Genomic DNA, 140,031 nt, shown 5'->3' with positions numbered 1-140,031 from the left:
CACGAGAGTACGACACTGGTGCGCCTGGTCGTAACTTTGAATATTATTTCCTTCCTATTCTTAAAACTTTTGATTTCAGCAATTCCAGAATACTGACGATGGTGCTGGTGATAATTATGATAATAATATTGATGATTATGGGGGTGGTGATGACGATTGATGATGATAAGGATAATAATTGTCTGACATGACTTCCAGCCAGGGAATTTAACCTGAAACCCTCTGACTGTGAGCCAACCCAATCATTTTAAACCCCAATACGGGCTGTTGGGAACGAATCAATTCGAGGGTTGTGTTACCCGAATTCACCTATCAGCGAGTTACACCCTGACTCGAGCCAGCGTGTACGTCATCCGCACACGTGGGTCAAGCTGCTACGGGCGCAACGACTTTGTAGCTTTCGATTTAAAGCTTTTGTGACTGCAGGAATTTAAATTCTTGGTTCTTTCGGTAAAGTCACGTAGAAGGGAAATAATGAAAATAAAACGATGCAATTCTCACGATGTTTCGATTGCAACACAAGCAATCACATTACCGAAAGAACCAAGAATACAACTTTGTAGTTCTAGATTTGAAGCTTTCGTGACTGCAAGGATTCATACTCTTAGGTGTTTTCGGTAAAGTCACGTAGGTAAAAGTAAATAATAAAAATTATAGAAATAAAATAATAGTCGTTTATTATTTAATTTCTATTATTATAAATAATAATAAATCACTATTATTTAATTTATATTATTATTTCTATTATTTTTATTATTTATTTTTACCTACGTGACTTTACCGAAAAAACCCAAGAGTACAACTTTGTATATTTTACGAGACAAGCGGATTAACGTAGGCGCTGTTGTACAATATCTCTGTGTTTCCACAGCACACGCAGTTGGTTTTGCAGTCACAAGTCTCCTGCCAGATGTGTCTGTGCACCGTCTCATATCTTACAATACATACTCGTCCCCTAATCGCTCTGCAAACCAACCCTTGAAACTCCAACCGTGATGTTTATAATCGGAGTTGTGAGTGTTTCAATGTCCTGGCTCAAAAACCAGACACGGGAATGCGTCTGGCGTTCGTGTGATAAAGCGAACGCTGAGACACAAACAAAACGCACGTGGAAATATAGCAAAAACTTCCAAAAATAAGATTGAGCCGGAGGGAACACAATACCTGGCACGTCGCGGGAATTGGATCTCGCAGGGTCAATAATACTGTATCCACTTACGAATAATATAACATCGAAATGAATCAAGTCAGCTCTGGCTATCGGGCTGAGCCGGCGCTCAGTCGGAGTCTCGGCGAGGAACAAAGTAGGAGACAGGGCCGAGTGTGAGGGCAGGCGAGCGATGGGCCCTGCGCTCCATCTCGTCGCTCCATCTCCTCGCCCGACATCCTCCACGTCGAGGGGAAGGGCGTCAGGGTGCGTGCCGGCCTCGGGAGGACACCAGCACTCGTGACGCGCACATGCTCGGCTTGGGCGGGCGCCATGAACACTAAAACTACAGAATTAGAAAATATGTTTATGGACGTGGCCGACTGGCTCCGGCACCGCTGGGAGTCTCGGTTCGTATCTGGGTTTGTGGCGCTCAGCTGTGGTTAAATGGGGTTCTCGAGTCCAGTGAGTCGGTGGCTTCAGCCCAGTCACCACTAAATTTAGACGATGACTGCTCAAGTCAATTCCTTTGGTTTATTTTCCCATCTTTGTTGAATTACAAAAAAATGCGATTTGACTGCCACGCGAAGAATATTTCTCCACAGCTGTGGGCATCAGAGGGTGGCGCCTCCCAGTGTGGGGTGAGAGGTCACCCCCAGGGATCTCGGGGGCAGTTCGGTGGAATCTACTTCCGCAGGCCGATCTCGAACACGCGGAGCGAGGCTCGGCTCTGGGAGAGTTCCAAATGGGATGCTTCGTCGCGTGACATGCGACGCTCAGAGCGTAATTGAAATAAGGGCATTTTGTTTCTTAGGTTGTTTCGGTAAAGTCACCAGGTAGGTGAAACATTAAAATTAATAAAAGTAAAATAAAATAAAAATCACGACGTTTCGGACGCAACACAAGCTTCCGTCTTCAGGTGGAACCGTCACAGCCACGACAGCTGTATCAAGTAAATGAGAGATTGCAGGAGCTACCACTCCGTTTATATAAACGGAAGCTTGTGTTGCCTCCGAAACGTCGTGATTTTTATTTTATTTTACTTTTATTAATTTTAATGTTTTACCTACGTGACTTTACCGAAAAAACCTAAGAATATGAATCCTTGCAGTCACGAAAGCTTCAAATCTAGAATTAAGGGCATTTTGTTCCTTAAAGGAAGACATTTCAATGACTATTCTTCAGGCTTATAGTGTAGTTACAATTGTATGTGCATACTGGGCAGTGGCGGCACACGCCATTGGTCCAGCGCTTCGGAGGTGGGGCTGGTGGATCGCACAAAGATCATCTTGTGCACTGTTAGGCCTTCAACCGGGAGGGCCAGAAAATGGCAACCCAACAATGGATTCGTGAACACATCCGTGTCACGACCATCCCCTTACATGCGTGATGGGTTTTCTCCGGGCTCTCCGGTTTCCTCCGACATGAAATCCAAACGCCCATTCGTGGAATTGGCTAAACATCCCAATGCAGGACCCTCCTGCGAACGAGTCTTCACCCTCTGTGTGGCTTTCCGAGCTAAATTGCTGAATTGTGACTTAGTTTGTTTCATCACGTTCATACGTGTTATGTCCTTTTTGACAATTTCATCACGATCTTCTCTATTTCCCACCATGATATTTAAGGGAGAGAGAGAGAGACAACACACACACACGAACTTATCTCAAAAGCCTGGACGTGGTGAGATAATGCATCCCAGTCTGTGGTTATTTTGGCTTCAGCCGGCGAATGAGACATTCCGGCAGATGGACCGATAGACGACCCTGACTGACGGGAGGAATGTTGGAGCCTCTGCCCCGCTAAGAAATCACCCCCCCTCCTCCCCCCCTCCCCCCTTGGTTTTCAGACTGCTCACAAAACCGCGGCGCGCCGTTCACCTTCAAGTGACGGTTCCCGCACTGGGGAAGGTTGTCGCCGGCTTCGTTCACGAGCACCCCTGCGGCTCTGTGGCGGAGAGCCCGACTCAGAACCGGACAGGTTGCGAGTTCAAATGCTTGTGCAGTTGGGTGGGTTGACTCAGATTATCGACAGGTCTGTGAAGTGAGTGCGGTACATTTATGAACGCGCAACTCTCATAACCTAGGTTGTCACGCGTGGATAAGTCAACCGCTGTTGTCCTAAGACTCGCCCCTGTCATAGGAAGGTGGAAAACTTCCACCGCTGGCTCGGGGCTGTAAGAGGGAGGTGAGCACGAAGGCATCAAACGCTCATTTTGAGCAGAACAATCACTCTGAGTGTTGGGGGAAGAGTTTGCCCGGCTTGGCGACAGCTGCCAGTCAGGGACGCACCGCAGTCAACCAACGCAGAGGCGTTTTGCCGAGCGCTGCGATGGACGTCCCGCGGATCTCCTCCGTCTCCCGCTGACGTCTCGCGCATCGCAGTGCCGTTTGCGACCCCTTGGGGGGGGGGGGTGCAGGAGGGAGAAGCCGCGGCCCGCACGGGATGGGGGTGGCCCCGGGGCGTCGGGCACCGCGGGCGAGGCGGAATCTCTCGCGGCGAAGATCGTGGACGGAGCATCCGGGCCGATCGCTGCTCAAAGGCGTCAACGCGCGCACGGACACTCACCAACAAAACACGACAAAGGTCCCCCGTGCAGCCATAACAGACTGTTGGGGCAAGTGCTGTTAGCGAGCGCCTATGAATGTCGGGATGGCACACGAGGGGTGGCCGGCACCAAGCCCGGCCGCCTTTGTCTTCCCAGGTGATGATTGCACATCGCACCAAGTGCTGTACTCATTTAAGGCTGAGTCGACTTAGGGGAAGCCCAGGATGGGTTCTGATTCCACTCGCCCCCGATGTCAGCCGTGGCACCACCTGACCAATAACGGCGCTTGTACCAGGCTAGGTGCACCTTGAGGCCACGTGAAGTAATCAAAGCCTGGACAGAAAAGGAATGAGCGATTGTCACGATGACAGAGTCAAGTCGTGCCGAGTTGGACACCGCTGCTGGACACGCGCCCCCTCCACGTGCTGTGCCCAGGCTCTGCCCGGGGAGTCTCTGGCGGCTGCACGATGGCCCACACGCGAACAGCGACTCGGGCAGTGGCGCCGTCGGTTGGCGTGGTTGGTGGTGGCGGTGGTGGCGGTGGTGGTGGCGGTGGTGGTAGTGGTGGCGGCGGTGGTGGCGGCGGTGGTGGCGGTGGCGGTGGTGGTGGCGGTGGTGGTGGCGGCGGTGGTGGCGGCGGTGGTGGTGGCGGTGGTGGCGGCGGCGGTGGCGGTGGTGGCGGTGGTGGCGGTGGTGGTGATTGGTGGTGGTGGCGGTGGTGGTGGCGGTGGTGGTGGTGGTGGTGATGACCCACAGCTGGGAGCTCTGAGCCGCTTCGTGCGCGTGACGCCGTCGAGGGAGGGACCACTCCGCGAGGCGGTCCCGTGTTTTCCCAGGTGGTGCTGACCACCCCTCGCGACCCCTTTGGATGAGGTCATCGGATACAGCGGTGTCCAGTGACCTGGTGAGCTGCGAGCGACAATCCGAGCCCGGCACCGCAGAGGCACGATCTGACAATGCGTGTATGTTATATTACGTTGTATGTGTGTTGAACTTCTTTCGCACCGTACGTAGCCAACCGTGCTAATCGGAGGTGCGGGGAAGGACAACAAACTAAACGCAAAACGAAGTAAAATAACGAGTTTCAATCGGGATGATTTAAAAGTGCATTGCTCCAGTGTCTTCCTAACGTCGGACGGAAGAGCGTTCCAGAGGGCTGCAGAAGCGAGCGCATCTGAAAGCATCGACAGGATGCGTAGTGATTGCAAGTTGCAACGTCTTGAAGAAGGGACGAATTCACGATGCGTGTGTATCTTTGTGCAAGACGAGAGAGCAGTCGAGGAATCGCAGCTTAGCCGAGCACGTGAACGTTGCTGCTTTGGCCAGAGTGCTCAGATTGCACTTTGTGAAATGTCTTTTTTCAGGTTTGTCGCTGCTCATGTTGATTTTTCTGAGTTCCGGATGTTGTCAGATACTGCCAAAGATTTCTGATTCCCACTGTGAGGCGTGCGATCGGACTTTACTGACACCACCTTCCCAATGCGCATTGCATTGCTTACTCCACAGACACATTTCCCGGCCTTTCTTTCGCCGGCGTTTGTCAAAGAATGTTTTTTCGTATTCAACACGCACATAGTTACATCATACATACATGCATATGTAGTGGTGGTGTTGACGTGCGCCGACTGTGACAGTGATGGATCACGGGGCGGCGCGGGGTGCGGGGTTGGGCACGCGTTGTGGGCGTGGTGTGGACGCGCGCGCCGGGAGTGACAGATGACGGGGCGGCGCGGCGTGGGTGGTGAGGCATGCTGAGATGTGGGAAAACAGGATCGTAGCCAGCGCCCAGTGATTGGTCGAATAGGATGGGTGCTCGCAGCGACGTCCGCAGGTGGGGTATAAAGGAGGACGCGCGAGAGCACTCGGGGAGAAGTTACCCAGTTGAAGACCAGAAGACGGAGCTGAAGACCTAGTGCCCCGAGACCCCTAGTCCCGCCGTCCTTGTGGGGACCGGGGCCCTGTGTGGCTCGGAGGCGAGACTGTGGGACCCAGGGTCCGACGCCCACGTGGGTCGGGCTGGGGACCCACAGTCAAGACGGACACCCCGGGCAGGGAGTGTCCCGAGTAGCTCAGGGGCGTTAGTCGCCGAGTAGCTAAGTGGGTGTTGGTCACCCGAGTAGCTCAGTGGGCGTTAGTCGCCGAGTAGCTAAGTGGGTGTTGGTCACCCGAGTAGCTCAGTGGGCGTTAGTCGCCAGGGTAGCTAAGTGGGTGTTTGTCACCCAAGATACTAAGTGGGTGTTTGTCACCCAAGATACTAAGTGGGTGTTTGTCACCCGAGATACTAAGTGGGTGTTTGTCACCCGAGATACGAAGTGGGTGTTTGTCACCCGAGATACAAAGTAGGTGTTAGTCACCTGTGAACGAGTTTGGTAAAATAAAGAGTGTGTTACCCGTGAAGTCGTCTCCCGCCGAGTTACTACAGCTACAACTGGCGTCAGAAGTAAACCTGTCTTCAAGAAGTATGGACACGAGGAAGACTACCCGTACCCACGAGCGAGGTCGGGACGACGACGGCGTACCGGGGACACCAACCTCGGGAGGAGAGGACGAGGAGTTGCCGCCGATGCAGCACTTCGCGGTGATGGCCGACGCTCCGCTCGCCTCCGACACCAGCCTCCAAGACGCGCACTCCCGGTTGGCGGAGTTGCTACTCGCCGCCGCCGCTGTCTTGGCGGACATCTCCGTTCCGGCGAGCGGAAAAACGGCTGCGGGGTTGGCGGAGAAGGCGACGTTGGAGGGATCCCGCCAACAGGCGCTTCGCGCCAAAAGTCTGGAAGTTGCCGCCGTTTTTGAGGGGCCGCCATCGATTGGCGGGAAACACGGACACCACGTGGCCGGAGACCTCCGCTCAGCGCAGCCCACGTCATCAGCGCGCGCCGGAGCTCTCCATTTTGCGCCTGACAACCGAGCCGACATTTTACACAACTACAGCGGAGCGCGGGAAAATCTCTCCGACGTCGACGACGATCGGGTCCTCCAGCAAAGATTGCCCGCGCTGTCGGCGTTCAAGGCGGATGGGGGCGACTGGGGAGCCTTCCAACGAAGGTTCCTCGCTCATCAGGAGATGTCGGGGTGGTCCGACACCACTGCCCTGCGTGCGTTGCCAGCGATGCTCGACGACGACGCGCTTGCAGCCTTCACATCTGCTGCAAGGTCGTCCGCTCTACGCTCCAGGCCGCACTACACCTGATGGCGAAGGTGTTCGGACCGCCCTCCACGTGTCGCCACCAGTTCTACGATCGGCGGAAGGTGGCTGGAGAAACGACGCTCGCCTATCGCACGGCACTGCTCGCCTTGGCGGACGCAGCTTTTCCCCGCATGGATAGGGAGGGGAAGGACGCCATGGTGACGGAGCAGCTGCTGGCGTTGGCCCACGAGTTGGGGGTCCCCATCAATGTGGCGGACGAGATGGATATCTGCTCCCTGGCGATCGCCACGAGCATTCACGCGTACGAGGTCCGCAAACGCAAGCCGGGGGTCGTCTGCAAATGGGCGGGGAACGCGGCACTGGCCGCCACGATCGCCGAACCTCAGCCAGCTGCGGATCAGGAGCAGGCCTTCGCTGCATCGCGTCCGGGGGAGTGGAGAACGGGAGGTCGTTCGCCCACACGTTCATCCCGCAAGCTGGAGCAACCGAAACCTACGACGTCCCTCGTCGTCTGCTACAACTGCGGCCTTCGGGGTCACGTCGCAGCCGGGTGCCGGGCCCCGCGTCAGCGCGCCACAGGACCACGTCGGGACGACGACCAGGCCCACAAGTCATCCCAACAAAACCCGGTGCCTCGGGCTTGACGGCTGCTGACCGTCGGGAACCTGAACCCCGCGGCACGCACGGGTCCTCGATGCCTGGCCGAGGTCTTCCTGATCTGCCGGCACCACCGGACGTTCAACCGCGTCTGGTGCCGTACGACGGACCGGCAAGGAGGACTCGGGCTAGGGCACAACAATTTTCATGACGACATTTTTTTTTTCTCGACACCGAGCTCGCCCGGTGTTCCCCTCTGCCGGGGTAATGTCCCGTTGTAAGGACGCTCGAAAAGAATGGGACGCTGCACGAGTCGAGAAGGAAGAAAAAAAAAAAATTTCCATTTATTTTTCTTTCTGCGTACACATTGCTATTGTCACTCGCCGGATTGTATATATTGTTCTATTGTCGCGGTGGCATTGGTTGATGGTTGCGGATGGTAGTGTTCGCGTCGTGTTGTGTTGTTGCGTTAGTTGTTGTTCTTGTTGTTGTGTTGTGTTACGGGGCACACAGGGGGGTTTGTATATTTTTATAGCAGCCGGGTCGGCTGCGAGCTATGTGGTAGGGGGTGATGTAGTGGTGGTGTTGACGTGCGCCGACTGTGACAGTGATGGATCACGGGGCGGCGCGGGGTGCGGGGTTGGGCACGCGTTGTGGGCGTGGTGTGGACGCGCGCGCCGGGAGTGACAGATGACGGGGCGGCGCGGCGTGGGTGGTGAGGCACGCTGAGATGTGGGAAAACAGGATCGTAGCCAGCGCCCAGTGATTGGTCGAATAGGATGGGTGCTCGCAGCGACGTCCGCAGGTGGGGTATAAAGGAGGACGCGCGAGAGCACTCGGGGAGAAGTTACCCAGTTGAAGACCAGAAGACGGAGCTGAAGACCTAGTGCCCCGAGACCCCTAGTCCCGCCGTCCTTGTGGGGACCGGGGCCCTGTGTGGCTCGGAGGCGAGACTGTGGGACCCAGGGTCCGACGCCCACGTGGGTCGGGCTGGGGACCCACAGTCAAGACGGACACCCCGGGCAGGGAGTGTCCCGAGTAGCTCAGGGGCGTTAGTCGCCGAGTAGCTAAGTGGGTGTTGGTCACCCGAGTAGCTCAGTGGGCGTTAGTCGCCGAGTAGCTAAGTGGGTGTTGGTCACCCGAGTAGCTCAGTGGGCGTTAGTCGCCAGGGTAGCTAAGTGGGTGTTTGTCACCCAAGATACTAAGTGGGTGTTTGTCACCCAAGATACTAAGTGGGTATTTGTCACCCGAGATACTAAGTGGGTGTTTGTCACCCGAGATACGAAGTGGGTGTTTGTCACCCGAGATACAAAGTAGGTGTTAGTCACCTGTGAACGAGTTTGGTAAAATAAAGAGTGTGTTACCCGTGAAGTCGTCTCCCGCCGAGTTACTACATTACACATACAAAGACAACGATCACCCGTATAGCCTTTACATACTGTTGGGGAAAGTGCTGTTAGCCAGCATCTATGAAGGCCGGCACGGCACACAAGGTGGTGGGTGGCCAGCACCACGCCCGACCGCCTTTGTCTCTCGAGTGACGATGTTTACACACCGCACCAGGTACTCATTTGAGGCTGAGGCGACCTAAGGGAGGCCCAGAACCGGTCCAGATAATCGACACCGGTGTTTTCCGTGAGCGGGAATCTAACTCGGGTCGCCAGGTTCGTAGCGCAGCGTGGAAACCACCACATTACCGCTCCCCACATCTAGTTACATAACGCATGCATACATACATACACAGACGCACCTACATTCACACGATGCACCATGACTCGTTACTTAACCAATCACACACCCAGGGCAGCCACACCGAGTGTCAATACATTGGGGGGATGTTTGGCCAATTCCACTCACGAGTTGGTGTTGGGCTTCACGTGGGAGGGGCACCGCAGGGTCCGGAGAAGATCCCCGACGGGGAGGAGGAGGAGGGGCAGGAGGAGCGACACTCCCAGCACCACAGCCTCCTGGGCACCGCGCAGCTCACGGCGCGAACGGAGCCACCACCACCAACAACAACCCATCCGTTAGGTCACCGGTTGTTGTTGTAGCATCACCACCACCACCAACAACAACCCATCCGTTAGGTCACCGGTTGTTGTTGTAGCATCACCACCACCACCAACAACAACCCATCCGTTAGGTCACCGGTTGTTGTTGCAGCATCACCACCACCACCACCAACAACAACAACAACCCATCCGTTAGGTCACCGGTTGTTGTTGTTGTTGTTGCATCACCACCACCACCACGAGCTTTGAAACTGCCAGGGACGGACGGCGGGTGAAGCTTGATTCACGGCTTTAAAAAAGAAAAAAGAACCGAAAGTGTCGATGAGAACGTCTTGCTCTGAGAGTCAACGTCACTCATGAAAACCCTTTCTTGTGGGGCGTCAGGAGGGGAATTGACGGGCCTGTGTAACACTTCGTCGTCATTGTGTTGACACGTTTTTGTCGTCGTTTTTCACGACCGAGTGCTTTCTAAATATGACGCGCGCCAACATCTGGCCAGGCAAACAACAAAAAATATTAGTGGCATCGATTTAAACATTTAAAACAAATTTAAGCCTAAAAGTTCGTAATTGCGAGCAGATTTTGTCTTCGTTTTATCCTCAGTTGTGGTTGGTTTCTTTGATTTATTTCGAATTTATTTACTTCGTATTTTTTGGCGGGTGGTTCATGTCTCTGCTCTCAGGACTCCGTGGCGGTCTCTGTCTGGCAAGCGTAGCAGGGCAGCAAATCACCAGCACCACCACCACCACCAGCACCACTACCACCACCAGCACCACCACTACCAGCACCACCACCACCACCAGCACCACCACCACCAGCACCACCACCACCACCAGCACCACCACTACTAGCACCACCACTACCAGCACCACCAGCACCACCACCACCAGCACCACCACCAGCACCACCACCACCACCAGCACCACCACTACCAGCACCACCACCACCAGCACCACCACCAGCACCACCACCACCAGCACCACCACCACCACCAGCACCACCAGCAGCACCACCACCACCACCACCACTACCAGCACCACCACCACCAGCACCACCACCAGCACCACCACCACCAGCACCACCACCACCACCAGCACCACCAGCAGCACCACCACCACCACCACCAGCACCACCACTACCAGCACCACCACCAGCACCACCACCACCACCACCAGCACCACCACCAGCACCACCACCAGCACCACCAGCACCACCAGCACCACCACCACTACCAGCAGCACCACCACCAGCAGCACCACCACCACCAGCACCACCACCACCAGCACCACCACCAGCACCACCACCACCACCAGCACCACCACCACCAGCACCACCAGCACCACCACCACCAGCACCACCACTACCAGCACCACCACCACCAGCACCACCACCAGCACCACCACCAGCACCACCAGCACCACCACCACCAGCACCACCACCAGCACCACCACCACCAGCACCACCACCAGCACCACCACCAGCACCACCAGCAGCACCAGCAGCAGCATCTCGCTCGTCCCAAGTCTGTTGGCAGTCGTAGCCCGTGGTGGTGCCTGTCGCCTCACCGCCAACGCTTCTAACGCGCACTAATACGAGCGCGAGAACGACGCATCGTTTCAATTTAGATGCTGAAGTTGCACGCGTCGAATCGCAAGTATCAGACTTAATGCGATGGGTTTGTGTCACTCCGCCAGCCACTAGAGGTGGTAACTCTCACCGCGACGTCAAGACATCAAAGCTTGATGGTGAATCATTTCACCTTGCAGATGCAAGAAAAATAAACGTCTAAAACTGAAAGCACCAGGAATTATCTTGTCACATTCAGATCCCAGCTGAGCCCTCCTCCATCGCTCCGTGAGTGTCAAGCCGATTGCTGGCGTGACAATCCTCGACTCACCGATTCACTCGGGTCGCTTCCTTGCCGGCGCCGCTCTTTGATCGCGACTACCATGGCCATAGATCCCTGGAACTTTCACGCCGCGCTCGTTCCCATCATTCACAGGCCTCGTTCTACGCAAATGGCCGTTCCCTGTCGCCCGTGCTGTGGCCGGCCACAACTGTTAAACACGCCACGTCTCCCCTCTCTTTGTGGCTAGCCACAACAGTGAAACACGCCACGTCTCCCCTCTCTTTGTGGATCAGCCACAACAGTGAAACACGCCACGTCTCCCCTATCTGTGTCCAGCCACAACAGTTAAACACGCCACGTCTCCCCTCTCTTTGTGGATCAGCCACAACAGTGAAACACGCCACGTCTCCCCTATCTGTGTCCAGCCACAACAGTTAAACACGCCACGTCTCCCCTCTCTTTGTGGATCAGCCACAACAGTTAAACACGCCACGTCTCCCCTCTCCGTGTGTTCAGCCACAACAGTGAAACATGCCACGTCTCCCCTATCTGTGTCCAGCCACAACAGTTAAACACGCCACGTCTCCCCTCTCCGTGTGTTCAGCCACAACAGTGAAACATGCCACGTCTCCCCTATCTGTGTCCAGCCACAACAGTTAAACACGCCACGTCTCCCCTCTCCGTGTGTCCAGCCACAACAGTTAAACACGCCACGTCTCCCCTATCTGTCTCCAGCCACAACAGTTAAACACGCCACGTCTCCCCTATCTGTGTCCAGCCACAACAGTTAAACACGCCACGTCTCCCCTCTCTTTGTGGATCAGCCACAACAGTTAAACACGCCACGTCTCCCCTCTCCGTGTGTTCAGCCACAACAGTGAAACATGCCACGTCTCCCCTTTCCGTGTCCAGCCACAACAGTTAAACACGCCACGTCTCCCCTCTCCGTGTGTCCAGCCACAACAGTGAAACACGCCACGTCTCCCCTCTCTTTGTGGATCAGCCACAACAGTTAAACACGCCACGTCTCCCCTCTCCGTGTGTTCAGCCACAACAGTGAAACATGCCACGTCTCCCCTATCTGTGTCCAGCCACAACAGTTAAACACGCCACGTCTCCCCTCTCCGTGTGTCCAGCCACAACAGTGAAACACGCCACGTCTCCCCTCTCTTTGTGGATCAGCCACAACAGTTAAACACGCCACGTCTCCCCTCTCCGTGTGTTCAGCCACAACAGTGAAACATGCCACGTCTCCCCTATCTGTGTCCAGCCACAACAGTTAAACACGCCACGTCTCCCCTCTCCGTGTGTCCAGCCACAACAGTGAAACACGCCACGTCTTCCCTATCTGTGTCCAGCCACAACAGTTAAACACGCCACGTCTCCCCTCTCCGTGTGTCCAGCCACAACAGTTAAACACGTCACGTATCCCCTATCTGTCTCCAGCCACAACAGTGAAACACGCCACGTCTCCCCTCTCCGTGTGTCCAGCCACAACAGTTAAACACGCCACGTCTCCCCGATCCGTGTCTAGCCACAACAGTTAAACACGCCACGTCTCCCCTCTCTTTGTGGTCAGTCACAACAGTTAAACACGCCACGTCTCCCCTTTCCGTGTCCAGCCACAACAGTCAAACACGCCACGTCTCCATTCTCGTGTCCAGCCACAACAGTTAAACACGCCACGTCTCCCCTATCTGTGTCCTGCCACAACAGTGAAACACGCCACGTCTCCCCTCTCTTTGTGTTCAGCCACAACAGTTAAACACGCCACGTCTCCCCTCTCTTTGTAGGCAGCCACAACAGTTAAACACGCCACGTCTCCCCTCTCTTTGTGGCCAGCCACAACAGTTAAACACGCCACGTCTCCCCTATCTGTGTCCGGCCACAACAGTGAAACACGCCACGTCTCCCCTCTCCGTGTGTCTAGCCACAACAGTTAAACACGCCACGTCTCCCCTCTCTACTCGCACTGCTCTGCTTTGGCAAGATACTACAGTCTTGCTGTATGATATAACATAAAATACAAAGCGAACATGGTCTTATCTTCTGCGCTATCATTAGTGATCGATGTTGCTGCCTTTAGAACCCTCTCCCATCGTCCCTTGTTGCCGAGCTCCCACAACCTCCCTGAATAGAAGACACATGTTGGGTCTTCTCTGCTTTATTATCATTCGCGATCTTGACCTCTACGAGTGCCTCTGGGCCTGATCTCATTAACTGCTGCGAATTAAAAACAAGCGGCAATCCTGAGTTGACCAATGACGAATTCCACAATAAATTGACCAATTAACAATACATTTCAAAAGAAAACTTGTGTGTGTTTTTTTTAAAGCGAGAAACGTACTTAAACGTTTATAAAACAGTGTAAACAACCCCGATGTGTGGAGGATTCCTCCGCTAATGAGTGCGCCCTCTGGCAGGGCTGTGAGCGACGAGCGGCTGTCTGACGCGAGCCAGGCTTCTCCTGCCCTGTCACTGGTAAGCTTCACGTTGCTGTGGCCAGGCGAGGTCACGTCCGTCTGTCCATCCTGCGACGCACTTCACTCGCAACGGCGCAAACATCACCGACACCAATGTCCGCCTCTTCACAGCTATTGGACAAGGTTGTCAACACAATCATTTCATAAATTCATCTTCATTCTGCTGTTGTCTTGCCCGCCTTGCAAGCGCCCACATTTTTCCATGCAGTCAGATCCACCCAACCAAAACGGAGGCTCCTTTAACCGACTGTCTCGCCAGCTTGTTTTCATTTGTGCTCATGCACAGCTGGCAATGTTGGCCCCCCTTAAAAAAAATACAACAACACGAAATGTTTCACCGGCTTGACTCGTCGATGATTGTGTACTACAGTTGGTGCAGAAATCAGCAGACGCAGCAAAGTCTTGTGAGAACCAACAGGCCCGCCACAATGCTCGCCCGTGGCCTGGGCGCGCGGCCAGCCGGAGCGATCAGCGGCCGCCCCGTCCCAGAAAGAGACGAGGAAAGGGCCCAGAAAATGATCGCCGCGCGCACAGATCCAGCCCGTGTCCTCGGCATGCGTCCATCTGAACAAACATTCCACCGCAGCGGACAGCGATCCCAGCTGTGGGCAGTTACTGCGCGGATACCGCAGGGCCCACGCCAATAGCGCTTTGGGTGGCTGCCCCGTGACTGCCTCTCAACTGTTAGCTTTCATTAGGTTATTGTACAATAACGTACAGAATGCAGCAACGAACGCGAGGCCGGCTTCTCGCTTGTGTCCGGACATAGAATTGTAAGAGTCGTGAGCAGGGGCTTCAGGCACTGCGAAAGTGAAAAGTGTCCGACGAGCGAACGGCTCCCAGTGGTGAGGTTACAGCTCGGATATATCCCCCCCCCCATTTCATCACAGACAACAAGAGGAGTTCCTTACTCTTTGGTTCTTTCGGTAAAGTCACGTGGGTGAAAAATAAAATAAAAAATAAAAATAAATTAAAGTAAATTAAATCACGACGTTTCGATTGCAACACAAGCAATCGTCATCAGGTGTGACAACTTATATAACCTCCTTAACTCCGGCATCTCTCCCACTTCAGTAAAAACCATTCTTGCTGTGGTTGTCACACCTGATGACGATTGCTTATGTTGCAATCGAATCGTCGTAATTTTATTTACTTTTATTTATTTTTATTTTATTTTTTATTTTTCACCTACGTGACTTTACCGAAAGAACCAAAGAGTATGGATCCTTGAAGTCACGAAAGCTTCACATCTATAAAGAGGAGTTCCTCTGCACCCGACTTGTGCCACATCTACACAACTACTGGCCTGGTCACGACATCGAGCCGACGTCGTGCGCTGCGTTGTCGATGTGCGTGCGGTTTGCCTTGCTGGTGCACTCATCACGTGGAGCTCACGCTCCACGTTTCACTTGCCACCGTTAAACACCTCGTTTGCCACGTTGTGCAATATTCATGGCACCTTGGTGAACAGGAGAAACGCGCATACTCAAAAATACCAGCGTGACTGGATGAAGGCCTACCGTGTTGGTCATAAATGTTGTTTGGCCATACTTCACCACGCTGGTCAATTGGGATGGTGAAGATGGGGCGCAGCACTTGTCCATGATGTCCCTTGCCGCTGGTGTTGTATGTACATATGTTGAACTTCTTTCGCACCGTACGTAGCCAACCCGTGCTAATCGGAGGTGCCGGGGGATGGACAACAACCTAAACAGTACATGAGTTCGTCAATCTAGATCAATGTATAGTGCGTAGCTCCAGTGGCTTCCTCATATCGGGAAAGAAGAGCGTTCCAGACGGCCGCAGAAGTGCACGTGAAAGTGCCGCGCGATGCGGTGAGCGCCGTCTTTGTTCGCTGCGACCGGGAGCCGCGGTGGCTCCGCTCGCTCGGAGTGAAGCGGCTCCATCCGGTGACGCGCAGAGGAGGACACGGAGGGAGCTTGAACCAAACATCTACTCCGAGGTAGAGCCCTCAAGAGGATGGAGGAGGAGGGGGTGACTGGGAAGAGTGCAGGGTGATGCCTCACGCCGGCTCACTGTGGCGCGCGTGCCGCAGGGAAACGACCCCAGAGCAGCAGCAGCAACAGCAACACTTCATCCGTAGCCTACAGACAACCAAGAGGCTGCAAGTCCAAAGGAGAAATGTCGAGCACGATATGAAACGTCTGTGCCTTGCCTCAGCGCAAGTGATCACATTGGCCATATCTGGATTTTAAAATATATTCATCAACGGGATTTCGGGCTCCACTGAGTATGTTCCGTTCACAGCCCTGAGCCGGTCCACCCGCCAGCCGCTGTTGATCCTCCCCGCCGGGATTCGTCGTTTGCGATGTGGCAGTGCAGCAGTGAAGCAGCAGTCCGTGCGTGCCCCGTGGCCGGATGGTCGGGGCAGCCCTCGCACGAGGAGGAGGTGGGGGGCTGAGGGGGGCCTTGGCCCCCACCCCCTCCCTCGCTACCTGCTTGGACGCCGCCGCACACCTGTGGGGCGTTTACGATGCGTCCCGCCTGTGTCGTGTTATGGATCTCACGTCTCACAAACCGGCCCAGGTAGGGCTCGCCCCTCCCCACCACCAACCCTATGACCCGCTCTGTCTCTCACCGCACCTGCGCGTGCGTTTCATCTCCGTCGCCTCTAAATGCTTCCCAGCCACCGAGACTCATGCGCAAGGGAAAATTGCATCCACATTGCTCAGATTCTCGGGATGCTGCCGCTGCTGCTGCTGTGGTGTCAGGGTCAGCAGCACAGCGGACTTGCAACCCAAGAGGTCTCCGGCGTGACCTCCCGGCGCGGCAGCTGCAGCAATGGGCTGCAGTTGTTGACAACTCCCCGTCCGCTGTCCACCCGGAACTCCGCCGCAGTTAGTCGATCGGCAGGCCTCACGTGGTGGGGTAGAGTGTGGGCACTCCTACTTGGACGTTACGGTATGTATGCGCTGGACTTCCTTCGCACCGTACGAAGCCAACCCGTGCTCGCGCCTTGAACGCCCCAGACGTTTGACCAGTGTGGAAGAGTAGACCAAACATGCTGACAACGCGTGGGGCCGCCTCATCCAGCAGTGGACGGAACAAGGCGCGGACACTCGCGATCTGCACCTCCTCGCGCCTCCCCAGGGCTCGCGACAACCGGGCTCGCGTCTCTGTTAGTTTGTTCTTCTCTCCACCAAAACTTTGCTGCGCCCACCGACACTTATTATGTAACCAGGACCCCGCAGCCTGCACGCACGGACTGCCCCTGCAGTCCCGAAAAAACCCATCGCCCCATCGCCCCCCCCCGCTACTTTCTACTGAGAGGGAGCCAGCACCGGGGGCTGCCGTCGTTAGCCGGCTGCGTGCTCCCAGCGCCTTCAGGGCTCTGGCACAATGTCCAGATGTCCCGGTGGGGGGATCGTGCGAGGTTCAGAGGTCAGAAGATTGATTTAAACTGGGGGACTCCGATGAGCTACGAAGCTCTTTCCCACAGATGTCCAGTCGAGTCTCCGTCAGCTGTCTCACAACTCACACCAACCGATCCCCACAACGGTGACTTGATGAATTGTCGTGATTTGCGAGGGTCATCGTTACGTTTTAGTTTCGTCTCATACTTGGCCTCTCATCTCTATTGTCGATCTCTCTTGTTGTCTCGTTTGTAGAGTTGTGTTCACTACATTTGTCTAACATGCCCTTATACTGTATATACACTTTTTTTGCTGCAAACCACAAACAATCAAATCTCACGGGCGCGATCTGACCCTTACATCGAGGGCAATAATAACAGGTTTTATTAATTTACTCGATGGCACGTCTAATTCTTTGCATTTGAACACTTAGAGGGTTGTTGTTGTTTAATCATTGCAAAATGTAATGAGAATCCAGCAACATCTGGACGACGAGACGTGTGGCTGAGGTTGCTCGCCTCCTCCGATTTTGCGCTCCTTCCGTTCGCCGCGAGTGGCTTCGCGTCGCTGGCGGAGCTCTTCACGGGAAAGAAAAGCTACAAACACAAACAACCGAAACAAATCGATGGCCCCTGGACAACGATGCAGGATAGAGGGACGCAAGCACGCGGTGGTGCGCTTTGTCAGCGTGTGGTCGCATTAAAATATCCTGGTAGCAACAGCTGGGCAACAATAATAATGACGATGATGATGATGATGACGACCTTTGTTTATAGAGGAGGGCCTCGTCCAGTCTCGTGACTCTCTTTCAAGAGGGTCCTGCATTGGAATGTTTGTCTAATTAATGATGTAAGTGGGGTTATGGGACGGGTTCTCCAGGTCACTGGAGTGCCTGGTCTGTAGCCCACGAGGTATAAGAAGGCGCAAGACTCGGAGCTCTGCACAGATGGATTCAATCCACTTTCTATGCCGCCTTTTATGGTCACTTTATCATCAATCGTCATCATCGTCATCCCATAATGTGTTTTTGTACAATGCTAAATTCACAACGCAGGCCTTCATGGAAGTTACAATCTGGATTTATTTATTTAACGTCTAAATGCAACCACGTTTTAAGATGCTGTGCACAACCTGGATCAACACACTTGCAGCTGACGTAACTTACAAGAGAGAGAGAGAGAAAAAAAATGCTTTGACTATAAAGCGGCTGAAAGTAAACACCGTAAATCTAATCAATGCCAAAGAGCATAGCAGTAAAACGATCTCATAAACATTTAAACGAATTCAATAGAGACAACCCATAAACACAATTCTGTTGGATTTGAGACACTATCCAAATGAGTTAATGCCTTGGGGATTGACCACAAAGCTGCAGACATGAACACACGATGAGCACCTCCGCTTGGCGTGAAGTCGCGTTGGCAAAGTGAACGGAGTAGGGCAGTGAATTCAGACGCCAAGCGATGTCCGTGTTGTGTTGTCGTTCTATTCAACATTCAGACGTCCTGGCGACGTCTCTCAGGTGTAGTCGTGTGTTTGTTGGACAGACGGATGGCAAATGCAACTACGGACATGGATCTGCGTGTGTTTTTAGTTTTTTTGGTGATATTGTTTTTATGTATGTATGTGTGTTGAACTTTTTTCGCACCGGACGCAGTCGACCGTGCTCATCGGAGGTGCGTACGGAAAGGACAAAAACAGTTCTAAAGAAATGAAGTTTCAATCGAAATTTAAAAGTGCACATCTCCAGCGGCTTCCTAATATCAGAAGGAAGAGCGTTCCAGACGGTCGCAGAAGCGCATCTGTACGCGCGCGACCACAGCCTTTGTTCGACGGTGAGCCAGAAGCCGCTGCGAGGTTTGACCGGAGAACTGAACGATCAGAGGAGGCTCTAGGAGGTCGTCGGGCGATTCAAGGGTCAGATCACGGAGCCCGCACTGCTCAGATACAAAGATCGTCATCTAAATTGTAGCCACCTGCGACTAAACCGCATTCTCAGGTCAACACAGGCTGACCGTCTCAGCCCAGTCACGGATGACTTCAGAAAAAGATCATTATCACATATTCTTGGTTCTTTCGGTAAAGTCACGAAAGCTTTAAATCGAAATCATTATTACATTTCATGTGTCACTCAGCCCTGCTGCCCATTGCAGGGTTTGATGACTTACAGAGGTTGCAAGGCCTGCGAAACACTACAGCACCCACAGTGCCGATAAGAGGCGGTTTAAAGAAGCTGTCATCTTGCAGAGGCTGATGTTACACTGCTCTCTCTCTCGGTGAGTTCCGAATGGAAATGTCTTTGTCGCATGAGACTGCAGCCCACTCGACATCACGCAGGACAAAAGAGACGGCAAAGCGGTTTCGTTTCGACTTTAAGTGATTGTTCGCCCTCCCTCCAGGCAGCCCAATCAGCAAATCGTTGTTGTTTTTTGGCAATCTAGTTGAACTTAAACGTGTAAACTGCGTGCGTGCGTGCGACTGAGCGGATGTTCGCGGTTCGGCTCCGCAGCTCTCCGATGCGTTTTCGGGTCGTACCGCGGCGGCGTTCGGCACAATGTCCGACGTTTCACTCCGCGTTCTGGGAGCTACATCAGTAACACCATTGCACCCTGCAGGGCGTGTATTCAATCAGTTGTTGTGTGTCACCGCACAGACGTTGACAGTGAAGATTACAGAATGGAAGGGCGAGGAGGGTTGGCAAAGCACAACGGGGCTGCAGCACGGCGAATCAGAGCATTAGAGAGGCTCGCAGGAGTAACAACAACAACCACAACAATCACAACCACAACAATCACAACCGCAACAACAACGACGACAACAACAAAAACCACAACAACAATCACAACAACGACCACAACAACAACCACAACAACAACCACCACAACAACCACAACAACAAGCACAACGACCAAAACAACAGCAACCACCACCACAGCAACAACAACCACTACTTTCCAACTTTTTCGTGCATCCATCTGCCCGCGGCACACTTTGCCCTGTCGACACGGGCGGTATGGGCCGACCCCCCCACCCCCACGAGGTCTTGGCAGGGTTCGTCTCCCACGACTCGCGAGTGAGCGTCGCTGCGATGATGGAGAAGCTCCCCGAACCCTCAAACGTGGCGAGGCGGCTCGCGGGCGCAGACTCGGGTCGCGGTTATTTATATCTGGGAGGGGGGGGTGGGTGTTGTTGTTAAATCTTGACCTAAAGCTTTCGTGACTGCAGGAATTCGATCGCGACACAAGCCTCAGCAGTCCGCCTGCTGTATTTTTTCACCTGAAGGCGATTGCTTGTGTTGCGATCGAAACTTCGTGATTTTTTTTTTATATTTTATATATTTTTTTCTTCTATATACGTGACTTTACCGAAAGACCCAAAGAGTTGTTGTTGTTGTTGTTGTTGTTTTCCTGCTTCGAGTTGTTCCAATCAGTGCGTTAGGGGGGCTGTGAACCGTCGAGACTGTGGGCTGATCCCCCTCCCCCACTCTCTCTCGCTCCTCACGTGCACGCCACATTTCGCAGAACTCGCAATAACACACACACACAGTAAAATAATAAATGATTTAAAAAAAGTTATTGGCCACGCACATTGTAAAATTGATTAAATGTATAACGTCATGTTTGTGACAAGGGTTTTGGCCGAATATACACTTTGTCAGAATTTAATTATCCGTAACCTATACCTGTGGTAGTTATGATTGTGTATCTGTGTGTTGGCGTGGGGAGCGGTAGTGTAGTGGTTAGCGCTACGCTGCGCTACGAAGCCGGCGATCCGAGTTCGATTCCCGCTCACGGCCAACACCAGTGACGATTATCTGAACCGGTACTAGGCCTCCTCTAGGTCGACTCAGCCTCATACCTGGTGCGGTGTGTAAACATCGCCCACTAGGAAGACAAAGGCGGCCGGGCGTCGTGCTGGCCACCCACCCCCTCGTGTGCCGTGCCGGCCTTCATAGGCGCTCGCGAGCAGCACTTGCCCCAATAGTCTGTTAAGGCTATACGGGGGATTTTTGTCTTTGTGTGTTGATGTTCGCTGAGCCAGTGGCCCCCAGATCCGATTGGTGCCCCGCTGACTGTCGCTGTGAAAGCTGCCCACGGTGATGTGCCCTCTTCGAGCGTTCGACAAGCCGCAGGCTTCCTCTCCCCCTTAAAGTTTTGCAACTTCAACTCCCATTTCACTAATTCTCTCACCAGGGCCCTCTTAGTGTGTTGAACTCCATGTTGTGACAATTCAAGCCAGCGGTTGCAGATTATGATCACGATAACATTTTTTTGTTTTGCTCGAACCTAGAGACACAAGCGTTGCGTTTTCGGGTCTTACTTTGTGTGTTGTTGTATTTTTTTGTGTTTCTAACCGATGCATAGTTTCGCCCGATGTGATTTGGCCGTTTTTTAGTACAGCGTGGCCGTTGCCATGAACAGAATGGAAAAACAAAAAAGGGGTTCCCTGCCAAATTCTGGGGCATTTCTACCGCGCTCGCTTGTACCTCGTGTTGTTTCCCGTTCCCAGTCGGAAGAGAGGCATCGTGTCTCGGCTGGCCGAGGAATCAAAGAGCGACTTCACCCACTCCACCGTCTTCCCTGGAGCCGTGACTGCTGCCACATTTTGCCTTTCACCACCCAGCGAGTACATTGCCACCACTTGCAATCAAATTTAGCATTCTCAGGAAGAACGTAATCAACCAGGTAGTGTGTTGACTGTTATGTTATCCGACTCTCTGTTGTATAACATTGCATTTCTAAGTATACTAGATTTGTGTTTCTATTTCATTTATACCTGATGATGATTGCTTGTGTTGCAATCGAAACGTCGTATGCTAGTATTTAATTTATTATTTTATCTTTATACGTGACTTTACCGAAAGAACCAAAGAGTAATTCCTGCAGTCACGAAAGCTCCAAATTAAGTTTGCAATCACAAGTTTATTTTCCTGTTTGTTTTTGTTCTTTACTGTCCAGTTTCTACTCTTTGTCTGCAGTTTGTACTCCCTCCTTTGTATTGTCCGTCTCGTTTGCTGTCTCGTCCGTACTATCTCGTTTGTATCGTCTCGTTAGTATTGTCTCGATTGTATTGTCTGTCTCGTTTGTATTGTCTGTTTCGTTTGTATCGTGTCGTTTGTATTGTCTAGTTCGTTTTATATTGTCTTACTTGTATTGTCTTCCTCGTTTGTATTGTGCGTTGCATGTGTTCCCTCTCATTCATTATCTGCACCATTTCGTTTGCTCCGTCTGATCTGCGCCATCAGCCGCGTTGTTAATTTTCATTCAATTTGCATTCGTAAAAAATAATAGATCCATGGACGTAAGAATACATTTTAATCGCTGGATTAATATCCAACGAATCACCGCGTGCCTGTTAGATGACGCCCACAGGCACGGGCAGGCCTGAGCGCGTTTGGCGTCCTTGGTGTGTGACTCTTGCCCAGCGTGCACCCGTGCCTGCTGTGAGCCTCTCACTTTGCTCAGTTTGAATGCGCACATCTATTTATTTAGTTAGTTATTTCTCCCCCCCCCCCCCTTTCCCAACAATTGCATGAATATTCCATAATGTTATGGGCCTCATGTTGTCATGGGATGAAGGAATGGAAATTTGAAGCTCGCGTAGGAATCAGTGCAACGTCACCACGTGTTCGAGAAGCGCTGTGGAAGGTGACATCACTTCTGAGATATTAGCAATGTCCTCTTATCTCCACGACGAGATGTTCCTTCTTGAACGCCCCGCTATTGAGGTGGTGGTTATTGCATTGTTTTGTAATATATATAAATGTATAAATCAGGTGAAAACAAAAGTTGCATTTATTTACAACCCTGCGTCAATCCGCTGCTAGAGATGAAGGCTGCCCGCACACCACGAATTATTGTAAAGGGCAGTTCTGTGTCACTTGGGCCGGATGAAAGTGAGAACGCGAGGGTGCGGCGGGGTGGGTGGGGGGGTGGTTGGGTCACGACGGCAGCGATCCGTCGCGTGTTTAATCTCTGGGCGAATAAATGCCGAGCTCGTGGGGTCAGCCGAGCGGCGCCACCCCCTAATGAGGTGGAGGCTGCCCCGCGTGGCCCTCCTCGCTAACAATCCCGAGCCACGCTGCTCAGGTTTAATAGCCGGGCCATTACCAACACGTTACCACAAATATCCCTACCCCCCCCCCCCCCCATGGCCTTAACAGGCTGTTGGGGCAAGTGCTGTTAGCGAGTAGTACCTATGAAGGTCGGCACGGTACAGGAAGGGATGGGTAGCCAGCACCACGCCTGACTGGCCTTTGTCTCCTTAGTGGCGATGTTTACACACCGCACCAGGTACTCATTTGAGGCTGAGTCGACCTCGATGAGGAGGCCCAGGACCGGTTCAGATAATCGTCACCGGCGTCGGCCGTGAGCAGGAATTGAACTCGAGTCGCCGGGTTCGTAGCACATCGACTACGCACGTTACACCCCCACCCCCCACACAAGAACGTGATGCATGAGCACGCAATTGCAGGGCTGCACCTTTGCCACCTTTAACCCCCACACGCGTCTCTCCCGTGAACGAAGCAGATGCTGTCCATGTTAGCCCCGTGTGGAACTCGCCAGGCTCTGATTGGGTGCCTGTGCCTCGCCAGATTGATGTGTGACCTTGGGCACGTGGCGCTCTCCACGCTTGCCAAGTCGCCCGCTGCGACAGCTGACTCAAACGACGTCTTGCTCCTTCGCTCTGTTGATTGTGCTCTGCGCCTGTGAAGGACGCGCTGATTGTGCGAGTGAAAGCAGGCGGAATCCCTGGACGTCGGCAAAGCTACGGGCTGCGTGGAGCGTGCGAGCGCGCACTGCATTCGCCGCATTTTGTACCTCTCCCAGGAATTCCACGTTTAATGCGTAAATTACCCCAAGAGGCAAACACGAGAGCCCTCTCTCTGAGAGCAGGCAAGCATGTGCTGGGACTAGTGCACTCGTAGTACTCACGCAAAGAGCCATTCTCGGAGTGCGGTGGTGATAATTGACGCGGGCTGCCAGCTGCTGCAGGACACAGACGTGGCCACTCCGATTGAGCAACGATGACATTTTAGTCCCGTGCTCAAAACAAGTATGGGCAATAACCACCGCATGTATGTATGTATGTTGTATTGATGTTCTATGTATGTATGTATGTTGTATTGATGTTCTATGTATGTATGTTGTATTGATGTTCTATGTATGTATGTTGTATTGATGTTCTATGTATGTATGTTGTATTGATGTTCTATGTATGTATGTTGTATTGATGTTCTATGTATGTATGTTGTATTGATGTTCTATGTATGTATGTATGTTGTATTGATGTTCTATGTATGTATGTATGTTGTATTGATGTCCTTTGTTTGTATGTATGTTGTATTGATGTTCTATGTATGTATGTTGTATTGATGTTCTAGGTATGTATGCATGTTGTATTGATGTTCTATGTATGTATGTATGTTGTATTGATGTTCTATGTATGTATGTATGTTGTATTGATGTTCTATGTATGTTGTATTGATGTTCTATGTATGTATGTATGTTGTATTGATGTTCTATGTATGTATGTATGTTGTATTGATGTTCTATGTATGTATGTATGTTGTATTGATGTTCTATGTGTGTATGTATGTTGTATTGATGTTCTATGTATGTATGTTGTATTGATGTTCTATGTATGTATGTATGTTGTATTGATGTTCTATGTATGTATGTATGTTGTATTGATGTTCTATGTATGTATGTTGTATTGATGTTCTATGTATGTATGTATGTTGTATTGATGTTCTATGTATGTATGTTGTATTGATGTTCTATGTATGTATGTATGTTGTATTGATGTTCTAAGTATGTATGTATGTTGTATTGATGTTCTATGTATGTATGTATGTTGTATTGATGTTCTATGTATGTATGTTGTATTGATGTTCTATGTATGTATGTATGTTGTATTGATGTTCTATGTATGTATGTATGTTGTATTGATGTTCTATGTATGTATGTATGTTGTATTGATGTTCTATGTATGTATGTTGTATTGATGTTCTATGTATGTATGTATGTTGTATTGATGTTCTATGTATGTATGTATGTTGTATTGATGTTCTATGTATGTATGTATGTTGTATTGATGTTCTATGTATGTATGTATGTTGTATTGATGTTCTATGTATGTATGTATGTTGTATTGATGTTCTATGTATGTATGTTGTATTGATGTTCTATGTATGTATGTATGTTGTATTGATGTTCTATGTATGTATGTATGTTGTATTGATGTCCTTTGTTTGTATGTATGTTGTATTGATGTTCTATGTATGTATGTTGTATTGATGTTCTAGGTATGTATGCATGTTGTATTGATGTTCTATGTATGTATGTATGTTGTATTGATGTTCTATGTATGTATGTATGTTGTATTGATGTTCTATGTATGTATGTTGTATTGATGTTCTATGTATGTATGTATGTTGTATTGATGTTCTATGTATGTATGTTGTATTGATGTTCTATGTATGTATGTTGTATTGATGTTCTATGTATGTATGTTGTATTGATGTTCTATGTATGTATGTATGTTGTATTGATGTTCTATGTATGTATGTATGTTGTATTGATGTCCTTTGTTTGTATGTATGTTGTATTGATGTTCTATGTATGTATGTTGTATTGATGTTCTAGGTATGTATGCATGTTGTATTGATGTTCTATGTATGTATGTATGTTGTATTGATGTTCTATGTATGTATGTATGTTGTATTGATGTTCTATGTATGTTGTATTGATGTTCTATGTATGTATGTATGTTGTATTGATGTTCTATGTATGTATGTATGTTGTATTGATGTTCTATGTATGTATGTATGTTGTATTGATGTTCTATGTGTGTATGTATGTTGTATTGATGTTCTATGTATGTATGTTGTATTGATGTTCTATGTATGTATGTATGTTGTATTGATGTTCTATGTATGTATGTATGTTGTATTGATGTTCTATGTATGTATGTTGTATTGATGTTCTATGTATGTATGTATGTTGTATTGATGTTCTATGTATGTATGTTGTATTGATGTTCTATGTATGTATGTATGTTGTATTGATGTTCTATGTATGTATGTATGTTGTATTGATGTTCTATGTATGTATGTATGTTGTATTGATGTTCTATGTATGTATGTATGTTGTATTGATGTTCTATGTATGTATGTATGTTGTATTGATGTTCTATGTATGTATGTTGTATTGATGTTCTATGTATGTATGTATGTTGTATTGATGTTCTATGTATGTATGTATGTTGTATTGATGTCCTTTGTTTGTATGTATGTTGTATTGATGTTCTATGTATGTATGTTGTATTGATGTTCTAGGTATGTATGCATGTTGTATTGATGTTCTATGTATGTATGTATGTTGTATTGATGTTCTATGTATGTATGTATGTTGTATTGATGTTCTATGTATGTTGTATTGATGTTCTATGTATGTATGTATGTTGTATTGATGTTCTATGTATGTATGTATGTTGTATTGATGTTCTATGTATGTATGTTGTATTGATGTTCTATGTATGTATGTATGTTGTATTGATGTTCTATGTATGTATGTATGTTGTATTGATGTTCTATGTATGTATGTTGTATTGATGTTCTATGTATGTATGTATGTTGTATTGATGTTCTATGTATGTATGTATGTTGTATTGATGTTCTATGTATGTATGTTGTATTGATGTTCTATGTATGTATGTATGTTGTATTGATGTTCTATGTATGTATGTATGTTGTATTGATGTTCTATGTATGTATGTATGTTGTATTGATGTTCTATGTATGTATGTATGTTGTATTGATGTTCTATGTATGTATGTATGTTGTATTGATGTTCTATGTATGTATGTTGTATTGATGTTCTATGTATGTATGTATGTTGTATTGATGTTCTATGTATGTATGTATGTTGTATTGATGTCCTTTGTTTGTATGTATGTTGTATTGATGTTCTATGTATGTATGTTGTATTGATGTTCTAGGTATGTATGCATGTTGTATTGATGTTCTATGTATGTATGTATGTTGTATTGATGTTCTATGTATGTTGTATTGATGTTCTATGTATGTATGTATGTTGTATTGATGTTCTATGTATGTATGTATGTTGTATTGATGTTCTATGTATGTATGTTGTATTGATGTTCTATGTATGTATGTATGTTGTATTGATGTTCTATGTATGTATGTATGTTGTATTGATGTTCTATGTATGTATGTTGTATTGATGTTCTATGTATGTATGTTGTATTGATGTTCTATGTATGTATGTATGTTGTATTGATGTTCTATGTATGTATGTATGTTGTATTGATGTTCTATGTATGTATGTATGTTGTATTGATGTTCTATGTATGTATGTATGTTGAAATTATTGTGAACCGTACGTAGCCAACCGCCCTAATCGGAGGTGCGGCAAAAAGACAACAAACTAAACACAAAAAGCAGTTATACAAAAAATTTGCTTTTAAGATCCATGCAAAAAATACGTTGTATGAGATCCGTACAACAATAGGTTTGTAGAATAAATGTGCTACGCTCACCAAGAGCTAAGCTCTCGGTCTCTAATGTGAATCCACTCCATCGCAGTACTCTTCGGCTCTGATTCGTCACTGCCGGCTCTTAGGTGGCCGAGTGTTTCAGGAGTCAGTGCACTGTGCCAGCCAAGCTGAGACCCTGAGTTCAACAGGCTTCCGCGATTAAAATTTAGAGAAAGTTCAATTAAAATTTGCCCGTCCTGCAAAGAACACCTTTGCAGGACGGGCGCATGAGAAAGTGAAGTTTCGCTAGCGTTGATAGGATGGCACTTAGGAATGTTCTCGTGTGTAGTTCTGCAGTATCTACTTCAATGGGCCGTTCCACAAGACTTGCGGCACCGCGCTGCCGGGTTGTTTCCAAATCGTTGCCGTGCGATTCCGTTTCCACAATTAGTTTCAACGTTAAAAGAGCGATTTAAACAAAAATGTGGTTTCGTTTACAAGCACGTGTCCCACGTGGTCACGGGAGGGTGCGCGTGCTTAGCATCGCTCCGCGGGGGTTCCTCTTCACAAGGTGAGGCTGCTATGCACGGAGCACACGAGTATTGAGTGACTCTTTACTACTCAACGCTTACATCTGTGAGGGGACAGGGTGGGGTGTGGGTTGGCGGCGGGAGGGGGTACACAGCCCAAAATAAGTCACCTCCCTGCGAAGGAATGTGCACAACACAAACACGGAACACCCATCCACCTGCTGTTACTCGTTTATTTGATAATTTAATCGTGAAATAGAACACGTGCGTTCCATACGATCGTAGTGGCGTGCGCCTGTGACCCGGCGCTTTGGGGGCAAGGGTTAGTGGAGCACACGTAGATTTTACGAGACTGTCAAATCCTCGGGGCTGCCAAGTGACCAGGACATGGCAGCACAGCATCAGATGAAGCCTGTCTGTGCAGTGATGTGAGTGTTGTATCCTCGTGTGCGTGGGGTTTCTCCAGTTACTCTGGTTTCCTGCGATCTGCCCATCACTTATTTAATGGAATTGGCCAAACGTCGTAAAGCAGCACTCTCCTGAAAGCGTGTTGAGACTCGGCGAGGCATTCCTGGCCAAACATACGGCGTTCTTGCGAACACAGTTTCCGATTTGCACAACACTCATTAGTGTAATTGACTAAACATCTCAATGCAGGACCCTCTTGAAAACGTATTGAGGTTTCCCTGGGTAAACATATTACATTAACATTTCACATCAGCTACCACTTTACTACCGCATATAATGGCCACTTTAGCTGCCAATTACAAACCTTACGGCAAATGACATAGAGTAGGTGTTTATTAACATAATGTAAAATGTACTTATACAGCAGTGCACCTTCAGATGAGATCATATGTTTTAAAATGTGTACTTATTTAAATTCAGGTCTCCCTGTTCTCAATGGACGTCACATTTGGGGTGGTGCATGAGCACAGTGATGAGTGCACTTCACTATGAACCCAGCCATCTGAGTTGTATTCCCATCAACGGCTAACATCAGTGTCGAGCATGAATCGGCCCTGGGCTCACACATCGCCAACCCGGACTGACCAGTGTGGTGAAATATGGTTAAAATCCCATGACTGACACAGTGTGTGTGTATGGGAGCGGCAGTGTAGCGGGTAGCGCGCTGCACTAAGAACCCGGCCACCTAAGTTCGATTCCAGCTCATGGACAAGACCAGTGACGATTATTTGAACTGGCCCTGGGCTTCCCCTGGGTGGACTCATCCTAAAGATGAGTACGTGGTGTGGTGTGTAAATCATTGCCACTAGGGAGACAAAGGCGGTTGGGCGTGGTGCTGGCCACCCACCCCCTCGTTTACCGTGCCGGCCTTTACAGGAGCTCGCTAACAGCACTTGCCCCAACAGTCTGTTAAGACTATGCAGGGGATCTTTTATTCTTGTGTGTGTCGGGCCTTCACTCAGCAGTGGATTGACAAAGGCTCCTTCTTCTTCGTCTTACTCTTGCACAAATAAATAATATAAATACAATTCATTTTAAATGACAGAATTCCTCTTAAACAATTCACGTCAGTTTCACAACACTGCCAAAACGTTGCACTGCATTGTGACATCTTTGGATACACGTGCATGTGAACTCTACACAAATCCGAATCGTGCTATGCAATATAAATCCATATGTGACGTGCGTCTTGAAATGCAATATTGGAAACATCAAAGGCAGCCGATATTTCGCGTGAATGTCCTGCATCACGTGCGCCTTAGAGGCTTGGTCACGACTCTGCTGTCAGAGGCTGATTGACGGCGTTGCCCGGGAGGGGGTGAGGTGGCCTCTCTGATGTGAGGCAGCACACTGCCTCCACTTGTCTCGCTGCTCAGTCTCCCGACGTTGCAGTGGCAATGATGCAAGGGGAGTGACTTCACAGTGGTAACTTAACGAAACGTTTTATTTTACCAGGTAAGGTCCACTGAGCTGAATTTGTTTAACTTCTGTCGCACCGCACGTAGCCAACGGTGCGAATCGGAGGTGTTTACACTTCAAGTGGAAGGAAACCGGCGCAGCCAGACAGACCCCATGCTCTCCGTGAGGGGGTGACACTGTTGCCATACAAACGGAAGCAACTGATGAATAGTCCACTTGTTGTACTACCTTCTCCCGGCGAGCCACGCCAAGGCACCGTGAAGCTCACCGAAAGGAAGTTTCACAGCATTTGTGCGATCCAGCGACCCTGGCTGCATCCCCAGCAATGGATGACAGGCCACGTGCATGGCCACCATGGCCGGGGAGTGGTGGCGCACGCCTGTGTATAACACTCTCTGAACCACGTGTTTACAGGCCACACTCTGCTGATGAAACTCATGAAGTTGAAAGCGATCCAAACGTTGGCTGCTTACATAAATGCTTCTGGAAGGATACGCGCCCACACGGCTCGTGTTGTATTTGCATTCGTGGAGACGTTATGGGCCCATCTAAAACAATCTTAATTAAGGTTGCCACTCAGCTTTTGATCTGGAGAGTCCAGGAGTTGGCGTCTGTGTTTGGGTGGCGTTAATGTAATTGTATCGAGATCTGGCGGTATTGTGTTGCATTTTGCTAAAGTGCACTGCACAGTTTAGCAGTTCCACTGCTGGATTACATTTTTTTCCGTCTGAGGACGACCGCTTGTGTTGCGATCGAAACGTCGTGATTTATGTTATTTTATACCTACGTGACTTTACCGACAGAACCAAAGAGTATTCGCTGCACAGTTTTGATCAACCTCGGCTGCCTGGGAAATGTGTCTGGGGTTGGTCGGTGGAAAGGGTGACAATGATAATCTCACAGTTCACGACAAGGTGTTGCCAACGCCACGTGGGGTCTGCACGACTGGGAGTGGTCTACAATGCTCACGCTAATGCCTCACGACACGCCTGGTGGGACCCAGCATATGTTTCACATTTAATCGGTTGAACAATAAATAATATTCTGTTTGGGATTTCGCCACTGGAAAACTTCCTAGGAGCTTTGACTGTGCGCAAGTTTAACGCTTAAAGTAAGCACGTTTAGAATAGTGCACATGTTACCTGTGTCTGGTAAATACCTCAAAGCAGTAATCATACAAATAATCCAGGAGAGCCTGAGTCTCAAGACGTATTCAAGAGGAACCCATATTGGGATATTTTGCCAATTCCATTCATATACGTTTGATTGGTCGTGTTCGGTAACCGGAGAACCATGAGAATACACGCGTATGCCAGAGATGAATAATTAATGCTCAGGCATCATTATATTCTCGAATCATTTTCTGTGCTGCCATCTCCTGGCTACGACTCAGCCCAAGTCTACCACTGAACCTGTTACACGATTCCCAGGCTGCCAGCCTCTCGTCCAAGTACTAACCAGGCTCGAGGCTGCTTAGCTACGGAGATTTAGCGAGGCCAGGCACATTCAGGACGATCGTAATTATCATTCCTGCTAGCCGCAAATAATTGTTGACATTAACATGAGTTTGGCATCTCACTGGCTGTGGTTACATTAGAATCAAATCAGTAGAGCACGAGAAAAGCCATGTTAATAGAACACTAGTGCAGGAAGGCCATGAGTCCGTGTATACTGCAAAAATGCAATATTGTTCAGGAAATTATGGTTGGTTATTTTGCATAATTCACAACGGCTGTGTGCTTCGTGCACATTCTTGTGTCTTGATTGCAGCCATATTATCAGCGCACACCATGAATAAAGTGATTACTCGGGGAGATATCACTTCGCAGAACACGAGTTAAAATCCGTGGATAATACACGTCGAGTGCTCTTGCCATTCCACTGCTGAATGAGGGCCTCCCCACGCCGCGCTGGTCGTGAGGGTTATTTGACGATACTTCACCATGAGTTATGGATTAGACGAGGGTTGAATAAAACGAGTGGCCCCTACCGTGTCGTCCACGATGCCGGGTCTGCTGCCTTTGTCTGTATCTGTGCCTCCATCTGCTGGTCAGAATTAGAACCGACAACGACGATTTCCACCTTCGCAAAAGTGTGGCTCTGCCTGCTCTGGCCTGCCAAAGTGTTGTGGAGAAGGGCCCATTGCCCGAAACGTCGAATATTAGATAAACGTATATTTTTTTACGGCCACGGTCTTATTGCGGAATGTGTTGAGTTTATGTTTTTTGTAGTTAATTATGGTTGTATACCACTGCAAATACAGCAGCAGCTTAACACGTAAGCTTTCACGACCAATATAATTATGTATATTATCAATAAAAAAGGTGTTCGGGGTTAGATCGCGTAAATATCAATGCGTCGTTATACCCGCCACCATCCGACACAGCCAATTAGTAAGATTTGTCACGTACACAAAATGTGGCAATGAGTTACTACTCCTTCAGCACACCGCTGTGTTGGAGAGCTCCATCTCACGACGTTGACAAGTCGATGGGGACCGTGACGTTTCGCTGGTGAGCGGCAGCAGCAGAATCATCGCGGGTGACGACCTGTCGACTGGTGAATGCGGCGGCTCAGCGTTCGCCAAGACATTGAGGTTACAAATGCATAATAGAGGTTTTTTTGTGGTTATATGGATGATATTGGTCTCGAAAGCCTACGTGTTAAACCAAAGTTTACAAATGGGTTGACCTTAATGCGCAACGCAAAACACAAGTACTGTACAGCGTTCACGTTCACCCATCACTTTATCATGCTGTGATTGTGCACAGGGCCCTGGTCAATCCACTGCTGGATGAATTGCGTGTCGTCGATCACGTGGGCTGCTTGACCATACTTCCCCGCACGGGTTCGTGCGGGTCGCTGGCGAGAGGGATTGGTCTCAGACTCACTCGCCGTGGCCCGGAATCACCACTCTCTTCTCGATCCTGAGCTCCATTCGTCAACTCAACACGTTGCGAGACCGCGGTGGGTTTCACGCGACCCGTAGGAGCAACAGTCGCATGCGACGGGCATACTTGATGCGGTGTGCCGCGCGCGGAGGTATTTTCCGGGCAATAAACCCCAAACAGACTCGGCTCAATTTAAGATTTACATTTTATTAGTGGTCGTCCATAAATGACGTCACTCACCTATGGGGGGGGGGGGGGGGGTCAGACCTATGTGACGATGTGTGACGGGGGGGGGGGGTTGAGAAATGTGACGTCACATCAAAATGCGCAACTTTAAATAAATATAGACAACACGTTCTACTTAATTAAATAGACTTTTTAATAAATGTTTTCTCCTACAACATCAGAGTGCAGCGCCACATTAAATAAGCACTACAATGACAATAGTTTAAAGCGATTTGAAGCATGTTTTATTTTTGGGGGGGGGGTGGCAGAGCTTTGTGACGTCATATTTGAGGGGGGGGGGTCTGACTTTTGTGACGCCGTGTGACGATGGGGGGGGGGGGGTCAAAAATCGTCCAAAGTCGCGTGACGTCATTTATGGACGGCCTATTAATTTTTGCAAAGTGGTAATAAGGGCAAATTGCACTGAAGATGATTTTTAAACCAACGACCCATAGGCTACACCCTGCTGATGAGCTGCAGATCAATCAAAACCTTTGCGTTGTGTTTTGTTGTAATTGTTGTTGCTGCTTAAATGAGAAAAAAGTTTTGCAGCTCCACGGATTTCAGTCTTATCTCATTCTGCAATCTGCGGGCGACACGTACTGGTACCGTAACACAGCTGCCGCGTTTGTTTATTATTTGGTTCAACTTTGTTGAAGTTGAATGCGGGCGGGGACCCGTAGTGACGTCGTCTCGGCTATAAGAGCCGAGGGCGCGCGCCCATCGCGTCTCTCGATCTCGCGGCGCTCCCTCGCAGCGCAAAGCCATCCAAAGGCATCTCTCGCGAGCCTTCTCCCGTTACATCCACGACTCCGATCATCGGCCTCGTCTTTACAGCTTCGCTGCAAACACATTTGTCTTAGCGGCGCGTTTTAAATAGCAAAGAATGCACACGGAACGCAGCGTGGTGTTTCGCGTCCACGCCTCCACCCAATGGCGTGACCCACGCACTCCACGTGCCCGGGCCCGACCCGATGGTCGAGACGGTGGTTGAGGCCTTGGCAGAACCTTCGCGAGCAGGTAAGGAACCACTTCCGTTTAAGTAATACAAACAAATAAGCATTTATCATTTATGTCAATATTACGGGAGTTGTGAAGATGCTCAAACAGCAGGTAGATGCATTTTGCAAGGAATCAATCCTGCGTTAACCACGCATACGTGTGGCAAAGCATGCAAACAAACATGCTTTGATATATCGATTGTCTTTTAAACCCATTGGCCTACACCAGAGACAGCCTTGTTCTTTATGGCTTTGTCTTAGACATGCCAAACCTCAAATGAAATGCATGTATCACAAGTATTCGTAGCTCGGGTGGAGCAGTTGTATATACGGGACCCTTTGTTACTGGCAAGATGTTCCCATGGATATTAAGTAATACACATAAGATTACTAATGTATCTGTCTATTTAGCTGTGTCTCAAGACGCAGGGGGACTGGTGGGAACGAGAAGGTGGATGCGGTGTGTAATTAACCCACGAGCCACAGCTCGTCATTTAGAATTGTCGACCATATGGAGCTAAAAGCCACTGGTGATTCACGTTGTTGGATGTCTCTGGAGTACTGCTGCGCAAGGAACCATGTGATGGACATTGCACAAAATAATGTTGGCGTGACATTTGAAGCTAGGTCTGTTGTAACATTTTTTTTAGAAGTTTCCCAGTTCAAGTAATAACTCGAGTACATTACTAATTATAAATAACCACCTAATTGCGTATTGTATCTAAATATAAAGCTATACGATGGATTTAATTATATTAGTTTTGCAAAGTATAATTTGTATGGAAGCTTTTGGGTCTTAAGTTTACGCTTAATTATCTGTTCAGCACAACTGCTTAAGACTGGTGACCCATCGACATTGCTGGTTAAATATAACCAGCGATGGTTAAAATATAACCAGAAATTTCCAGGCAGTTTGAGCCCCACAAATGTATATTCTAGTACATACCATCTTAATCTTATCGAACTCGTGAAGAATGCAAACGTCAATTCCGTCCGGCAGTATCTTGAGACACTAATATATTCTAAGTTGTAATCGTTTCAGAAGTCTCGTATACAATTATCGTTTTGTGTTTCCTATCTGAAGTGTGTGTTTGCTGTGGGCATCGGCCAGCAGAGTGGATGAACGAAGCCGGTGTTCATGGTCCAGCAAAGATTGTGGGAGCTGCACCAGTTTTGGGATCTGGCCCAGTGAACAAGAGTCCGGTGCCTGGTGTGAAGAGAGGTTGCCTCTGATGCACGTGCCCAGGTAATACAACTCGTGTGAGGTGGTGTGTGTGTGTAGGATCCGTGTGGTGGTCCGTGTCGGTCCGTAGCTGTGCCTATGATGATTACCTGGCTCCCTCTACTGAGTTTGTTCATGAGGACGACTGCCATAACCGTTACCCATTTCCACTGAGGCACAGATTTTCATCAAAATGCAATTGCACCTCCAGACGATGTAAAGAATAAAGAGAATGCGAGTTGATGCAGACATCCTGAACGATTGTATTGATTTGAATTTATAAATTGTTTATGCCTTGTGCAGACTTAAGAAAGGTTAATATAATAAAAATAATCGTAGTATTGAATGCACGTGTATCATTTTTTATATACACTAATGTAATATACTGCAGCATAACAGCTTATGAATGATGGTGACTTAAGAGTAAAGAAGTGTATTTCATACACGCTTAAACATAACCAGCAATTTGCAATTGGTTTGTAATAGGCCGCACATATTGTACATACGGTATACATGTCACGTTTGTCATCGAATCATGTAAGACGTAAACGTCAATTGCACCTGACAGTCTCTTGAGTATCATTTGAGAGGTTAGAGTCCTTGAATAAGACTTGGGCAATTGTTTTGTTTCCTAGCAGGCGTGTGTTTTGCTGTGGGAATCGGCCAGCAGCGTGGATGGATGAAGCCTGGTGTTCCTGACCCAAAGAGCAGAGGAGGTTGGGATCTGGGGCGACTGCTCTGTGCCCAGGTAAAACTCTTGAGGTTTTGTGCAGGGGTCTATGTGGTGGCCAGGGTTGAGGTCTGTAGTTGTGCTGATGATGATTACCTGGCTCCCTCTACTGATATTCATGAGGAAAACTGCCATATCCGTTACCCAATTTACTGAGGCACAGCTGTACATTCATGACAATATTGTAACACATGGGCTTAGAAAAATGCATCCAAATCTGCGTGAAAATTATATTTTACAAACGATACTTAGAATTTCATACAACGTTTTGGATATCTAGTTGCACAAATTGTTAGGGCATAGTGAACTTAAACATCTATTTCAGTGAATGTATATAATGCTTACCTTATGGTTCCTGTAAGATGTTGCAGGTTGGTATAATTTAAATGAAATTATTTGCGAACAATTGCCTACTTTTCACGGTTATGCTGGTAAAAATGCATATCTCTGTTTTATCCCAATTGTGTTGGCTTAACAAGGTTGTGTTGGCCAAAATGTTTTTAGTTCTATGTGGTGATACGTTTGTGCAGTATTTAATTTGTTGACCCAATAGTGTTTTGTTTTACCTTGCAGAGTGACCAGAAGAGTTTGTCGAGGTTTAAGCAGAGAAGAAAAGAGATCATCATGGCCATTTGCTGAAAATCAGAACTGAAGATTGGGCTGAAAAACAAGAACTTAACTATTCCTATAAACGGCATTGCCCATGGGAATAACCACTGTGGTTGAACGAATTAATTGTAATATCATGGAGCATAATTGATTTTTAAAAAAGTTGATTATTGCCCCCCCCCCCCCCCGTGTTATGCATTTTTTTATGTAACACTTGCTAAGTTGTGAACACTGCCTTATAACATTAAGCAGTGTATGAAATGGGCTGGTGCACGGCTGTATGCACCACTTGGAACACCAAATGTGTATACTGGCACACTTAACATTTGAACCTAACATCACCAATATTTGGAAATGGCCGTGGGCTGCAGGATCAAGTTTCGTACCGGCACTTCTGTATTTGCGTTTCAACCACTGACCAGAAAAAAGAATGGGCTAATATGGGGCAATGGCCCTTAAAGTATTGATAAGGCAATGAGCAACTGTTTAATTTTTGTTCATTGTGAAGTGGTGTTGGATGAATGGTTGAGTGTAACGGCCCCTCATTTAAAAATATTTCGATATAGCATACTGTTCTGCTTGGTAAACTGTTGCATCAGGCCAATGTTAGAACATTTTGGCATCCACAAAATTTGTATATCTCATTTTTATCCTACCAGCCCAAGACAATGCTAATGCCACAAATGAGTTGTTACAAATGTATGAAATATAAATCTATATGGATTGAAAGTTTTAATTAAAAAATTCGTATTCAAACTTTTGTCTTCTACATTGTAATATTTCAGAAGCGTTCTTTTGGACTTTGTCATAATTCAGTTTTTTCTTTGCGAATGGAGAAACCAAAGCGGTGACTGCAGGGTTGACTTGGTCCAATCGAACGCATGCATTGGAAGTAATGGACGAATCGACACGTGGTTTGGCTGTGACCCGCACCACGTTATTTGTCGACCAACGACCGTGATTGGCTTCACCACCACCCATCCTTTTATAACCAATCGGGCTCTTTCATAAAACTTAACATTCGTCAATGTGGCCTTCAGATGGGGTGGGGGAGTTGAAAAGGCGCGGCGTTTCGGGCAGTGTCCCGAATTCTCGAGCACCGAGATGGTGAGACGTTAACTACCTCGTCTGGTTTACAAGAGATCGTGGTGGGTTCGATCTCCACCCTGACGCCTGCTACTGTATATTTGGAATTTTCATGTCTAACTCCCCATGGATTCCACGTGGATTTTTTCCCCTCCGTGTCCTCCGTTTTGCCCCCTCGTATTTAGCATCAAGTCTTTTGCTGCTATACGTTTCCAAGACGATAAGCACTTGCTTGAGCTGTCATTTGTGGCCAGGTCGCTTCTGAAATAAAAAGTTTAAATAGCTCGGTATGCCTTACCGGGTAAAATAAAATAAGTTTGGTAATGCAGTAGTATATATATTTAATTTCTTAGCACATACTCTTTGGTTATTTCGGTTAAGTTGCGTAGGTAGAAATAAAATACCGAAAGAACCAAAGAGTATGAATTCCTGCAGTAACGAAAGCTTTAAATCAAGATTCTTAGCACACGTGTTGACTTAACGGGAAGCCGCTTATCGGAGTTGGCAAGCCGGCTGGATTCGCCCTTTGTATTTCCCACTTGGGATACGCGCGGTCTGTGCCGCCTCGCCTTCTCATTGGGCTGCCTCAAAGCGGTCGAGCCAATCGGGGGACGCGCTGCTGAGGCGCGCGCGCGCACCGACCAATAGGCGGTCTGGGACCCCCCCCCCCACGCGCGTGCAATCTGGGATACCCCTCCCACGCGCGTGCGGTCTGGGAAATGTAATCGCTTGGAGAACGCGTGGAGGTGGCGGTGAGTGGAGAGAAACGGAGACACGGGGGAGAGAGAGACAAAGGGAGACAGACACGGTGAGACAGACACGGGGAGAGACAGAGACACGGGGAGAGAGGCACGGGGAGAGACAGAGACACGGGGAGACAGACACGGGGAGAGACAGACACGGGGAGACAGACACCGGGAGACACGGGGAGAGACGGAGACAAGGGGAGACAGACACGGGGAGAGAGACATGCAGACAAGGGAAGACACGGGGAGAGACGGAGAGACACGGGTAGAGACGAAGACACAGGGAGACACTGACACAGATACACAGAGACACGGAGAGACAGACACGGGGATGGGAGGGGGGCACCAGGAGACGAATACGGAGAGGTTGAGAGACACGGGGGGAGATAGAGAATCTCGCGGCACCGCCACATCACACCACTCCACATCACTCCTCACACCACTCCTCACACCACTCCACATCACACACCACTCCACATCACTCCTCACACCACTCCACATCACACTCCACATTAAACTCCACTCCACATCACACACCACTCCACATCACACTCCACATCACACTCCACTCCACATCACACTCCACACCACTCCACATCACTCCTCACATCACTCCACATCACACACCACTCCACATCACACTCCACTCCACATCACACTCCACTCCACATCACACTCCACTCCACATCACACTCCACTCCACATCACACTCCACTCCACATCACACACCACTCCACATCACACTCCACACCACTCCACATCACTCCTCACACACTCCACATCACACCCCATCACACACCACATTACACACCACTCCACATCACACACCACTCCACATCACACATCACTCCCCATCACACAGCACGTCTCTCGCACCGCACTACATCACCCATAATCCCGTATCAAATTACCATCGCATCAACAACCATCACGGACACGGCCCACCACCAACATCACCAACATCACCAAACTCCAAACCCCACTTGTGCGCACACACACACACGACATCACCACCAGTCGTACGCAATCACAGCACTGCATCCCATCACCATCACGCCGCGTCCACCCCGTATCACCCCGTATCACCACGCTACATTACTGCGGGACATCCTGCGCTAGTTGCCACACGAAAGCGATTCTTTCCCGCCTGGGGTCATGGGCACGCAGAGAGGATGGGCGAAGAGATTGGAAAATCAGCGGGCGGGAATGGAAAAACACACACAAAGCAGAAGATCCGCGCCGCTGGATGTGCGAATAAACTTTGTGACTCTGTGAACATTGCAGCGCTGACTCACCATGCTGACCTTGCACTAGAGGTCAGACCGTGCGTGGCGATGGCGTGGCGATGTGGCCTCGGGTTCCAAAGCTTCCGAGGCTGTTGTGTTACGACATCGCGGCAGGCATGCGTGCGTGGCCGATGATGATGACAACGTTCCGTGTGGCTGTCTGACTGACAGCCTCGGTACGACACCACCACGCCCCCCCCCTCGTGGTCATTGGAGCCTCTCGGGGGCACGAATTTCACATCGGCACCGGCGAGAACGCACAAGATAGAGGGGACATTCTTTTTCCCCACGTGTTTTCCGTGGAGGGGGGGGGGAATCGTGTGACCTGCAGGCAGGTGATGGTGATTACAGTTTAAGAGTGGGTTTTGTCGGACGTGTGCGAGACCACGTAGCAAGTGAAAGGCATAAAGTTGGATAATGGTGATGAGATTGCAGGACATGCTGTACGATAGCAGATGGGTTCTGGCACATGGAAGGAAGAGATGGCGAGCTGTGGTGGCATTTGTTGCGATTACATTTCTACCCACAGTTGGTTCAATCAATTAACTGGGACAAAGTCTTTTTGTTCACATTGTGCAATACATATTGTGTGGTGTCTTGCTACGGGTGTTCTAGTTCATGTCAACGATCCTGTGTTACATGTATCTGTTTTCAGCTGCGGAACGCCGTGGTAGTGGAGAGAATGTGGCGGTGAAGGGACGGGACGAAGAATTTGCCGTGACCCAACTCAGAATGAGCACACCTCAGGTACGAAAACCACTTGACAGCCAGGAATGTTTCCATGTTGCGTTAACGGTTAACACGCTCTTGAAATTAACCAGTGTTTGCATCCATAAACCCAGCTGCTTCCAGTGTGTCCCCATAGACTGTATATGTAATTTACACACACACAAAGGTCCATGGGGCTGTCAAGACCAGCATCGCCCAGCTGAATTTGTCTCAGTGCGCAAACTCTATGCTGGTTTCAACCTTCTGGGTCTCACGAGCGGTCAGAGTCGCTAAACAAATGCTGCTGGGCAGAGGTGGGACAAAGTCATTGTTATGCAAGTCCAAGTCGAGTCGCAAGTCATCAAATTCATGACTCGAGTCTGACTCGAGTCCAAGTCACATGACTCGAGTCCACATCTCATAGGTGGGACAAAGTCATTGTTATGCAAGTCCAAGTCGAGTCGCAAGTCATCAAATTCATGACTCGAGTCTGACTCGAGTCCAAGTCACATGACTCGAGTCCACATCTCATAGGTGGGACAAAGTCATTGTTATGCAAGTCCAAGTCGAGTCGCAAGTCATCAAATTCATGACTCGAGTCTGACTCGAGTCCAAGTCACATGACTCGAGTCCACACCTCTGGTAACCAGCTGTAGTTTGGAAGCCAGCATAACCCAATGTGAAGCACATTTCCTTCTCAAAGTAGAGCCACAACCCACCGTTGCGAGTGAGGCGCTGCCTGTTCGGGTGTAACGTCTGTGGGTAGGGAATGATGGTGACGCGAGGGTGGTATGAGTGTGTGAGTGTGTGGGCAGAATGGGAGCGGTGGTGTGGCGGTTAGCACGCTGCACGACAAACCCGGAGACCCGAGTTCGATTCCCGTTCACGGCCAACACCAGTGACGAATATCTGAATCGGACCTGGGCCTCATCTAGGTTTCTAGATTTGAAGCTTTCGTGACTGCAAGGATTCATACTACTTAGGTTTTTTCGGTAAAGTCACGTAGGTAAAAATAAGTAAAAAAGATTTGACTACACATTTTTTGACCATCTTATTTGACAGGTACTATTCTACTTTACCGAGTGTTGACATCCCCAGCGTTTAACAGTACTCTCCTTTTTTTGTATTTGGATTGTCAACCAACACTGGGTAAAACAACATGTGCATTGTCGTTCTCTTATAGCATGTGCGCCTGTCGTTCTCTTTTAGCCCCGCCCCCCCCCCCCCAATACGTTCCATTCATTGGCTACCACATTCAGATAAGCCCCTCCCCCCCTCCTCCCCCCCTCAACTTGTATTTAAGAACTTGTATCTTGGAATTTTTGCCTCACTTGATACAGTAAATCTAGCTGTGACGGTCCCACCTGATGACGGAGACTTGTGTTGCCTCAGAAACGTCGTGATTTATAATTTTATTTCTATTATTTTTATTTTATTATTTCTTTTTACCTACGTGACTTTACCGAAAAAACCTAAGAGTAGTACTCATCTAGGTTGACTCAGCCTCAGTTGACTACCTGATGTGATGTGTAAACAATTGAGTACCTGTTGGTGTTGCCCACCCACCTACTCTCGTGCCGTGCCGGCCTTCACAGGTGCTCAATAGTAGCACTTGCCCCAACAGTCTGTTAAAGGCTATACGGGGGGTCTTTGTTTGCAGGATGGGAAGCCCTGCGGTAGCTCTCGTAGCCTCGTGCGCCGCATCGCGTCCCATCTTCCTCTCAAGCCGTGCGTGCGAGCCAACGTGCAGGTGAGGGAGAGCTCGTTCAACACTTGGTCCTCCAGCCACAGTCATTCATGAAGGGCAAGCGGTTTTCAGTACAGATCCATTTGTGTCTAAATGTTTAGTTTTTTTTTAAATAGACAACACGTGTATATATATGAGCACCACAATGATCTATTCTTACGCACGTACACCAATTTATGAAAGTGTACAGAGAGGCAGAAGAAGGGTTCGTCGTGATTTTTATGGTTCAATGTTATTGCCCCAACTGAGAAAGCCAGTATCAACATTGGTACAGCTGTGTAAATCCACGTGGGTTCATATAAGTCTGCGTTACATGTAGGTATCCAGTGAGACTTAAGGACTATGATTGCTAACAATAGCGATGGACGGAAAACTTTTTATGCATTTTCAGTCACCTTTTAATTTTCTTCAGACATCGGCATTTTTACTCGGTAAAGAGCGCCGGTGTGGGTGTCTGCGTGGGTCTGTGCATGCAGTTGGGTGCATGGCGGCTGGGTGAAGGAGCCAGGGAGCTGACCCTTGCTGACATCGTGTGGGTCGTAGACGATGAAGGGGAATCCTTCACCAGACTCCGGTAACTCTTTACACAATGCAGTTTGTAGAGGGCAGGACCTGACCTGGAGAAATGGTTGTGTTCGCTCCCGAGAGACACTTATTAAAGAACAGATGAATTGCAATATTTGTAAAAAAAGAATCACCATATTCCGATTGATTTATTGAAATATCTTTGTACGTCCCTCTGCTTTTAACTTGAGAAGCAGAAGTATTACAACTGTGACCGTCCATGTACACGTTCACCTTCCTCTGCAGACGGCCAGAGTGTCGAAATGGTACTTTAATTTCGTACGTGCTGCACGTGCCTTATCAATGGTAAACTTGTCGCAGATTATGTGAAAATGTGCCGATTCAATTTAGGATCCCTCTTTTTGAGTCCCTGGCGTAAAGACGTGAATAGCTTCAATCAGGCTCGTATCCAGCAAGCGCGGGATGAAAGCAGTCTTGCCATCCTTCAAACGTTGACCGCCGCTTAGTGCCGGGTCATAATATTCACTTGGCGTTTTCCCTCCCCTCTTCTCTCAGGACAGAGGTGCGGCCGGAAGCCTGTGATCATGGTTCGCTCGGCAGCCAACTTGCCGCGGCGGCAATGATGCTGATGGGGTGCGGGGGGAAAGAGTCGGGCTCTGCGGGGGTGCGCAAGCCACAGGGCGACGGGGGCGCGCGGGGTCTGGCCACCCTGCTGGAAGCGGCTGAGCCGGGAGAATGCGACTGTGGAGTTGAGAGTGCGTCGAGCGAGGCTGCGTTGAGCGAGGCTGCCCCGGACCCACCAGTGCCTAGCGATGATGCCATGCGCAAGATATCCGCGCTGGAGGAGGAGCTGGCTCGGCTGCGCATACAGATTGCCATGATCGTTGCTGTGCACGAACAGCAGGCTTCTTGTGAGTTTCAAGCGGAATTGCTCCCAGCCGGTAGTTGTTGTCTTTACTTTATTTCTATTGTATAATATCACGGAATATATTTTTTTTGTGGTACTTTTTACGGTTTACAAATATGCTTGAGGTGAAGCAATGTGAACACAATTGTAGTGTTAATGTGTATTGTGATTAGAAAATTACCATGAAGCAAAAAAAAAGGCTTGGCTAAAAAAAAACCTAGCGATTAATAGAAAACCCAATTTTCAGCCAAGATGATGATGTCACACTCTACGTGTGCAGCTCACCTCTTGGTGACGTCATAACGGCTGATGTCATCTCGTTGCGTGGCTTTGAAGATGACGTTATATCTTAGGTAAATATTTCTGAAAACATGCATTTTGTAAACGTTACAAAATCCATGTTCGCAATCCATGCATGATTTGTCATCCAAGTTTCTTGTCTGTTATGCATGTAACAATTCATCCTCCTGAAAAAGTTAAGACTCAAATCAGTCTTTTCTGGGAAAATTGTAATTATTTATTTGTATTGTCCAAGCACCGTGCCCAACTGTCGCCACCTGTCTCCCTGTGCGCCGCCACCCTCACGTCGCTTGCACCCCGCAGGCTCCACCTCTCCCGATGGCCCCGCTGCACCCCCTCCACCGCCGCCAGGCCCCCCTCCACCACCCCCGCCCCTGCCCCCCACCGGGGCCGATGAATCCTCCCGGATGTCGACGCTCGCCCTCATCAAGCAGCGGCGTGCGGAGAAGGGAGGAGGGGAAGGGGGAGCGGAGAAAGCGGCGACCGCGTGCGTCCCCAACATGATGGACGTGCTCAAGGGCATCGACAAAGTGAAGCTGCGCACCGTGGACAGGTGAGGCTGTCGCGACACGTTTCATCGCCGTCGCGACACGTTCCACCGCTGTCGCGACGCGTTCCACCGCTGTTACCGTCGAGGGGTGTTTCATCGTCTATTTTCTATCATGTTTGTAAAGGAAGATGAGAATATAATTAGCATTATTGAATCCTATACACATTTTAACATTACTTGTACCACATTATTATACTACCAGGTATTGATGTACCCTGCATGCACAGCTGCATTGGCGAGACGTTGCCAAACTTGGCAAAAAAAGAACTTTTTACAAGCTGCACGTGCCTTACAATTGATTGGAATACCCGCCAATTTTAATCCATTAATCATCGCACGTGCCGGTATTAACGCGTAATTTGTAGGATGTTAACAGAGGTGAGAGCCGTCGTGCGACTACTGTGTGCTTGGCGTGGTGGCTCTGGGGATGCAGGTCACCGGGAGGAACGCCAGCCAAGGGGAAGCAGGGCGAGGTGGACGAGGATGACCCCGTGGCCATGATCGCGGCTGCGCTCAAACGCAAGTTCGCGCACCGCTACAACCGGGACGCATCGCCAGAGAAGGAGAGAGCAGCCGGGCGTAGCCGACCACTGCCGCACACTGGCCCTGAGCAGCCCAAGGTGAGAAGGGTGCACGTGCGCGCGCATCTGTGTGTATGAACGCAGTGGGGAGCGGTAATGTAGTGGTTAGTGCACTGTACTATAAATCCGGTGACCAGCTCACGACCAACACCAGTGACAAATATCTGAACCGGTATTTGGCCTCCCCTAGGTCGACTCAGCCTCATATTAGTCCCTGGTATGGTGTGTAAACATCACCACTGGGGAGAAAAAGGCAGCCAGGCATGGTGTAGACCACCCACCCTCTCGTGTGCTGTGCCGGCCTTCATAGGTGCTCATGAACAGCACTTGCCCTAACAGTCGTGCAATGAGTAGGCATGCAATGATTCACCACTCCCCAGCGATTCGACAAATAGTCACAGTTAAAGTGAAGATCATGTTTTAAAAATATTTTATATATACCATCTCGTTCTCTTTTGTTCTTTCCGTGAGCCTAAATTAACATTTGCATATTTCATATTTACTATTTACGGTCCTTTATCAATCCACCGCTGGATAAGAGCCTCCCCATGCTGAGTCGGTCATGGAGGATTTTCTGACCATATTGACCATACACACCTCACTGGACCTGTTCTCATATTAGCCACGGCCGGCAATTGAAATAAAGTTTTCAGGCTCATTGCGCAGAGCAATAATCACTTGGCCATCACATATTAGTATATAACTTGCATACACTGCAAATAATCAACATGCATGTATTGTGAGCATATTTGATTTTATGCAAACATTAGATGCCTAGTTGGAAGTGAGTGTGCTTTTCAACAAGGGGAGCTGTTTCATTCACGTTTGTCAGTGCCATGCTGATCACGTTTGTCGTGTTGAAACTCCACAGTTTGGGCAGCACATGCTGAGAGCCACTGGCCAGAGGAAGTCTGTAGAGAACGGTGCCCGCCAACTCCGACACTGAGAAACCAGCGTTGGAGAAACACAACGCCTCGCATCGACGTACCGAGTTGGTTCTGCAGGTGCTTTCACGTTGAATTTTGGTACGCAAAAATGACCATGTCGTGCACACAAATGTGTATTGTCCTTATTTTAATTGCTGGACGAGTCGTGCAAAAGAGTGCCTTATCTTTAAAAAACAATCCGCCACACCGTAAATTGCCTCTTTGTGGGATCATCGCCTCTACGGGAAGCAGTGTGCATATTCAGTCCACAAAGTAGCATTTTTCAACTGCCATAATATTTACGCACACTAAATCGTTGATATTTATATTTGTAGTAAGTTTGTTTAACACTAAAACGGCGAATTTAATTGTAAGCATATCAAGACACTTTTGATCATTTGCATTACATTATCGGAGCCGAATAACAGTATTCATATTTATGACCAAAGATGCACATTTCACCAACAACTCCAAAGTACTTTATCATTTCAGTTTTCCACGTATGCTTAAGTAGCACATTGACTGTTGAATATGACACTGTCCTTGCATTCCATTTCCACGTTTTAGCTCTTTGCTTTTATCTCTTGTTACCCAGGCATTGTACGGGAACAGTATTGTTTATGACATCGCTTGCGAAGTAACCATAATGGTGCACAGAGGCACCATAAGCAGTTTCATAAAACCATGCCCTTGTCTCCTGGCCCAAGTCAGCACAGGGTGGTGATACTCATCTCCTTTCGCAGCCCTGATCCAGTGGTGTAAACTCCACATTTCTAAGGCAGGGATCAGTTAATTAATTTAGCAGGGGACCAATCTCACAAACAATGGTGAAGTCCTACCAAGGTCGACTATTGTTATTCAATATATTGATCCTTCAAGGGTGATGTGCTGAGTAAACTCTCAACCTGCCTCTGAAGTTTGGCATTTAGTCACCGGAGGTGTGAAAGTATTACTGCCTCCACAGAATTCGTGCCGATTTTATATCTGTTCAACACAGAATGCCTCTCTGGGTAAACTAATTCTGAAGGATATGTGTGCGGCAAAGTTACATTTTAACTAGCATGCATTTTACATTGCATTTGGATTTTATTTTACATACCTCTATATAAATGTTCAACACGCTTTATCATATCAGTCAAAACCAATTTCATGGAATCGTTAATTGCCAATGTAACCTTGTATTGCCTTGAATGCAAATGTTGTAGAAATACCACACGATATGAAAACATGTAATGTCTAAGCTAATATATAGTGTAAAGTACTTGCCATTCACATTTTGTTCTACTGATCTTGCCATTTGTATTCTGAATGTATGTTAAACAAAACAATGGTTTTGCTGCCATAATGCGTCGGTCAGCCTGTGTTCATGATAATGCCTTTTACTGACCAGGGAAAGCCTTGCCGAGTCTCAAGATTCATTTTCAGGAGGATAGTGCTGCTCCAGGATGTTTGGCCAATTCCATTACAATGTGCTTGGCATATGGGAAGATGGCCTGGAGAAAACCCACGGAAGTGAGGGAGCAGTAACACGTTAAGCTTCACACAAATAGACTCATAATTCATTCATATTGTGTCCATAATACCAGCTTTGTCAGATCAATGACTAATTTTTCAAGATTCAAGAATCCGTGGCCATATTGATATGTCTTGGCCACCTCGCAGCCAAAGCCTACGGTAACCTGGTATTCTCAGGAACTTTCCGTCGAGGTTTCTGCATGACATTGTTAGTGACTCCATTGCTGTGTTTTGTGAGTGCAGGTGTGGTTATCTGCAGATCGTTTTTTTGTTACCAAGTACTCTAATTAAACTGTTAATATAATGGCGTAAGAGAAATACATTTACACCAGGAATTATTGCAATAATTAATGATTACCCCCACGTTAACAAGAATGCTGTGTGGGATATGATATCACAACTTGTGTTTTATCCCCACTTGATGGTGCATCTTCTACCATGTGCAGTCAAAAACTAAAAATATTGTATCATCAGAGCTGGAAATAATCAATGTAAATGTATTGAAAGCAGATACACTAACACAGTAGCGGACATCACAAGTGAAAAACAAGTTGTGAATTGTTAAAGTTTCGTGGCATTCCATCCCTCCAAAGTCCCTTTTCACTCCTCACGTCACAAAAGTCAAGCAATGATGCAAGCCTTGTGTCAGGGTTTAAATGAACACTCATACTTCGCCGGTTAATGAGAATCAGTGATTCATTCCAGTGACTGAGCACTTAATCAATTGGACAATGAATGTCGCTTGCTGAATAGTTATCGGTGTAAGTGTTGACTAATGTGTCGGCAATGTCTTGACATTTTAAGCGAATAATAAAAACACCGTGACGAATGAACCGAGTGCTGTAATTCTGTTCACTTTTGCTAAAACAAGCTTGTCTGCTGGCATCTGATTCTGCGTGCACTGTGCGTGCATGTTATTGGGGTGTGTCTTGTCGCTCTGCGTGTCTTCATGAGTTGTCTTGCAAGACGTTTGGTCGGCGGGGAATAGCACAGCACAATATCCTCGAGCAGTGGTTCTTAACATTTGTTTGGCTACTACTATTGTTGAATGTTGTTTCAAATGAGTACCCCCCCTCCCCTCCCCAGTTTCCTGACCCAACATGGTTGTGAAAAATAAATGTATGAATAATGACCATCAATATTTTAACTAATTGTCCATTTTGTGAGGTATATCTTAACTAGCTAAGTTATTGAAAGCGAATAAGAACGAGTTTAACACGTAGGATTTCGCGACTAATATTCGTAATAATAATAAAGGTTTTTGGGTTAGATCGCGTAAGTATGTGTCGTAACCCTCCACCACCCGACCCAGCCAGTGAGGTTTGCCACGTAAACAACGCGCCAATTAGTGTACTACTACTATTTCAGCCCACCGGTGTGCTGGAGAGAAAATCCACAACATCTACACCCAGCATCAGCGGGCCATTGTCAAAATGAAAATGTGGATTGACACTCCAACAAACCGGTGGGCTGCAGTAGTAGTAGTACACTAATTGGCGGGTCGGGTGGTGGAGAGGGTTACGACACATTTATTTATACTTACGCGATCTAACCCAAAAACCTTTATTACGAATAATAAAAACGAATTAAATAGACGCTCTCCATGCGCCGCGTAATTAGTTAGCGCTCGCTGATTTCTATTGGAAACCCGCATTGTTCACGATCATAGAGTTCAGAAAGGTTTTTTTATATCGTTACAGCTTCATCATATTGATTCATATTTTATCGCGGTTATTTTATATTGGCAGATCCACACACAACATGATTATTCACCAACGACTCTCATGCGTGACATAATTTCACACGTTTGGGGCCGTCCATAAATGACGTCACGCACCTAGGGGGGGGGGGGGTCAGACATTTGTGACGATGTGACGAGGGGGGGGGGGTCACATCAAAATATTCTAACACTAATTGTTATAACAACACTCCTACAACATCAGAGTGCAGCGCCACATTAAATACACACTACAATGACAATAGTTTAAAGCGATATGAAGCATGTTTTATATTATAAATGGATATATGGTTTTAGGGGGGGGCAGAGCTTTGTGACGTCATATTTGAGGGGGGGGGGGTCTGACTTTTTGTGACGCCGTGTGACGAGGGGGGGGGGTCAAAAATCGTCCAAAATCGCGTGACGTCATTTATGGACGGCCCCTTTATAAATCGCCTCACGTAACCCCCCCCCCGCCTCCTTGGGACGTTGCCACGTTCCCGCCAGCCCCCCCCCCCCCGGCTGCGAGGCCGCTTGCTCTCGAGCCCAGAGCGCCCTCCAGCTGCGGGAAACCTTCTGCCGGCAGTTCGCGTGAGGAGGGACGTTGCACGGCCTGCGCCTCTACCTCGCGCGTGCGTGACGTCGCCGCGCGCGTTTCGTAAATCGCAGTTCGCGTTCGGCCTCCCCATCGCTTCCCGTACCCACGCCTTCACCCCTTTTCTTTGCATATTTCTTGCTGCCCCGACGGTAGATGCGGATCGTGGCCTCGGTTTTCTCTTTGACGGTGATCTGCCCTAGGGGCGTTTGTGAGTTTCAAGACGAGAGCGGCCCGCGGCTCCATGCTCGCCGTGTAACCCACCGCGTATGTGGACCGTCCTCGCTTCGTCTCGGCGTCAATTTCGACTAAAGTCGCCTCCACGAGTTTGCTTCGTCGGCGTCGTGAACGGGGGCCAGAATCAGCGGCGCGCACGTAGTGATACGTTCGTCGGTCGCAAGTAGACGAGGTGCGGGGTCGCGACGCGGGAAGAGGCCGGCTTGATACGCGTAGGCCGGAGGAGCACGTGGCGCCGACATGGTGAGCGATGGTCGTGGTTTTGATGTCTTTGTGAGTCGGGCAACGGTGCCCGAGTGGCTACGTGCCGAGCTACGAAGCCGTGACCCCGAGCTCGATTCCCGCTCAAGGCCGACATCGGTGGCTTTCTGTCAGAGCTGGTTCCTGTAGGCCTCCTCGTAGAGTCGGCTCGGCCTTAGAAGCGAGTTGGCAACCCACCGGCTTCGTGTAACGTTCACGAGGCGGTGATGATGGGTCGGTGGTTGTAATGATGAGGGTGGTCGTGATGATGGGAAGGTGATTGTCATGATGAGGGTGGTGATGGTGATGATGGGAATGTGATTGTTATGGTGGAATTTTAGGATGATGGGCTGGTTGTGATGTGATGATGAGGGTGATGATCGTGGTGATCATTGGAGGGTTCGGGTGATGGATATTCCAGTCACCGTGATGTTATGTGAATGCCGCTTTGCTGCTATCCCTGTCATGGTCAAATTATGTAAATAGCGATGATACGTAATGCGATGATGACATAAACGGTGTTGTTGGTGTTCGCCTTTTGGCGTTCTCTTGTCTAACACTGGTTGACAGGCTCTAAAGAAGGCTGGTCGAGACCAATCGGTCTCAAAGACGATGCATATATTACCAGAGCATGTTTTTGTTTGCATGGTCACCACAAGTATGTGTGGTTAATGCAGACATGATTCCTTGCAAAAAGGTTTCTGTTTAATATTTGAACATCTTAACACCTCTTCTTGCAGTCACGAAAGCTTTACATCGAACAATCTTAACACTTGTTGTTTTGCCAGAAAGAGTAACACCTATTCTTATACTGGTGTTGTTGGTGATGTAGCGGACCATCCTTGTGATATTTAACCGCCTATTTAAAAACCTCCGATGCATGTAAACAGTGGCTCACTCCCCCACCAACGCGACCTCTCTCTCTGTTGCCCTGTGCGCGCAGCCTCACAGGAAAACCAAGCCGTTCATCGACAAACACAGCTCGGTCAAGTTCCACCTGGTCCACCGCAGTCAGCACGACCCCCTGCTGACGGACGAGACAGCCCCCCAGCGCGTGCTGCTACCCGCGATCAAGGTGCAGTAACTCCCCCCCTCCCTCCCCGTACACCCAAGTTCTACTTTGTGAAGTTAAACCGCGTGAGAACTTCAAAGAGCAGGCCCAGCAATCCGGTCTGTGAGGGGAAATTGCAAATGTGATCAGAGTAAAAACAATACAAGTATTTTTTTATTAAAACATTTTAATTACCTCCAATGTTATTCTTAGGTTTTTTTTCGGTAAAGTCAAATACGTGATTCCTTGCAGTCACGAAAGCTTCAAATCTAGAATTAATACCTCCAATGTATGTAGAATTGATTGATTATTTATGCTCTCAGTTGGAATCGAGTCCCACATTCGGCAGCCCCCAAAGATTTTTCCTCACCAGCCAATGAGATGGCACGGCAATTTGGGGGCGCTTTGTGTTTACAAATGCCTGGGCCAATTTTTAGTTCGTCCGTCGTCACTCACTGCAGGACTAGTCTCATTCGCGAGTGACCTGGTTTGCAAGAGTCACGTGTGCGTTAGCAGAAGGATATCAGTCGCCACTGATGTTCGCTGTTGGCCAGGAATCAAACGCAGCGTTGACAGCACGGTGTGCGCCACTCCTCTACCCTTAGTCCATATTAAGTTCGAGAGATTTGTTATGGTTTTACTTGGAAGTGATCGGGGTATAGCACACAACACAGGGCTGAGTCTCACTGAGTTTCCATTGAGGATTCGCAGAAATTCAAATGTAAATTGGCTACGACTATAACTGCAGAGTCACTAAACCAGAACTTAAAAACCTAACTCTTAACCTTAATCTATTAACCATATACCCTAACCCCTTAAATTCAAAGAAATCTAAATAATTGGCGTCCATATTTCGCAACCTAAACCCAGTGAAAGTGATGGGACAAAAAAATGGTCTGTGGATATACATATGCGTGGATAGCACCAAGCCAGCACCACTGAGACCCAGGGTTCCAATTTAGGTCTCAGCCACCGGTTATTAAGCGTTGTTCTCAAGTGTGAGTTGATGGTTTCAGCTTCGTCACTGATGACTGCACAAAAGAGCATCGCAGAGCATTTTATTTTCACTGAATTCAGCGAAGTCAATCTTAATTTTCTCTCTTTCATTCTTAAGTAATCAATTCGGTAACTTTTTTTGTAAGGACATGTACACATTTATTCTTCCCATTTGTATCCATCGAAACATCACGTTATTGTCATCGCCTTTTCTTAATGCGCGTGCGCAGAACAGCGACCTTGAAAAGAGAAAAGAACAACAGCGCGACTTTGGCGTCTTCTTCGACGATGACTACAACTACCTGCAGCACCTGCAGGAGGCGTCGCGGCCCGCAGAGTTGGTGTCGGCGCCGCCGAAACGAGCGCAGGATGCAGCCATCGAGATTGTGCACATCCCGGTAAGATGCCAACATCCAGGGCCGCTCGCTCTGCGGTCCTTGGCATTTTGTGGTGCGTAAAGTATATTGGGCACTGCTACGATTCATCGATTTAAAGTTGGTTCGTATATTCATGATACATACCTCCAAATTGTGCGACTTTAAAACGTTATGGTTATATTTAGGCCAATGGTGGAAATTAGACTGTACCGTAACAGTTAATTGGAGCACAGTTTGGGTGTTGGTGGTGTGTGTATGTTGAACTTATTTCGCACCGTACGTAGCCAACTGTGCGAATCGGAGGTGCGGGAAAAGGACAACAAACTAAATTAAAAAAACAGTTCTAAAGAAATGAGTTGTTGCATGCATACAAAATTTTGGTCACACGTAATTGTGTTTGGGGTCTGGAGTTGAAATGAATGTTTGGATGTTGAGTCGCTCTCTGCTGTGCTGCATTCCAGGCTGCGAAGGTGCAGCTGCCCTCCTCCGTGTTTGCGTCGGAGTTTGAGGAGAAGACCGGCTTGCTGAATCGCGCTGCTCCCGTTCCCGGTAACGTCCCCTCTTCCCCGTGGCCGTGCTCCTGGCTCGAGCCGGCATTTGTGGTTGTCCACATCTGTCGGTGCTCTTGATAATTAAGGTTACGTTTGGCGAATGTTGCTTTTTGCTTGTTTTTGGTGGAAAAGTGCTGAGGTCTACATGTTCCATACGAATCGAGGAATTTCCGAGATTCAGGGTTGTGATTCCATTCGTTCAATTATATTTTACCTTCAGCTGCTGCAGGTATCGCAAACACCCATTTATTCTACAAAACATGTACAAAAGGAAAAAAAAAACATCGAGTCTTAACGTACGACACGTGCATCACAAGCTAAACAATAGATTTTAATGGATTAATTGCTGCGTCAAGTAGGTTCCCTCCCGATTTGAAGCTTTCGTGACTGCAAGGATTCATACTCTTTGGTTTTTTCAGTAAAGTCACGTAGGTATAAAATAAAATAAATGAAAACAACTAAATTAAATCACGACGTTTCGGGCGCAACACAAGCGTCCGTCATCAGGTGGGAAAGCATGGCCTACTGCCGATAGTCTGCATCAGCAGTAGGTCATGTTTTCCCACGTCGTGATTTAATTTAGTTGTTTTCATTTTTTTTTTTACCTACGTGACTTTACTGAGTAGAGGTTGCCTCCCGTCCACCCGTTGCACTTTGCAGGACCCCGTCCGGACTGGGACCCCGACGTCGTCGCGGCTCTCGACGATGACTTCAACTTTGACGACCCAGATGCGGAACTCGATGATGATTTTGTGATGCAGGCGAACGCTGAAGGAGGCGACGCAAAGGGGTGAGTGGAGATGCTCTTCCACTGCGCGTCATTCTGTACCACTTGGCACCACTGCGCTGAAGTCAGCAGCAGTACTATGGATAGACTATCCCCTGTCATATGAATGTGGAATTTACACCACCTGGCTCAGGGCTGTACACAGGAGACAAGCACTGCCTCAAAGTTCATTTCAGCAGGAAATCACTTTCAACCTGTTAGACTTGACCATAGCCTGACTCGTTAGCGTATTGTATAAGACAACCTTAATGAAGAGCCCTTTTTTTATTTTGAAATGTGTTTCATTAAAATTGTTTATAAATGAATGCCCCAAGGGGTTTACACGAGGTGCCAACGGGTGACGACTGATCAATGGCGCTGTCACTGTGCAGAGCGGGCGATGAAGGCGCGGGGGAGTGGGAGGACGTGGACGACTCGGACGACATGAGTTACGACTCGGACGGGCCCGGCACGGACGACGGCAGCCGCGGGAAGGAGTGCCTCTTCATGGACGAGGAGACAAAGACCAGGTTCACCGACTACTCCCTCACCTCGTCGGTGATGCGCAGGAACGACCAGCTCACGCTGCTGGACGACCGCTTTGAGAAGGTGACTTGCACCGCGGTACACCTCGGCGTTGCCACAGAGATTTAGTCGTGCCCACGGTTAACGTGGAATTAATAACACAAATGAGATGGTAAATACAAACGAGATGGTAAAAAAGCAAACAACGGATCGTCATCCAGAATCGCGACATTTCATTTTGAAATTTCAAGACATTAATCGTTACATGGCCAAGTACCGCCTCGCACAGCCAAAGCAAGACCGCCTTTAAAACGGTGCCGGGCTATCATTCCGCCCCAGCGGTGCTGCCGATCGCGACGCGACCGATCTACACGTTGTCGTCCTCAGTTCTTTGCGGCGTACGAGGAGGACGAGATCGGAGCACTCGACCACTGCGAGGTGGAGGGCAGCATCCCCGCGGGCAGCACTCGCCTGCAGGCCGCGCTGGACGACTTCCACGCTCGCGAGCAGGCCGAGTGAGTGAGCGAGCGAGCGAGAAGCCGGTTGTTTTGGGGCGCGTCTTCCAGTAACTGGGGGTTGGGGATCTTACTTGGCCGAGTGGCGGGGAGTTTGTTGGATTGCTTGGGGGTTAATACTGCAGGAGTGTCAAAGTTACAAATAGTGGATGTTAAAATTCATGCACGGTCATCCGTTCGCAGGCGTCTGCCATTGTGTGCTGGCGTTGTAGTCACACTTTGCCCAATTTAAAGAATACCTGCAAATGTACTCAATTGGGATCACGCAAAGCAACATCGTGCTGTGAAACTACTGCAACATCGTGCTGTGAAACTACTGCAGATTGAAACACCGCCCCTTGGTGTTAACCTTGCGCTGTAAGAATGCCGCAAATACCAAAAGCACTGAATCGGCTTTGGTCTTCGAGTAAACTAATTCTTTTCTTCTTTGTAAATATACATTGAAAGTTACTGACGAAAGGTAAAATTAAGGTGTTTGAAGAGTACTTAAGTGGGAAGCCATGTTTATAATTAAACTAAGAGTAGTGTCCATGGAGCGGGATTGTATGCGAATGTTTGCGTTTTAAAATACTCCAAAAGGTTTAGTCTCCCATCGCCAGGAATGGAGCGAATTTCCTACGCGTTGACTCCTTCATGCTGATTTGCACAACGTCCCTCGCAGTGTGCCTGCAACTGCGTGCCAAGCATGTGCCACTTTACTTCGGTTTAAAAATTTCGAAAACCATTTTCTCAAAAGGCACCAGAGGCCGGACGCGAACCAGGAGGGGCATCACAAGCGTGGGCCGAGGAACAATGAGCAGGGCCAGGAGGAGAGCGACGAGGAGGACGACGACGACGACGACATGGTGGAGGTGGCGACGGAGAAGCCGGCAGAGAAGTGGGACTGCGAATCGATTATCAGTGAGGCCTCCGCACGAACACTTGGCAGCCTTAACAGTCACAGTGGGGGTGGGGGGGCCCTTTAACATTCATCTCCCCACTGCGCGATGGCCTGTCACAGATCCGGGTCACGATATTATCCAATCAGAATATTTTCGTCCCAAGTTTACCGTTTCGTTTCTCATACGAGTCTCTTGTACTTTGTTTGCCATTCGCATGAATGCAGAATTAGCGTAAATTACAACTTTGTTTCTCCTATGCACATGATTCTACGTGTGTGAGAATAGGTATTAATTGCTGCGTCCTTGCCTGGTGTGAAACCAGTCCGAGTCACGCACTTCGTGAATAATCACCAGGGTGTAAATTAATAATAAACCCTTTGATTGAAAGTGTTTATTATTAATCTGGTATCTGGGTAACTTGTTTTATTCTCTTTCAGGCACGTATTCCAACCTCTACAACCACCCAAAGCTGATTGAAGAGCCATCAAAAGTGAGTTCATTTTCTTCAGTGTTAAAAACAAATATGCAGTCATGTGAATGTGTTTCATCAATAAGTCGTGTATGAGTTTGTGTGCATTCTGATATTGTAATGTCTTCTGACAATGATTCTGAAAATCTTTTGGTTTGTTTTGTAATCAATTATTGTATTGTCTGCTGAAGGGCCATTGCTCAAAATGTTGCCTACATGTTATTGACGAATGTGAGTTTAGTTAATTGTGCACCACTGCCAACGCAGCAGCAGCAGCATCACCGAATAATTTGTTTAATCAGTGTCGCGTTTAATCAGTGTACTTTTGATGCATAAGCAATTAGGAAATAAGTTACTACCCAGGATTTTTTAAAAATGTGTTACACAGTGGAATTATCAAATTAAACGAAGACCAAATGTTATAAATCTTAACTTAAAGCTTTCGTGACTGCAGGAATTGATATGCTTGGGTCTTTCGGTAAAGTCACAAAGATAGGCTCAAATAAAATAACATAAAACTACGACGTTTCGATCGCAACACAAACAGTCGTCATCCTAGTTATTTTTTGTTATTTTCTTTGAACCTATCTACGTGACTTTACCCAAAGACCCAAGAATACAAATGTTTTCACTTGGGTTATTTGTGCAGGCACTCGTGACCTGTCTGCTGCCGGTTAAATTTTGGGCAGGTGAAGCACAGTTGTGAATCCAAGGATCTCATCCTTGTAGGTTCAGGTGCTCTCAGTTGGCCATCATGGACCCTCTGAATGACCTTAATCCACCTCAACTCAAGTTGCCTTTCAAAGCCACTGTACGCGTGTACAACAAAACCCACTCTTTCCACTAAGTGATGGTCACATCACCACTGCTTTGTGCCACGCTAAGTGCATGCACTTTGAGGCCACGTGAATAGTGGAAGGCTCGCTGCTGGCAGGGGGGCTATGGGTGGGACTGGCTGAGATGGCTGGCAGATGCACCACCTGGCCTCCGTGCTGCGTTGCATCTGTAAGGCACTCTGCTCATTGTTGCGAGCGTCGCTCCACTGCATGTACGCATACAAATAAATACAAAGATCCCCTGTATAGCCTTAACAGACTGAGGCAAGTGCTGTTAGCGAGCACCTATGAAGGTCGTCACGGCACCCCGCCTGGCCACCTTTGTCTCCCCAGTGAATGTCTACACACCGCACGCATCAGGTACTCACTTGAGCCGAGTCGACCTAGCGGATGCCCAGGACAGGTTCAGATAAGAAACGAACCCGGGTTGCTGGATTCCTAGCACAGCACGCTAACCGCTATGCTACCGCGCCCCACACGGACGCGTTTACCTCGGAGCTGCTGTGGATGACCAAGGCGTGTGCCGCCCCCCCCCCACCCAGCCCATGCGCGTATCGCGCAAGACGGGCCTCCCGCTGGGCGTGCTGCCCCAACGCGGCCCCACGGCGCGCCAGGTGGAGCGCATGGGCACCGTGACGGCCGCTGACCTCCCCCGCGCCGCCGCCATTCCCCGGGCGCCGGAGGAGACCCCGGAGCAGCGGCGCGCGCGCAAGCACGCCATCAAGGAGGAGCGCAAGGTGAGCACGCAGAGTCCCCCGCCCTGCGGGGCCCTGCGGCCAGTCCTGGTGGCGTTTTGTTCCCTCGCACGCGCAGCGCCCAACACACACCGTGATCAGCCACCCCCTAACGCCACCGCCCGGCATCGATCTTACGTGGATATAGTGGGCGCCGCTTAACCGGATTGGCCCAGATACGTAATGTCCTCGTGGAGAGTATCTGCAATTCACCACCTCTCAATACAATCGAATAGCTCTACCAATTTCAACTGAATCTGTGATGTTTACATAAAGGCAAAGAAAATAACGAAGCCAGCCTCTTAAAAACTTTGGACGTATGGCTGCGTGCGTGACCACGAATGACGCGCGTGTCTGTGTGCGCAGGACCGGCGTCTGGAGAAGAAGGCCAACAGAATGGCGTTCAAGGAAGAGAAGGCCCGGCAGGAGAAGGTCGTGCTGAACCTGAGGCAAAACCTGCAGGGCGTGCGTCTCACGTGAACGTGCGTCTCACGTGAACGTGCGGCACTGGCTGCCAGGGGAGACGGTGTTCCGCGGTGGAGCAGCAGCACAGCCGCTGAAGCCTTCGTCTGTCGGACATTCAGAACATTAGGACGGACACACGCGCACACACACTACACGGATTCATAATAAAGTAGGCAATATGCACCCGTATCTCAAGTTAATGATGTGCACATGGTGGGGGGTGGTGGATTTGCATTTTAAGAGTTTGAAGAAGAGGGATTATTTTTTGGAGGGCAAAAAAGATGTGTGGAGTAGAGGGAAATGAGATGACACAGTATTGGGCCTTTGAATCTGTGCAGAGAAAACTAAAAAAAAAACGTGAATTAAGATGCAAGGACTGAAGCTCCCCGTCGGTTCAAGCTGGGGGCTTCGGTTCCTGGAGAAGCTGCAGCCACGGGGAGCTAAGCGTTGGGTACGACTCCAAAAACACGGATCCATTCATTTTTACTTGATCCAACGTGCGCACCCCTGCAAGAAGGCTAGCGACGTCGAGTTGGGCGTTGTTGTATCTGCTTATCAGTTGTCGCCGTGCCGATTCGAGCGAGTTGGGCGGAACGAGTGGAGCAGCAATCCTCTGCGTGGCCACCCGAGTTGCTGATGTTTCGTGTGGAGCGAGTGTGTACACCGCGACCTCCCCCTGCATGGCCATCCGAGTTGCCAAGCGAGCGTGTGCACAGAGACAACCCCCCACGTGGCCATCCGAGTCGTGTGCGGAGTGCGCCCGACACGCGCCACGTGGGGCTGTCGATCTTTTCCGTTGCCCACCCTTTGCGTCGACTTGATTTCAATATTAAAGAGGGGAAAAAAAAACCTAACACCATCCTTGCTTGCATCTTGATATATGTTAATAGTACATTTTAATTAAAACGCCTGATCAAGTACAACGGGCATACTCGCCCAAACGTTGTATTAGGTTAAAGGGCGTTATAGAAACATTTACATCTTTGTTTTTGGTTGGCAGACTGCATGCGGGCTTTCTTAGCGTGAATCGAGGGCTCCGATAATGTCCATCTGAACAAAATCAATTTCTCTGTGGTGCTTAATGGCTTTTTGAAATATGAAAGAAACATTTGTACATTTGAAACAGGTTGTAGCATTGTGATGGGGGGGTTGCTTTGTGCTTGCTTTTTTTAATCGATTTTGCGCTGCGACTAATTCAGAGATGACATTTACATACAAGGCAAATATCAAACCATCGCAAGATAAGGGGGCGAGCCATTTGCAATGTCTAAGCCGGGAGGGAGATAAGTTGATGTCGGGACGGTTTGCGATAGCCAAGCTATCTGCACCCTACGCACAGTTACCGATGCACGAGAAAATAATGAAACATGTTTTTCATTTGTAGTATAAACGGCTCAATTAAACGTGCGTCGCTTATATGATTAAGCTATAAATAACGAGTGAATAATCCCGCACAGCAAGACTCCCCACTGCTCACCTTATTGCTGAAACGTGATGGATGGATGAGAAGACATCCGTGCCTGATGTGTCTGTATTCCATCCTGTGTGTATATAAAATATATGCATAGCTGGTTTTAACACCGACATTCTGATTACCCAGCTCAAGCATGCTCCTCTACTGCGTTTTAGCGGCCCTGGAAGCCAGAAGTGTAAATTCCACATTCCCATGGCCATTTGTAGTTGTCAAACGCAAGCCACCAAATGACCATCGGTGGCCTTGCATGGCCATTGTGTTGTGAGCGGGAAGCACTAACACTTTTTATTACACTTTACCAGGTAAGGCCTACTGAACTACACAGCTCTTTTTCAGAAGCGACCTCTAGTTATCACAAATGAGAGCTCAACGAAGTGGCTTGTGTGGAAATGTAGAGCAGCGAAATACTCTTAAATGCGTGACGTTTCAAAATGCGGAAAAACCAGAGGACTCGGAGAAAAATCCACCCCACCACGGGGAGAGAAAAGGACATGCAAACTACAAATATACAGGAATTAGGGGTGGGATCGAACCCACGACCCTCTTGTACACCAGGCGAGGTAGTAAACATCTTGCCACCGTGAACAGATGGCGTAGAGGAGGACTTGGAAGAGAGAAATGCAAGTCTATAGGGAACTGATCGTTGGGAAGCAGAGCAAGGAAGGAGTGGAATAATTTAATCCAGCCTCATCATCAGTTGCCATTTGATGATTGACAGAAGAGAATTAGAGGGGAGGGGTGGGTGGCCACGAGGCTTGTGCAGTTGCGTCGGGTGGGCCAGCTGGTTCCGAGATGATTTCCTTGGATCGCCTTCAAACTTGGTGTGTGGGCGGGGGGTGGAGAAGATACATGGATCCTATGGCCAACGAAACACTTGGCCGTTTAGACACCGTGGGCGGTCCGCGGCACACCGCAGCCACCGTTCTCTGCGGATATGCAACGAGGGCCACTGGGGGGTGGTGGGGGGTGGGTGTCAGGGCAGCACTCGGAAATCACCGACAAGTCGCCGGGACCCTTGTGGTGATGAAGATGGTCGGTTACGGTGATGAATATTTAATGACGCTGAAATAAAATTGCTCTAAAATTTGAAATTTGCAATAAGTATTTCCCCCCCCCTTCATTCTCACGGCCATGACGTCATTGTATAAAAAACCCGCTAACTTCAGAATTGTACAACTCGGGCCATCGATTGATGTGCTTTAAAAGCAGCAAGATTTAGTTGAAACTTGGGATCATTTAAAAGGAAACACGATTGGCCTAACACCCTTTAGCCGAGAAATCAGCCTCCCCTGGGCAATTACATATTACAAATGCTATAAATGCTGATAGACTAATATTATAAGATAAAGCCGAAATGAGCAGAGGACTGGCAGTATCGTAGAGGAAAAATCGCAATGGCCTTTTTAAACCAATTTTAGTTTTTGGTGCAAAATTCGGCGCGCTTTCGACTTAAGGGGGGAAGAGAGGAGCTGCTGCTGCTGCCACTCGCGGTGGATTCCAGAGGAACGCGTTTCAAAGACGTTACCCCGCAGCCGTCCCCATACGAAGGCGTCAGGTGAGGACCGTCGCTCCCACGATGGCACCCAGAGCAATGGGGGGAAAGCGGGGGGGGGGCGATGAAGATGACAGGGACGTCAACTCTGACTCCCCGGGTGCCAATTAGGGCTTCTGTTTTTGCACATTTCACATTCCAATTCCCACTCGCCATCACGGATGCAATAATCTGTGACGCACCAGAGACGGAACAGAAGAGGGGGCCAGACGCGTGCACTCTTGGCAGATACCGACACAATTAGATGGCAAGTGGTCTCGCAGGCAACACGTGCACAATACTTTACATTTATCCGCTTGTGCGTTTTCCGTTTACGACATTTTTCCTTCGTATTATTCGAACCCGATCGTTTGCCTCCACTCAGCCCCCGTCGCTTTCACGGATGTGTTTTGGGGTCAGACCAACCTTGAATTTCTTTTCTGTCTCTCAACACTGGGTTGCTGCTCCCAACTCGGGTACAAATTAAAGCTTCAATTTTTTATGAGAGCAATGTAGCTCGGGGAACAATGTTCAGGGTCAGCGATTTCACTCTTCCAGACACGAGGTCCCAGGAGCGTCTCCGTGCGGTTATTGTCGATCTTTGGCACGCGACGCGCCCCGGCGTCCGAGCCGCGGCACGGGGAGGCGGCGAGCTGCTGCCCAGCAGCAGCTGCTGCTCTTTAAGAAAGAGAGAGTGCCGTAGAACAACGTTATTATGACGAACACTACGCACGGTGCTGTAAATCACTGCAGTCTGCACACGCTCCTTGAGGTGGAGGAGGAACGGTTAGACCACAGCACGAACTCTCTCCTGCAATCCTCTCGTCGTGGCTAGCGAACCTCGACATTGGAATAAAGCTCCAGAACAAATTGCCATTTACAAGAATATAACTATAACTCGCTCTGCTAGTTTGCCAAGGAAAGCATCACTGCGAGCCACACGATGCTTTTTCAGAAGGGTCCCTGCCAAGTTTTGTGCAGTAGTAAGCGGTGATGAATAAACGGCATAATCCCAATGGAGTCATTTGTGGATATTGTTTGCAATTTGGAAAATGTGGACCATTAACCCAGATGATGACCTGAAAATGAATTAGTATGTCACAAACATTATTTAATATTTGACATTGTTTCCCTATATCCGAGAGGGGAAGTGGGTGGGTGAGTAGTTGGATGAGTGTGGGGGGGGCGAGTGGGGGGGCGAGTGGGTAGGCGAGTGTGTGGCGAGTGGGTGGGCGTGTGGGTGGGCGAGTGGGTGGGCGAGTGGGTGGGCGTGTGGGTGGGCGTGTGGGTGGGCGAGTGGGTGGGCGAGTGGGTGGGCGTGTGGGTGGGCCAGTTGTTGGGTGTTCCTACAATTAACCAATTATCGGATAAACCCTTCGAACGGTTAAATCACTTACAATCGAGTCGCTCTTCACTGGCCACACGGAATCGGCGTTGGGTCGCGTGCCACCTCGAGTGCATCGCTGCAGTACCACAGCTCTGGCGGTGGAGGGCGCCGTCCTCCACATTCACATCCACGCCCAAGTCCTCGAGCTACACACAGACAAACACGTGCGTGGCACTGCAACTTCAAACGCACACGATAGATCACGGAGCACTAACAAACGATATTAACGACAGAGCAATTGAAATACAAAGCCTCGCATTGCTGCGTTTCGCAGTTACCAGGCCTGCCGCGGCGTCTCCTCGGAGGGTGGTGGATTGAGCGAAAGCTGCCATGGCACCGGCTGAGAATGAAAGAAGCCACGTGACCGGGGACCGCTCCTCATGCCAAGCCGTGATTATAGAGCAAAACGTAATTACGCGTGATGGGCAAACTAATGATACATTATCCCTGCGATGTAGCTCCACATTTTCAATATATATATCAGTTTGCCCCCCTAATGCCCTTCAAGATGAATGTAAGAATACACAGAAACGCTCGACCGGTTGCAACATTATGGGTCTCATCAGCAAGTCAGGCTTGGTAAACATGACACGGCACGGTGCATGTGGGGGTAGTTGTGTTTAGTACCATGCCAGACTGCCTTTGCCTCCCCTTACCCACCACACTACCAGATATGCATTACAAAGGGCACAGAATTAGCTAAGATATCACTCGCCACTGATGTTAGTCGTGGCCAGGAATTGAACTTGAGCGACCACCGCTGGGCCTCCCTTCCCGCTTCTCTCTTCCGCTGCTGCCCAGTGGCAGGTCCCCGTGCCTCCGTCCTGCTACTTACATGGAGCGTGCAGTGCCAGCCGCTTGGCACGTCATCCACCCCCTCCTCCTCGCGTGGAAGGCAGGCGGAAGGCGGGCACCACACGCACGCACACACACGGAGCCTACAACCCACGTGGGCGGTGAATCGCCACGAGACTGGGGAGAGGACGGGGTAGGATTGGGCCAGGACTGAGACCAGGCTCACTCTGTAACCCCACAAGATTGCAGCGCAAGGTTCACGGTTCGAATCCAGCGGCCGGCCTGGTTATTACCCTGGTGAGTGCATTTGTCTTAATAAATAAAACACATTCTGCTTCGCAGTTAACGTGAAAGATCCCGTGGCGACATTCGCAAGTGTGCTGGAGTCATGGTTCAAGTTTGCCAAAATTTGGATATTTACCAACAAAATGTTTAGTAGTTTAGCATCATTGCCCTTCCTACGATGGAAACCTGGCAGGACCCTCCTGAAAAAAAGACTCAGTGAGGATTTTCATACATGAACAAGCGCAATAGAAACGAATAAAATAAAATTAATGATATGAACATATACAGCTGTGTGTTGCATTAAAATATATGTATCGACCTTTGTCAATCAACTGCTTGATGAAGGCCTCCCCCCCATGCCGGCCATGGTGGTGGCGTGCCCATACTTGGTCAGGGCCGGTTGGTGCGGTTCATTAAATAATGTGGCTTAACCCAGCTCTACGTTAAACAACGTGGCTTAATCTAGCTCTGACGATAACAAACCAACGTTATCCGTTTAATTGACACGGGACAAGCGCTCTTTCGAGGGCACATTGTTGGTGAGTGGAGAGTCATTGGGTGCTCACACTGCTTGCTTTCTTTGATCCGGAGGAACGGATTCGCAGCGTGGGACAGAGAACCCGATACAGCGATCACAACATGTGACATCGGCGTCATTTGAGCTCGCAATACCGCGTCAAAGGTATCCGACACAGCAGGGGTTGGTATTGTACAAGAGAGGGTTGCAGTGTGCTTGTAATTCTGTTACCTCGAGTGAATTCTGTTACCAGGGAATATTCAAAACTTTCGTGCACGATCTAACCCAAAACATACACACACACACACCTATGTTATGGATATCGGTCGCGAGAGCCGACGCGTGAAACTGCTCTCGTAGTGCAATTCCGTTACTCCAATAAACGTCGTCCTTTGAATCGAGCCGAGTGGTTCCGTAGCTCAGAGCGTACAGCTCAGAGACATTATGGTGGTGGCGGGGGTTCAATTACCAATTGCTGGCAAATACAGCTTCCTTCCCTGCAGGGCTGATAAAATAGGTACCAGGTTGCGGGACTCAAAAGGTGTTTTACCTTTGGAGCCATAATTTGCACTTTTATAATCGACTACAGCGCTTTGTCAATCCACTGCTGGATGAAGACCTCCCGACACACCATGTCAGCCATGGGGGTTGATTGACCATACATAACCATACTGATATTTACGCATACATTCTGTATAATGACCACCACCATGAGCCATTGTCTACCCACAGCTGGATGAAGGCCTCCCTATACTGTCGCCTTCCGTCTTGGCCTCGTGATGCCTTATCCCATCTTGCTCCTGCACCTGAGCCACTCTTATTGGCTCCATCTCCTTCGGTCGACACTCCCTTGGGCAGGTCCTCTCCTTTGGCCGCCATTCCGTCACGAGTCTCATCCTGTCGCCACTTCTAAGCCATCGCACTTCCTGCCCAAAGTCCACCGAGACTCTTGTGAAGTTGAAACGAGAGGCCCGGTTCACTTGTAGTCCCGGCTCTGTGTTCTCATCCTGCCTCTCAGTGGAATTACTCGGTATGCAGAAACAACTTTTTTGTTGTTGTAATTTTTAAGCAAGGGGCAGCATTGGCAGCAGCGTCCTAACAAAACAGTACAAAACATCTCTGCTTTTATGAAGGAAATTGTCTAAAACAGAAAGTCCAAATAAAAGATCATGCATTTGGCAAGCTTTTTTTGTTTGTGTAAATAGATAACGGACCACGGTGTCCAAGATCACTCGAGCATCGTTTCTTTATGAACCCAAAATCTGTGGATGAGCCTCTGAAAAAAAAAACCATGCAAAGTACTTTCTGATGATATAACACCCGGATAAGGAGTGTCATTCCACCTTAAGTTTAATCGTTAATTTAACTTGGTCACGGCGCGGTGTTTTTGAAAGCCATCATTCTATTACCAAGCGAATAACGCTTCTAAAGTCATAAAAAAAATATCTTGAGCACAATTGCGCGAGGCACCCGCACTCCCGTCCTCCCGTCTCCATGCTCCCATCACAACACAGAAGCCACCACCCCCCACGCCCCCCCTCCACACACACCAACCTCACACGCCGACAATGGATTGCCGAAAATTTACATTTTAATATCAGATTTGCGGTTTTGCATACACACGCCAGTCCTATTTTTTAAGGAGCGCAGATCTCGTTAATAATTCAACAGATAACGGGCGTCCACGAGAGGAGGAGATGGGACGGGGGGGGGGGGAAGAGACTCGGGGAAGGTAATCTTCGGTAGGTAAAGGCACGGGCGGCAGGCCATCATCAGCGGCAGGTCCCCTGACAGTCCTGCAGGTGTGCTAACCATTGTGTAATGAGATTTCTTGACAGCTGAAAGGCTTTGGAGCCTCGGCCGATATTATTATTATTATTAGGTGTGTTTAGGTTCTATAAGCGCCGGCCCACTCAGGACAAGCCGCCGACTGCTCGGGGTTAAGAAGAGGAAGGTTTTGAAGGAGGTTGGTGGAGGCGAGGGCTGAGGGGGAGCTTTCATCACATTAAAAATTTAGTCCCCCGGCCGACATTTCGCCACCAAATCTGCATTTAATAACTTGTGTCTCCCTTTTGAATGTACATCACACGCGAGGAGACTGCTCACGAAGAAGGCGCCTCGTCTCCCTCCGACACTGCAGCGCCGTTGCACAAACGCGCAATCGTTTGATTATTTTTTTTCGCTCTTTTCATCTCCCGGGCCCCTCTTGCAGTGTGTCGGAGGGGGGATGTGGAAGAAAACGCCGCCGAATTTTTTTTTATCTCTCCCCCCTCCTCCTCCTCTCAGGCTGGCCACGCTTCAAACGCGAGCGTCTGGCATCTTTGACTGGGGCCCACTCGAGTGTTTTTTGTAAGCCCCGACAGCCGCAAGTCCCTCGGAATCGCACTTCACCGTGGCCTCCTGTTCCGCCGTGCGACGGGGCCGTGCACGCAGAAAGACAAAGAACCCCCCTATAGCCTTAACAGACTGTTGGGGCAAGTGCTGTTAGCGAGCACCTGTGAAGGTCGGTACGGTATATGAGGGGGTGGGTGGCCAACACCACGCCCGGCCGCCTTTGTCTCCCTAGTGCCGTTGTTTACACACCGCACCAGGTTCTCATTTGAGGGGAGGCCCAGGACTGGTACAGATAAACTCGGGTCACCAGGTTCGTAGCTCAGAGCGCTAACCGCTACACTACCACTCCGCACACGCACGCACACGCATGCACACACACATACACACACGCATGCACGCACACACACACACACACGCATGCACACACACACGCACGCACACAAACACACACATGCATGCACACGCGCCCTGCCCCGTTGGACTCTTTTACATGTGGGCCCCGAACCTCACTCTCGATTTCGCGGTAAATCGTCGAGAGGCTTCTGTTTTTTTTAGCAAAACGATCTTTGCTTTCATGAACCCTGAGCGAGACGTCATGAGAGGGACTACGAGATGAGGAGAGTGCACCAGCGGACCTCGTCTGAATTAAACCAAGTGGCACGACTCCTTTGCAGCTTAAAAGTCAAGCGCTTTTCAACACGCACATTACCAAAACGAGAGCGATGGAAAAAACCCAACAAAATCACAGACGTTGCGTAAAATTACCTTCGTGAAGGGGAAACTCATTTGACCGAATGCCATGCAAAGTTAGAAATAATAAATAAACCACTGTAATGGAACAAATTCCGAATCATTGCAATGAAATATCACAGTCGAAACCGCACAACACAATAACATGCACGTTTCGCCATTAGGGCGTAATTACAAGCAAAACATATTAGCCAACATTTAGATTCCATTTGCAAGGAAGGGGTGAGGTTAATGGGCGTTCCAGCAGGCAGCCCGCCGCCAAAAGGGGCCCCAACAACAACAACAACTTAATACACCAAACCCCACTTCAAACTCTCGCGCGGGAGAATACCAACCGGTTTCAAATTTCATTTCACCGCAACTCGTGAATAAACATTTCTCTCCGAGCGTCTCATCATCCGTCGAGCGTCACGAGCTCTTGTTGGGCTCACGCGTTGGGGGAGGGGGGGGTGGGACGCGTGGTCAGGAGGGTGTCGGGCTGAAGGGAAGCTCATCATCGGTTCAATCGCCGACTTAGCAGCATCAAAAGTGGCAATAACCACCATCCGGAGTCAGAGCTCTCTGGAGAGGCTCGGCAAGATGTGTCCGGGCCGTTTGCGAGAGGGCGAGCCGGAGTGCGTTTACAGGTAAACGCCCACGAAATTGCATCGCATCGCTCAGCCCGTGCGGACTGCAGCTCCGAGACCCGGAGCTGCATTGGACGACGGTAGAGAAGATGTACGTTAAATCGAGCGGACCACAGCCTCTCTTATCCATCGCCTGGGATGATGATGATGATGATAACGACATCCTTTCTTTACCCTGCAAAGCCTCACCGAGACGCAAGACATTTTTTAAGAACGGTGCTGCTTTGCGTTGGGAAGTTCCATCAGTAATTGAGAGATGGCGGTAACTGGAGGTGGCTTCCATCCAGCAGTGGATTTATCATGGCCGACGATGATGATTAATGACCGTTTAGCATGGGGCAGGAAGAATCACCACGGGTACGAGGAGGTGACACTCGCCACTCAATCTCCTCGGCAATGTTCAGCCTCTTGCCTGCAACACCTGGCGAGCCCTGGTGGCCTTCCACCTGTGCAACTAACAAAAGCTCAACCCCCGATTATCTCCCGAGATCTGACAGAGATCCGCCGCATTCACCGTGATTTAGGTCACAATTAGAGAAAGAGACCCGACGTGGGGGCAGTGAGATGAGAGGCTTCCATTCATGTCAGCCCAGCAGGCCCCCTTTTATCCACGACGTTTGCAGGTGTTCGTGGCAGCTTGAGGAGGAAGGAGGAGGGAGGGAAGAAACAGGGCACTCGCAACGAACCACCCCCTCCCTGCGCTCCACGTCCTCCCAACCCACGAGAACAATGTGGTAATTGAGAAGGGCACTTCCCGCGAACCATCAGTGAGGGTCGCGCGTCAATGTATCGGCTGAAGTATCATCGACCGACCCCCGGCGCTCACGGGGGGCCTCGCTCCGCTGCAGCACCCCCGAGGAGGGCAGGCGGTAGAGAGGACGGCACCGTGGGGGGGGGGGGCGTGGGTCGGTGCACTCGCATCACCGCGAGGAGTTACATCATTTCTCGTCAGCCGTGTTCAATCCACTGCTGGATGAAGGCATCCCAATGCCGTCGACATCTCTCACGGTTCTGCGATGCTACCAATCCAACTGCAGTTTTTATTTTGGTTTGCATCCCATTCCTTAAAGAAGCTCGCAGCACGTGGGGAGCGAAACGTCTGACACCGTGCCGAATGACACGCACTCCAAACACCGAAAATCGCGGCGTCTCAAAACCGCCAGCACGACGAATGATCCTCATGTATGTGCGGTGAGCATGGCCATGGGGGGAGGGGGAGAGGCCAATCCGGCACCAATAACCACCACCAAAGACAAAGATCCCCCCCCCGTACAGCCTTAACAGACTGCTGGGGCAAGGGCTGTTAGCGACTCGACCTATTGAAGGGCGGCACGGCACACGAGAAGTTGGGCGGACAGCAGCACGCCGGTCCGCCTTCGTCTCCACAGTGGCGATGTTCACACACCACGTCAGGTACAGATTTGAGGCCGAGTCGACCTAGGTGATGCCCAGGACCGGTTCAGATAATTGTGACTTGTGTTGGCTGTGAGTTGGGAATGGAACTCCGGTCGCCGGGTTTATAGTGCAGCGCGATAACCGCTACTACGCTAGTGCTCCCCACATCACCACCACCACCGCATCGCCAACTGCATTAGCGTCCATTGACACGAGGGATACTTCAGCTCCCAGCGCCCGTCGGCAAGGGTCTGCGGTGCTCGCTCCAGGCCGACAAGCCGGAGCAGACGACGTGGTGGCGAGATGTGAACTACCTCGCCTTGTATACAAGAGGTCTTCGGTTCAATCCCAACCCTGACAGCTGTATTTTTGGAGTTTGCGTCTCTCTCTCTCTCCTGGTTCTCCAGCGTTTCCCTCCACATTTTGAAACAAAGTGCGCTTAGAGTGTTTGGCTGCTATAAAATTCCACATAAGCCACTTCATTGGAATATCAGTTGTTGCCAGGTTGAGTCTAAAAAAGCGCTGTCTAGCTCAGTGGGCCTTACCTGGCAAAAATAAATATTGTTTAGTTTAGACGCGATCGCGTCTCATGCTCGCTTGCAACCTCTTCGAGAGGGAGAGGTTTGATTACACTCTCAGTCGCTCTCCCACTCAAGTGAAGAACGCTTGTCTCCACCTGCGCGCACGCTCAGGCAATTTCAAATCAGCAGCCGAGTTGTGCCTGGGGTTTCCGCCTCCGAGATAGAAACAGCCGTGACGGTTATCATGGGAAAAATATCACACAATACCGAACGAGACTACACACAATACCGAACGAGATTACACGTAACCGACAAGAACTGGGACTATTTTCGTGTCCTCCATCCAGCAGTGGATAGGTAATGGCTGATTATTATGATGATTTCAATTCCGTCTTTGATACCATCTCATCAAGGCAAATAAGCTGCACATCGGAACTTTTTCAGAACTGCCTCCTAAAAATTACATCACAGAACGACTTCTGAGCTCCCTTCAAATGCCACTTTTCCACACTCGGGGCACCGCACTTAGCCTGCTATTCGAGGTGTGCATTGCATGCCAGCGAAACGGATAAGTCAAGTACTTGGAGTTCTACATGTTGTATGATGCAGGAAAACCAAATACAATGTTTTTTTTTTGTACAGTTATTGGTAATCAGGCTGAGACCATCAACTCACGACACTTGAGAAGCCGGTTTAATCACAGGCAGTGGCTGAAACCCAGAGTGGAACCCCAGATCTCTTCCATGCTGGCTCTGTATCAGCCCCCCCCCCTCCCGAGGAGCCACCTCCACCACTGGTTCCTTGGGCAGCATTCCAAGCAATCTAAGTACATGCGGTCACATGGTGACATTCGTAGCACAGCGAGGCTATCAAGAAATACCCAATATAGCACGGCGACGGAACAGCCGCGGTGCGGAGAGTTATCGCAGACGGAGCCGGAGGCGTTGGTAGAAATCGCGAGACTGGCATTTGAATTCCCCGAGCCGCGTATGCATGGGGGAGGTGGGGAGGTGTTTTATTGACAAGCCGATGACGGCCACTGTGGCTGGTGCTACAGGGCCGCAGTGCTAAGGGCAAGGGGTCAGTCGCACACTTGCAGGGGACGGCAAACGAGCAACGGCTTGTCAGGCACGGGACACGTGCGGGGCTGCGAGTCGACACGAGAACGGCCCGAGCCATCCTAACGATGCCCTGCGCGAGGTACGGATGTGGCGGCGGTGCCGTCGTGAAGAGGGCATTTTTATGGGACGGCAACGATTCACAAAACGCTCTTCTTTAGGCAGATTGCAGTGTCGCGTTCACCTTTACCAAAGCGCTCCAACTCACGCTCGTCCGCCTCTGTACAGAACAACACTTTGCTGCCGTCGTTTGTCCGCTTGCCGAGTCGCCCTTGAACAAAAGGCCATATACCCAGTGAACATGGCCAACGTTGGGTCAACGTTGGGAGCAAAAGTCCTCGTCTACTGGCTTAGCTCAATGGGAAATAAGAAACATCAGATTCCGAGTAATCCCGATCCCGATAAACCTTCCGTGAACACACCACGCTTACCGAGGGCGGTTGTTGAAGGTGCACACCGGGATCCCTGGAGAGGAGATTGATGTGAGTTGTGGTCCGGGGTCTGTGCAGGGGGGGTAGGGTGGAGAGTAATGTCAGACTAGCGGATTGACTGTGGCCTCCTCCTTGCTGTACTGCAGTTGAGGCATCCCAACCTATTCTTGGGTCTTTCGGTAAATTCACGTAGATAGGTTCAAAGAAAATAACAAAAAATAACTAAAAACTACGACGTTTAGACCGCTTGTGTTGCAATCGAATCGTCATAATTTTTTGTTATTTTTTGTTTTTTTCTTTGAACCCATCTACGTGACTTTACCGAAAGACCCAAAGAATATAAATTCCTGCAGTCACTAAAGCTTTAAGTCAAGATGCATCCCAACTTGTTCATACAAAACGATGTATTTGTTTGTTCACAGCAAATCGCACCCCCAAAGTCTTAACAAAATAGAAACGTATTCAAAACTAATAAAACCACGTCACGTGTGTAACCTGGTGGAAGCTTTCCCGAGTAGCTTCGGCTGCGTGACGGTTAAGGCAAGCCAAGGCCACTCAGGCGCACGCACACACACACAGCGCTCTCTCCGATTGCTTTTTTTTATTCCACTCTGGTTTCATTTACTTTGACTCCCTTTATCAAGTATCTCACTTCACAGTGTCACATTGGTTATATTTAGATGACACATTGCATCTATTAAGAACGTTCTCTCTCTTGGACGTCCAGATGGCTATGTTCTCGCATCTACGGTTGACCGGTGCTGGAAAATATATTTGTTTTAGCGCTCTGAGAATAACCACTCATTTATATTATCATTTAAATATCAACCGATGATGGTATTGTTACGTTGGTAATTGCGAGACATTGCGAGTTACATTGTTACCCATGCAGAAACGCCTCAATGAGGCTCAATATATGGGATGTTTGGCCAATTCACCGATGAGTGTTGGGCTTCTTGTGGAAGGAAACTGGAGGAGACTTGGAGAACAGCCACCCCATGTGGTGTGGACACCACGCAGTCCCCATCAAGCTCTGGGCTTGACGCACATCCAGTATCTACCAGTCTACAACCAGCTTAGCTTCCCAGTTCTGACGGGCACAGTTATATACCTACTGCCATGTGCACTGTGTAATAATATCAGAAGGATATGTATTTATATTGTAGGAATCCGATGAGCTATTAAGTTATTTTTCACGGATGTCCAGCAGAATGGGAGGGTCAGCGAGTTACAACAACAAACAACACAGTAACGACGATCGGGGTGTAAAACAGAGAAAACGATAAGCAAGTCACTAAATATAAATAAATTAAAGCATAAATTAAAAATGTAATATTTGGTGCATACAAATGTCGTGCCGTTATGCATGGCAACATTCATCCTGAATAAATAATCATTTCACAATGCAGGAATATAAATTATGGAGGTGATTTAGTAATAAAACAACGTTTTCATTTTGTTTTTAATGGAGAAACAGAACAAATACGCAGCAGCAGCATCGCATTTGTTCCGGCCATGTGTTACGTGCGCGTTACATTTTATTTGTGTAATTTACAACACGACTTCACGGAGGCTCGGGGCTGTGAGAGATAATTAATTAGTGTCCGAAAGGCAGCAGCAGCAGCGGGAGGGCCTTGCACTCCTCGAAACAACGGCCGCTAAAACCACGCCACGCTCTTACCGTTTTCTGCGCTAATGAAATGCAAAATCGCAATATTTCCTCAGAAAAATTACACGCTAATTGGCAGCGGGAAAAAAACCGCTCGCTAAAATGTGGCGCGCTCATTAATATTTATGGTTTAATGAGAACATTATTTTCAATGCGGCCCGGATTGCCTGGGGAACTTGCTGTTAGCGAGCGGCAGCAGCAGCGAGCAGAGCGGAGCCGGGCGAACGAATGAGCGAGCGGATGAATGATCGAGCGAGCGAGCGGACAGAGTCCCAAGCAGACAGAGACGGCGATTCCACCACCAAAATAAAGAAACCAAACATCAAACGAACAAACGCGAAAACAAATTAATCGCACAAGCGCTCGAGATTTTACGATAAAACTAACCGGGCTGAATTTTTGTCCCCGCAATCAAGGAGCAAATTGTCTGCGGTGGATGTGGCCAATTAACCCGGCGCTTGGCACAGTCGCGGCTCGCGGATGGAGCGAGATGAGTCGTCGGAGTGGATGAGGCGGTGAAGGCCAAGAAGCGGAGAGGAAAGAGGATGAGGGCCACTCCAAGCCACTCCACAGCCGACGACGGTGGCGGTGGTGGTGCCGTGCTCCCACTCAGCCCGAGTGGAGCAGTCGAGTGCATTCCATCCCGCCCCCATCATCACAGGAATCGTTTAAATTGTGATACGAACATGAACATTCGCGAGACACAAAGCTCAAGTCACAGTGCTACAGATGGTCACAATACTAGTCACAGTGCTGCAGAGTCACAATGCTGTCCGGTATCTTTACACAGAGGGGGAAAAACAAAGTTAGCTGCTTGAAAAATGCAAGTTGGCAGGTGTTTTTTAAAAGTTGGCCGCCAATTATTTTCTCTTCGGAATTCCAAGAGCCGCCCAGTGCGGACGATGTAAGTGCCCATTTCTGTATTTACGAGCATGCGGCAACCGATTTTACAAATGTTTACAACGTCTCAGATAATTAGCATGCATCACATCAGGCCAGCGTGATTGGGGACAGGCGAGGAGTGAATATCAATGCACTGCCAGGGCGCACGGGAGACATCATCGCCGCTCGTGGAACTCGGCACGAGGCTCAGTGTCCGCCACTGTCGTTGCTACTCGGCGCGCAGTCGCGGGTTGTCGCCCCCAGAGCAACACGCGCCGCCTAGCGAGGCGCGTTACTCCACTTTGGGAGCCGCACCTGAATGGACAGACTGTGGGCAGCGCGGGGCGGTGTGCATGGCACTGGGTGGACCATCTCGGTTTCTCTCTCTCTCTCTACCCACGTGTCTCCATCGCTGCCGCGTGCCCAGCGCTCTCTTTATTCCTCTCGCTGTCCAGACCTCTCTGTTTTTATCTCCCTCTGTCCCGGTCTCTCTCCTCTATCTCTCTCTCGCCCCCGTGCGGAGAGGCCACACCTAGTGGTCGCTCCTGCTCCACCAGGTGAGCGGACAGAGGCCTGGGCTCAGGTGAGAGCCTGTGCCTGGCCTGAAAGGGAGAGTCATCGTTCTTTTCGTTTCCCTTTCTCGCTAAGACCTGCGGTTACTGCTGCCTTTCCACCATGGCGCAATATCCAAGGCTCGAGTGTCTTTCGCGAAGGAACGGTTTAATCTGCTATCCACCGCCCGAGATCACAGCCGACATCGTCGCTGCTGCTGTGGCCACGTGTGTGGGCCATGCGGGCATCCTCACCGCCCAAAGGCAAGACCGAGGTGTGGTGGTGTACGTGACCCAGGAGAGTATGGTGGCGCGCCTGGTAGAGACGGGGCTCGACGTCGGGGAAGGGCTGTTTGTGCAGTGCACCCCGCTCTCGTCGCCCGCCATCAGGGTGATGCTCTCAGGTGCGCCGCCATTTCTCAAGGGCACCGAACTGCGCCGAGATCTACAGCGCTTCGGCACAGTGATCTCGAATATAATTATGCTGCCTTTGAGGTCGAAAGACCCAAAGCTAGCACACGTTTTGTCGCTGCAGCGTCAAACGTTTATGATCTTAAAGGAAGGCAACACGGAATTGGATGTGAACTTCAAGTACACCATTGATGGTCACGTCTATACCGTGTATGCCTCCACGGCAGCGCCGAAGTGCTACGGGTGTGGTGGTGTCGGACACACCCGAAAACACTGCACGGCAAACAAACAGGAAAGGGGAAAAGCAGCTCCGCCTGCGCAGACAGCAGCAGCAGAAGTGCGGGAGCAGCAGAAGCAGCAGCAGGCGTCGCCGCCGCTGCAGCAGCAGCAGCAGGCGCCGCCACCGCGGCAGCAGCAGCAGCAGACCCCCACCGACTCTGCTGATGGTCACGCGCAGCCAATGACTGACGGCGGGGAAAAGGGTTTCACCGTCGTTGAGTCGAGAAAGCGGAAGGCGAGAGGAGGCAATGCGGGGGGGGGGGCGCGGTGGCACCTTTCCAAAACGCGTGGCCGCCGCCGCCGCCGAGAAAGACAACAGCGACAGTGACGAACGGGACAACCGCCCGAACGCAACAGCAGGGCGCGGCGGTGAGGCCGAGCCACAGGGTGAGGTGATCGTCATTGACGAGGCCCACCGGCCGGTTGATGCCGAGGCAGAGGGGCGACCACCAGACCCGGACTCAGCTGCCCCGGAAGGGGGGGGGGTGCTGGAAGCCACCGATGAGCCTGCCGATGACACGGCGCTCGGGGGTGACGACCAGCTCACCTCCTCACCCGACCAGGTGAGGGAGGCAGAGGCCGCAGAGGGGAGCCGGCCCGAGTTGGAAGACACCTCCGATCGGCACGGTGCGTTGGAAGAGGTAACCACCGAGCCTCACACAAGCGTGCCGGGAGACTCAGACGACGGAGGGTCGGAGTTAGAGATAGAAGACAACTTGAGTGAGGGGAGCTACTCACATGTTAAGAAGAAACGAGAGTACACACCCGGCAAGATTGTCGAATTCCTCCGAACTAGTTACAAGAAGCGGGGGGTCGACATCGGAGATTCTTTCCCCGATGCGCAGGCCTTCTTGAAGGTCGCGCAGACAATCATCAGCGACATGGAAAAGCACAAATGCACCCCGCAGGAAGGCAATCGGCTGAGGGGTTTCATGCAGAAGGCAAGAAAGGGGAGCATGTCCCAACCGGAGTGCCCCCCCGCTGATGCTGTTGCTGAAGCCGACGCCTAAAGCCATGGCTTCCTCAGGTGTAAGGATCGCGAGTTTAAACTGCAACGGAGCTCGAAGCGATCAGAGGTGGCACCGCATCTGCAGCTTCATTAGCGAGCAGAAAGCGGATGTGACGTTTCTGCAAGAAACGCACCTTGACGCAACTCTGCAGGCCCAGCGCCAGCACCTCTTGGGCAGTCAGACCTTTTTCAGTCACGGAGAAGACAACCGCGCTGGTGTTGCAATTGTGTTTAGTCCAAAGTTTCTCCCGGAAGGCGTGGCCTTCAGAGAGATCCAAAAAGGCCATCTGATATCTGTAGACTTCGTGTTAAACAACACGAGGCTACGGTGTTTCAACGTTTATGCGCCGAGTAAGACCAGTGAGAGGAAACGCTTTTTCTCCGGCACACTGCGGAATGCCTTGGAGGCAGGCAGTGCGGACGGGGTGCTCACGGTCGTGGGGGGAGATATGAACTGCACCCTCGACCCGGCTCTCGACCGCAATAGTGCTGAGCCCCACCCGGAATCCGCACGGCCATTAGCCGACATGGTGCAGCAACTGGGTTTGCTCGACACGTGGCGACTGCAACACCCAGGCCAGAGGCAATACACTTGGTGCCGCGCGGGCCTGCAGGGGAGGATGAGCCTCGCCAGGCTGGACCGGCTGTACATCAGTGCGGACAGCGCTAACCGGCTCGGGGGCAGCAACATCACCCCATCCGGTTTCTCTGACCACCACCTGGTCTCAGCACTGCTGCGAGTCCCCAGGGAGAGGCGTCGCTGCCCCTACTGGAAACTCGACGTGCAGCTGCTTGAGGACGAAAATTTCACGGAGGCATTCAGGGCCTGTTGGTCACACTGGGCAGCAACTAGGAGCAGTTTCAGCTCTGGTCAGAGATGGTGGGAACACACTAAAGCGCAAATTAGGGCCCTCTGTTTACAGCTTTCGAGCCAGCACGCCGCCGCCAAGGAGGAGACGGTGAAACACCTGGCGAGCGAGCTGCTGCTGCTCGAGGCTGAGATGGGCTCGGCCCAGGACGCGCACAACAACGAGGGCGAGGTGCTGCTGGAGAAGCGGCGACTTTTTAGGGCCGTCACGGACCAACAGGCACATAGTTCGTTTGTGCACAAAAAGGTGCAACACCTGGCACAGACGGACTCTCCCTCAAAGTATTTCTTTAGGCTAGGCAATAGACCCTCGAGCAATGAGAACAACATTTCAGGGTTGCTTACCCCAGAGGGGAAGACAGCAACTGCCGAGGGGGAAATTGCTAGGATCGCGAAGGACTTCTATTCACACCTGTTCAAGGCTGAGCACGTACAGGACGAGGCAGTTGAAGAACTACTAGCTGCGGGCCCTACTCTGGGGGACGCGGAGAGAGACAAACTGGAAAGCCCTGTCACCCTGGAGGAGCTGCACACTGCCATGAAAGGTCTGGCAGCTGGCAAATCCCCAGGGATCGATGGGCTGCCAGTTGAGTTCTACGAGACCTTCTGGGATGTACTCGGCCCTTGCCTGCTGGGGCTGCTGGAGGAGAGCCTGCGGGACGGGGAACTCCCGCAGAGCTGCAGGAGGGCGGTGGTCACCCTGTTGCCTAAGAAGGGGGACCTGCGTCGCATAGAAAACTGGCGGCCCGTCTCCCTCCTGTGCGCCGACTATAAAATATTCGCCAAGGCGCTGGCAAACCGCCTCAAAGAGGTGGTGGGTCAGCTCGTGCAACCCGAGCAGGCGTATTGCATCCCCGGCCGCTGCATCTATGACAACATCGGCACGGTCAGGGATGTGATCTCCCTCGCCGATATGCACGACATGGATGCAGGTCTCCTATTCATGGACCAGGAGAAGGCGTTCGACAGGGTAAGCCACGAGTACCTGAGAAGACTGCTCCTCTCCTTAGGGTTCGGCCAGAACTTCACGGCACACGTGCACCTCCTATATACGGGCATATCCAGCCTCATAAAAATCAATCAAAGGCTGGGCTGCCCTGTTCCCGTGACAAGAGGAGTCAGGCAGGGGTGCCCTCTCTCGGGGCTCCTCTACACCCTGTCCCTTGAGCCGCTCTTGCGACGCCTGAGAAACACCTTGTCCGGGTTCGTGGTCCCGGGGCCGGAGAATGCAGTCATAAAGCTCTCCGCATATGCGGACGACGTATGCGCCGTGATCAACGACGCGCAGGACGTCGCTGCACTCTGCCGGGCGGTGGAGGTCTATGAAAAGGCCTCCTGCGCCAAAGTCAACTGGCTGAAGTGTGAGGCGTTATGGATGGGGTCACAAGGTGCAGTGAGTTCCGTGCTCCTCCCAGGCGGAGTCACCTGGCAGGGTGAGGGCGTGAAGTATCTCGGAGTGTACCTAGGGAAGCCCCAAGTCGTTCACAAAAACTGGACCGAGATGAGCGACGTATTTGATGCTAAACTGAGAGCGTGGGCACATCTTGCCCCACAAATGTCCTTCAGGGGGAGAGTGCTCATAGGGAATAACCTGGCAGCCTCGGTGCTGTGGCACAGAGCCAAGGCCCTCCAACCCCCGGGCTGGTTACTCACGAGGGCGAACAGGTCGCTTGCCCACTTTGTCTGGAATGGCAAGCACTGGATGAGGCCAGGGGTCCTCTGCCTGCCGGTGGGTGAGGGCGGCCAGGGCCTGGTAGACGTCACCGCTCGAGTGATGAGCTTCAGGCTCCAGGCCGTGAGAAACTTGCTATATGAGCAAGAAGAGCTGCCCCGGACGTCGCTGGCCCTCGCCCTGCTGAGAAATGCGGGCGGGCGGCTGGGATATGGGAGGGAGCTCTTCCTTATGGACCTGTCCCTAGTCGATTGCACCGGACTGCCGGGCTATTACCAGAGCCTGTTGGAGGCGTGGCGGAGCCTGGAATGGAGCAGGGCGAGCCCGCACCACGGCCTTAACGGCTTCATGACCGAACCCCTGTTCCACAATAGCCTCCTCGATGGAATCAGGGAGGAGGGAACGCTGGCCCTCCGTTTCGCCTCGGCAGGAGTGCGAACGGTTAGGGATCTTGTGAAGAGCCAGGACGGCCGCTCCAAATGGAAGAACGCAGCTGAGGTGAGCGGCGCCGCTGGGCTCCGCTCCATGATGGCCGGAGAAAAGTTGTTGCGAGAGGCGATCGCGGCGATGCGGAAGCTGCGTTTGCAGCTAGAAACGCCAGGAGACAGCGGTGCCGCACGGCCGCCGCCCTCCTCCTCCCCCCCCCCCCTCCCCTCCCCCCGCTTTCCAGGAGTTGCGCGTCTCCTGCATCCAGCCCCCCGGGCGCTGTGAGGCAGGGAGGTTGCTCAAGCTCGCGAACTGCAGAGACGTGGCCCTCAAGGGTGCCTCCAAGCGGGTGCTGTACGACTGCTGCGTCAAAACACTGCGGTGTCGAGAGCTGGAAAACCTACCGGACACGAAGTGGAGGGAGTTCTTCTCTCCCTTGATCGACACCACCCCCCAGTGGAAACAGCTCTACAAGGCCCCCGTGGCAAAGCGCAGCGGGGACCTCCAGTGGAGGCTGGCGCATTGGACGCTGCCCTCGGCGGCGTGGATCAGCAAGGTCACCCCGGGGGCATCAGACCTGTGCGTGTTCTGTGGCGCGAGGGAGGACCTCGCCCACCAGTACGTGGGGTGCTCGCGGCTGGACCCGCTGTTCAGACTCCTGGGAGCCGTGTTTAAGAAATTGGGGGTGCCCTTCTACAAGAGCGTCTTTATATGCGGGGTACCGTACCGGGCGGACAAGCGCCACATCCTGGCAAACTTTGTCTGCGCGCAAGCCAAGATGGCAGTATACAAAACGCGAAAAAAGAAACTGCGAGGTGACACGGACGATAGTTGTTCAGCGGAGGCAACGCTGAAAGGTCTGCTGAAAGCGAGGCTCCGGCTGGAGCACGCGTACTTTTCCCAGGTTGGAGATGCGCACGCCGTGTTCCAGGAGCGGTGGGGGGCCGGTCAGGCCCTCTGCACCAACACGAATGGTGAACTGACCTTCACTTTTTAATGATCGAGTCGAAACGGGCGTTAGACGCGGCGACGCGGGCAGGACGTATGCGGCGGTACAGCGCGCGTGGTGGAGCGGAGCGCGTGACAGTCCGGCCGTGCAGCGCACGCGCCTGGCAGTGCGGCACATGTGCTGAGGTGTGGCGCACGCGGCGGTCTGAATAATGTGGTGTGTGCGCGGCGGTGTGGCGCGCTTGGCGGCGCGGGACACGCGCCGCGGTGTGTCACGCGGAGTGAGGCGGCGTGACGCACGTGGCATGGTGTAGCGCGCGGTGGTGCGGAACTCACTCAGCGGTGTGACGCACTTGGCGGCGCGGCACATGTGCTGAGGTGTGGCGCACGCGGCGGACCAAAAATGTGCGCACGTGCGCGGCGGTGGGTCGCACCAGGCGGTGCGGCGCACGTGCCGCGGTGTGGCGCAGGGCGTTGTGGCACGCGTACCTGTGGCGTGACGTGCGCGTCGCAGTATGGTGCATGCGGTGGTGTGACACACGTGTCGCGGAAATCTCGCGGGGTGGTGGTGCGTGCGCAGCGGTGTGGCACATGTGACGTGGATGAATGTGCATGTGGCGGTGTGGCTCGCGCGGTGGCGTGGCGCACGGGCCGCGTTGTCTAGCGGTGGTGATGTTACCGATGACTGTGACCTCGAACCATCAGGGGAGGAAGTGTGGAATAAGCGGGGGGGCCCTGCCAAGCAAAGAGGTGCCAAAGCTCGAAATGACACAGCGCGTCGGATGCTGTTGCGCGGCCGGTGCGTGGGGATTGTAGTGCCGGCGTTGCGTGTCGCGGGGCGGCGGTGGGATGGTGAGCTGTGCTTTTTGGTGTGGCCATTAAGGCTTGAATATTGCGAAATTCCAGGGCATTTTGCCGCTGGTGAATAAACTTATAAAAAGTCTCTCCTCTATCTGTAGCGCTCTACACATCTCCCTCTCGATTTCTGTACCTGCCCGTCTCTATATATGTCCGTGTCTGCATTCTTTTTTCCCGTGTTTATCTCCCGTTTTGTTTCTCCGTCTCCCTCTGTCTCCACCCATCTCTCTCTGTATCTCGCCCCGTGTCTCTCTCGCCGTGTCTCTCTCGCCGTGTCTCTCTCGCCGTGTCTCTCTCGCCGTGTCTCTCTCGCCGTGTCTCTCTCGCCGTGTCTCTCTCGCCGTGTCTCTCTCGCCGTGTCTCTCTCGCCGTGTCTCTCTCGCCGTGTCTCTCTCGCCGTGTCTCTCTCGCCGTGTCTCTCTCTGGTGCAGTGTGACCTCGACTTCATCTCTCTCACTTCGCCAGGGCCTCGCTCTCCCCCATCATAACTCCCGTAACCCCCCCCCCTCCACCCCCCCCTCCACTGCGCCTTGCCCGAATCATTTTTGGGACAAAATCAATAGGGCTGGATGTAAATGCCTTCTTCTCTTCGAAAAATCATGGCGCTACTCGGCGTCAAGATAACAGTTTGAAGTTTCCTTTACGCTTTTGACTTAAAGCTTTCGTGACTGCAGGAATTCATATTCTTTGGGTCTTTCGGTAAAGTCACGTGGATATGTTGAAAGAAAATAACCTATCTGCGTGACTTTACCGAAAAACCCAAAGAATATGCATTTATCTCGCAGGCAATGAGGCGAGATATAATTGTATACGTCGAGGTTTTCACGGCCAATGTTTAGATTCACAGTGTCTGTTGTTGGGTGAGATCGTGATTAAAGCTACAAGGAGAACTGCGCTACGTGGCGAATGATGACGAGTGGCCTGATCATCGTCATCGATCACCGTGAACCGTGGTCTATCCACTGCTGTATGAATGCCTCCCCACACCATCGCCTCCCCTCACAGTGGGCAGTGGGGATGTTCATGTGCAGGGATTCGGTTCTGGACAATGGCAAGCAGAGCCTTCCATGAGGGGGGGGGGGGTTGTGGGGCCTGGGGCCCCCCAAAGGTCGGGGCCTGGTGAAGATGATGGGGTATCTGCACCAAGGCCGAAATCGAGATACCACTCGCCACCGATGTTAGTTGTAGCCGGGGAATCGAACTCCGTTCGTCAGGTTGAAAGCGCAGTCCACGGACTCACTCACTCACTCCACAACCTCCCCCCCCCCACGCATCCACCACTCTCCCAACAGCGGCCTGTGGACGAGCAGCCATTGTGCTCAGGGCGAGAGGGACAGTCGTGAGTCGTAACCTTGCACGGGTGAGCATGGGGTGGGTCGGGCGATTCCTCGGAGCCGCAGCAGCAGGAGGAGGAAGGTGGTGGTGGTGGTGGTGGCGTCTCCCGCAAGGTGCTGGGGGCGATGCTGCGACCACCTCCGCCGTCCTTCGCTTCGCATGTGCCGTCTCCGCCCGCGCGATAATTACGAGCCCCGCCCCCTTTCCTCCCCCCGCCCCCTTTCCTCCCCCCGCCCCCTTTTCCCCCCCCGCCCCCTTTCCCCCCCCCGCCCCCTTTCCCCCCCCCCGCCCCCTTTCCCCCCCCCCGCCCCCTTTCCCCCCCCCGCCCCCTTTCCCCCCCCCCGCCCCCTTTCCCCCCCCCCGCCCCCTTTCCCCCCCCCCGCCCCCTTTCCCCCCCCCCGCCCCCTTTCCCCCCCCCCCGCCCCCTTTCCCCCCCCCCGCCCCCTTTCCCCCCCCCCGCCCCCTTTCCCCCCCCCCGCCCCCTTTCCCCCCCCCGCCCCCTTTCCCCCCCCCCGCCCCCTTCCCCCCCCCGCCCCCTTTCCCCCCCCCCGCCCCCTTCCCCCCCCCCGCCCCCTTTCCCCCCCCGCCCCCTTTCCCCCCCCGCCCCCTTTCCCCCCCCCCCCGCCCCCTTTCCCCCCCCCCCCGCCCTCTTTCCCCCCCCCCCGCCCCCTTTCCCCCCCGCCCCCTTTCCCCCCCCCCCGCCCCCTTTCCCCCCCCCCCGCCCCCTTTCCCCCCCCCCCGCCCCCTTTCCCCCCCCCCCCGCCCCCTTTCCCCCCCCCCCCGCCCCCTTTCCCCCCCCCCCGCCCCCTTTCCCCCCCCCCGCCCCCTTTCCCCCCCCCCGCCCCCTTTCCCCCCGCCCCCTTTCCCCCCGCCCCCTTTCCCCCCGCCCCCTTTCCCCCCCCCGCCCCCTTTCCCCCCCCCCCCGCCCCCTTTCCCCCCCCGCCCCCTTTCCCCCCCCCCCGCCCCCTTTCCCCCCCCCCCGCCCCCTTTCCCCCCCCCCCGCCCCCTTTCCCCCCCCCCGCCCCCTTTCCCCCCCCCCCCGCCCCCTTTCCCCCCCCCCCCGCCCCCTTTCCCCCCCCCCCCGCCCCCTTTCCCCCCCCCCCCGCCCCCTTCCCCCCCCCCCGCCCCCTTCCCTTCCCTCCCCCGCCCCCCTCCCGCTCCCCCCCCCGTCCCCCCCGCCCCCTTCCCCCCCGTCTTTATATTTCCAACTTCCCCCCCACTCCCTCCCCACGATCCCCCGAAGCAGCCCCCCCCCCCCGCTGAGCCGGAATTAATGTGCAGGCTGCTGAAGTCATCGGAGCGGAAAAACAAGAAAGCGCTTCCAATCCCATAACAATCACCGCGCACGTGTGTGGGGGTGTGTGTGGGTGTGTGTGTGTTTGTGGGGGTGTGTGTGTGGGGGTGTGTGTGGGTGTGTGTGTGGGGGTGTGTGTGGGTGGGTGTGGGTGTGTGTGTGGGGGTGTGTGTGTGGGGGTGTGTGTTTGTGGGGGTGTGTGTGTGGGGGTGTGTGTGGGTGTGTGTGTGGGGGTGTGTGTGGGTGGGTGTGGGTGTGTGTGTGGCGGTGTGTGTGTGTGGGGGTGTGTGTGGGGGTGTGTGTGGGTGTGTGTGTGGGGGTGTGTGTTTGTGGGGGTGTGTGTGGGTGTGTGTGTGTGGGTGTGTGGGTGTGGGGGTGTCTGTGGGTGTGTGTGCGTATGTTTGTGTGGGGAACGGTGACGCGCTGCACTACGAACCCGGTGACCTGAGTTCGATTCCCGCTCACGGCCAACACCAGTGACGATTATTTGAATTGATTCTGGGCTACCTCTTGATCGACTCAGCCTGAAATGAGTACCTGGTGCGGTGTGTGACAACATCGCCACTCGGGAGACAAAGGCGGCCAGGCGTGGTGTTGGCCACGCTGGTGCGCCATTCCGTCCTTAATAGGTGCTCGCTAACCACACTTGCCCCGATAGTCTGTTAATGATTTACGGGAGATATTTGTGAACTCGTAACAAATGGGCCTCTCCCGTGACCTCTCGCCAGCAGCGAGCGTTCGCCACCTTTCGTTACCCGGTCTCAACGTGCACCTAGCCTGGCACTGCCACTCGGCGATGAGAGACTGGCGCTGAAAGTCGCGGCGGTTGCTGTTGCCTCTTGTCAATCTGCTGCGTCTCGCAGGGACGCTCATGCGCACACTGAGTTCTAGTTTCGGAGACAATTATACGTGCCACAGTAATGCTGCTGCCGCTGTATAATTGTGTTTGGGTGTTCATGCAGTCATGGTCATAATAATAATAATCGTGCTCTTTTCCCACAAAGCCTCGTTGAGCTTCAATATTTTTTTTCAGAAGTGAGGGTGTTTGGCCAATTCCATTCACCAGAAGTGTTGCCTCATGCGGGGAGACGGCAGAATCAGAATCTTTATTTATTATTCCGGAGAACCCGGAAAAATAACCCACAATGCGTACGAAGGAGCAAACACTGAAAGCTCCGCACGGATGCCATCAAGAATCCACTGTGCTGCCATGCCCTCTCGCCCTTACGCTACTTGGAATTCCCAGGTAGTCTCCGATCCAAGTAGGAACCAAGTTCAGCGTTGCTTCGCCTCTCGGGGTCTAGACAGAGAGGATGAGGATCAGGGAGGTGCGTGCAGGCTCGCGGCACGCACGCACCTCGTGTCATCGCCGGGGGCTTGAGGCCGTGGAGTGGTCTCGCGCGCGTGACGTTTAATTTGCGGTGCATCTCCCGCTCATCCCCCGTCCACTCAGACCAAGCACTCATTCGTGACACCTCACCGAGTCGCACTTGCTTGGTAATCACAACTCGTCCAGGTATCGCGTTACACTCCCCACTCGCTGGGCACATGACACCCGATCGCACGCTTTGAATCGAACAACAACAAAAAACGGCCACATTCGCGGAGCAAAATATTGTTCACACATCCGCATCAATGGAGTGTATTGCTCAACAGAGGAGTGCGTTAGTACGCATTGTGCATCTGTGTAATTGTGTACGTCTGGGTGTGCAAATGTGTGTGTGTGTTTGTGAGCAGTATTGTAGTGGTTAGCGCGCTGCGCTACGAACCTGGCGACGCGGGTTCGATTCCCGCTCACGGCCAACACCAGTGAGGATTATTTGAACCGGTTTTGGGCCTCCCCTAGGTCGACTCAGCCTCAAATGGTTCGGTGTGTAAACATCGCCACTGGGGAGACAAAGACGTTCGGGCGTGGTGCTGGCCACCCACTCCCTCGTGTGCCGTCCTGGCCTTCATAGGTGCTCGCTAACAGCACTTGCCCCAACAGTCTGTTCACGCTATACGGGGGATCTTTGTGCGCTGCGCATCGAACCCGGCGAACCTTGCTTCCCGCGCACGGCCAACGCGAATTTACGATTATCTGAACCAGTCCTCAAATGTAGTGATATTTTACGGTTAAATCGCCCGCAGTAATAACCGGGGCAGCCGCTGCATTCGGACCGTGATCCTCTGCAACAAACGGCGAATGCGCTACCTACCGCTGGCCGAGTCACTACCGAGATGGCTATGCAGCCCAAAACACAAATGGCTCGAGTCTGGTAGACACGTACCTGGGATATTTGTCTCAGGCTGTTAATCTGCGTTAAATGAGAAAAGAAAGACGTTATAGTCATACTCAGGCGCGTCGCCATCGTAAAACAAACGTTTATGTTTTTTGGGCTTTGATTAAAGTCTGCCTGGTATGTGAACACCAGCCTGAATGGGTTTAATATTCTTGCCCAGAATGCACAGCAGCACGGGGTGAGGAGTGTTTGTGGGAGTAAGTCGACACCGTCACTCACTCGGCTCGCTAGCGGTGAAGTCCCCCCACGTGTACCCGTGCAATGTCACCACAGTGCACAAGCACAGCACACCATACACGTGCTGTCACTCACGTCCAGCTGTCGAGATGACCGGCTGTCCGTGAATCAAATCCTTCCCCGCAGACACATGTAGCTAGACGATAAGAGCTGCTTGTGTTTTGGTTCAATAACGTACTTTTTGTTTAGTTTGTTCAACATACAGTACATACGTATGTCCAGATTTATTTTGGTCGTTGCTCGAGAAAAGATGTCCGCACCCGGCACCACCACATCCAGGAACACATCTCTCTATCGACGTGGCTACTAGGAGGCACGGGCCATCTTCTGCAGTCTACCAGCAACCGGGAAAATATCCAATTAGATATTAGGCCCTGGTTATACACCTGATTATGAGACAGTGTTTATAGCGAAACAATAGTTCAGAGGTGGTCCAGCCAGGGAATTGAGGACACATTACCTGGGTTGTTCTGACAGTATTTTTAAGCGGACAGCAGAAGAAGAAGAATAACAACCCACCTAAATGTTTTTATACTCAAACATTCTGAGAGTCGTATTTAATGAACAGCATCTCCAAAAAGTGCTTCCGCAGCAGAGTAGAGTTTGGCCACGGCTGCCTCAGCGATACAGCAGCTCACACACCGCCCAGGAACGGACCGGCAGGGGACCGGGGCTACATCTCGGAAGGCCAGCACTGCCTCCCGCCATCACCTCCGGGACGAACCCCGAAGTGAGCACCTGTCACCCAACACAACATCCTTTCCTCCTGGGGTTTGTTCAACGCGCAGGTAACAAGGGTGGGACCTCCACTTCCAGAGCAAGGCCCCCCAGACCTCGCCGCGGCACTTTGCCCTTTAAAAAACATAACAACAACAAAACATTTGGTATGAGCAACGAATTGTAAGCGAGGTTTAAAGAATGAAAAATTATATCCGCTGACAGCACGGAATGTTTGTCGGGCACGGGAATGCGGAGGCAGACAGATTCTCTTGTCTGGAGGCCAATCAACGAGAAGAAGAGGTGAGAGCAGCATCGTGGCCACTGCGCACTCGGCTGGCTGTCGATGCCCTCCGTGACTCGGCCCTCCCTCGCGCCGTGCCGCAAATTGCGCGGAGCCATTCATAGAGACGATTTTCGCAATAGAAAACAGCAAAGAGGTGGAGAAGGGGTTTAAATAAAAAATATCACCACGTTTGTGAATTTGTAAATGTTTTTTTTTTGCTCCGTCATTTATTTCTACCTCGTCTGTCCTATACCGCGTTTATATTTTTTCATTTGTGTTTCACGTTTTTTTTTCTCTCAGCGATAGCACAACATCCAATTAAAACGTCTCATCATCATCCTCAGCCACGCTCAATCCACTGCTGGATGATGAAGACCCAAGATGAAATAATGAATCTGGCACCTAAACACGAACTGATTTCCTCGCTCCATCCGAGAATCTCACTCAGATCCGGAAGAACGCCTGCAAACAGAGTGGAACAACGCAGAGGTCCAGAATAAACTTTCCATTCGAGACCCAAACATCGCGCCTCGTGGCTTTGACGTTCATTGAAAATACTCGTGACAGCATCAGAACATCAACAGGTAGATGCGCACATCTCCTTCATGAATTGAAAATTATAAAAACATGAGCCACAGCAGTGCGGTCGTGGCCATGCAACTCAAACTACGGACCACGCTCCTTCACCGGTCGAGGGAGAAGGAGAGAGTCAAACTGCACGAACTCTAACTCCCGAAGCCCTCTCGTCGTAGCCAGCACATCTCGACATTGTGAATATTGCCACTCGCAAGAATAAAACACTTTTCTGTCTATAAAAAATAGACGTGTAATGTATTTTCAAGGTAATAAAGGATGTTATGTATTCACCAACGGCGCTTTTGATTCATGTCCACGGTAGCCTTGTACAAAGCGTTCAGCGTAACCGTCACTCAGGTTTATTAATTTCATAGAGGTTTCACTTTACAGAGCATGCAGAATCTAAACTAAGTAAAAATTTGACACTAAGTGACGCAAAGTGGCAAAGTGAAATGTAATGCCATGCTGTGTGATGGAATTGTGTTGTGCGCGCGATGTTGGGGTGGTGATGTGCACACTTTTGTGAGCGCAGTCCACACAAGACAAAGATCCCCCGTATAGGCTTTACAGACTTTTTGTGCAAGCGCCGTTAGCGAGCACTTATGAAGACTGCCACGACACACGATGGAGTGGATGGCCAGAACCCCGTCCGGCCGCCTTTGTCTCCCTCGTGGCAATGTTAACACACCGCAAGGCACCAGGTACTCATTTGAGCTGAGTCAACCTTGGGGATGCCCAAGGACAGGTTCAGATAAGTGTTACTGGTGTTGACCGTGAGTGGGAATCGAACTCGAGTTCCCGGGTTCGTAGCGCAGTGCGCTAACCGCTACACTGCCGTTCCGCATACTACAGCGCCATGTGTGTGTGAGTACACACAGTGTGTGCGTGTGTGAGTACACACAGACGGTGGTGCAGGGTGTGTGTGTGAGTACACACAGTGTGTGCGTGTGTGAGTACACACAGACGGTGGTGCAGTGTGTGGGTGTGATTACACACGGTATGTGTGTGTGTGTACACAGACGGTGGTGCAGGGTGTGTGTGTGAGTACACACAGTGTGTGCGTGTGTGAGTACACACAGACGGTGGTGCAGTGTGTGGGTGTGATTACACACGGTATGTGTGTGTGTGTACACAGACGGTGGTGCAGGGTGTGTGTGTGAGTACACACGGTGTGTGTGTGAGTACACACAGTGTGTGCGTGTGTGAGTACACACGGTGTGTGTGTGAGAGTGCACACACACACACGGTGGTGCAGGGTGTATGTGTGTGTACACACGGTGTGTGTGAGCGTGCACACATACACACACACACTCGCCAATATGATCGCATCGATTATTCAGACAAACAGGGCCGGCAGACATTATTTACACCGCCTAAAACGTGCACGTCTATAATTACACGTAGGACATCTGCATGAGAAGAACGCATACTTATGCATCCGCTCTCCGAGTGGAGTGGTGCAAGTCAAACACACGAAGACGATTGGACGACAACTCCCCCGATGAGCGAGCTTCGTGTTGAACAACGTGACGTCACCCTGGACTCCCGTGCTAACGAGATTCGCATCTCAAGGGATTTCCCAGCGGAATATATTTAAATAAATTAAAATTAAGTCATAATGATACAGTTATTAAACAATGCAGGGCCCTCCTGAATAATAGTCTAACGACTCAATGAGGGTATTCTGTATGAATAAATGGCGTGATCATTATCATTTTGTAAACCCAGCGAACACCATTTAATATTTGGATAATTCAATTCTTAAACCATTAGATATTAATGTTATATATGAAACGTTACGGTGTGAGTTTAGATGAGAACTAAACGACAATGTATATGTATAATTTTACGTTTCAAAGTTTACATGTGGTAAGAGTGGAACCATTAATTACCAACTCATCGGATGCTCCTCCTGATTCACGACCCACAACTCGATTCAAGAATGGATTGTGTTGACACTCCGGTGAATGCTGGTTGCCTCCAGTGGCTGCAGGGGTCACGTCGAACCTACAGCAGGCGAATCGAGAAGCGTTGTAGTATTCGTGCCTTCACGATTACGCGCGCGCATCGCAAGCTTTGGGAAAGACACTTATTGACATCTCAGTGCATCGTTAACGCCCCGAATTTGAAGACATTATCCCGTGCAGTAATGGGTTTAACCATTGGTGCAGAGACTTAAAGAGCTCCTGTTAAAATGCTGGCAGCCTGCTAAGAACAATGTGAACGCAGGCGACGCATTCAGCAGTCGGACTGCCAGAGGTATGTGGTCTGCGTGGGTTTGTTTCAGCTGTGATCGGCACATCTACCTCACATCGGCAAATACGATTATGAGTAATTTCACGGTCCCTTCACTACATTTCACGGGCAAAATTCCGCAGGTTGTTTTCATTGCGATGGATCGAAATGTTTTGGTCGAGTGGTCGATTATCACAATTTACGTAATTTAATAATAATAATTCCCGTTATATGTACCCATATTAGCCTCAATACATCACAAGTGTGCTACGTATTGCATCGAGTGAGTCTCAAAACTGTTTTCGGGAGGGTCCTGCAATTGGGACGTTTAACCGATCCCACTCACGATTTCGCGTTTGACGTCGTCGTCGGAGGAAACTGCAGTACCCCGGATAAATCATCATGACAACGAGGGCGGTGGGTGTCACACAGATGGATTCAATAATCATTTGCGGTATTCTCCTGCAATCTCTCAACCCAAGCCCTCTAACAGCTTTCAACCTCAGGCAGTGATCCGAATTTGAACCAGGCTCAAGCCTGCTCAGCCGCGGAGATCAAGCGCACGCACTCATCATGGAGATTTGGTCTTGGCTAAGTTTGTTGTTCCCTTCTCACCGATGAGCACGGCTGGTTGCGAAAGAAGTTCTACATTCGCTGTGCGGGGGCCACGAACAGCTGTGTGACCGCACAGATGGTTTCACAAACGCGCTTGCGAATGAGTGCGCAGCATATTGTGTTGCTGTTTACGTTGGCGCCAGCAAGTGATCTCTGTGTTATATTTCCGCGATGTTTATATCGATCGTCACACAACCAAACAAATTCGACCAACGAAGCATCTCTCAACTGTAGGGGCGTTCAAACGCCGCGCGATATAATTGCCCATTACTCAACCGCGTGGCTGGAGGCTCCCCCACTCTCCTCCTCCTCCTCCGACCCTCCTTCCTCTCAAACACCTGCACGGGGATACGTGTTTTTGATGAATGCCCTGTTGCGGAGAACGCGCGGTATTTATTGTGAAAGAGGTGATATTGCAGAAACATCTTTGCTGGTGCTGCAAATTCGTGGCACTAAAGCGGGCAGCATCTGTAAAGGCCGTCTCGCCCGGAGCCCGCTGGACTCGTCGTGGTCTTGCGAGTGAGCCCTTCGCTGCGATACGCTGTAAATTAAAGTTTGTAATTTCACCCCCTCCCCCAACCATCTCTGTTTTGTACACGTGTGCACAAACCAGTATGAAATATGTACTCCCTATATATACTATTATTCACTGTTATATTGCACCTCTGTTAGGTTTAAAAATTATTCCTTCCCACCCCAGTTTTTAATTTAAAATTGGACTCCTTGCCTCGGCCAGTATGAATGTAATTGCTTTTGAACTATACACTAATATTCCACGGCTAAAATGTGTTTCTTGCTGGAAGTAATGTTACATAAAAAAAATGTAGTGCCTTTTTTATCATTATCATCATTGGCCAAGATGAATCTACTGCTCGATGAAGCCCTCCCCAAGCCGTTGCCACCTCTCACGATCCCGTGGTGTCGTAATCCACCCAGCACCTGCCCGCGAGATGATTGCATCGCTCCGTCTCTCAGCTGGATGTACTGTTGGACGTATGACAGCACTACTCTTCTTATATATTTCTCACTGTTGTTTCACGATCATTGCGCGAAATTAGTATGAATGTCACGGTTAATGATGTCAGATGTTTGGACCACTTGCCGAGATGTTTACTCTATTATTTTGTGGCCCCTTGTCTACCTTGATGGTGGAAATTCCACATTACAATGGCAGGGACTAAAATCTTCACAACTGAAGTAAGTGGTCGTGCGAATGAGTGATTATGCTCAAAGATATCGCTCCAATTATAAGCGTCTTGCACTGTAAAGACTAAATGTAAGAATTAGTTTTTGAATCAGAAAATAATGTAATTTCTCTCACTGCAATAACTAGGGAATATATTAGTAATTGATTAATAACTTAACATTAATTATTAAGCTCTCGGTACGCGCATAGCATCACGCGCGTAAAAAAGCATCTGTTTTTTTAAAATCCTAAATGTTGTTTGCAGCCACTGGCGGTGCTACTCTTCACGACAATGTTAATCAAAGACGCAATTCTGGAATAGAATAATGACCCTGAAATCCCAAATCACAGAACTGTGATTGGGAAGAGGAGGAGGGGGGGGGTCACTCTCTCCGTTCCTAGCAGCAGCGCGGCACTCACTCAGCACTGCACCGATCAACAGCAGCCGCAGCGTGCTGTGGCTTTTCACGAGATTTTATTTTTATTTTATTTCCGACAGGCAAACATGCAAAATGTTACATCAATTGCCTGTTTTACGGCCCACAATTGTCAACTTGTGCAGTCTAGACTGAATCCATCATGCCACTACAGACATGTTAATCCTCCAATTATTATCATTAAACAGCAGGGGGGGGGGGGCTGGTGATTTGGGAACTATTACCAGCAGGTGACTGCCGCCGCATAGGGGAGAGAAAACGTTAACTCTTTCCCCGCCGTACCGCCCTCCTCCCCATCTCTCTCTCTCTCTCTGGAGCGTGGCGATAGAGATAGAGAGAGGAGACAGGGAGGTGGGGCGTTGGGATGACTGTGGAGGGGAGGAGGAGGACTTTCCGGACGGTGGGAATGCGAAATGTCAGGCGCGCGGTGGGGCCCGCGAACACCGCGCTCGCAGCGCGACGGGGACGCGCGGCGCGCGCGTGCGCTGCCGCCTCTCCGCCAATCGGAATCCCCGACACCCAACGAGGGCCGGGATTGTTTTAAAAATAAAAGATTAATCATCGTCCGCACGCGCTACCTTCGGTGCAATGAGTTGGACTTGTGAACCAGAGTTGCACACAAAATACCAACAACAACAGCAAACATTCCATTCTGGTCCGCTTTGAAAATTAATCAAGAAAATATTTACACGGTTTTTTTCTTGTATGGCCGACGCAGACTGTTGGGGCACGTGCTGTTGATGGCACAGCAGCACACCAAGAGACGCTGCAGCGACTCAGCGCCATGCCGTAGCTGCCGTTGTCTCCGTGGTGCTCATGTTTACAAAGCGCACGAGCAATCAATCGAGGGGAAACTCAGGACAAGTCCGGCCATCACTCACCACGGATGTTACCCGGTGGCCTCGAAGCAAACTCAAGTCGGTATCGTAGCACAGTGCGCTAACCACTACGCCACCGCTCATCATACGTATACACAGCACACACACAATCATCTTCCCCCCACCCCCATTTCGGTTTCACAGCAGATGCCATAGCGATTTTGTAAAATTGTTCTTTTGAAGCTGTCAGCCCCGCTTCGTCTCCGCTAAGCAGGCATTCCAAATCGCAGAGAGGCGGACGAGGTCTCGGCGTCGGTGACATCGCGATCCGCGGCGCGCGCCTCCTCCCCAAAGATCTTCCCCATTCGTGCCGCTGGCGCTGATGTCCCCAGCTCCGCCTCCGTCACTGTCACGCAGCCCTCGACGGCGCCACGCGGAGATGATCGGCGGCGCTGCGTCGCGTGTCCACATCGTGGCACTCCGCGTCGAGCTGCGTGTCGAGCAGACCCGGCTCCTCTCGGGTTGGGGTGGGTGGTAGTGGGGCGAGGGGGGGGGCACCCTAACAATCTTCTTATTCTTTCGTACGGCTGCTGATGCAGATGCAGAGCAACGATTTACGAGGTCACATTCAGGTGGTCAAGAGCAGGTAACCGCGCCAGGAGCAGCAGCGGAGTGTGTCGCTGCGATGTCTCCTTCGTCGTATTTGTGGATCGTACTCCGCTGTGCTAGGGCCTGTTCAGGATGACCACAGTCGCACCCTGCCAACCAAGTCCCGCCTAGGGACAGAGTGCACCCACGTGGGGGGGGGGGCCGAGGGAGATGCGGTGGTGCAGGGCCCACCCCAGCCTCACCCTCGGTCCTGGTGTTGAGCATTGGTTTCTCTCTCCAGCTTTCGCCCTGTTCTCCTGGCACGCGGTCAAGAGTTGAACTCGGGGGTGTGGGGGGTTTAAATTTCGTTCTAATTCAACTGCTGGCAATGGTCCGCAAGTGGCGCGCGGCGAAATCTCGCGACAAGGAACGCCGCGCGTGGGGGGGGGGAGCAAGGGCGGCAGCGGCGTCCGGCGCGCTCGGGGTCGGTGGTGCTCCGTGGCGTTGTCTGCCACGGACCACCACCCGTCTCGTATTCACCGCGTTGCATCGCGGCTCTTGAAATATTGATTTGTTAAAAATATATACATACCGAAACCGAAACAAAATGTGCTCGAGCGACAATTAGCACGTGTTTGGCTGCAGGTTGGTCCCATTATTTAGATTATTTGTTATCATTATTTTAACTTTTTTCTTTACACCAGATTCCATATAAGCATCCACAGCGCTGCTTACTCTTAGTTATAACAAGAACAATATCGCACACTGTTTTTTTGGAGGAGGGTGGTGGGGGGGGTCACCCGTAGCGGGACATGTATCAATACGCAGGCCTCCTCTCATTTCCCAGAGATGCTCCCCGGGGTGAGCTCCGTGAATCGTTCACACGAATGCCGTCAGCTCCCGTGCCAGACTTCCTGGAGCCGGCCCAGCCGACCCTCTTCCTTGAAAAAACAACAACCCTCCTCCTCCCCCACCCACCCCCCTGTAAAACGATTTAAAAACCCCACTGTAAGTGTTGTCCCCCTGCATGGGGTGAGCTTGGTTCCTCTCCGCGTGCAGCCGTCCACGACTGTGATTCTCACGACGCCAGCCGGCCACCCACACTACAGAAGCCACGGCCGGTGTAATGATAATACAGAATGTACCTGGGAAAGTCGGAGTCTCAGGATTCATTTCCGGGAGGGTTCCTGCTGCACTGGGATGTCTGGCACAATCAATAAATGAGTTAATGGGAGAAGAAAATGTACGCAGAGAAAACCCATGCGTACGTTGGAATAACATTTTGAGCTCTGCATAGATGGATTCAAGAATCCATATTCTTAGGTTTTCTCGGTAAAGTCACGTAGGTAAAACATCAAAATTAATAAAAATAAAATAAAATAAAGATCACGACGTTTCGCAGGCAACACAAGTCTCTGTCATTAGGTTGTGATCTTTATTATTTTATTTTTTTTATTAATTTTGATGTTTTACCTACGTGACTTTACCGAAAAAAACCTAAGAATATGAATCCTTGCAGTCACGAAAGCTTCAAATCTAGAATTCAAGAATCCATTTCTGTATTGCCATCTCCTAGCCATCTCGCGTCTCACGTCTACATAGCCAGGAATTCCTGGACAGTGTCTCCTACAAACACGACAGACCAGACTCTCCACACAGTCTGATCAGCTTCCAAACTGAGATTGGGCTCATCCTGGGTGATACGGTCATGGCTGGGTTTGTCCCTCCGTTCTTCTGCCGTGGTGTGGGCCGTCACGTGGCCTCACAGAGTCCTCTGTGTATGCGGGACGTGCTGAGCAGTGAGAGACAAACAACTGCCGGGCGTTGGGAGCACAGTTCGTGGCCCAGAGTCCCACGATGTCGCCAACAACGTTGAGAACGCACGGTACCGTGCCGGCGATTTAGCCCGTTGTTGGTCACGGAGACGGTGGCACGTTCAAGTGAAGAGATATCTGACAGACTTGAACCTTTGTCAAATTGACAATCTGGCCCCACGTACGGAAATGTAAGGGGTATGGGACATGGGAAGTAGGGGGGGAAGGGGGGTGTTTAATATGGCGAGGCGTCATGACATCATCAGTATTATAAGATAGGGCATGCGGTGGGATTTGGTGATTTTAGAGGGGGTGGCATTGCATCAGCACCAACGGTGCCCGTATTAAATTTCGTACGCAACAAGGCCTCAAGATGTGTGATCAATGTGGTGGCGTCTGGGGAGGCACCGCTGTAACACGAAAATCGGGGAGGGGGGGGGATTGCGGGGAGTGGTGGTGCTGGCTAGAGATGCCCCCATCTTTTGCTTTACCATGGATACAGCTGCGGGATTTTTTTCCCCTTCTGATCACAATTTCGTCGGCTGCTGCTGCTGCTACTGCCACTGCTGCGGCGGCTGTAAGAATGACATCATCGAGTCGGCGGCGCGGCGGGTGCGACACGAGGCACGGACGGCGGAGGGGAGGGGGCAGGAGGGTTACACACGGAGATTTACGTCTGTGCGGTTCACGAACGAGCTCACCATTTTTTGTATTAACGACATCGAACCTGTCTCCCCGGGTTATTCTCCGAGCGTTTAAGTTTTGTTATTAAATTACAATCCGCCGTACACGTCTGCTTTATGGCACGCTGGCTCATTAACCCCCTGAATGTCCCGTGAAATGTCATCAATGTACAGGCGCTTCCTTCCAAACATCAGCGGGGCAGTTAAGGCAAAGCGCGGCTGTCCATCCAGAGACGCCCGGGGAGGCCTGCAGGGTTCTAGCCCGGCGCCGGTGATGGGAGCCTTAACAAAAAAAAGGAGACATTATGAGTGGTAATAACAGCAGCTGGTGTCCGCTTGAGCACCAAAAAAAGCAACCCCCACCGAGACGGCTAGAGCTGCTTCACAGACCCATCCGACCGGGCTATCTCAGAGGGATAGATTGGACCGCTATGCCTATCTGACTGGGCTGTGATGAAGGGTTATCTCATCTTGCCGTCTCTCTCTCTCTCTCCGGGCTAGATTGGACACGCGTCTCAGTGAGCTAGGGTTGAATGCCATGTGGCCAGGCTGTCTCCGAGGGGGTATATTGGACAAGATACCTCACCCGGCTGTAGTGACCAGCATGCCTGTCTGGGCTACAGAAAGACGACTGTCACTCTCGCCGGACTGGAGTGGCACGCGCCCCGTGACCAGGCTGATCTCGCTGGGATCTCTCACCGCTCTGCAGCTTATCTGACAACCGGACGGGAGTTATTCCAAATCAGGACACGGCTCAGAGAGCTGGAAACGTGTGATGCCACATGCACCGAGCCACACGCGTGGAGTACTGCACGTCGTGAACGCGTTGCTTGTCGTGAGACAATTACTCTCGAAGGCTTTCCACTAGCGGGAGCTCTAGCAAGCCCCTCGAGAGAGAGAGAGAGAGCATTTGGCCGACTGTTTCACGTTGTTCAGATGTGTTGTAAGAGGTGGGGGTGTAGCCATATTTTACTCCACCACCGCAACCGGAGCCTACCTTACGAGTAGCACGTTTGGCTATGTACGTTGCGAAAGAAGTTCAGCATACATACACGCATTAGGGCGGACAGAGGCGGGATGATTTAAGAAACTCGCAGCACCAATCGAACCGGCGAGTTCTGGATTTGCAAGTCCAGCGCGCTGCCGACCATTACACGGCGGCAGCATGGCACGTGATGATGCATGTGAGCGTCGTGTGTGTGAATACTTGCGACCGGCCCGGCCACGTGCGTTCGTCAACCGACTCCTCTGTCGGTGTATTTACACTTCAGAATGTTTACACGCACGAAGGTTCTATGAGCCCCCCCCCTCTCCATGCCACGCGCGCTGATGTAAGACCCCCCCCCCCCCCCGCGTATGATTTTTCCCCAGGGGGCTAAAACCTTGAGTTTAAATGCACGCCAATATAATGTGTATTTAATTACATTATTAGGCACTTAACTGGCAAATGATAACATTTCTGGACATAATTGAACACTGGGGATCGAGCCAAGCAGGAATGGGAGCAGTTTCTGAAAGCCGTAAAAATATGTTACTATATATTCATGGCTCATATTTTACATAAATATATCTTTTAATTAACTCATTAAAAAAGTTCGTAACGTTGTTTTTAAATGGCTGAAAAAAATCACGTTATTCTCCAGCGACGTTAATGTACCATGATATCGTCATCAGCCACGGTCAATCCACTGTTGGATGTTGGATTCCCCATGCCGCTCCATCTCCCACGATCCCGTGATGTAACACGCCACCCAGGACCTGAACACAGACTGATTTCATCGCTCCATCTCCTCGATGAAGGTGCCTCCCGGACGCGATCCAATCCTCGGCTGCCGCTCCGTTATTATTCTAGAACGTCGTCCCTTCAAGGCGTGACAACCTTTGCCTTAACAGTTCGATTTAAAAGTTGTTTTACTGCGTGTGGTCTCTAGGTCACGCGCTCCTATTCTCGCGGTGTTCTTCCAAGCGTGCACCTCTCTCTCTCTCTCTCCGTGTTTCTTTGCGCACTGTTCAGTTTTGGTTTTATGTTTTGTTTTAATGAATGACCACGGTGTCTTATGAATGACCACGGTGTTAATGGTCTCTATGCCATCGCAGGTAGTGGTACTCCTTATTACTTGAAGTGGCAGGCAAACAGGTTTTCATACTAGTACTACTACTGCCACAGAATCTATACGTTAGGGGCTAGATTTCAATGTTGGAAAGTCTTCCATTATTATCACGGTTGGCTACATACGGTGCGAAAGAAGTTCAACTACATACATCATGGCGGAGTTTTGGTGGAACTCTTTGAAAACTCACTTTACATTGGAAACGAATCCGGTATTCATTAGAGCTGCTTTTTGCGCTTAGCGTGTTGTCCTTCCCACGCACCTCCCATTAGAAGGGTGGGCTACGTAGGGTGTGAAAGAAGTTCAACGTACAGGAACATCAATTGTATCGCGAAGGAGAGTGAACCTGGCTGGGACCAGAGCGGGTATTAGGTGGTGCAGCGCCCGAGGCCAGCGCAGGCCCAGGTGCCGCTCACCCGGTCATCCAAACCGGAGGAAATCATTATTTGTCGATGCTGCTGCTGCTGCTGCCGAATTGGCAGTGGTGAACGCAGCACAAACTAACAAGCAGACAACTCGACACATCCATCAATAATAATAATGCGGCCTCAACAGGCGCAAACAAATCTACAACGATAGGCGACGTTTCGGGCAAAGGGCCTTCAACACTGCAAATACATCGGAGCGCAAACCGGTGTCAGCGTGCGTCTCTGCAGCTGCGCTCCGCTCGACGTGGCTGAGGGAGAGGATTCTCCGTTCGCCTTTCGGCGTTGTTCCTTGGTCTGACGCTGGTGAGACGAGGCCATCAGCAAGGCTTTCTCTGGTGTAGGGAAATCAGCTTCAAAGACAACGCGCATAGCAGAGCATGTTTTGTTTGCATGTTCACAAGTGCTGTGTGTGGTTAATGCAGAACTCGATTCATTGATGAATGTATCTTTTGCAAGGTGTTTGAACATCTTAACACGTCGTGTTTCATTGCCAGAACGAGTACACACAATTCTTATTTTTGATACTGTGATATCGGCAACAACAACAACAAAACGGGTATCCCACGATACAGGAGAAGTCTCGCGGCTCCGCTACGACGAGGCGGAGGAAGGCCACGTGGGCCCAGGGGCCAGCAGCGGAGCGGCCGTTCCGCACAAGGGCCACTGCCGCTGCCGCTGCCACTGCCACTGCTGCTGCTGTTGCTGCCGCTGCTGCTGCTGCCACTGCTGCTGCTGCTGCTGCTGCTGCCGCCGCTGCTGCTGCTGCCGCTGCTGCTGCTGCTGCCGCTGCTGCTGCTGCCGCTGCCACTGGCTCTTCGGCGAAGCTGATTGAAGGCGACTCGCCCGCGGCCGCCTGTCTCGGCCAGGGCTGCCCGCGTGAGATTGGCGAGGAGGGCCGGCCCCGCCAGGCGGTGGCGGTGGTGGCGGTGATGAGGTTCAAAGAAGCATCGCTTCTTTTTTATGATATTATATTTTATATTATTATTTCTCTCCTGACATCGGTAGGGAGGCTCGATTGTTGCTTTTTTTCTCGCCCCTCCACCCCCCACCACAAAAATTGAAATGAAAACTCAGCGATTGATTCTAACCGCGAAGGAGGCGGCTGTGAGTGAGGGTGGGTGTGGTGTCTGAGCTGATCCCGGGCGCCGTGTTTGTTGGTCGATGCGAGCTGGGATTGCTCCCAGCTCTGGACGGCTGCTTCTGCTGCTGCTGCTGATGGTGGTGGTGGTAGAGGGGGAGTCAGGGTTGGTGGGGGGATGGGATGGGGCTGGGGTGGGGGGTGAGGCGAGAGAGAGAGAGGGCGCTGGTGCCAGTTGTCGGACAGATGTTGGTGCAGCGAGGAGCGGCGATTGGCGACCGCTCCGCGCCTCAATTACGCGCGGGCTCGTGGCCGCGCACCCCGAGCGGTGATGGGCATCGGATCAGCGGCCGCCAGACAGCTCCGCTCCCATGAATTATTGAAGGAGGATATTAGGGTGATGGGGCCAGGCGAGTTTGTGTGTATTACGGGAAGGGTCGCAGCGCCGTGCCCAGGCTCTGCGTCTTTGCCGGATCGGGGCACGCCGGCGAGGTGATGGCAGAGGCCGGGGGTAAGGGGGGGGGGAGGGGGTGGGGGGGGGTTGCTAGGACGGGGCGGTGACAGCCCGGGCTGTATCTCACCGCTGTCACGGAGCCCCCGCCAACCCATCGCCTTTTTAAACCTCCACACCCCCCAGGGAGATGAGCTGCCATTCCAGGCTTTTCTCATTTCCACACTGTCCATTTGCAGCTGTAAGCGCGCGATATTCCCACCGAGCGCCATTCATCCAATGGAAATTAGAAGGGGAGCGGCGTGATGAGATGTTGAGGGTTTATCCCGGGCAGTCTATTTTATTTGCCTAAAAAAAGGAGAAGAAGACAATATTACATTTGACCTCTCCTGATGTGGAATCTACTCCGGCGAAACGCGGCACCGCGGCCGGGCCAGGCGCGCGCCGCATCCAAAAAAAACGAGAGAAACCTCTCCACGTTGGGGCCGCACTCTTCACGGACGCGTGACGGATCGCAGGGCCGATAAGAGTAATGTGCTCGCTAAGTAGCACGAGATTGGTTTCTGTTTTGTGAAAGAAAACCGTCACACGTTTGAGGGATTTCCAGGATTCATATTTAACGAAACTGAAGGCTTCCGTAATATCATCACTTTGCAGTTCGCGCGCCGCTGCCGTGCAGAGAGCGCAAAGCCGCGCCGAACGCGAGAAACGCCACCCGGCATCACGATCACGATGCTAATCACGATAATGATAATCATCGTAATGATTGATGGCCCTTTTTAGTTCAGTCGAACTTATTTGCTTAACCAGGTGTGAACTCAAGAGACTAGGGATCGTCTGTCTCATTTTGCATGATTGACCGGCACTAATCCTCGATCAATCAATCCACCGCTGAATGAGCGCCTGATCAGTCTCACACTTCGCTCACCGCTGGTGTCTCGCCGTGGCCCGGAATCGAACTTGGGTATTTGTGTACACAACAGGATGTGTTTTGAACTTGCACCACAACTCCGCGCGTCGTGTCACAGACTGCGCGCGTTACTTTGATCCTGCACACTCAACTCCCCATCCTCCACCCCCACAGACTTGCGCGCCCCACAAATAATTCTCAACCGACCACCACTGAAATGTACATCCAACCAGCTCGAGGCAGAGACCAGTCCAAAGTTTATAGACCAAGTGGAGGAGCCTCTCAACGAGGTTGCATGCAACTGAATCGCTTACATGTGGACGTCTCTGCAACCAGTTGCGAGCAGTTGTGCCGCGGCTTGCTCGCAGTCGAGACAGATCCAACTCACAAGCATCGATCTGCTTCGGCGATTTGTAGCGACGCATTTCTTCACTCGGTGCACGTTTTTTTAAAATCTGATTTTTTTAAATTTAGACTGGAGGAATCCGATGAGCTCTCAAGCTCTTTTTCACCTGATGCCGAACGTTGCATGATCACGAGATTCACCGTCCGCGATAAGAATTCCACAAGCATTCAATACCGCAGCGATTCGATGAACTGTCACGATTCAGGGTCGTTAATTGATTCTGTTGTCTCGTTTGTGTTCGTGCCCATTTGTTATGTCTGTACAGTTGTGCACGCTCATTTCACCGAACGTAACACCAGCACTTCAATTGCATGAATTGCAAATAATAGATTCTCAGACGCACAGTGTAAAATATGCGTCGAGAACAACATATTTCATTTTAATCGATCAATCGATGCGTTTTATACGTCTATTGTACAGGCATGTTCACTTTACTGTGTCCGTATGCACGCACGCCGGCGGAGGGGTAGATTACGTTTGTTGGGGTAAAGTGTGTGGACTCCCCGGCCTTCCAAGACGTCTGGCCAGCGTGGGAGAGTTGGCCAGCACGTTGTGTCGATGGACCCTCTTGAGCCCGCTCGAGTGGAGACTCCTCCTAGCAGCAGGGCTGCTCTTGTGCGCACACCACCACCACCACCACGACTCCACGCATCACGTGAACTCAGGAATTGTCTACTCTGAGCAGAATCATATTAAGCCACCTCGACACGAGCTCATGCTTCTCCGCACCAGACCACAGCTTTTACACAAACACATTCTGGGCAATCAGCAGCAGCAGCAGCAAGCCTTGGTGCCGTCAAACTCCGGCACACACAGCTGACCCCCCTCCCCCAGGGCCTGGGTCGGCCTCTCTCACCCAGGGCCTGGACCCATGCCCTCCAAGCGTGCTGCTGGTTTTAGTTTTAGTATCCCCGGACACGAGAGCCGCCCGCGAGCCTCTCGGCCCCCTCTGCACAGAACTACTTTGACGGAGGTACCGAGACGGGTCCAGCTCCTTCGGATTCAACTCCCAACCTTCTCGTTCCGAGCCAAGCGCTGCATCGATCTATCAAAGTAATAAATAACAACGTACGCCGCTTTGGCAATGTATCATTCCGCTGCTCGATCAGAATCGGAATATTTATATCGACACTGGAGAAACCCGATGAGCTGTGAAGCTCTTTCCTCACAGGTGTGCAGTAGCGAGTGCCGCCTCCACACCGCCTCCTGGTCGCGGGGATCGTTCGAGCAGAACTCTGCCCGCAGTGTGAGCTGGTAGAGTGGGGGGAGGCGCAGGGCCGAGTTACTCTCAGCGGTGCGGCGTCAGCCATGGTCGAGAATCAAACTCATGCTGAGGTCGCCAGGCTTAAATCACGGCGCGATAACCACTGGTGCCAGCGCCCCCCCTCCCCCCCACCCCCAATACAGCCACGTCCGTTGCCCGAGCTGCTTTGTGGAGGCTGCATTTCGTGATTTTCCCACGGACGTCATTTCATCACGAACCACATGGGCGCACGTTCTGCGCGTCTCTTCATTTCCCTGCGTGGCGAGGCTACGGAGGCGCGTGCGTGACGATGGCGAGGGTGATGAATGGGACGTGTGACGTCACAGAGTGGCATCTCGACGACGACGACGACACCGCCATCGCCGAGCAAGACGCCGCGTGGTAATCCGCGGGGAGCAAACGACGCCCCCGGACCGCCAGGGTTTTGTGGCCTCTTTTTGTTGGGCAGCGTGGAGCAGCAGGGGGCAGCAGAAGGCAGCGAAAGTGCCGACGATCCATTCCTGCGCCGGCGTGTAATTACCCCCCCCTCCCCCCGGCATGCAGAGCAGGGAAGGGCCACCCTGCGTTGGTCGGCGTGAGCGCGGGCAGCAGCGCCACCGCTGCCCGGCATGCCCACACGCGCAGGGCGACGATTCGCCCACTGACCGCCCCCCGTACGCGGCAGGGCCACGCGGGAGTCTCCACCCGGCCACATCCGCGGGCCCCGCGGTGGAAGCGCGCACGGTCAAAGGGTGCACACGCAATGTCTGTCTGTCTGCCTGTCTGTTGAACTTATCTCGCGCCGTACATAGCCAACCGTGCGAGAGGTAATGGACTTGTCTGGCCGCGTCTTCGAAACGAATCGAGTCACGCGCGACTCGCCTCGTTTCATTGGGCCTCTTCTGCGGAATTGTTCCCATGTTTTCATCGCGCGCCGACATCATTTATCCCGAAATTCACTCATTCTTATTCTTTCGTATGAAAGAAGGGCCGTAGCTAACTGATGCTGTCAGAGACAGTCGAATTATCAACTGGGAGAAAGTAAAGCGCCATCCCGAGTGAGCCCCTCTATTGTGGATCCCCCCACCACCATCCCCAGCCATCAGGGGGCTCAGCTGCCCCCCCGCCCTTCCTGCGAGCCGTGGCCCCCGCACATCGCACTCACGACCGCCACGGCAGCTGGACAATGAACCAATCGCTCAAATGTGACTGAGGCACAGCACAACAGCGAATCACATCGTGAGCTGATGTCCACTGTGAGTCTATAAGTTTTTATGCGACTCTATGGGCCTCTGTGTGAGTATATGAGTCTCTGTGCCTATGGGTCTCGTGCCTTTGGGCCTTTGTGTGAGTCCATGTGCCTTTGTGTGAGTATATGGGTCTCTGTGTGAGTCCATGGGCTTTTGTGTGAGTCCATGGATCTCTTTGTGAGTATATGGGTCTCTGTGTGAGTCCATGGGTCTCTATGCGAACTCATGTCCACTTCGAGCGTTCTTCGAGGGTAGGGGCGGCTCACACTCGCTGTCGCGCTGAAGCCAGCAGCTGGATTTACAACTTAGACATCGAATTGTAGTTGCTGCTCAAATTATATCCACACCGAAACGAGACGAGGTCGTTCGACTAGCTCGTCCAGAGCGGGAATAGCGGTCTTCGAGCTATTTTTAAACTAAACTCTGTTTTAGTTTACTAGATGAGACCCGCGGAGCTATATAACTCTTTTCCAGAAGCGGCCTGGACACAAATGGTAGTTCAACGAAGTGGCGTATCATCGTGTGGACAATTATTGCAGCCAAATACTCGAAACGCGTGATGTTGATTCGAAATGTGGAGAAAAAAACCGGAGGACCCGGATGAAAATTCCCCGCGACCACCACGGAGAGAGAGAGAGAGACGCAAACTTCAATGTCGGCGAAATTCTTCACCAAGTGTCGCCTGAGAGGCCACACGGAGTGAGGGCCCAAGCGCAGTCACCGCGGCCACGCGCCTCTCCGCACCACGCACGCGATCGGCGGCTACGGGGATCCCCCCCCCCCTCCTCCCCGTACCGCGCGCACCTCGCCACTAATTCAGTGCGTTGTGAAAGTTCATTCTGCGCTGGGATCTCGCGTCATTGGACGTCACCGCCGACACACACAGCGAGGGATACAGCGCGGCCCGGTGACCGGGCAGGACGCTGGGCCGAGAAGGCAACCACGGGGACTCGTGCGGGCGCTTTCGCGTCGTCGCCGTCGCATGGATTAGCGGAGCTCTCCACGAGAGAGGGTCTTGGTGGGGGCAGGGGGCAGCTTCACAGAAGTGAACTCCAGGGGCTCGCGACGGTTACTCGCTCCACGGTGGCGACGGTGCCACAATGAAGCTCGCTCCACGGGGGTCGCCGCCGTCCCCCTGCCGCTGCCGCCCGCGACTGGGGAGATCCTCTCCCGCGGCTCTCCGCACGGCCGAGACCTTCCTCCGTTACGTTCCAGCATCAAGACCTGTCCCTTCTTCTTCGTCCTCTATACCTCCAATTCTCTCTCTCTCTCTCTTCTCTCTACAAACTGCGCTGATTCGTAACATTGAAATACTTTGCTATACTTTTCCCCAAGTTCATGCAACCTTGCTCAACCCAAGTCGCGTAAAAACAAACCCTTGTCCATCACGCGTTCAACAGTGCCGTTTGTCGCCGGCCGCTCGGCGATTCTCCGTCTTCTTTTTTCCCTGCTTGGTCGCGTTCCATACTCCCGTCTCATCAGATTGTCTCCACGTGCACATGAATGAATAAAATTAATATATTCCTTCGTGCACACACACACAGCATCTAATTAGGGGTCTACAAGCGATGCACCAGAACGTACTTGCGATTTCATATTAAGTTAGAAAAAGTCAATTTGAGCTCGTAGAAGGTGCAAATTGTGGACGATTTCATTTCACGAAAGGCTGAATGCAATTCGTAATTCTACGGCAATTAGAAATTGCGGAACTTAACAAGAACAACAATTGCACTGTGTTTTTCCACCAAATCAATATTTAGAATCTCGCGCATGGAGTTGCAAGCCAACACGAGACGGCCACATCTTCCTCTCTATAATCCACATCCACCCATCCGAGTTTGCCCCTTCCCCCTTAAATCCAATTCCTATTGCTCAATGGGAGCTGTGCAGTGCGATGCAGACTCTTCCAATTGAAACTCTGCAACAACAACAACAACACGAGCCGTGCACCTTCCCGTGTCAGGCAGAGTCCCCGGAAGATGATGTCACGGGACAACTTCTGAGGTCACGTCACGGGCCCTCTTTACGCACAATCGAGGCACAACGGGCAGCAGTCGCCCTGCAACTGGTGCTCGTTGCGTGCCAATTACGTTTTTGTGAACCCCCCCCCCTCCTCCCAGTGCTGGAAAATGCTAAATTAAATGAACAAAAAAACCCAAATGTAGACCACACAGCTCCGTTCGTTGAGGGACGCGGCTGCAGCCTGGGCTTGGATCCAGGTTTCTCAGCAGTGCCGGTTTAGTGTTTTGACCCCTAAGCTACCTGGTCACCGAAACGAGAGATTTATGAATTAGTAGTTCAATATATATTTATAGAAGAATAAAAACAACAACGAATGGGTGGTATAATAGGACCGCTGATGAGACCCAATAAATCTATGGATTGACCTACAATTTTCAGTTCAACAAAAATACGTTCATTACTGCTCATATCTATTGACCTAAAATGCTCGCAAATGTTCCACTGTAGTTCAACGTCGCATCATCATCATCGTTACATTACCGCTTGTGCGTCGTTTCCTCAGTGGGCTTCACCTGCTAATATAAAAAAATAAAATACATTTAATTTGAAAGTTGTATAAGATTTGCTTACCTTCCCTCTACTTTGCATTGTGTATTATTGCAACGATCTGACCCCGTGGCCCCCTGTACATCTGTCAAAAAAGAGTTTCAAACCTCATCGGATTCCTCCTCCAGTGCAAATAAATATTCTGATTCTCATTAACTCCACAATTACCGAACTCGAGACGATGAGAGTGACGCATCATGGCAAGTGGAGTGGGGGAGGAGGGGGGCAGCAGGATGAGGGGTGGCCGTGCGATCGTGGGGGTGTCGCTGATCCCAGAAGCTTCGTCTCGTCGCGACATCGCGGCCTTTAGCGACCGCTCGACGACCGTCGTCGCACGCTGCGGGCCGAGTCGCGTGTGCGCTCGTAAGGCGACTTCGCTTATTGGAGCGCATTTATTATTCCTCTGCACCGCAGGGCGCCTTGATTTGGTCCAACATGTGTTTGCAGTGCTCAGCCTTTGCGCGTAATTGCAGTAAGCGTAATAACGGCGACTTGAAGTTCACAATCTATTTTTACGCAGACAGAAATGCTTTGAAGAAGGGACCAGTGACTGAAATGTTAGACTGTATGATACCTTTCTTTTATGAGGCAGTGTTAACGTCGAACAGGTGAGCTGTTTTATGGAAGCCACCCGACTACTTATTGCTCCGCTTGGCAAAATGTGATATTTGTCTGCGTGTCCATCCACTCAGAGACACGTTTTCACCATAGCCACAGAAACCCGGAAAAGCGATCGTTACAAACTCACCTGACGGCTCACCAACTCTGTAAAGTCTTGGGGCAAGTTTGAAAAAGAAACGCTTGGAGGAAGAATAAAAAGAAGTGATGTGAAGCATAAACGACGTCTGCGCTGCACGTGGGCACGTGTCGTGCGGCTGCTGGTGTAGATGCAGAGCAGCGGCTACGATGTCATGTTCGGGTGGCCAAGCGTCAGCAGCAGCGGGGTAGTCGTGCATCGCCCCGATGTCTACTTCTTTGCATTTGTGGATCGGTGCACTGCGTCGTTACACGTTGCTCTACGGTCCGTTCTGGATGACCACAGTCGCACGCTGCTTCTACTCGAGAGATTATTTAATTTTCCATTTGTGCATCGGATGTCCGCATCTGCCGCGGTTTGTGCAGTGGATGCGGTTGAGGGTGGACCGCGTGCTGTGCGCACGTTTCTTTGCAAGCTCGCATCCACCACCAACAAGACAGAGGCTCCCTTAATAGACCGGCCGGCCAGCTTGTATTTTATTTGTGATTCTGCACCATATCCAATGCAATCCCTTAGGTTTAAAAACAGCATTACATTTATAAGGACAACTGATTAAAGGAGTACCACTGACATGAGGAGTCCATGGGTAGCCAATCTGATTATCTTATTATAGTAATATTTTATTTTTAAGCTGTTTAAATGTATTTTTATCAACATTGCCAATGTGTTAAATCCACTGAACCAGCGTTATCGGCGACTGTCCATGCGCTCGCCACTCGCTGCGACCGAGAGTGCAAAATGCTTTCGAATCCTTTCTCTTGTAAATCCATCTTCGAGATCATCATCGCCGTTTCCATCATCACCATCATCATCAAGGTCGTGTCTACGTCTGTCGCTGTCCCTTGCTCCTCGTCAACAAGGTCGCAGTTCTTCTCGCATTGCGATCCAAACAACTCATTTTACGTTGTCCAGACACTGCTCACTCCCCACCCGTGTGTGTCTCTCTTGAGATTCCGTGCGCCCGATCGTTACCACGGTCGAGACGGCATTTAATGAGCGCGACTTTCCAGTTGTAAACTGGGGCCTCGAGTTTGTGTGTGAGTAGAGAGCTTCGTCTCGACGCCATCACCAGTGACCGCACAAAGCAACTCACCTCGTAAAATGACAACATTTTCACTTAATTCGGCTACATTTCATCTTTGAGAACGGACACGAGTCAATGTTAGACGCGATGAACACTCTTTGCAGGGCATATAAGAGGCGTGCCCCCTCGTGTGGGTAAACATCTCGATTCAAGTGACCTCGGAAGAACAGGACTCTCTCTTTCATCTGGAGGGATATGTTCCTGTGATACTCGCGAATAGCGCATTTGGCTGATGATGATTTTGGCCGACGAAAGTCCATCTTTTGCCTCTTAACTTTATCTCTCATCACTTTATCTCTCATACTCTTAGGTTTATTCGGTAAAAAATAAAATAAAATAATAATACATTAAAATGACTAAATTAAATCACGACGTTTCGGAGGCAACACAAGGCTCCGTCTTCAAGTGGGACCGTCACTTTATCTCTCACCACTGTATCGCTCATCACTTTATCTCTCATCACTTTGTCTCTCATCTCTGTATCTCTCGTCACGCTTTCTCTCGTAACTTCCTTCCTCTCTTTCTCGATGCAGCCGTGTGCAGCGTCCCAGGTGCGATTCGCGGACAGCCAAAATAGCGGAGAGCAAATTCGCCTGTAGTTCTGTGACACCAACTTCCAGGGCCAGTTTCCAACATCAGGTGGTGCACTCTGCCCGCCGTGAGAGCCCTCAGCGAATATCCATCCGCCTGGCCTCACGCGATTGAGTCAAACCTGCGGGGAGGGAGAAAAAAATAGTCCCCCCCCCCAACAACTCTGACTAAAATTAGCAGCGCTACTTCCTGGAGGGTGGGTGGGGGCATCCGAGTATCTGCGTCTGTCCGTGGCCCTAGGGCTGTGTGGATGGCGCTGAGCCATGTGGAATATTCTGCCCAGCGAGTGAAACGCTAAAAAGTCTCCCGTCCAAACCGTAAACATTTACGTTTTTATATTTTTTTCATATTTTATTTCACTTGAAGCAACCGACTGCGCTGCGAAAGCAAGAAGCGTCACGGGTTTGCAGAGCCACCTTGAAACACAAACAATTGGTATTGTGTTGATGTTTACCTGGGAAGATACGTGGACTATTATTGTTGTTGTTGTAGAGCCCTTAATTAGATTGCCTGAGATGTCAGGACCACGCTCCTCTCCCCCCCTTCCCCCCACTCTGCTTCTGTCTGAACGTGAACATGTAGAAAATACTTCGGTAAATTATAGACGTGTGTTGTGATTGTGCCTGTTGACAAAACAGACGTTTGCAATACGCGCGCGTGTGCGTGGTGCCTACGGTATGTGCGTGGTGTCTGTGGGATTGCCGATGTAGCAGTTAGCGCGCTGCGCTGTGAACCCGGCGACCCGAGTTCGATTTCCGCTCACGGCAAACACATGTGACAATTATCTGCGCTGGTCGTGGGCCTCCTCTGGGTCGACTCAGCCTCGAATGAGAACCTGTCGTAGCGCGTAAACATCAGCATTGGGGAGACAAAGGTGGCTGGGAGTAGAGCTGACCAAACGCCATCCTACTACGCACAGTGCCAATGTAACAGGTGCCCGCGTGGCAGCCAATGCATCCACAGCGTGCAAGGGTAAACGGGCATCTGGTGCTGTGTGCGCGCGCGCGCGTGTGTGTGAGTGAGGTGACCTGAGTGTGTGACCTACATTTGTGAGGAGTGGGGGGGGGTGCGGGGGAGGGAGGGGGCCGTGCCACTGTGGGATTACCGCTGGAACGGGAGCACGACGCGGACCCGAGTGTGGGCGTCTCTTGTTTTTCCATTTCCGGCGCGAAGTGTGAAGACCGTATCGTCATCATCATCATCATCACGATAGTGCCAATGCTTTTATTTAAATGCGTTTGTTTGGCTGTCCATTATTCTGCTCATTGTTGGAGAACCACCATTACTACAAGAGTAAACAATACACCGACAATTGGTGGGCACAAACGTCTAACTGAGAAGCCAAATAACGTGGCGAACACCGCCTCACTGCCATCTGCGAGTCGCAAAGTGAGCGGATACCAGACCGTGCGTGACGGTGCATGTTTGGACAAGGCAAAGCGAGAGAGAGAGAGGGGATCGCATGCCGTGCATAGTCCATCGCGGCGAACGAAAGGGAACAGCGGGAAGGGCCGTGGAGCCGTTAGAAGAGCAGGAGGTGGGAGCGCGCTCGGGATGAGTTCACAGCGCTCGATTCTCGTCAGCAGCAGCCAGCGCCAGGTTTTGCCGCAGTCGCGCGTTTTCATCTCCACACTTCGCGTCGGGTCAATTCCCACCGATGCGGGAAGCGATGGAAAAAAAAAGAACCCATCGCCCCTTGGCAACAGCGGCCCCCGCGTTCGCCCGCGAGCTTTTCTCTCGCGACGGCCGCCCTCTCGCGCGGGCCCACGCTCGGCCCACGCTCGGCACCCCTGGCACCCTCCCCCCCCGTACCCCGAGCGGAGCGAGAGGCGTGACGCGCGAGGGACCCCCCCCCCCCGCCGCGCGCGCCTCGGCCCGCGCGGAAGCGCCGCGCGCCCAGCGGAGACGCCTCGCGACGCGCGCGCGCGCGGGCGTCGCTACGCGCGAGCTCCGCGCGAGGCTCGCGACTCGCGCCGAGGTCGCTCGCCCTGCGGATGTTGGAAACGGGAACCGGGCACGGCGCGCCGCACCTGCGCGACCGCCTGCCGGCGTCCACCGTCGCGTTTTTGTTGCAGAGTTCCTTCCGCGGCGGGGGTGGGGGGAGGGGGGCGGGGGGCGGTTTTAATGATCGCGAGGGCACGAGCGCGACTCTCTGAGCGAATTGCGTCAAGATTTGGGAAGCGGAGCGGGGTTTGAGCCGGCCTGGTGTCGGGATTGGAGACCGCCTGGGAATACCTTTGCTGTGCCGCTTTCTCGCACCTCCGATCAGCACGGTTGGCTACGTACGGCGCGAAAGAGGTTCAAAATGCATACACCTCCCGGCCAACCTTGCAGCCCACACCCACAGCACCTGGCGTTCCCAGTGCTCACCAAGCTCAAATAATAATAACAATAACTACAATGGCAAGTTCTATCGCCAGCCGTTCCCAAGGGCGCTGATCCATCATGGGTGATGGTGATGACAGCGAACCATTCTGTACAAGGCACGGACGTGTATCCGCGGATAAATGTTTTGGGCGTGTGGTTGTCTCAGTGAGGACTCGAAGGAAATCGGGGAAAGGAGGCCGGCGATGTCACTTCCAAGTCAGTGGCTCTGTGCACGGACGCCCCCGGGCACACGCGGGGAAGCGCTTCGGTGAAAATAAAGAGGGGAAGTCATTTATCATCGCGCTGTAACCGCTTATTGCCAAGCAGATAGACGCAGGTGGGGGGGGGCAGCAGCAAATATTCACGCGCACAATTCTGTCCCCATTTTAAAAAGCGACAGACGGTGCGGAATGCGCGCGGGAATGAGCACGTGGTGGAGGAGGAGGAGGTGGAGGAGGAGGTGGAGGAGACGCGACCCATCGTCGGGGCGGGATTAGCGCGGCGCGCGCCGACCGGGTGGGGCCGTTTTTGTGTCGAGGCGAGGCGACTTACGGCCAGGTCTTTTTTTTTGCCCACATATCGTGAAACAAGAGCCGTCTCTACGTCTGTTGGAAAGGGTTTTTATTAATTAGTATTTATTTCAGAATTTGGCAGAAAATGTCACCGGCAAATCTCTGGCTTCCACACCAGGCCAGTTGCGAAAGTGAATTTAGAAAGTGGCCGATCGCATCGGATCATCATCGGTGCGTCTATGCCATCACGGCTACGTTCTCCGCTTTCACCAACCCATGTTGAACCGGCGTGGAGAAGTATGGTCACATTAACCCCACAGCCCTTTTCTAACGGTGGATTTTAAAATGGCAGTCCGTGGTATATGTACGGATTTCTATTAGATACCTCTTAGACACACACACACTCTCCACTTTGCAGTTTAACTTCCGCTGCATCATTGATCACACGCACGCACGCGCATTTGCAATGTTGAACCCAAAATGCACGCGGTCCAAAAGGCAACATCATCAACGCGCAAGACATCAGAGCGCCCGTGTGCAGCACCGCATACACACAAGGGGTGTCGTAGAAAAACAACAACAACAACAACACTCATACAGACGCATTCCGCTGTCACTCGAGATGCAACATGCCCCAGCGGATGACACGGGGGGCCGGGCAAGCGCGGCCAGGCGGCCGTCGTGGGAGGGCCAACGAATCGATGAGGTGAGGACTGACAGCCACGGCAGGGGCGAAAGAAATAACGCAGCAAGTAAATAAATAAATAGCCAGAATAACAATAACAACGGAGGCGCGCGGAGCGAGGCAGAGATGCGGACGCTGCGTCTCACAATCGAGGGCAGCAGATCGAGCCGAGGGGGAGGGAGGGCGGCTTTCCCGAGGTCAGACAGAGAGGCAAGGACCCAACAACAAAAGCCGTTTGAGAGCGGCAGCTGCTGTCGAAGTTGCTGCTGCCGGAGCTGCAGCGGGGGCAGTCAGACGGACACGGCGCGTCGATACGCAGCCCAAGCAGCGCTCGCAGCCCAAGCAACTCACGCGGCTGACGGCACGGGCACCGCCGCGGGGCACCGCGAGGGCACGGCGAGGGCAACGCGCTGATGAGGGCAGGGGCCGCGGCCGGGGGGGGGGGGTGACCGCGCCGAATGCTAACTCCACTCCTGTTCGGTTCTGTCAACTTGGCACGCGGTCTCAAGCGGCCGCCGATCGAGCTTCCGGTGAACGCTTCCGTCTCCTTCGCGCGCGCGCGCCCGGCGTGGTGGAGGGATGGTGGCTGATCAGAGAACGATTTCAATGTGAACGTCTCGGCTGTGGAGCCACGCGACGGCGAGTTCGGACTGGACGAGGCGAGACTCGCGTGGGTGACCCACACGCCCGCTAGGAGACGGACACACACACTCTGGCGCCGGGAACCCACGCGGCTGTCTGGCACCGCGAGCCCGCACCCCCCTTTCCATCTCTCCGCGCACTCCGCTACGGTTGCTCCGGTATTGACACGAGGACACGCCGCGCCGCCAATCTCGCGCGACCTTTGCGGTTAAAAATGCCTTCGGGTGGGATTTTTGAGCCCTTTTAGAGCTCTGCTTGGCGAAAGAAGAACAAATACGATTTTCGGAATCCAATTCCGATTTTGGGGGAGAACCTGATTTCCATTTAAATCCAATTCAAATTTTTTCGTTGGGCCTCCCAGCTGCACCTCCGCTCGGAGGGACCGGGAGGGGGTGGTGGGGGGGGGGGCTCCGTGAGGACCTCCGGGCTCTGGGGCAGCGGAGGGGTCGCGGGGTGGAGCCTGCCCTGGAGCAGGAGAGAGAGCGACACGCGGAGTCGCCCACCCCCACCACCCCCACCCCCCCTCCTCTGTGCAGTTTCACAACTCGGGGGCCAGGCCCGAGTGGTTCGCGTCACGAAACTCGGCGGTCTTCCACACACGCGCACACACGCCGGCACTCGATTTCTCGCGGAATATTTTCTGGGGCTCTGCTCAGGACCGGCTGTTGGCACCGTCACTCGCAGCAGGCACAGCCGTACCGAGGCCTATTCCGAACGTGGTGCATCGAGTGCGTAAAAGTATTTCCCTGGGTGGCTGGTAGACTTGGAGGAGGCACGTGACTGGCAGCCGCAGGCACAGGTAGACTGGATGTGGTGTGCCGGGCGTGGAGCTATTGTCCGGGTCACCGACTCAGAGAGACCCGGCTGGAGTGAAGTTGCTGTTCGTGCGGAGGGTAGCGATGACACGGGCACCGTGTATCATTCTTGGTTTGGAGATAAAAAAAACATGAAGCAACACACACCCAGAAAAATCAGTGCACGAGACCCCGGAAACCTTTAAGCAGTAGAGCTTGGGTTACGACACCATAATTACCTCTTCAGGTTGCCTCTTACATTACAGTGAAGTCTGATTTAATTAGTCTGCCATCATTTCACATTTCATTGTCTTACTGTCAACTGCTCACGATAAGGCAGGAATGAATTCAGGGCTTTTAGAATCATTTGGAGCAAGTGGGGTTCAGGTTAAAACGGAATTAGTGCTCAGTCAGTGCTCGCTTGGGAATCTGAAACGTGACCTCGCTGTAAGTAGTTGTGTCCGTGTCCAGCACCTTTGGCAATCAACTGCAGGATGAGGCTTCCCCACGGCACGCGGACCCTTTGACCGGACATCACCACGCTGCTCCGTGCGTGTTGGCGAAGGCGAGAAGCCCGGATGTGGGGAGCGTAGAAGAGCAGTACAACAATCGACGTTGCTGCACTCTCCTCTGCCGCACGCCCGCAGGTGCCCAGAACGTGATGCAGAACGCTTCATAGACATTCACGGGGCGAAAATCCAACCGGTTAAAAAAGAAACCCGATACAAATTGAACTTACTGAGACCACAAACCGCCCAGTTACGCGACCGAGGATAACAATATCCCAGCGATCACGCCCGACGCGCCACCGCGCCCCCTTTAGCATGCACGCGCGGAGCCACTCGCAGCAGCACACCGCAGACTAACGCGGCACAGCGGCTGACCTTGCCGCAACGCCGGCAAATCAATGTTCCAACTCCTTCGCCGCGAAATGGCAAAGACCTTTCGTGTCCCAGGTACGGGGCGGTCAGCTCAGCTGTGCCTGATTTGGCGCACAGGGGCTCATGTATCATGATAAAGTATAAATATTGTTCTTGTTGTTGTGCCGGTTTACCACGGAAAGCCTCACCGAGCCTCATGCTTCTTTTTCAAGGGAGTCCGGCCAAGATTTCGCAGTCGGGTTGAGAGCGATGAAGTTCGCCGCTCTGCGCGATCCCAACTGAGTAAGTTGCGACTACATATTATAGATTTGGAAACAATCGGACCATGACGCCGGAACACAATGGCACACTCTTGCCAATGACGTCGCAGGATCTTTAACGTCTGCTATGAAGAAGGCGTGAGCGTAGTATTTTTTGTACGGTTAAATACACCCGTAGCAATAACCAGGGCGGCCAATTGATTCGAACCGCGAGCGCCACGACTAGGCTACGTTACAACCCATGCGAAACTGTTTTTGTCCAGGACAGTCCCGGTGGTTGCAGGGAGGATGTCTTAATTCTCACTGCACTTTTGGGACACTGGGTATAACACGTTTCATTTTGTCGCATTTAGACTCGACATATATCCACAGCGTACCTCATCGTTTTGACTCAAGGCTTAGTGCTGACATAATCATACTTCTTAGTAGAACTTCTAACTTCTAACGCGTCGCACGCTATTCGCTCACTCTCGAAGGCAGAACGACTCAGAGGCGCGAGGAACCACGGACGAACGGGAAAGGCGCCAACAAATCGCCCAAGCTCTGCCGTCCTCGACACGTCAAGGTGTTACCGGCCAATTCATGAGAACTGACATCCACCGTTGACATGCCGCGGCAGGCAGGGGACCGTCGAGCGACGCCTCGCGTCTGACAAATCAATCGCAAGTCCCCGTCGTCGCCACTTTCAGAGCGATGGCTGTGAACGTTAATAACTGCGAAGGGGCCAGACGCTAAGTGCCAAACTCCTTCAGAGACGCTGAGTGGATGCCGCGGGTTCGCACTGCAAAAAACCGTGTTAGCGCGTCGTTGTACAGAGAAAACCCATTACACCGACAGGGAAGTGCATTAGTTGAATCGGTGGTACGACAGGAAGACACGTGGTTCGTCAAGGTTAGTTAGTGCGAGTGCACGCAAGGTGCATTTAAAGTGCGAGGATATGCTGTTCTTTTTTTTTTAATCATTTAATTCCGCTTCTTAAACCGGCGAAGCCTCACGATGTCCCGAGGCTATTTTTTTTCCAGGAGGGTCCTGGTCAGGTTTACGCAGGGCGTGGCGATGTTGCCGGCGTGTAGATCCCCAACGACGAACTTGCAGGTAATGTTCCAAAACCCGAGGTGTTTGGCCAAGACCTGTTACAATGCATGCGTGTTCGTTTGTTTTAGCTGTGGGAGAAAACTGCAAAAGCCCCCGAGGAGAATCGCGCAGAAGAAGCGATCAAAATAAAAACTCACGCGCGAGAAAGGCGCCCGGAGTCGGGAATCAAACCCCAGCCTCTTCTTTGCACTGAAGCACGAGGCGCGTGAGTCACGGACCAGCGCGCACGCCGCGAGAAGCCTGGCACGGGGTGACCGGGCAGGGCAACAACCTCGTGGTGGGCAGCCAATGGCTACGGAGCGGGCGGCGGTGCCCCAAGACAGCCCCGGGACACCCCCCCCCCGTCGACAGCAGAGAATTCGCGGGGTGATGAACAGCACTCGGCTGCTTTTATATCACGGCCTTTTCATTCTGAGCAGCGCCCTGAGTTAAAGCGTCGCGGCAGCAATAAGTGTCACACGCCGCACATCGAGGAGCCGATATATACGGCCTCGGCCGACTGCGGCAGCCTGGACAAGGCTCTCCTCTTTCTCTCCCCTTCGGCTCATTGTGGGAGATTCTTCTTTTTTTAAGGGTGCCCGTTGTTATGGGTCGGCCCAGCAGCAGTCCCTTCCGCGAGGACGCGACACAGTCTCGACACGCGACACTCTGATCAATGGGGCGTCTGGCTTCGCCTTTCTCCCCTCGTGGCTCCGCCGCGTGCTGTCGGGGTCCTGCGGCTGCCGAGCGGGCGGGCCTTGCCATGCAGAGGTCGCCTGCTCGGTTCCGTTTTCCCGACAGAAGTTCCTTAAATCCCACCCCCCTCTCCCCCACCACCACCGCCGTCTCTCTCCGCACAGACAGTAGAACTGGGCTGGCTACGTACGGTGCGCAAGAAGTTCAACGTACACAGGCATACCCCGCACCGGTGGGGGCGAGTGTGGGGTCTCCTGCCTCTTGGGACACATCTGGTCGTCGTGGAAGAAGTTGATCGCGATCCCCTCTGGTCCTCCCTCGCCTGGGATGCCCTCCCGCCAGCGGTGCTCAGGACTCGGTGAGCGGCAGCGCCAAGGGCACGAGATGGGGGGGGGGGTCTCTCCACGGCCGCGTGCGGTGCCCGCGAGAGCGTCTCGCGCGAGGGCTGCCACGCGTGCCAGGAGAGCGCACGGGATGACCGCTACGCGTGGCCCTTAACATAATTAGCGACGCCACCTGGGAGAATGTGGCCCCAGCCGGCTCAGGGCATTGCCTTGTTGATCCGGTTTGTATCCGTGATGTTATCGCCCTTGCCCGGTACGCAGGAGGTCGTGCATTCAATCGCGCACCCTCACGATGCCTGCTGTATGTTTGGAGTCGGCGTGGTCTCTCTCTCTCCGTGGTGGTCGCGTGGATTTTCCTCCGGTTCACCCTCCTCCACATTTAGAAACAACACGCGTGTAGACTGTGTGGCTGCGACTATAAATCCCCAGAGGTGACGACATCAACCACTTCGATGAGCTATTACGCGTGGCCAGGTCGCCTCTGAATTAGAGCTCGTAGCTCAGTGAGCCATACCTGATAAATACAATGTTAGTAGAGGGCATCACACGCGGCTGTGAATAGAAACGAGGCGACCACAACAACAACACCCTCGTTGTGCAAGGGATGCGAGGCCAGGAAGAGCACTGGCGTCGATACGGATGAGCGCACACGCGCACGCGTAATGACGGCGCGTGGACATTCGGTGTAAAGACCGCGACGAGGAGCGGTCGCCCGTTTATCAACCAAGCTCCAAGCAGAGCGCGCCTCTTATCGACACGCGGGTTGATTATTGATCGACGCGGTCCACGTGAAAATTGCGCAAATCCCACATCGTGCCCCGCCCCCCTCCTCCACATCAGCTCGCGTTCGGTGCGAGGAGGAAACTTTTGGCCCCAAATGCACAAAAGCAGCGGCGACCAAAACGTCACCGGCCCTGCTACAGGGAAGCGACGGAGTGAGCTGGACGAAGCCGCGGTATTTCTGAGGCGTGAAACGCACTCAGGTCCATCACCATCCTCGATATCTCAAGGCTCTCATCCCCAGCCGGAAGAATTCTCTCTTCGAAATGGACTCGCTCGCAGCCCACCTCATCTTCATTGCTCGCAGCTCACCTCGTTTAGTCATCATCTTCTTCATCGCTCGACGGCCACTTCCCTCGAAAGCGATTCTGTCGCTGTGGAGACTCGCTCAAAGCATGGCATTCTCTCAATATTCATCTGGATTGTCTCCGACGGAACACGGTCAAGGGCTACGTCCACCACGGAGATGGAGCGAGTGAATCATCTCGTCCGGAGCCGCTACACCGCATTGTTAAAACACGCGAACTGGTGCTGGCGGCAGCGGCCTGGTGCGACCTTCATCCAGCGGTAGATTCATCGCGGCCGCCGCGGCGGACGATGGCAAATGACGGCGCAGGAAGCGAACGGATCCACCGCCGACATCCGAGCGGCGGTTGAAATGAGGACACGGCCCCGACTGACGGACGCGTTGCACAATTGCGCATTGGCTTTCGAGCGGGGACACCGCGGGCGGCGCGGAGCGACGGGGCCCGGCCATGCGTGAGGGGGCTGGGGCGCGCGATCGGCCCCCGGGGGAAGGGGGGGGGTGGGGTTGGGGTGGGGGCCACGCGCGTCCTCGGCGCCGCCGTCACCTCCGCCGCGTGGGCCGCGTCCTGTCGCGGGGCCGACCCCGGGTGGCCCACGTGGGCCGCGATGCGCGCGGCGCGGCGCCGTTCGCGCTCCCCGCCGCGGTGTCGACGATGCGGCCACTGCAGAGGCACGCACCGCCGCACGAGCCACGCGACTCGCCCAGATCTCTCGGTGCCGCGGTGCCCATCCACCAGCGATTCCATTTGTGCCCCCGCAGACTTTTGCACGCAATCACACGCTCGTATACGCAGGGTGCTTCAAGAAAAAAATGTTTTAACACTTCTGAGAATTTGCAAAAACACCGCAAGAAACGTGCATCCGGGTTCTGGAGACCACCTGGAGAAGATTCCAAGCACGCGTTGACAATGATGGCGAACAAATGGAGAGACTCGTTGACTTTTTCAAGCGACTAACATCACATTTGGTATCGTGTCGCAGTGTATTTATTATCCGTTATTTTTCCATTAAAAACGATCGTCCCATGTAAGTGTCAACATGTTTTGAAGCACCCTATACAGTACTCGCTCACTTCAAGTGCAAAGGACAAACACCCCCCCCCCCATCCTGTGTAGCTTTAAGAGGCTGTTGGGGAAAGCGCTGTTCGCGAGCACCGATGAAGGCCGGAACGGCACACGAGGGAGTGGGTGGCCAGCACCAGGCCTGGCTGCCTTTATCTCCCTAGTGGTGATGTGTACACATCGTAACCAGGTACTAATTTGAGGTTGAGTCGATCTAGGGGAGGTCCAGGAGCGCTTCAGACTGCGCGTGAGCGGGAATGGATCTCGGACCGCCGGGTCCTTAGCCCATATCTACACACACAGACATGCTCACATGTAGATACACGTGCACTTATGATTATGTACATTAACATCCTGCAAGGGACGTACACATAATCACACATAGCAAATATACAAATAGTGTTTACTCAAACCCACGCACGAATAGACTCATAAAGACACGCACATGCTAGAACATACACACAGCTTGGACAGGCACATGCTAGAACATACACATAGCTTGGACACGCACATGCTAGAACATACACACAGCTTGGACACGCACATGCTAGAACATGCACACAGCTTGGACACGCACATGCTAGAACATACACACAGCTTGGACACGCATATGCTAGAACATACACACAGCTTGGACACGCACATGCTAGAACATACACACAGCTTGGACACGCACATGCTAGAACATGCACACAGCTTGGACACGCACATGCTAGAACATACACACAGCTTGGACACGCACATGCTAGAACATACACACAGCTTGGACACGCACATGCTAGAACATGCACACAGCTTGGACACGCACATGCTAGAACATACACACAGCTTGGACACGCACATGCTAGAACATACACACAGCTTGGACACGCACATGCTAGAACATACCCACAGCTTGGACACGCACATGCTAGAACATACACACAGCTTGGACACGCACATGCTAGAACATGCACACAGCTTGGACACGCACATGCTAGAACATACACACAGCTTGGACACGCACATGCTAGAACATACACACAGCTTGGACAGGCACATGCTAGAACATACACACAGCTTGGACACGCACATGCTAGAACATGCGCACAGCTTGGACACGCACATGCTAGAACATACACACAGCTTGGACACGCACATGCTAGAACATGCACACAGCTTGGACACGCACATGCTAGAACATACACACAGCTTGGACACGCACATGCTAGAACATACACACAGCTTGGACAGGCACATGCTAGAACATACACACAGCTTGGACACGCACATGCTAGAACATGCGCACAGCTTGGACACGCACATGCTAGAACATGCACACAGCTTGGACACGCACATGCTAGAACAAACACACAGCTTGGACAGGCACATGCTAGAACATACACACAGCTTGGACACGCACATGCTAGAACATGCGCACAGCTTGGACACGCACATGCTAGAACATGCACACAGCTTGGACACGCACATGCTAGAACATACACACAGCTTGGATAGGCAGACTGATGGATGGATACATGATTTAAAGAAATAGATATATTTACATAATTTAATTTGCAGTGTAGGACTCAAAGTCAAAGTGTCCCCAGGTTCAAATAAGCAGCAAGCACCTCATCTCGGTAAGCGGTCCGCCATTCCACATTCCTATGTCGGGTGAGACAATATCACAGTCGGAGCAGCACCAGCAAGATAAATAAAATGTCAAATATGTTCAAGAAGAGACGTAATCAGCTACAGCTACACTGGAGGAGGCTGTTACGCGCTGAGCCAGGGGCTTCGATCCACATGTAAAAGGATGGGTTCAGGTGAAAGTGATTTTGAGAGCAGAAGTGCGTGACCCCGGGATGTCTTTAATGTGACTGTGGAGGAATGTGAAGGAGAAGCGACGATGATGATGAAGATGATGTCGGTCTGAGCTCTGACCATTGACAGTGCAGGGGGCAATGCTCAGTGTGACATTTCGGCCATTCTGCCTGCAAGGCAGGGCTCATCGTCTTTGACCCCAAACTACCGGGCACAAAGACACATATCTCCCGGATAGCCTGGAACACACCGTCGGGGCAAGTGCTGCAGTCACTTCCAATACGGGCTCTACGCTGGCGAGGAGATGTTAACTCCGCCGCCTGGTATGTAGGAGGTTGTGGGTTCGATTCCGACCCTGACGCCTTCTGTATATTTGGAGTTTGCATGTTCTTCCCGTGGTCGTGTGGATTTTTATCTGGGTTCTCCGGGGTTTCCCTCCGCATTTAGAATTAACATGCGTTTAGAGTATTTGGCTGCTATACATTTTCACACGATGATAAGCCACTTCGTTGAGCTATCATTTGGAGCCAGGTCGCTTCTGAAAAAAATCTAACTCAGTAGGGCCTTCCTTACCTGGTAAAAAAAATAGTTTAGTTTTAATACACTTATGATGGCTGCCACGGCACACGAGGGGGTGGCCAGCAGCACGCCCGGCCGCCTTTGTCTCTCTCCTTGCGATGTTTATACAGCGCACCAGGTACTCATTTGATACAACGGGGTGGAGGTCCAGGACACGTTCAGATAATCGTCGCTGGTGTTGGCCGTGATCGAGGAATCGAACTCGTGTGACCGGGGTTCAGAGCGCAGTGCGCTAACCCACTACACTACCGCTCCCCATCCTACCAGGCAGACACACAACAGACAACACAGTCCATACTTCTCGCATAGGTCCGCATACAACTGTGAATGAGAATAAGAAAAAAAAACATCCCATTTTTCTGCCTGCTGCAACCATCAATTTACATGAATTGCCATTCACTGAAATAGAAAGCCCAGCCTCAACTGTCTCGCCACTCCTACCCCGCAGCAGCAGCAGCAGGTTTTGGAAAAACCGCTATAAATAGGCGCGCTCCCTCTCCCTGATTTCGAGTGCGGCTGACCGCGCCGCTCTCCCTCTTTCCTCCGTCGCCAGACAGAGGGCGACTTGTTTCGCGGTCGCTCTCGCAGCGCAAAGCCACACGCAGCACAAAGCGGGCCCTCTCCGCCCCCCCCCTCTCTCTCTCTGGTCCTTTCACACCCACAAAGGCCGTCTCACAGCAGACTCGTGCCAGGGCCGCGTCTCGCAACGACGGGGAGTGAGGGCCCCGTGGGTGGGGAGATGGGGTCAGTGATGGGCCTGGGGTGCCGAGGTCGCGGTATTGGGTTGGGGGAGTGGTGTGGTGGGGGGGGGGTTACGAATGGGGGGATTGAAAATAAAAAAACGCAACAACAACAACAACAACCCATAAATATATAAAATAAGGGAGAAATCGATCTCTGATCAAAGGGGCCTTTGTTGCCGGCAACGCCTGCAGCTCATCCTGGCAGTCGCCTCCAATTTGGCGGCGTGCCTGTCAATCAAGGCGCAGGGGCGTCAAGTGGACCGTGCGTGTGCGGCGTGTGTCTATATTGCAATACACGCGGATACGTCCGATGGAGTTTATGACATGAAATGAATTCGTATGAATTTAACATGCGGAGGTGAGGCGGGCACAGACGCACGGTGCCTCCGTGTGCGTGCGCGCGGCGCGGCGCGGGAGGGGGAACGCGGGCGGATTAATCGCTCGATCCGAACCCGCGGCGTGGCCGACTTCTCTCATCCCCCCCCCCCGTTCGCCGCCTCTGTGCTCCGTGAGCGCTCCCGTGCGCCTTCTCGCTCGCACGCGGCGAGAGGAGAGAGAAAGGAGAGAGAGGAGAGAGAGGTCTCCGCCAGCGTCGCGAGCCGGGCTTGAGCCTTCGGCGAGATGTCCGATTCAATCCTGGATGTGCGCGGTTTCGTCGGAATTAGGGGCTTGAACGCGTGCGACGTTTGTTTATTTTTTGTTTAACATTACAAATCTAATCGAAGGCATTGTCGTTTAACACGTGGGGTTTCGCGACAAATGTTATCCATAATATATATTTTTTTGGTTTAGATACGCGATCTAACCCAAAAAACGATATTATGGATAAAGTCATTGTAATTCACGTGTGCCTTTGTTTCCCTGTTTATTCAAATGTTGTTGAGAAATGTTCCAGATTATACTTTTTAATTGTATTTATATTTTTGTTTTAAATAGTACCTAACGTTATATGGTAGCTCTGTTTAATCGAACCTGTATTACATTGGCTTTGGTGATATTGATTTACTTTGTAAACCAACGCATCCCTTAAATGAGACCTTTAGAATCAACAGGTCCTTCGTCATCATCATCATCAGCCATGGTCAATCCACTGCTGGATGAAGGCCTCCCCAAGCCACCGCCACGTCTCCCCAATGAAAAGCCTCTTGGTTATATAATCCATCTACTTACATCGCAATATGATTTCCTGAATTTAGTTGTTTACAGCAAACACAACTGTATAATCCCGCAAAAAACCAAACAAACCACCCCTTAAAAAATAATCCATTACACGTGCCATTTTATTTAACCGCCAGGTGATTTCTTCGGGGTTTGAAATAAGATATGATCCTCTTTCAGCCAGGTGAGTTTCCCTGCACCCCCCGTGAATCAGGCAGGCATGGCTTGTCCATTGGGGCATCTGTCCACAGCAGAATCACCGTGAAACCCAGCAGTAGCAGCAGCAGCCTATAGCGCAGCCACTGTCTCGCTTCGCGCACAAAAACAAATATCCCCCGTACGGCCAAAACAGGCCTTTGGGGCAAGTGATGTTAGCGAGCACCTCCGAAGGCCGGAACAACACACCAGGGGGTGGGTGGCCAGTTCCACGCCCGTGAGCGGTAATCGAAACTCGGGTGGCCGAGTTCGCAGCGTAGCGCGCTAAGCTTTGCGCTACAGCTCTCCACGACTTTGCACGCACACGCACACTCACGCACACACACTCACACGCACTCACTCACACACACACGCACTCACACACACGCACTAACACACACACGCACACACACACATGCACACACACGCACACGCACTCACACACATACACACACTCACGCACACGAACGCACACACACGCACTCATGCACACACACGCACTCACACACACTCTCACACACACACACGCACTCACACACACGCACTAACACACACACGCACACACTCACACACACACTCACGCACACACACGCACTCACACACACGCAGTGGTAGCGTTGCACAATCACCCGCAAGTGAGTGCAGCCGCCGTGCATCAAGGCGGAATGCGCGAATGTTATTTTCAAACCGTACGAATCATTAATTTGCACAAACCGGAAGCTTTTGGCTCGCACTTCCAAGACCTCTGCTTTTTAATTTATTTTCATTGGCAGCAGCCATTCCCATAAGATGTTGGGGTGGGGGGGGTGGAATCTGATGATTGATATGGGAATTTTTCAGGGCTATTTCTTTGCTTGTTTATTCACGAATCTGTTACTGGACGCGGTGCAGCTCCGTGCTGACACGTGCTGACACGTGTGCGGCGGATGGGGGAGATTCTCACCCCGCGCGGCCAAATTCCCACCGTCTTCCGTCTTCCGTCTTCACGCCACCGAGCAGCAAGGGGCCCAAACACCGCCAGTTGAGGCCCTCTGCTCCAACACCCATCACCGAGACTCGGGCGACGTCACTCGAAGCCAACATCGGCGTAGTGGCGGAGAATATAAGTAGCAACAAAAATTTATAATAATAGATTAGCAGACAATGTCAACCTTCACATGTCTGTCACTCCACGGAAATAAATAAAATGATTGTTTACACAACCCATCGATCAATCACCACGCGTAGTTAGCAGAGAACTGCTGCGCGAATCGAGTGACCTCTTGCGATCGCATTCACATCCCACCGGCCCCCACGGCATTCTGGGAGTGAAGCACTTCAGCAGCGTTCATTCGGTACGAGCAAACGATGAACCGATTTTCAAGTTCAAGTTCATTTATTAGGTATAGCCCTGGGAGCCATTCGGCTCTTGAATCGGGTGCAACCGCAAAAAATAAAAACATGAATAAAAAACATCTTAAAGTGAATATGTGACTATTGGCATACGGTGTCCTCATCAGCAGTCAGGCGCTGGTGACGTGCCAGATATAATAGTCAAGGACCCTCCTCTCGCAACGTTGGTAAACCCGGTGCAGCTCTCAGCCGCATCAGAGCATCAAGAGGCCGCTACGCAGCATCTCGTTCATAGACAAACCACAGTCGTTGCGTCTGTGACGACGCCACCCAAACTATGGACCAAGACACGAAACCATTGTGGTCGGCAACATTTTACACGGACCCTCTCCTGGAGCCCTCTCGGGCTGAGCAGACCTCGATATTGACATTCAGCTCCCGAGCATATTGGCACACGCAAGACGGGAATCTCAACTTGTGTCCTGTCACCCATTCGTCATTCTTCGTTTATGACACTGAACTAAATCTGTACACCAATCCCTGTCAGGTGATCTCCACTCTGGGTTTACCTGTCGCTAATTGTTTGCAGCTCTTTCCAATGCGCTTAAAACAAAACAATTCGGATGGTGTAGCATCTTAGTATGTTACTCGCAAAACGTATGTAGGTCAAGGTCAATAGGTCAAGATTATACATAATGACCGTGTCACTGCACCTGCTTTCCATGCTTCGTTCCTTTTTCTAGGTACGACCTCAGTGCCACGAATGAATGAAAGTTAATTTACCAATCTATGGTGTCATGGCTTAGCACACTGGACGGTTCCATCTTCCGGGCTCAACATTTTAAACAACGATCGGCAGGTCACGTGTGGCGGAGTAACGCGTGGGGCCCTCCCGACTAGCAAGACGTCTTAGCCAGCGTGGAAGAGTAGGCCAAATACCCTCTTCTAGATGGAGACTCTCTGACGCTCCCTCTAGTGGGAGCCCATTCCGCTAGCAGAGGAGAGAGCAGGCCCTTGCGGGACTGCGCCTTGACCTCCAATGACCAATTAACGTTCCTCGGCAGGGAGAGTTAAAGAGCCCTCGCGTCTCACCGCGCGAGGCCCTTCACTGAGAACGCGGAGGGTGCACCACAAGCCACGCGTGCCAGACAATTTGCCTTCATTCTGCAGCCGGCACGCGCTTTCTGGAAATTCATCGTCATTATTATTGTTAGTGCTTTGCTGTTGTTGTTGTTAATTCTCCGCGTTTTAAAACAATATCGCCAGAACTGTTGCGGGAGACGCCGAATCGCTTAACACACAAAACACGCGTTGCGAATGTCGTCTACACACGCACCGCGGAGCGCGTTTTAAATGTATGCAAATTCTAACTAATGCGGGTGACATTATTTGTTTACAGAATACACCAGTAATTAAAATTAATTAGCCGCAATCAACATATGCAAATTGACTTAATGTATTTACAACCACCACCGCCCCCCCCAACGATTAAGATGTAATTCCTAACAACACTGGCGCTTGTCACAAGCGCTCACACTTCGTATGGCGCACACGCGATGAGGCTCCATCGGAATAACCCCCCCTAAAAAAACCCCCGCAGTGTAGACACGTGATCTATCCTAATCATTTTAACAGTCATTTGTCAATTCTAACTCCACGCAGAGTAGCGGCTCGTTAATTATTGTTGAGGACTGATCCATGTAAGCCATCTTAACCTTATCTACGCAGGCGAGACGAGCGTGCTGGCTGGGCCGCGACTGGGCGTGTGAGCCCCGCGTGCCTGCCAAGGGGTCCCCGCTGCTGCAAAGAAATTTGACGTCGAGGGGCATCGGGCCGCGACCCCCCGCCGCTTCGCAGCCCAGGGCCGCGGGCTCCTCCCTGCCGGAATCAAAATATCAAAATCCGCAACTTATCCTGAAGGAGGAAGCCGATGAGCTGTCAAGCTCGTGGGCAACAGAAGTCCAGGAGGGGCGGCGGAGTCAGAACGTCACACCAACAAACGATACAAAAACAACGATGGGAGTGCAAAGTAGAGAGAAGGTAAACTGATTACAAAAAAAAAACATGTTTATTTTACCAGGTAAAGCCCATCGGACTATTCTCTTCTTTTTCCGAAGCGACCTGGCCACAAATGGCTATCTCAAAGAAGTGAAAATCGAGAGCAGCTAAATAATAATCTAACTCATCTCCCCTCCAGCCGGTGCCCCACTGTGCAGTTGCACCGCCTGCGCACTCGACAGCGAGGACGCCACCGCCGCGTCGCAAGTTCTCAGACCGCCTCGATCTCACGAGGGGCAACAGCCACGCGTGGGAAGGACGATTGATTCACCGACTCTCTCTCTCTCTCGGTGTCATCAAGTTGAGAGCCGTGGACTCCTCTCATGCTCGAACATGCGGTGAAGATGCCAAGTCCCTGCTCGTTGATGTACGTGTCGGTTTGGATGGGGCAACACGACAGCAATGGGAATGGGAAACTGGCATCGTGCGTTTAATGTCCACACGTCCTTAGATATGACACGCCATTTGTGGAGGCACAGGGGTTAGTTTACGCGCCGTGGCACGAATCCCACCTATCCTGAGTTTGATTCCTGGCTATGGTGTCTCAACCTATCCGGGATATCCACGAGGTCGACTCAGCCTGAAATGATGACCTCCTGTCGTGTGTACACATCCAGCCCTCGGGTGACATTGGCGGCCGGGCGTGCTACTGACCACACCACTCCCGCGTGCGCCGTTGCCGGCCTTAGGAGGTGTTTGAATCCGACCCACAATCCTGCAATAAGATGGCTTATCGATCATCCCTCCTCGGTTGATAAATCGAACACCACTACGGGAACTAAACAGTGGTGGTCATATGGCTAAACTGGTCCCTGCCATAGGAACGTGTAATGTCCTCCACTTGGCACAGGACCACCAACAGCGGTGAGCCCACGTGAGCATGGGGGACACGGTGACTTTGACATTTTAAGAGATAATGGAATTGTTTTACCTTCTGCGTTGGTATTCGGGAGCGATCTTTATCTGTGCGCGTGTCAGCATCGCTCAAGGCAAAGTCGCCGCCAGACGCACGGAGAAACCGCGGATGAATTCCACCTCCGTCACCGCAGAAGGCCAATTAGACAACACACGGCTCACGTTTCTCCTCGTCCGCACCTCGTGGCACAAGTGGGTAAGAGCAACGCGCCATGAACCCGGCAAGATCACAGTGTCGAGTCCCGGTCAGGGATAACGTCAGTGGCGACTGATATCTGAGCTGTTACGGGCATCCCCATCCCCACAGGCACCACCAACCCCCCCCCTCACCTTCAACCCACACTGCTCAGGATGGTGAAGTGTGGTTCAAGTAAGGGGGCATTCATCCAGCAGTGGGTTGATGACGGACACTGCACCTTGCGCCTTGTTGGAAATGCACTGGTGGCGGTTCGGGTTCGCTGCCCGCGAGTTGATGGGTGTCTGTAGTGGGTGGCTGTAGTGGGTGGCTGTAGTGGGTGTAGTGGGTGTAGTGGGTGGGCGTAGTGGGTGTAGTGGGTGGATGTAGTGGGTGGGTGGCTGTAGTGGGTGTCTGTAGTGGGTGGCTGTAGTGGGTGGCTGTAGTGGGTGTAGTGGGTGGGCGTAGTGGGTGTAGTGGGTGGATGTAGTGGGTGGGTGGCTGTAGTGGGTGTCTGTAGTGGGTGGCTGTAGTGGGTGTAGTGGGTGGGCGTAGTGGGTGTAGTGGGTGGATGTAGTGGGTCGATGGCTGTAGTGGGTGTCTGTAGTGGGTGGGCGTAGTGGGTGTAGTGGGTGGATGTAGTGGGTGTCTGTAGTGGGTGGCTGTAGTGGGTGGGTGTAGTGAGTGGGTGTAGTGGGTGTAGTGGGTGGCTGTAGTGGGTGTCTGTAGTCGGTGGGTGGCTGTCGAGGAATGTCTCCGCTGTGCAGAGACACCAGCGGCGGTCGTAGCGAGTGAATCATCACCACCACCACCATCCGTTTCAGAGACAATGAACATCTTTGTCGAAGCGTGTCTGTTCGCGAGTGCTTTCTGCCATAAGTCCACGTGGCTAACGCAGACTATTTTCTGTTTGAACATCTCAACACCTTTTTTATATTGCCAAGAAGGGTAAAAAGCTATTTTTATTTTTCATACTTTGATACTGGTCCCATAGATCGTGAATAATAATAACAACAACGTAGCACTGTTCGGCATTCACAGCGCAGTGCGATCGCGAAGTGAGGCGCCTCCTGCGTCCCACAGACGGATGCTGTCTGCCCGGCAGGGGGCGATGTCGCTGTGTGAAATCCCAAGTGACTCATTTGCGAGTCTCCTATTGTTTTCTTCTCCCCAATGTAGTAAATGTGAGCCATGACCCCGGCACACAATGGCCTGCTCGTTGACAATCACGTCACGGGATCTTGAACACCCATGACAGCGCGTCGTGCTGCTATCACGGTTGCTCCACCCGCGGCATTAACCAGGGCGGCCTGCCTGACTCGAGACGCGAACCTCTGCAACAAGCTGGGCCACGCCACCGCCCTTATGGATGTACTGCACCTGCCATGGGGAAGTGAGTTTCCATCGATATGAAGATAAGCGTATCCAATAGAGGTCCAGTAATATGCACCCGTAAGCTCACGACATGCAGAGGATCGCGGGAGAATTGATTCATTTCGAAGCGCATCAGTTGTCTCTAATGCGGTCACGTGACTCCTACGGCTCACAGGAGGCGCTCCCATTCACTGCAATCGCACAAAGAATCGAATCTTGACACGGAATCACAACGCTGAATCATCGCCACCCCGGAGGTCCAATGCCCCTCGCAAAGCACGGGATTAATGCGTCTTTGATTTGTGAACCGAACATTTCAATTGTTTTCGCCATATTTTGTTTTACCTTCCGCGATCTTAGTTGGGAAACATTATCTTGTGGTTTGTCGGCATCGCCCAAGGCCAGCAGTGATCCTCGTCTCGCCGAGACCCTCTGCAGCCTCCATATCCACCAGCGAGGAAGGACCATGACCGATAGCACGGGTAACCAACCCCTTCTCTTTAGAGAGCAGTACGCTCTCTGGAAATTCGCCAGTACCAAAGACAAAGATCCCCCGTATAACCTTTACCAGACTGTTGGGACAAGTTCTCTTAGCGAGCACCAACGAAAGCCGGCACGGCACACGAGGGGGTGGGTGGCCAACACCACGCCCGTCTGCCCGCCTTTGTCTCCCTAGTGGAGATGTTTACACTCCGCACCAGGTACTCATTTGAGGCTGAGTCGACCTAGGGAAGGCCCAGGACCGGTTCAGATAATCGCCACCGGTGTTGGCCGTGAGCGGCAATCGAATCTGGCTCGCCGGGTGCGTAGCACAGCGCGCTAACCGCTACACTCCCCCCCCCCACACACACACGGTATTATTTTAATTATTATCATCATCGAGCTTACGCCGCTGGAGGATTGTGTCCGCGGCGTTCGTCCTGACGCCTCGAGGTGAACGTGGAGCGGCGGCAGCAGCGTCGGGCTGCGTGAATATTTTCTGCCCGAAACCACAGAAATCCTCGCGCGCCACAAAGCGGCCCCGCCACACCGCGTCGCCTTTCTTCACCCCTCGCCGCTCGCCGCTCGAGACGAGTCCGCGTGGGACCCAATGCGTGTGGGTACCGACGCCTGTGCGTGTGACTCACACACCGCAAGAGGAGCGGTGGCGCAGTAGTTAGCGCACTACGCTTAGAACCCACCCCCCTCCTCAACTCTCCGCTGCGCCTCCACTCCCGGCCACCCAAGGCAGATTTCCGCTCACAACCAACATCAGTGACGAATATCTGAACCAGTGCTGGGCCTCCCCTAGGTCGACTCAGCCTAAAACGAGTACCTGGTGCTGTGTGTAAACATCGCCACTGGGGAGATAAAGGCGGCCGGGCGTGGTACTGGCCACACCACACCCTCGTATACCTAACAGCACTTGCCCCAACAGTCTGTACGGCTATACGGGGGATCTTTGTCTTTGTGACGCATATACCATACAGCTATGAAACAAGAATGTGATTGTCCAATGGAGAGCATGGTCCCCACCACAGACATGTGGAATGTCCACCTCTGCATAAAGACTGCCAACAGATAGTAAATTTCGATTTAAAGCTTTCGTGACTGCAGGGATTCATCTTCTTGGTTCTTTCGGTAAAGTCACGTCCTCACCTGAGGACGGCTGCTTGCGTTGTGCCGAAACGTCGTGAGAATTATTTTATTATGTTTTATTTTTATTATTTTATTACTTCCCTTCTACGTGACTTTACCGCAAGAACCAAGAAAACAGATAGTAAGTGAAGCAATGTTTAGTCGAGTACAGAAGCAACAGCATGCAGTGTAGCAGCAATGTCCTGCGATTCAGGACACCCTCACCGATTCTCAATACTCCTTCGGGAGGGTTCTGCTACATTGTTTGGTCTTTGACATAGTGCTTGTAACGTGGGGGAATCAGAAGTGTCCAGACAATATCTAAACATACCGGGGGGGGAGGGGATGGGGGGGGGGTAAGACACTCACGTCCGCACAGATGGGTCCACGAACCCACGCGCAGTCCTGCCACCTCATGGCCACCACACGGGCGCTGCTTACGGGGTCGGGAGAACCGCAATTTCCGAACGAGCTTCAAAAGTGGTTGGCGGATCACCAACCACGCCTGTTTATAGTAGCGCAAGGTTACAGAGTAAACACAACATGCACCTAATTACACGTCTCACACACGCAACATCGCGTGCACGCACACACGCACGCGTGTTTACACTACACAGCCACGGCGTGCCACGTCAACGCACCACGGCAATCATCGCCCCGGACTGGCACACCCATGCTCCTTTTCAGACCCGGTTGCTGAGCCATGTTGCGCCCAAGGGAGCCAGCTGCTACTGGGGGGTTCCCTCTCCAATGAGACGTGGATGCGAAGCGCACTGAGACGCGCCGTCGTGTAGGAGGGTGGCTCTCATCAGCGACAAATTAGTCTCAGTTTGTGCCTGGAGGGCGCGACACCGTGCCAGGCTGCGCCGGTGGCACGAGTGCGATCACAGCGCAGTCAACTGCGAGCCACGTGGCCCTCCGCTCTATCCTGTGCACCTCACCGCATCGCTCACCGCTCGACGTGGCCCTGTCTGGCACGCTCCGGTTGTGGAGGCCACTCGACTCGTGCCGCGCTGTGGCGCGCCAGAGAGTCGTGAGTCGGTGTGGAGCGGCCCGAGGGCGGAATCCATGAGCGCAGGAGCAACTATTTGGCACAATGTCTGCCATTACAAGGCACATCCACGTGTCCGCCCATGAGTCAGTCAGTCACAGCACTCACTTGAGGGAGTCGGGGATTATTCTGGCCACCCTAAGCGAGCAGGGACCTGTGATACTGATGGTGAGCTATGTACGGCTTGTGACCTCTGACCTTGGCAAATGCCCACACCCCCACAAATTGATATTTTCACCGCTAATATCTCGTACGGTTTCAGAAATGTCTCAACTCCCTTCGCATTCCTTCGATGTTTTCAGTTGAGACTTGAGAATATAGGTGAAGAAAAGTCCACAGAGGTAGCCTCATCCAGAGAAGAGGCTCACGTCAGCCTGTTGTGCGGTAAGTAGCCAGGCTGGGCCAAGGTAGACTGTTTGAATTTCGCACATTTGGCCCGTTTGTCAAATCCTCTCACCTTGGGGGTAAAATAAACCGCGGTGCGAGATTCAAGTTTCCGACGCCTCGCCTCTAAAGTTTGCCCATAAAGCGGTCGCCTCGGTAGATTTCACTCGAATCAAATTAGCGACGTCCCGTTGCTGTTATTCGTTAAAATATTTCAGCTAAAACGCCGGGGGTTAATTAATATGCAGCGTCTCGTTTGTCTCCCGTGGAGTTTCCCTGTCGGCTGCTGCATCGTGGCGTGTCGTGCTGCTGCTGACGCTACTGCTGCTGCTGCCGGAAGGGGTTTTTGCAGCATCGAGAGAGAGAGAAAGAGAGACAGAGGGAGACAGAGAGAGAGAGAGACGCCTGTAATTACGGGGGGGGGGGGCGTTGACGTGCCCCCACCTCACCCCAGATGTAAAGCCATTAAAGTGCGGTGGAGTGCGCTCGGAGACAAACACGTGGAGGAGACGCTAGCAGTAGCGGCGTGCGTCATTCGAGGAAGACAAAGGCGGACGGGTCTTTAGCCAACTCAAACTTAAAACAAAAAGCTATCTATCTCTCAAACACGCACCCACGCATGTTGACAAGGCCGAGTGTCGTTCTTGCTATTGTCAAAGCCACCTTAAACAAAAGTGCGCCCAGTGCGACTAAAGCCGTTGGGCGAAGTGGATGCAATCGACGTTCTTGGAAAGAGAGAAAGCGAGTAGAGAAAGCGAGTAGAGAATGCGAGTAGAGAAAGCGTCGTTCTTGGAAAGAGAGAAAGCGAGTAGAGAAAGCGAGTAGAGAAAGCGAGTAGAGAAAGCGAGTAGAGAAAGCGATGTTCTCCTGAGACCGCTCCGTCAGTGCGGGGTGGGGGGGGGCATCCTCCCACGCCGCGGAAGTTTACTCGAAGATGCCGCTCGCTGTGCATGCAAAACATGTTGACGGATGTAATCCACAGGGGCGAACGCGTACGTTCACGACCCTCTCGTCGCCTGATCTGAAATGTCACGTTGTAGATATCGACATCATCATCGTGACGACGATCAGCCGTGAGAAATCCACTGCTGGATGAAGGCCTCCCCCGCAGGTCGTTGCATAATCATGGCCCGCGTCATCACTCTCACCCCGCCAACACACATCCCAACGCACGTCCCAACGCACATCGCAACACACATCCCAACGCACATCACCTATCTATACAGGAGCGCCATACTGAGTCGTATGACTCTTTTTTCCCATTCGTTTCTCAGGAAGTTCCTGAATTGAGCGTTTAATTTGTAAGATGTCTTCAGCCACTTAATGATGAGTTGTGTTCATCATTAACGTGGGAGGTAACCGGAGCTCACGCATTAGCGGGCACAACTCTATCCCCGTACAGATGGGAACAGATGGCGATTAGTCCAATGTATGATTAAAGACAACGATCCTCCCGTATAGACTTTAACAGACTGTTGGGGTAAGTGCTGTTAGCGAGCATCTAATGGGTGCGGCACGGCACACAGAGGTGGTGGGTGAACAACACAACACCCGGCCGCCTTTGTCTCCCCAATGCTGATGTTTGCACACCGTGCCAGCTACTTGTTTAAGGCTGAGTCGACCTAGCGGAGGGCCAGCACTGTTTCAGATATTCGTCACTGAATATTGCCCGTGAGCTGAATCAAACTCGGGTGGATGGGTTCGCAGCGCCACGCGCTAACCACGACACCGCCGCTCCACGTATACGTTTAGAGCACACACACACACATAATCGCATTGCTTTCAAACTAAACATGAACATTCGCCAACAAAAAAGAATACTGTGCGGCTATTTTCTCATTGTCCGCAATTGACCCGAGGTTGGTTGCCGAAGTAAGGAGATGATGGTGGTCAAGGAAGAGGAAAGAAATAAAGAGATAAGCAAAGCAAACTAACAGCGGAGAGAGAGAGAAAGAATACGATACAGGTGTGTGTGTGTGTGACAGAGAGAGAGAGAGGGAGCGCGTTTGAAAAGGAGATAGAGTGGAAGGCGAAGGCGAGAGAGAGAGACACTGGCTTGCATTGAATTTCCATCCATCACGATCCAAAGCCAGCAGGCACAAAGCTGCACGGTTACCGTGTGATCCGGCGAATGTGCGACGCACAGGAGGGGTGTTCTAATCTCGTGATTACAGACCCAGGCAATCAATAGCTACGCTCGCTCACATCTCCCCCCCCCTTCCCGACGGACACTGACACCGTGGCCACTCACCCCACCACGTCCACTCCCATCTCACGCAGCAGCAGCAGCGCACATGCTGCAGGAATACGTGCCGGGTTTGGAAGTGTGTGTGTTGTTTCCTCTGCAGGTGAGAACGACGCATTAACTGGGATCTTACGCGATCCCGACAACCCGGCGAACGATCGTGCACGATCAATGACAGCTGGAACGCGCGTGGCAAAAAGTCCTTTGCGATTATCGCCCGAGCGGGCACGGGAGAGCGAACGCATTGCGCGTTGCCACATCCCAGAGTCGAGGCCGTTGTAACCTCAGCGGGGATGTCCCCTCTCGTCGGCTGGCAATAAAACCAAACAAGGAACAAATAAGGCCGCGCGTCGAGTTGAAAACCCATCAACATCACGTGCCAGGAATATGTATTGTCAATTGAATTTCGTTTTAAAAGTGCTTCTGTTTGTCGTCACGCGCGCGTGTGCGTGTTTGTGTGTTTGCGTTTACGCGTGAGTTCAGTGACGGTTACAGCGAGTCGCGCCGCAGTCGACAATCTCAACAGGACACAGGTTCTATTCCAGCTCATGGATAACACCAGTGGCAAACTTGCATCTGAATCCGTCTTGGCAATCCCTGAGGTTGATTCAACCATACATTGAAATCTTCTGCTGTGTGCAAACATCGGCCCTGGGGTGTCAAAGGCGGCCGGGCGTGGTGTTGGCCGCCCACCCCCTCGTGTGCCGTGCCAGCCTTCATAGGTGCTCGCTAACAGCACTTGCCCCAACAGTCTGTTAAGGCTCTATGGGGGATATTTGTTTTTGCATACGCGTATGCGTGTATATTTGCATCATTCCGCGAAAACACTTCTGACTCACTGCATCGCGCGCTTTCAGAAGCGAATTCAGCGGCCGTCTGGAACGCTCTTCCGTCCGATATATATTAAGAACCCACTAGAGCTACGCACTTTTAAATCATCATCTAGCTTTACAAACTCATTTCTTTAGACATGCTTTTTGTGTTCAGCTTTTTTGTCCATCCCCCCCCCGCACTTCAGATTAGCGCAGTTGGCTACATACGGTGCGAAAGAAGTTCAGCCGTGCGTGCAGCGCAGATTTGCGGTGTTCCGCGTGTAGAGGAGCCCCTGGGTGCGGTTGCGTGTCCCGGGGCACGGCGAGTAACTGGCGCACCTTCTTGAAACCCGCGATCGGCACTGGCCACGTGCAGGTCGCTCGCGCGGCTGGAGGAGTCCCACCGCGTCTGTCATCGACGAGAAAACTCAGCCGCAAAACAGAGAGATTCACAACACACGGAGGCCATGGGCTCAAAAAGAACTGCATGTTTGGCCATGTTGTCATCTTAGACTATCGACGTAGTTTCCCGGATTTTCTAAAATATATTAATGTTTTAAGTTGGTGGTCAAAAACGACAAATTGGTCACACGTGCAGTTCATTTTGAGATGGTGGTCTGCGCAAGGCTACATGGGTTGTCAGCGAATGCCCCACTAATCCACTCACTCACTCACTCACCCACCTACTCACCCACCCACTCACTCACCGCACTGCAAGTCACACTTCTCTCTCTCTGCTCGGCTTGGGAATTCCCTCCGTTCGTCTCTCCCCCCGAGTTCTTATAAAATGTTGCTCAATTCGAGAAACGCGTTACGTCTCATATCATTGCAACTTTCACCGCCTTCGGGCCTGTGCTCAGCCAGGCGTGCTAAGACGTCGGCAGTGAGCAGCGACACTTCTCGGCCCGTGCCTCCGAAGGCCTCCGAAGGCCGCCGCGAAGGCTTCCGACCCGGCACGCCTCGGGGCGCGCGTGCCGGGTGGACCGCATTAATGCTGCGGCACGCGCTACGCACCACGTTGATTTAATCACTTCTTTGGAAGTCTTTTAAGGCACCTGGTGAGATAATTAATAATTGGTTTTATGACGGTAATTACTTTTATTTTAACATTAATTCTCCCGGTTCTTGCAACAAAGCGGCGCTAAATAACCTCGGCAGTCAATAACGGAGGGACCATATCGGGGGGGTGGGGGGGGGGTTTCTCTCTCAACAAATTCGAGTAAAATTATCGCGACGCTTGATTTTATTAAAGCGATTGTTTGCGAATGTTCACAAAAGCATCCTCGCGCGCCGCTTGCGAGAAGTACAACAACAGCCGCCCAATTACCGCGATCGGGAATCGCTCATTTGCGATTCGAGTGCCGTCCGTCCGCTTCACGAGGAGTCAGGCCGGCAGGGCGCCGTGGCCCGCGAGTCCACGCGACGCAGAGATGCCGGGCAGTGCTCTTCCTCCAGCGAGCACCCAAGCCTCAAGTTACATTTACTTCGCCAAATTGGCCATGACGCTCGCGCGCAGTAGCCCAGACTTGCGAAGAACATCCCCGTCACCTTTCACCGACTGTCTCATCCAAACGCGGATCGTTCCCGCCCTCTGCCTGCGTGTCACGCCGCGTCTGAGACGGCCGCGATGGAGGCGACTTAAGCCTGTGAAGCCTCAACGCTGCGTCGTTTCCACGACCAACTCAGCAGTGTGCTGGCCCGGATCGTCAGCCGGACTCAAACAGGTTGGGGCCAAGCCCAAACATATTTCTCAATAATCCGAGGTCTAGTATTAAAGCTGGGCAAGTACACTGTATGAAAGTTGAACACAAAACCAGGACCAGATCTCGGTAGATATCAATCCCTGCCACCCGAACCCAAATGCCATTCCAGTAACGGGACTGGTGGCAGCCCGAGTGGGCTGGTGAGTGAGTCGGTGGGTGAGTGAGTGAGTGAGTTGGCCAATTAATAAGTACGTGGATGAGTGAGTAGGTGAGCAAGTGGGTGGGAGAATGTGTGAGCGATTGTGAGGGTTGCCACTGTTTTCCACAGCCTATCACAAATCTGAAATTTAGTGAGATGAAATCGACCACAATGGCCAGTGAGAGTTGGCAACCCTTTTGTTGTGACGGTCCCACTGGGGCTGACCCTGCCCCCAGTGGGCATCGTGAGTCGCCTTGCTCGCTCCCGTGTGTGTCCACGAATTCGTGCAGTTGTCAGCGCGTATCAGTATTTATTTATATATTTATTAACAAAACCGATATTCTGATGTGCGGCTGTGCTAGGGTGTCGCCTTCGGAATCAGTTGTCATACGAGAATCAGAATATGTATCTATACTGGATTAATCCGATTAGCTATAAAGCTATTTTTCACAAATGTCCAGTCGGGGCACGTCAGAACGTCACAACAACAACCAATATAAAAACACGATAGGAGTGCAAAGTATAGGAAAGGTCAATTAAAATATATACAAATGAAACCATTTTTTTTATATTGCCAGGTGAAGCCCATTGAGCTATCAACTTATTTTTTCAGAAGCGACCTGGCCACAAATGATAGTTCAACGAACTGGATCATCACGTGGAATACGTGGCAGCAAAACAATCTAAATGCGTGATGTTGATTCTAAATGTGGAGGGAAATACCAGAGGACCGGGATTTAAACAAATCTACGAGGTCATGGGATGCGTGGCCCGTGCCAAACCTTCGGTCAACTTTGGACGATTCCACTTTAGCTTGGCACAGCGTGATTATACTGCTTCCACAGACTCTCACCCCGAGCCGTGGAGGGCGGAGAAGAGGAGGAGGCGCGGGAGTGGCGCTCTTCCCTGTCGACAGTCCTGGACCAATGGTGGACATTCCACATTCTATGGCAGGGGGCAATCCACCACAGTGTGACCACAACTGGCTTCCTACAAAGTGGGATCGATTGCATCGACCTTACATGGATGACAACAATGATGATGACGACGACGAAGGTGATGCTGCGAATGATGCCCATGCTGATTATGATGATACTGTACTGTAATCACAATCTATAGCGCACCCATTTTATTATACACTAATTATCATCATCATCATACTACGATCCCCTTGGGTCTTTTTTATGCAAATGCGTTGCCAGCAATTATCACCGGCAGTACATTTGCAATGAGGAACGTGGGCGACTTGGCACACCAATTGCAGGCAGCTAGTGACGGCGGTCTGGCCGGCCAGTTGAAACAGATTTGTTGAAAAATCGTGTTTGGTGAACGATGATTGGGCTAACGAGCATGCAACCTCGGGTAACAGTCACGCGCGCTCTGTCCATGAGCTGATTTGAAGTTGGCAACCCCAGTTGCCGAACAAGGGGAGCTGCGATCAGATTTGTTGACATTTGGGAACACATATCCCCTAAATACGAATGCATATTTGCAAGTTCTGCGTATACTTTGTGCCGCACAGGGACAGCTGCCAGTAGGGGTACCCTTGGCAAGCAAGACTGCAGCAGAGCATTGGAATGGTTGACAAGAGATGTGAGGGGCCGTGAAAATGCCAAAGCATTTAAGCATCATCAAAGGGAAAATCCTTAAATCCTTACAGCCATTGCCATGGCAATTTCCCTACGAAGCACGGCCTTTATACAAACAGAACAATCGTGTGGATTGTCACGTTTCCTACACATTATACAAACTGATATCTCAAAATACAGAAGAAGAATAAAAAAAAAACACTTAAAAAAATAGAAAGAAAATTGTACTTCTCTCTACGTGGCTGAATGATTGTGTTAACCACCAGCATTCGCCCCGTTCCCCGACACGGACCGGGCGTGCACAATAAACACAATGGGCCCTCCTGTGAGCCGCGTAAATCACGGAGCGAGTCCCAACTCGCGATGTTCAAAAATGCACCCTTCGCCCCCACCCCTCT

At 51.5% G+C, this 140,031-nt stretch overlaps 2 protein-coding genes, 2 long non-coding RNA genes and 2 other non-coding genes across 9 annotated transcripts; 5 read left to right on the top strand and 1 right to left on the bottom strand.

Moving 5' to 3' along the window:
• The first annotated feature begins 24,147 nt into the window (after positions 1–24,147).
• Positions 24,148–37,485, top strand: LOC144932178 (uncharacterized). 2 transcript variants are annotated; one of them, XR_013636857.1, is made up of 5 exons: positions 24,148–24,211; positions 32,844–33,039; positions 35,274–35,435; positions 36,047–36,159; positions 36,715–37,485. It is a non-coding gene; the product is annotated as an uncharacterized LOC144932178 (long non-coding RNA). The 2 variants fall into 2 exon arrangements; XR_013636856.1 differs by lacking the exons at positions 24,148–24,211; positions 32,844–33,039 and adding an exon at positions 33,811–34,208 and having other exon boundaries at positions 36,715–37,480.
• Positions 35,504–35,591, top strand: LOC144932804 (small nucleolar RNA SNORD100). Its single transcript, XR_013636947.1, has one exon. It is a non-coding gene; the product is annotated as a small nucleolar RNA SNORD100 (small nucleolar RNA).
• LOC144932803 (small nucleolar RNA SNORD100) lies at positions 36,220–36,303 on the top strand. Its single transcript, XR_013636946.1, has one exon. It is a non-coding gene; the product is annotated as a small nucleolar RNA SNORD100 (small nucleolar RNA).
• A 1,071-nt stretch (positions 37,486–38,556) lies between the features above and the next one.
• On the top strand, positions 38,557–48,443 carry LOC144932375 (mitochondrial fission regulator 1-like). Of its 3 annotated transcripts, XR_013636905.1 has the most exons (9): positions 38,557–38,644; positions 40,524–40,615; positions 42,237–42,326; positions 42,800–42,897; positions 43,404–43,759; positions 44,359–44,608; positions 45,039–45,225; positions 46,058–46,190; positions 47,503–48,443. XR_013636905.1 is itself a non-coding variant. In XM_078856348.1 (8 exons), the coding sequence occupies exons 2-8, from the start codon at positions 40,601–40,603 to the stop codon at positions 46,130–46,132; spliced, it is 1,071 nt and encodes a 356-aa protein (XP_078712474.1). In that variant the 5' UTR covers positions 38,557–38,644; positions 40,524–40,600; the 3' UTR covers positions 46,133–48,443. The 3 variants fall into 3 exon arrangements, 2 of the variants coding, with proteins under 2 accessions (XP_078712474.1, XP_078712475.1); XM_078856348.1 differs by having other exon boundaries at positions 46,058–48,443; XM_078856349.1 differs by having other exon boundaries at positions 38,570–38,588; positions 46,058–48,443.
• A 1,681-nt stretch (positions 48,444–50,124) lies between these two features.
• Positions 50,125–60,069, top strand: LTV1 (LTV1 ribosome biogenesis factor). The gene is made up of 11 exons (XM_078856346.1): positions 50,125–50,419; positions 51,360–51,491; positions 52,694–52,861; positions 53,302–53,389; positions 54,052–54,181; positions 54,550–54,766; positions 55,070–55,197; positions 55,934–56,097; positions 56,516–56,568; positions 57,926–58,120; positions 58,484–60,069. Exons 1-11 carry the CDS (start codon positions 50,417–50,419, stop codon positions 58,595–58,597), a joined length of 1,392 nt encoding a protein of 463 aa, XP_078712472.1. The 5' UTR covers positions 50,125–50,416; the 3' UTR covers positions 58,598–60,069.
• Positions 58,571–82,825, bottom strand: LOC144932374 (uncharacterized). The gene is made up of 7 exons (XR_013636904.1): positions 82,671–82,825; positions 71,747–71,816; positions 63,810–63,946; positions 63,253–63,314; positions 62,985–63,120; positions 60,060–60,123; positions 58,571–58,686 (listed from the first exon to the last, which is right to left on the bottom strand). It is a non-coding gene; the product is annotated as an uncharacterized LOC144932374 (long non-coding RNA).
• Positions 82,826–140,031: the final 57,206 nt, after the last annotated feature.

This window comes from Lampetra fluviatilis, chromosome 5 (genome assembly GCF_964198595.1).
Source record: "Lampetra fluviatilis chromosome 5, kcLamFluv1.1, whole genome shotgun sequence".
NCBI classification, from domain to species: domain Eukaryota; kingdom Metazoa; phylum Chordata; class Hyperoartia; order Petromyzontiformes; family Petromyzontidae; genus Lampetra; species Lampetra fluviatilis.
Note: the sequence above shows the minus strand (reverse complement) of the source record. Positions and strands in the feature narration are given on the sequence as shown.

Coding starts and splice junctions, on each gene's coding strand:
- LTV1 (XM_078856346.1), top strand. Junction 52,862..53,301: donor TCGAGATTGTGCACATCCCG/GTAAGATGCCAA, acceptor GCTGCATTCCAG/GCTGCGAAGGTGCAGCTGCC. Junction 54,182..54,549: donor GAAGGAGGCGACGCAAAGGG/GTGAGTGGAGAT, acceptor GTCACTGTGCAG/AGCGGGCGATGAAGGCGCGG.
- LOC144932375 (XM_078856348.1), top strand. Junction 42,898..43,403: donor GAATCCTTCACCAGACTCCG/GTAACTCTTTAC, acceptor CTCTTCTCTCAG/GACAGAGGTGCGGCCGGAAG. Junction 44,609..45,038: donor AAGCTGCGCACCGTGGACAG/GTGAGGCTGTCG, acceptor CTGGGGATGCAG/GTCACCGGGAGGAACGCCAG.